The sequence below is a fragment of the Actinia tenebrosa genome, unplaced genomic scaffold (assembly GCF_029948245.1).
Source record: "Actinia tenebrosa isolate PJP-AT-01 unplaced genomic scaffold, QUT_ActTen_1.0 PGA_scaffold8__29_contigs__length_14323225, whole genome shotgun sequence".
Classification (NCBI taxonomy): domain Eukaryota; kingdom Metazoa; phylum Cnidaria; class Anthozoa; order Actiniaria; family Actiniidae; genus Actinia; species Actinia tenebrosa.
In genome coordinates, this window is record NW_028292585.1 from 9,093,386 (window position 1) to 9,201,014 (window position 107,629).

General features: G+C 39.5%; 7 protein-coding genes and 1 pseudogene across 8 annotated transcripts; 5 read left to right on the top strand and 3 right to left on the bottom strand.

Moving 5' to 3' along the window:
• The first annotated feature begins 14,945 nt into the window (after positions 1–14,945).
• Positions 14,946–20,111, top strand: LOC148905122 (uncharacterized). Its single transcript, XM_089040974.1, has 5 exons — positions 14,946–15,196; positions 15,417–15,528; positions 16,665–16,778; positions 19,345–19,464; positions 19,604–20,111. Exons 1-5 carry the CDS (start codon positions 14,960–14,962, stop codon positions 20,053–20,055), a joined length of 1,035 nt encoding a protein of 344 aa, XP_088897100.1. The 5' UTR covers positions 14,946–14,959; the 3' UTR covers positions 20,056–20,111.
• Positions 20,112–22,576: 2,465 nt separating this feature from the next.
• Positions 22,577–23,513, bottom strand: LOC148905123 (uncharacterized). The gene is made up of 2 exons (XM_089024048.1): positions 23,498–23,513; positions 22,577–23,214 (listed from the first exon to the last, which is right to left on the bottom strand). The coding sequence occupies exons 1-2, from the start codon at positions 23,511–23,513 to the stop codon at positions 22,577–22,579; spliced, it is 654 nt and encodes a 217-aa protein (XP_088880174.1).
• An 871-nt stretch (positions 23,514–24,384) lies between these two features.
• On the top strand, positions 24,385–31,932 carry LOC116292940 (uncharacterized). Of its 2 annotated transcripts, none has more exons than XM_089040963.1 (12): positions 24,385–24,600; positions 25,573–25,838; positions 26,372–26,477; positions 26,583–26,696; positions 27,109–27,222; positions 28,005–28,118; positions 28,608–28,721; positions 28,992–29,105; positions 29,178–29,291; positions 29,364–29,477; positions 30,002–30,124; positions 30,543–31,932. In XM_089040963.1, the coding sequence occupies exons 1-12, from the start codon at positions 24,516–24,518 to the stop codon at positions 30,986–30,988; spliced, it is 1,824 nt and encodes a 607-aa protein (XP_088897089.1). In that variant the 5' UTR covers positions 24,385–24,515; the 3' UTR covers positions 30,989–31,932. The 2 variants fall into 2 exon arrangements, with proteins under 2 accessions (XP_088897089.1, XP_088897090.1); XM_089040964.1 differs by having other exon boundaries at positions 26,372–26,435.
• An 832-nt stretch (positions 31,933–32,764) lies between these two features.
• Positions 32,765–44,635, top strand: LOC116292706 (uncharacterized; annotated as a pseudogene).
• An 18,849-nt stretch (positions 44,636–63,484) lies between these two features.
• On the top strand, positions 63,485–71,949 carry LOC116292705 (polycystin family receptor for egg jelly-like). Its single transcript, XM_089024049.1, has 7 exons — positions 63,485–63,535; positions 63,858–64,109; positions 64,254–65,150; positions 65,270–65,506; positions 65,912–67,201; positions 67,884–68,052; positions 68,201–71,949. Exons 1-7 carry the CDS (start codon positions 63,485–63,487, stop codon positions 69,988–69,990), a joined length of 4,686 nt encoding a protein of 1,561 aa, XP_088880175.1. The 3' UTR covers positions 69,991–71,949.
• Positions 71,950–72,103: 154 nt separating this feature from the next.
• On the bottom strand, positions 72,104–90,494 carry LOC116292707 (scavenger receptor cysteine-rich type 1 protein M130). The gene is made up of 24 exons (XM_089040854.1): positions 90,309–90,494; positions 89,639–89,724; positions 88,113–88,451; positions 87,427–87,579; positions 86,432–86,679; positions 85,833–86,064; positions 85,331–85,578; positions 84,784–84,916; positions 83,839–84,168; positions 82,631–82,948; positions 81,497–81,817; positions 81,216–81,263; positions 80,594–80,962; positions 80,097–80,243; positions 79,744–79,991; positions 78,888–79,026; positions 77,092–77,427; positions 76,478–76,804; positions 75,903–76,223; positions 75,364–75,477; positions 74,281–74,327; positions 73,698–73,777; positions 72,630–72,938; positions 72,104–72,314 (listed from the first exon to the last, which is right to left on the bottom strand). The coding sequence occupies exons 2-24, from the start codon at positions 89,706–89,708 to the stop codon at positions 72,158–72,160; spliced, it is 5,034 nt and encodes a 1,677-aa protein (XP_088896980.1). The 5' UTR covers positions 89,709–89,724; positions 90,309–90,494; the 3' UTR covers positions 72,104–72,157.
• A 1,820-nt stretch (positions 90,495–92,314) lies between these two features.
• On the top strand, positions 92,315–97,358 carry LOC116292717 (uncharacterized). The gene is made up of 4 exons (XM_031700069.2): positions 92,315–92,360; positions 92,792–93,051; positions 93,381–93,492; positions 96,012–97,358. The coding sequence occupies exons 1-4, from the start codon at positions 92,315–92,317 to the stop codon at positions 96,467–96,469; spliced, it is 876 nt and encodes a 291-aa protein (XP_031555929.2). The 3' UTR covers positions 96,470–97,358.
• Positions 97,359–98,370: 1,012 nt separating this feature from the next.
• LOC116292716 (uncharacterized) lies at positions 98,371–105,177 on the bottom strand. Its single transcript, XM_031700067.2, has 4 exons — positions 104,983–105,177; positions 102,917–103,128; positions 101,399–101,450; positions 98,371–99,707 (listed from the first exon to the last, which is right to left on the bottom strand). The coding sequence occupies exons 1-4, from the start codon at positions 105,119–105,121 to the stop codon at positions 99,250–99,252; spliced, it is 861 nt and encodes a 286-aa protein (XP_031555927.2). The 5' UTR covers positions 105,122–105,177; the 3' UTR covers positions 98,371–99,249.
• Positions 105,178–107,629: the final 2,452 nt, after the last annotated feature.

Sequence of the window (107,629 nt, forward strand, 5' to 3'; positions counted from 1 at the left end):
TATCACCGCAATAAGAGGGTGTGCTTAAAGAACGTATGCGTGCGCTGCGACGAGGAAGTTACCGACGCATGGCATCGTTTTCGGTGCCTCGGTAATTACGACTTAATTAGCGTGGCCTGTGAGGAGCATGGCGATGTCGCGGCCCGATGTTGCCCGGTCGACACCACGAAGGAGTTAACGCGCCGTAAGAAAGAAATAGACGAGCGCTTTGCTGAGTTCGATCACGTCGAAAGCGTAAGGTGGGAGAATAGGGATCACTGGGAGGCGCTTTGCGATCGCTGCGGCTGTCAAAGAAGTGAACAACATATTTGGCAGTGTTTGTATGAGGGCCAAGGCGGCTTTAAAGAGTACTTAGATCGCTTTGATGCTTGGCATGCCGCTAATAAAGCGGTAAAGAAGTCACGATAAGAAAGGGGAAGTTAGATCTTGGTTTGCGCAAAGAGTCTCAAACCTTGATCTTATTTTTATTGTTGTTTGTTAACGATCACCAATACCTTAACAAAACAACAAGAATAATGAGAACCCCTTTTAAAGGGCCTTGCGATATGTGCTAGCCTACGCAGCCGCCTTCTTAGGAGGGTTCCTAATCGCCCTTTCAATATATGGACTGTACTACGTGCGAACTACCTGCCGACTGTATTCTAGCCCCTAAAGTCTTGGAGGCTGTCAAAGAGGTCGTCAAAGAACGGGCCGACCAACCCCCTAAAATCACGAAAAAAAAGTCGTCCTCTTTGCAGAAGAAAGGTACGACTGTCTCTACTGCCGGCGCACGTACTTAGGCGCCGTCTTTACCGACCACTGGTGCCGCGCCGATCCTAAAGCGCGCAGAACGATCGCCGACGCATTGAATCATGTTACCCATGCAGGGGAGACGGAGTAACCCGCCTTTCTACGTCGAACTCCCAGCGCCCTTTCTGCTTACCATGCGAGCGCAGATGGGTGAATTCCTCGCCCTGTATGACGTACCGAACCCTATCGGGCGCCCACAGGGAATACTCTATGCCCTGCTCGTCTTTCAAAAGCAGCCGTAAGCGGTTTGGCTCTTCGAAGACAACGTAATTTTTTATTTCATATGCGATGCCTTCCGTCAAATCTCGCCACTGCGTTTGCTGAACTATGCCCATTATATCTATGAAATATCTTTAAATGCGTTCCCAGAGTCTGCGCGCTTCGGAAGCGCTTACAGCACCGCCTACAGGGCAGGCGAATTCCCTGCGCATAGTCCGCAATGGCGCGGCAAATGTCATCGTAGTCATTACTCACCAGCGTCTTATAGCCATTTTCTTCGTACCGCTGCAGCAGCAGGCGTTGATCCGCGGATAACACCCCATTACCCTTTGGCGTCTTTAATTCCACGCAGAAACCGCGGTATCGCAAATGTGCATTCAAGATAAGAAGGTCAGGTTGACCCCTTTGATATCCTTTCTGCCAGCACTTTATGCGCTTGCTGTCCGAGTCCTGCAGCTCACCCAAGCCGGGCGCTACGAGCATTTGGGGGTAATATTTGCGAATGTAGTGTACTACCTTTTTATGCAGGTCAAATTCGTTTTCGATCTTGAATACCAACTTGTTTGGACCGTCAAGCGCATACTTACCCGTTTTTCTTAACGTAGGAAGGACGTCACCCAACACCCATTTACGAAACTTTTTAGCTATGGGCTTTTCAGATCCAAATACTAATTCGTAAAGGCCCTTCTCCGTTAAATACACGGAATGCGGTTGCGCGTTAAGGGTGTCATTTTGAGTTACACCCTTTATATCCCCTAAAGTTACCTTATTTTCCCCCGATACGTGGTCTGACACAGCCTTCCTGGAGTTCGTGTAGCTTAACGCAGCCGCAACTTCCTTTGCTTTGAAGTACAGGTTGTCGCCTTGCACTATGCATTGCAGTTTGGTGTCGTTGTTTTGGAATACGCGTAACATGGTATACGTATGACATTTTCTTATCAAAAATGTCCTAGTAGGCAACGCTCTTTAGCTGATTCATTTCTACGCTCAGTTGCGCGTCTGAGACTACGAAAACGTAGCAGTTTATTTTGTCGCCGTCGCCCGCACTGGCGTTTTTGGTGCGCTTGATCTCCAATGTTATGCCATCCTGCGTATTTACTAGGCGTAAACCTTGGCCATGTAGGTCTTCGTCGTTAATGGTGCGCATATCAATCCACAGCGCGTCCTTATCATTAAAGAATTCCTCGGGACTTACCTGGTCGCCAAACTTGCGCATGGCCTCCCTGTAGATATCCGCAGGCTTTATTCCCTGCGAGTAGACCTTGTTTGGAACCCCGTTAATATTCACGCCGACGTTAGTAATGTTAGGGTTGTGAAAGGCTTCGGAGTCGCGCTTACCGGCTTCGTAGGGTTTGGCAAACACCAGCATTAGCCCCGTGAGACTTCTTCGGGGGAGGTTAATGCTTTGGTTGATAACCTCATCCTTCTTATCCAAGAAGCTAAATGTCTTATACATCACTACGTGGTCGTAAAGGAATGCCTTTCCGTAGCTGTATTCCACGCCAGCGCTACGGGCCAGCTCTTCGCTGTACACGGTCTCATACTGCAGCTCTAAGTTGGTAATAGAGTATGGGGTTGTTGTGGTAAGTGCAGTGCTTAGCCCACCAATAATGTTATTAGCATCTGCTAAAGTTACTTCAAACTGTAGCTCGGATAACTGTCTTGGGTAATACGCGCCGTGATTCGTAATCACTTCAAAGTCCAGTGGTATGACATACTTGCTACCATAGGCGGTCTTTACCCTTGTTGCGTCTGCCACTGCGGTTTCTCCGCTGCCGTCAGTAGGTTGTGTTTTCGTAGGTGTGCGGACCTTACGTAGAATGACACTACCAATTCCTTGTTCTATCCTTTGCGCGCGGTCAAAGGCTGTCAACCATAAGTCTTTGTACGTGGTATACAGATCGTACCTATTTAAGTCCAGCAAGGATTCCCCGGCGAACTTTACGCGCATCTTAGAAACAATGTTGCGGCCCACGTTGTTAACGATAATCCTTTCGTCTGTGGGGCTTGACTGCACCGCTAGGTCGAACCTTAAAGCCAAGGTACCGGGTACTAGGACTAGGTTATCCGTTAGGCGGGGCACGCCTACGTACAAGGTTTCTCCTGGTTTTGCGCTAGAAGGTGTGAATGTGACCCGGTGAAAGGTGCGTTCTGCTTTCAGTCCGCCAACCTGCTTAGGTAATACGTTGGGATTTAACTTTGAGCTTATCATATATAATGGAAGTAGAAGGAACGGATTTTGACCCCCTTACCGAAGAAGGTCAAGTAGACATTAACGACGACGAATTTGACGCATGGACTCAAGGTGCGGAAACCGATCCCCTAGTTTACGACGCAGCCTTAGAAAACAAGTATGGTAGTAGATGGAAAAGCGCTAAGGCCGCCTTAAGACGCATGTGGGAATCAAGGAACCGCGGCAGCCCCGTCCCAGAGTACTTGGAACTTCAAAACTTGGAGCAGCCGGAGGCAGGCACGCGGGAAACCATAGGGTGGGCAATGGAAGAACTAAGGATGCGTTATTCCCACCTTGATGCTGATGACATAAAGCTCACAGAGCGCGGAAACAAAGTCCTAATAAGCGTTAGAGACCTGAGGTATCCCGACAAGGACCGCTGGACGAAGCCACAGCTTCTTTTCGACGAAAGTGGCTCGGTTAAGGTTAACGTGGCAAGATTAAGGGGCTTCCAAGTGGCTACCCGGAGCGCTTTAGAGCGGCTGGAGACCTTAAATGAAAGGGTCGCGCTAGAAAAACGCGCTATTGAACTGCAAAAAACGTTAAAAGAAAGGGAGGTAGAATACGCAAAGCAAACTCAACTACTCGTCGACGCTGAAAAGAAGTTCGGTAACGAAAGAATGGTAGAAATGAGGAACCAGTTGGATAAAGCCCTGCGGGAAAGGGATAAAGCGCAAAGGGACCTGGAGGAGGCTAAAGGCTCAGGCGCCTCCGTTGAGGCGCTGCGAGAAACGTTGGAAGAAAGGGAGGAAGAATACATGAAGCAAAACCAACGGCTTGCCGACGCACATAGGAGGGAAGTCGAATTTAAAAATCAAGAAATAAGTGAGCTGGTAGACCAAAGAACCCGAATTCGGCGTGAAAGGAATCAAGCACAAAAGGCTCTTAACCTCGCCCTGCAAGAGTTGGATTTAAGAAGCGAAGATGCTAATGACCTACAAACCACCATAGCCTGCTCTTTAGTGGAGCGGCGGCGGTTAATGGCTGAAATTAATACTAAGGAGGAACAAATCCGGCAAAGAGATCAGGCTATTGAAGACCTGGAGGGGCAAATAGAGCGGCAGCAAGAAGTAATTGCGGACCAAGCTCGCCCCGAAGAGGAAAGGGAGGCAGCCCAAAAGGAAGTAGATACGCTCGAAATACGCCTTACGGAATTACGGGCTCAAAAGGAAAACCTGGAAAAAACGCTGGGGCTTACCACCAAGGAAAAGGTAAAAAGAGCTCTGGTGAAGTATGGCGTTCCGCTGGCATTTGCGGTTGCTATTTCAAGCGTAGTAGGAGTTATCCTATCCGCGCTTAAGGCTACGGGCGCGGGCGTAAAGAAATTAGGCAGTGGACTGACGGACTTGGGAAAAAAGATGGCAGCCGGCCTTCCTGGGCTGCTAGGTTCGGTTGTTTCCTTGGCACTTAGGGCCGGCGGAGAACTGCTAAAGTTTGTGGGGAATAACATTTGGATCTTGGTTGTCGCTATTGGAGTGGTACTCCTGAAGAAGATGAAGGGTTAATCTTATCCTTGTGTATTACTGGGGGCTTATCGTCGTCGGGTACCCGAGGCATCCTCGACTGGGGATAAGTAAAGATAGTATTCGCGCCGCCTTGATAATGCGGAACTAGCGGTATGGCAGTCATAGTAGAAATGGTCTTATGATTCCAAACAGCATTTGTTGGAGGATCTTTTAACGGGGCGGCATTTATCCGAAGGTAGGCAACGTCGTTGGGAAGAACCTGAAGCTTCGCATATTGACAATTGGCTATCATATGAAAAGTTACCGGCGTTAAGTCTTCTGTGCTTAACGGTGGGGGCTCCGACGAGAAATGAGCTGGGTTCCTATTATTATCTTTTTTTCTGTAGGGTAGTAATGGGTGGTCATCCTCATCAACGATCCTAAACCCGACATTACACGAATACCCCGTCGAAGCGCAAATGGTACACAAGATCAATCCCAGGCCCCCAACCTTCACCCACAGCCCGGTGTCATGCCAATGCTGTTCTAAGTAGTCCTTCTCCTCCAAAAAATGTAGAAACCAATCTTCCTTCGCGTGTGGGTTCATATATTTAAAGGCTAAGCACCGTAAGAGTGCTAATGGTCTTGTGATTATAAACCGTATCTCTCTGATTTTCTATACTATTTATGCAAACGCTCCCGGTGTCATCTACGCGTATTTGTAGCTTTACCCTCCCATGGCAGTTAGCAACCATATGAAGAGTCCAAGTCGTAAGATTCTCAGCGCTATTCGTTGGCGGCTCTACGGAGAAATGCGCAGGCTCCCTGTTGTTTGTCTTCACACGCATAGGCTGCAGTATGCCATTGTCATCCAGGAACCTAAAGCCCACGTTGGCATGGCTGCTCGTGCCAATGCAAATACTACAAAGGATTAACTTCTTTCCCGAGTAGTTCAAATTCACGGACATTCCGGTGACATCAACCCAAGATGCCTGGGTGTATTTTTTCTCGCCTGTGTAAGTCGTATAAACACAATCTACTCCAGCTACGTAGGGGTTGTTCATCGCCATATATAATAACTCAGACCAATGCTTGCAGCTACTAAGCCGGCTTTTAGTAAGTTATGGTCATATTCCTCACGTATCGCAGGCAGGACCTTCTTCTTTACGTTCTTTGGTGTGGGCTTTTCTACGTGCTCCTTCTTAGGCTTCTCCACGAAATGGGGGATGCTCCTAAGAGTGTCAGAGTTCACGTCATTCACCCCAAACTTCATATCCTTAGTAGCTTGTCGAAGTTTGTTGTTGTACCCACGGTGGAATCGGCGTTGATGACCAAATTACTTGGCATTAGCCAACAACCGGGCGACAAGGCGTAATCTAGCCGCACTTTAGATTGCTGCACCGCAAGTTGATATCTTTGAACTGACTTAGAAATCTCATTCTCGATAACAGCGCTTTCGAAGAGGACAAGGAATACTTGTTGCGTTTCCTGTGACGCACCACTGGCATCTACGATGGGGCTGCGAGTGCTAACCTGTGCTCCTAGAATGCAGTAAACAAAGGCTTCAATGCTGCGGTTAATCCTTGCTAGGTTTTTCAGTCCAATGCCCTTTGCGGCAAAGAAAGGCGCCCAAGGATATTTCTCTTTGCTTTCTATGAAGTAAATCAAGTCACCTTTTGACGCTTTACCCCCTAAGTCGGAGAATTCCCATCTGCTAGGATATCCCATACCCGGAGTTTCTATGCTGGCTCCAACATACGAAGCATAGGTGTAAGTCTCTCCTAAACCATGGGCGGCACCCTCTTTGTTGCGAAAATCGGGGTTGGTAAGCTTAAACTCATTCCTTAATCGCTCCCATGCGACTTTGTCATATTTGTTATCCTTCGGCTTAAAGATAGTGTCACTAGGAAGCGGCGCTCCTAACTCAAACAATATCCTACGAATAGTAAAAGCAACATGAAATCGCAGGAAAGGAATATGGAACATGTCCGCGGCTATACCGCATCCTTTAGTAGCAGCCCAGACAGCAAAGTTTAACTGCTGCGGCCAATACCGCATGTTGGGACCTGATAACCATTCTCTGGATTCTTTCCCTGAGGTATGTTTCATGGCAGTTTCTCTAAAGATGTCTCTGACTTTTATTTTGAAAGTCGTTGAACCCACGGGGATTTCTAAGGAGGTAACCATCTTAGCAAAGTCATCCGCTCCACCTTTGTTGTTGTAAAATGGGTAATCCTCTGTTGTCGGTAATAAATTCTCCGGGAAATTAGGTTGCCTTTCTTTATGCTCGGGTTTTGGTTTCTTTGGCTCCAAGTCCGCATTGCTGTACATCCTGGAGCCGTTGAAGTAAATCCCATCGGGTCTACGCTCGAACTTACTAGGGTCTGCATGTGGAAACATCTTCCTAAATGCTCTCCAATTCCAGTAGTCCCTGTTGTCATGATGTGGCTGCTCCTCAATATCATTCCCAAAAGCGTCGTACATTAGTATATATAATGGATGTTATACCATCAGCACCTCAGTTGTACCCAGATGTTCCCAATTATCACACTACGGCACCAATAACGGATGCCGAAAACTTCAGGCTCAATAAAGCAAATTTAATCCTGGCTTACTTGGAAGGGCAAACAAAACACTACGAAAAAGTCCGAAAAAAGTACGTCAGAGCCCGGAGTACGCTACATAAGATTGCGATAACTTCAGGATCCATATCCGTTGTGTTAACGGGCTCTGGCGTTGCTACTTCGCTTACTGGACCGGGAATAATTGTTGGAGTTCCTTTGGCCGGCGTTGGGGCAGCCTGTGGTATTATTTCGGCTGTTGCTACGGGCATTATGAAACAGTTGTCAAGCAAAATATCCAAGCATGACACGACAATAGCTCTGTCAAGGGCTAAAGTAAATACAATTACCGATCTTGTCTCAAAGGCTTTGCGTGACAGAAAGATAGACGACGTAGAATTCTCGCTTATTCTGGCCGAAGAAGAAAAGTACGAGAAATTAAAGACGGACATAAGGAATAAAAAAACAGTCGTAAAAGATCTTTCCGAGGAATCTCGCAAAAAGATCTACCAGGAGGCAAAAGAAGAGCTTCAAAGAAAGCTTGCTCAGTAAATATCGTGACAGGATTCTATTTACATATCGAACGCCGGCTGTCTGGTTCATATGCAAATTAAATATAATAATTTTCACATACATAAGCGTCCAGATGTGTCTGGCGTTCGCTTGTGATCGTGAACTTTGGAGCTGGGGAGGCCTAAAGTCCCGAGTTCAAGCCTCGCTGTAGACGCATTTGGACCGGTTGCTGTGAGTGAAAAAAAAGCCTCCCCCACTCACAGCAACCGTGGGGGGAGGGGTGGAAAAGATAGAAAGTGCGATTCAACCCCGCGATGGGGGGTTTCGCGAGAAAAAGTTGGAAAAGTCAGGGGGTGTCTCGGGACGCTGTCCGGAGTTCACCCTCTGGTGGGTCGTAAGAAAGATATATGTGTATGTACTAGAGGGCCTCTGGCGCGGGATAAAATAAGCCCCGTAAGCCCAAAATGCAAAAAACCCCACTGGGGATAGCTTGGTGTTCTGCGCGATGCATTCCCCAGTGGGGTTTCTGGCAAAATAAACGCCAGTTTTGCATTTTTATTTTCTCGGAATCCATCCTAACAGGGGGTGGTTGGGGTCTATTTTGCAAAATATTTCGTAAATTACGTCAGGATAATAAGGAATATCCTTATCCAGCCGACAAAACATCCACTCGGCTCTGCTCATATCAGAAACCTCGGGAATAGACTTACCGGTAATTTCAGACAAAAGATAGGGAATAGCTTTGTAATATTTCCCTAGCTTTAATTTTTTCAACGCTTTCCGTAGGCTTTGTGGGGTTGGCTCTTCTAAATGGTCTATGATTTTCTTCTTTACTTCGTCGCTTAAATATACCGGTCGATAACCTTGGATATGACTCATCCAGTCCCTAAAGTATTTTATTCTCTTATAAGGTGTTTTCTTACGACATCCATTGGCGTAATACTGCTCTCTGGTAGCATTTGGTACGGCATTACGAATATTCTTACCACATTCGTAACACTGTGCTGACGTGTCGTCTTCTATTTGCAATTTTCTTACCACAACACCAGAAACCCCGAGGCTTGGGTATGTTAACTTTGGATCTTAGGCAAATTATACAGAAGTCATTGGTGAACTTTTTACATTCATGCATATATAAGACAAATATTCCCAACTTTCGCGCAACATATAACGGGACACAGGTAATTCCCGCGGGGGACGCTAGTGCGTAAACACGGGTAATTCCCGGGCAATCCCAAATGGTGACCGCGAGTCCCCCTTACTGCTGCTCGAAAACAATGTTGCTGGTTTTACAACCTATCTATCCAACTTGTCACGCAACAGAATCTTTTGTTGCTAGTTGGGAAAACTTGTTGCGAAAAGTAGAACGTAGATCAACTTTCTGCAACAAATTTGCGATTTGTTGCTCGTTTTTTATCACTCGTCCAACTTGTCACGCAACATTTTATATACAGAAGCGGCCGCCATCTTGAATTATGTAGCTTGTACGTAGCCAATCAGCGTGCAGAATATCACCGTGATAGTCCCAGCTTGCAACATTAGATTTTGTTGCGTGACAAGTTGGATAGAGCCCAAGGTCTTGAATATACGGAACGAAGCCGTTTGAAATACTTAAAACACTAGAAAATAAAAAGTAAACGAACTAGAAATTAATAAAATTAAATTGAAAATCGAGCTTTTGTACAGCAATATTTATTTGGCTTTTGCAATGTAAAAATTGTATGACGCCAAGATGTTTGTAGTTCAAATATGCTTTGCAAGAAGAGTGATCAAGCGAGAGAAACTTTTGGAAACGACTGGAAATACTCAAGTTGATAGCGAAAACTTCTCAGGTAGATAGTAGTTACTTCCACCAGACCAGAAAAGCAGGCGTGATTGAACACGTGGTCTCCAGCATTTTAAGGTCCTAAGAGTTTTACCATGTCATCAAGAAAAAAAAATAGAAAGCGCGGGCGAAAATACAGTTTAGAAACTTCGACTTAACAGATCAAAAACAGTTTTCCGTGTTTGATACTCTGATCAAAACACGCGGGATGTTGAAAGAACACGAGAGGAGCGTAGGTGTCCAGTTTCTCGAGTGTTCTCCCAACATCCCAAGTGTTTTGAGTATCAAACACGGAAAACTGTTTTTGATTTTTTTTTTAGATCTTATTAACCGAGCGGGAGGTCTGTAGGGGATAATCTTGACCGAGGTCTGTACCCGACCGAGGTCAAGATTATCCCGTACAGACCGACCAAGCTCAGTTGATAAGAGTTTTATTATATGACCACTTTTCATTAAAAAGGACAAAATGTTTTCGCCGTAAGATTAATATGCGATCGGATCGGTTAATACCCGAGAATCTAGACCAGTCCGCGATGCATGCGATCTATCCAATCAGATTGCTCGATTTGCTAGTGTCCAGGCTCAAAGATTCACGGTCATATAATAATATAAAATACCAAACGCGCGAAAATATCGAAAAAAAGCAAAGTATAAGTAAATTTTCCCTACGTGCCGTCTTATTCAAACTGACCAATGAGCGCGCGCGATAGATTAAAATCTGACAGTTGCAATACTCACACGCGCTAAAATGACGATAGCGTTTTGATACTAAACACGGTTTTCGACCAATCATAGCGCACGAAATATCCCAATTATTTTATAAATCACTTTAAAAAATTGATACATAACTCTTTTGCCCCTGCTATCTACTCTTTATCTTGACAAATTAAAGTAGTTTCCTTTTCCAGGGCTAATTCAAAAAGAACTTTAGGAAAAACCACATCTTACTTTAGGTTTAAAAATGGAAGACGAGACTGATAAACCGTGATGGATACACAGGAAAGCGGGCTTTTAAGCAAAATTTCTCGTTACATTGTTACCTGGTTGATTTATTTATTTAACAATCTTTTTCCCTTAGTCACGGACCATGAGATATATGAGAGGGGAGGGGTGGGGGATTGCCTTAATACCCCAAAAAATATCGATCTTGAAAGCACTTCGCCAAGGAATAAAATAATGATAATGTGCAACCTCTCCTTTCAGAAAAGAAGTATCGAGAAAAAACAAAAATAAATGCATGAAGGGGTTGTTAAAGAAAAATCGTGCAACATAAATAGCTGGAACAATTCCCCCCCCCCCCCCCCCCCTCCTCCCTCAATTATCTAATTTTCAGTCCTTAGCTACAAGCAAATATTTTACTTATTTCATGGATTCTTACGTTGTTCCCACTCGTCGGCGAGCTTTGACATTGTTAACCGAATCACTAGATATCACAAAGAGGAGACCAAAGCTTTTCTTCATATGGCTAATTGATATTACATGAAATTGAGTGAAAACAGCGTGTGTTGGAGAAAAACAGAATTTTCTTTAAGAATCAATAAGTATCATGGGTGGGTGAGGTAAATAACGTTGTAACATCCATCAAAGAATGTCACCAGGTGGGCCTTGACTCTCAGTATGGCATTGAATACAAGTTAGTATTTGAGAAGGTGCATCAAAACTGCAGATGTCATTCCAGGAGAGAAAAGTGAGTGGAACACACCAGCATATACGCGTTCAACTGAATTAAGTCATTCAGACACAAAGTACAGTGGTAATCCTCGTAATCCTGATATCATCTACACGAGAATTTAAAAGTTTTATTTCCAATGGACTTCAATATGGCTGTCATGTGTATCTTCTATCTTATCTTGTTGCTCCTATTCGGTAAGTTATCTGCATCTGAATCCGATTTACCACTCCATGGTGGACGTAAATCCTAACGGGTTTTTCAACCCACTTGATAAGGCGAATGAAAAAATTACTCAGTGATGTACTATAAATCAATTTAATTTTCTTATCGATCACTAAAGTATCTTGTAGTTATTTTCATAACCAGCTAAATTCAAATTCAGTATTTTCCGCAATGCATTATCACTTCAAAATAATTTCTTGGTATTATTTTTTTACTGTTACAATAGGGGAAGGATGTCAATTGGGACGCTAGTCCTGTTTCCTCCACCTGTCAAACTTTTATCATCTATAAATCCTCGTAATCTTGCTTCTTACTGTCTCATGATCTTCATACATTATTTATCGTACTTTTTATTATGATTACCTAGCAATACTTAACTCCCATCTGAATCGTAAATAGAGTGACAAATAAGTAAATAAATAAATAAATAGAGAGAATAATCTGAAAAAATATCAAGTGCCCTTGGCGGGTATCGAGCCCACGTTTTTTCTCTATTTTCGAAGACGAAGACGAATACCGAAGGCGTGGGTTCGAATCTCGCCAAGGGCACTTGATTTTTTTTTTCTTATTCTCTCTTTATGTTTTCCCTTGGCTAAATAATATGCATATTTAGGCACTGCCTAAAAGCGGAGCTCCCGATACGGAAGTCACAGGGAGCCCAATTTAAATGAAACTGAAAGGTAAAAATAAAATCGGGTGAAAAAATCTTCAATTACTTTTTATTCGAGATCAAGATAATTCTTCCCATAATAAAAACATGCGCAGTGGAATACATTGGGTTTTTTTTTTTTTTTTTTTTTTTTTTTCGCGAGTATAAGAAGACTCTTTCCTTTCTCTCACTCGGGGGAAAGTAAAGGAGACTTTACTCGCAGGGTAACCTCAGAATGGAAATATTACGAAAAACGTATCTCTTTCCCTACGCTTCTTAGTAAATTTGCCCCTCAAACAATATGGCGTCGGAAACCGGGAAAGGAACTATAAATAAACCAATATAAAACTCGTGTGAGTACTCTTTTATGTAAATCATGACGCAGTAAATTCCTCGTCCACCCACTCGTTGAAGGTTTCGACTAGAAATAGATACGTTTAGCTAACCAAACAAAAATAAGTACTTTAGTTAATACAATAACATATAACTCGTTCGGGTACTGTTACTAAAACAAAGAACGGCCTGAAACCACCTGAAACCACCTAAAACCACCTGAAACCACCTGAAACCATCTTGAAATCACCTGAAACCAGCCAAAACATTGCATCTCCGTCGAGTTTGTCGTCCAGTTTGTGTATTTTATTGACTTTTATCGATCGATCAAGTGTTTGTTTTCCTTGGAAGGGATGTGCTTAATGGTAGAATTTCATATAGTCGCTCATACGTATAGTCTCACATAGAAGTATTCCACACTTATACTTCACCTCTCCCTTGCTATGATTACCTGTTCCTACCTATGATCAACCGTCCCTACCTATGATCAACTGTTCCTAGCTATGATCAACTGTCACTAGCTATAATCAACTATCCCTAGCTATTTTCACCATTCTCTACTAATGGTTTCCTGTACCTATATATAGATTAACTTCCCCTTATATAGTTTAATGAACTTAAAAACTTGCAGGCAACATGGCTGAATTACGTTAAGCAGGGGCTTATCCAGGACTTGTCATGAGGGGAGGGGGGAGGGGGGCGTGGGGGTCACAACATACCAAATTGTCACTATGACATCATATCACATACTGCATCAACGGTCAGATGATTTATCTTTGGCTTTGAAAATGGGGTCACAGGCACCCCTGAGCCCCCTAGATAGGCCTATGTTAAGTTTAACATATTTACACGTTAAAGTGTGTAAAAAATGTTCAAATTGTAATCATAGCTAGGGACAGTTGATGACAGCTAGGGATAGTTGAAAATAGCTATGGACAGTTGATAACAGCTAGGGGCAGTTGAAAATAGCAAGAGATATAAGTTGAAAATAGCTAGGGATAGTTGATCATAGCTAAGGGATAGTTGATCATAGCTAGTGACAGTTGATCATAGCTAGGAACAGTTGATCATAGGTAGGGACGGTTGATCATAGGTAGGAACAGGTAATCATAGCAAGGGAGAGGTGAAGTATAAGTGTGGAATACTTCTATGTGAGACTATACGTATGAGCGACTATATGACATTCTACCATGAAGCACATCCCTTCCAAGGAAAACAAACACTCGATCGATCGATAAAAGTCAATAAAATACACAAACTGGACGACAAACTCGACGGAGATGCAATGTTTTGGCTGGTTTCAGGTGGTTTCAAGATGGTTTCAGATCGTTTCAGGTGGTTTCAGGTGGTTTTAGGTGGTTTCAGGTTGTTTCAGGTCGTTCCTTACTTAAGTTTAAAGTAAGTTGGATTAAGGCACTCTTACCACGAAAACCACATATTTTCAACAGGGGGCTTATTTTCAACCTCTTTCACCTCCTCCGTGTCCCGATCTTACAGATCTCAACGTGCATTTTCACCTCGTGTTTCACCAATGTCAATCATGACGAGGTCCACCAATGGCATTCGTAACACTAAATTCCGATCATACCTAACTCGCCAAAAACAAATGTACTGTGCCCATAGGCCCAGCACAAAAATACAGGAGGAGAAAGGGGGGTGGAGGTGGCAAAAAACTTTTTTAGTGATACAGGTGTGATTCAGATGTTGTAAGAATGACCACGCCGTCACGGTTGAACAAGATGCATTGCTACCATAGGGGGTATCAACTATCACCACAAAGACCCCCATCTCCAATACCCGCATGTCATTGCTTCATTCTAATTACGGAAATAAGCATCTAATGATAAGCATCCAAAGGAAAGCATAAAATTCCTATTCGATTCCAAATATTCCCTATTTTCATTACACACACCGAGCGCATTATTGATTTAGTAAATACTTTGGAACACAATTACATCAAAGAACTATGATATTGCTCTTGCGACGCAAAAGACTATAGATTTTAGATTAAGTAAGATTAAAGAAATTAAGATATTGTCTATTTCTACAGTTAATTTTAGTAAGCAGATATTTTAGATTTGAACATCTAAATCACAGCTGTTTTACGTAAAAAGTTTTAAGAGTTATTAATATTTAGCCAAGGGAAAACATAAAAGGATTTGTGCAATAAATACTGATTATCAAACTCATTAATAATTCATGAGGAAACACAATAGAAATCACGATCGTGAAGAGTTCTGTAAATCAGATACAGAATCGTGTTCATTTGCATAAACTTTAACTTGGATTTTCTTGGGCAGATTCACTTTAATTTTGAAAATTTTAGTGAAACACAAAGGAACTAACCTAGACGTTCGATAAGCAATCTACAGTATTCGTGTTCGTGCTACGCCTCGAGTTTGTATATCGGATACAACACGGCCACTCATACTGTATATATTACTTTAAAACTCTTTTTTATCATATTTCAAACAGAAGAAGTGAATGGCTGTAAAGTCATGGAGTTTAATGAACTTCTGAACAAAGCTCTGGTCAATCATGTCTTCAAAACACAGAAAACCAGAGATGACTCAGATTGCGACGTAAAGTGCTATTTGGATGATCGATGTATCTCCTACAGCTTTGGTACAAGTGCCAGTGGAGAGAAAGACATGTGTGAGCTGAGTGACTCGGATCACTTTATGCATCCTGGAGATCTAGTGAACAGACCTGGTGTCATCTACAGAAGTGCTAAGGTAAGAGTATCGATTGTTTGTTGTAAAGCCTCTAACATTATAAGTTAATTAATAGGAGTAATTAGTTGAAAGTGAAAGACGTTTCTTGGAAAACACTGGATTTTGGATTATTTTTTGTTGATTTGAAAACCGAACCGAAAACCGTTTTGCCTACCCCTCCTTTTTAACTTTTTAGAAGGTTTAACACTAAGCATATTTTTTGACATGCTTTAAACTTTAGAATACTTGCAAGTGTCCTGTTGGAGGGAACTTTAAATGCCGATTCAACTTTGCTGATGGGACACACCGATGTGAATGCAAACCTGGTTTTACTGGATCAGATTGCAGGACCAGTGAGTAGTGAATATCATAGTATTGTTTGTATATTTCATTTGTGTATATTTCATTTTTGTTATATTTTGCGCTATTTGCTGAGTGAGTGAGTGACACATTTGCATATTCAGGCCCCTAACAAAAAATCGTTTCTAAGCTACGTATTCTACGAGAAAAAAACGACATTTATTTATTGCTCCGAAACGCGACAGTTTCTGTCTCATTTCGACCCGCGAAAACGACAAAAAGCGGAACAGACTCACCCCCCCCCCCCCCTTCCCCTTTCCAATAAAAAGTGATTTAAAGCGTTACAATTTGATCACGAAAAGAACCATTTTGAAAACAGATCATTTGTTACCAATAAATGTAATTTGTAATTATTATTTGCATTATTCTTTTTTGCTTTAACTACGTGATGCCTCGTCCGTAGTTTACAATCGGTGCTGAAATAATCAACTTCTAAGTCATTTTACTTCCAGGATTGCACGGTGATCCTCATTTTTTGTGTGCTTATTTTTTGTGTTGTATGTTGTTTTATTAACTGGCAAACTTTCAAAAAATTAATATTTATTCTTCGACTTTGTTGATTGCAAGGCATTATGGGGTATCGAGGGAACAAACAAAAACTAAGATGGCTGATATTTTTTATGCTATTCTTTTGTCGGTTAATATTTTTGCTGTAATAATGACAGGAGATATAAAGAAAAATATGTCATCAAACCTCACATTAGTTCTTTATTTGCCCCCTGGATGCCCCGTGATGCCTCATATTTCAAGGTGGCCGCCATTCCATCGACTATGAGTAGTCCATCGTGTATATTAAATTATCCTTTGAAGTGTTATAAATGGTAGTAGATTCAAATACATTTAACGAATAGATATCAGCTTTTATGTGTCTTTCCTCTTATTGACAATAAATTGCGTCATCACATAAGTAGTGTGGATCCGCAACATACTTTGACAATGTGATGACGAAATTTATCAATTTGTTTTTTACAATAAAAAAAACATAAAAACTCATTTGTACTGATCAAAACAACTAACGGAGCGCGCCCTCGTTGACGTCAGCTTTATCTGTCTGTCCTCTTATTGATGATAATCAGCGCGCGAGAAATTTGTAAATTATTGTAAAAATTCATGTTGATATATTTTTCAGATATCGATGAGTGTGCATCTAATCCTTGTCAAAATGGAGGATCATGTCAAGATCAAGTCAACTCATACAGATGTACATGTGCTGCAGGATTTACTGGGGCTGAATGTCAGACGGGTAAGAAACAGTTTTTCTTTTTCTTTTTTTTTTTTTTTTTTTTTTTTTTTTTGATTTAAGAAATTTTGCTAGGAACTTTGTCCCGAAACTTTGCAAGGACGCTAATTATGTCACGGACATTTAAAAACTGCAATAAAAAGATGGGGTCACCATTCTCGTTTTTTCGCTGGATGCTCCACTATGTCAATTTGTGGGTTTTATAGTGAAATGCGGTAGCAACCTGAACCTTTATTCAGAGTTAAAAGTACTTTCATATAATAAATCGTACTTATAACTCGAAGTTTACTAGATAATCTTTACTATTAACATCAGAAAAAATCTGTTAACATTTGGTCAGCTACGATTTCAAGCTCACGCCCCCTCATATGAGCCCATACAAATTATGTCTCAAAAACACGGTTTTTGACTATCTAGGCAAAAAACAGAATTGGATTCAGTTAATTCAACTATTCACGGGCTGTATTATATGGTTTAGATTGAATTCTATTGAAAAGAGAAGATGCATGACATAACCGCGGTCAAGCTAGAAAATTGTCTCTCCTAGAAATAAAACAGAACCTGTCAAAAAAACAGAAGTGGATTTCAAAATCCCGCGCTTTCCTGAACATTTTGGTATAAAATTCATAGGAATTTGTTTCAATTTAGAACCGTATTTTTGCTGATTTTATAAGCTCATACTGTCTGTTGGCCTAATTTATTCGCCTCTTATGGTTTCTTAGGTTTCGTAGCCTCGAAAACACGCTAACTACGGTAGTTAGCTAAAGAGCAGAAGTTTTACCGGTCATTCAGGATGTTTTGTCACGCAGTTTACTTGTGCTATATAACTTTACTTTTAAGAACAACCTTTTGCTTTGGAAAGAGAGGAAAAAGATATACCGAAAAGAGCAAATATTCCAAATGTATGGGCAATTTTTTCCAATGCCATCAAAATCATTAGATGACTAAGATTCTTGAACTGTTAATGAAAAATGCAGGTATGTGCGCCTCTACGAACGTCCAAAAATTGCACATGTCAACTATTCCCATCAAAATATTTCAAAATCTATCCAATAAACTTTCCTTCATATTTTGACATATAATGACGAGCATCGCATTTATCAAAAATTCGAAATAAAAAATGGGGGTCACCATTCTCGTTTTGGTTTTATCTCGAAAAAACATCTCAAAGTAGTTGAAAACTGACACTTTTCAGAGTGGAGACTTGGGCGAGTCAGATGAAAATCGTATTTTCTCTACTCAAAAAAGAGAAAAAAAATGAATATTGGTTTTGAACGTATTCCTTATTTGGTTTCCAAAAGAAAAATGCCTAAACTTTGTAAGTTCCCGCATGCTTTTAGTTGCATGCGCAGAAAAATGCGCAGTGCAAAACAAGGGAATTACCTTAAGAAAAAATGGTAAACTATCGAGTTGATTTTCCATGGCTTGGCTGACGTCACTTCCGTACGTCCGTACGTCCGTGTACACAGCACAGGGATCCCGCTTGATGTTAAAGCAAAACTACTCGCAAATTGATGGTTTTCACCGTGGAAATCGTTTTCGGATTTCCATACAAAAGAATTGTCAATGAATTCTTTTGTTATATCCTCCAACATGGCCGCCGTGTCTTTTGTTATTTAATTCTCTTGGGAATGGTTGAAAACCATCAATGCGGCTCTCAAATGCACAGAAAAAATCTCTTTACGACAAATTATAGACAAACCACAAATAAAGAAAACTTTCATGCAGTCAAAGATGGATCAAGGAGTGTTCTACAAGAATTCAGGTGTGTTTTTTAGCAAACAATCGTATGTTATTATTTTTTATGACAAGCATTTTTTTCGACGAATCGACAAATCAAAGACTTTCTCTCTAAACTTTTAATATTTCTATAGATAAGCTTAATTTATTTTAATGCTGGAGGAAATATAACACGGAGCGCATATTGCAACAAATATTCGGCCTTTATTTAGCTTTGTAAATTTTTAAAAATTTGGTTGATTTTAACGAACTATCATATGTTTTTCGTTCAAGAAAGATGCAGGATTGTTCGCCTCTTATCGCGGGGTCCCATCGGCAAACCAAAGAAGAATTTCAGTCAAAAACATTTTTTTTCCGGTTCGGTATCCTGAAACATCGTGCGTTCTGATTGGCTGTTTGAGTGGGCGGTATTTTGGCAGTATCTGCCCGCGCTCGCGGTCCGGTATCCTTTGCCGCTAAACAACAAAACAAAACAATTAGGAAAACAAGTAAAAGTATAAGGGGAAAAATAAATAAGTTACTTTAATTCCGTCCTATAGTCGGTCCGGATAGGGAAAACTGTGCCCTCGATCTTTGGGGCACAGCCTTTCCCTATCCGGACCTACTGGCCGGTGGCATCCGTTGCAGACGTCCTGCGGGGTTCGGTTCGGATCCCTCCCCTCGGAACCTTCGGATCAATTGAAGATTTTTTGCCCGATGGATTTTATTTTCAGTTTTCAGTTTTATCTAGATTGGGATTCCTGTTCTATTGGGAGCTCCGCTTTTAGACAGCGCCTAAATTTATATTATCTATTATTATATGTAATTCCCTAATCATATTTTCCTCTAGACATAGATAACTGTGCTGCCAAGCCTTGCCAGAACCAAGCAACGTGTGTTGACCTTATCAACGATTACAAGTGTTCATGTCCTGATGGTTTTATGGGGAAAAATTGTTCTGTCAAGTTAGGTAAGTGTAAAAGCGAAAGTTTATAAATTTGCTTTTGAGTTGTTTCCTTTTTTAAGAACCTAGATTCTTAATGGCCCCCCTTTTTCAACATTGTTAACATATGTCTTTTCCCTACTTTCTATAACTGTACGGTGAGCAGACAGAGTCTCCAGTAGTGTCGTCTGTATTGGTCCAAAAGATAATCAATATGGAGCCTTCACTTTACCAGCTGCTTGTAGCATTGTGCGCTTCTTACTTGTTCGCCAGTCGGGAGACGGACTTTCCTACAGTAGAGAACAAAAGGGATACTGGGGAGGCCCTACCAGTTCCCCATATGACATCCAAATACACATCACTAATAAGAACAATGACAGAATTAGTCCACCATCGAGTTTCCCACTGACTGATAACTCACATGGTCAGATGTCGTACCGGTTGCCAGGTGTGACCAACATGGATCCAGAACTCTTGTTGCCTGAGCTGTCCCCTCCTCTAGCAGCCACAGCAGGTCAGGAGTTCAGGATTTGGTTTGGTCAGGATCTATCGAATGAATACGAGCCTGACAATGTCGGAGAAATCTGTGTTCATGTTTGGATTCAGAAATCTCAGTAATCATTCGTGGGTAATAAAAATAGTCCCCTTCACAGTTCCCTGCGCCATCTTGAAAGGTAGCCATGCCTTTACATTGAAACGAGACGAACGGTGAGCTTGCAATGATAGAGACCTTTTTTTAACACCTTGGACAATTATTCATATGTCTCTATGATTGCAAGTTCACCGTTCGTCTCGCTTCGATGCAAAGGCATGGCTACCTTTCAAGATGGCGCAGGGAACTGTGAAGGGGACTATTGAAAATCCTTAGAAGTCATTAGCTAGGAAATCTTTGATTTCTGAATATAACAAAATGACTTTAAACAATATTAATTCAAAATAACTTAAGCCTAGAGGTTGTTTAATGGTTCGATCTGTGAGTTAGCTGTGCCCTGACTTTGATCAGCCGAGAGGCTGTTTCGGGTATCGATAACAAATTTAATTTTCCTGTAAGTGTTGTTAATTTAAGATGTATATACATATTTTATACGTTTATTACACTTTTAGGGTCGATATCAATAAAGCAGTGAATAAAAACCTAGCTTATCAGTGAAGTGATACGATATCACTTCACAGTGAACTGAAAACTGCAAGGTTTGTCATTTTATCGACCCTAAATGTGTAGTAAACAAATTATTACATGTTAAGAGCTTGATATCGTTTTTATTTACTTGTTTTCCATATGATATCGCAAACAAGCGAATCCAAATCTCTATGTACTTCATGTTGTTAAATTCACAGACAAAACAATGTCAATTCGAGAAAATGTTACACGAGGAAAGATAAATAATAACGAGCAAATTATTTGAAGCTTACTTACCTCCATAGGCAGCGTAGCGGTTTGGACCCTTCTGAAAACTTTCTCCTTCCCTAATAAACAGTGCAATTAGAGTTTTCAGTCAAAAGACCGAAAATAGACCTTTCATGGATCGTTCTCATCAGTCCACTGAAACTTTGCCGGTTTTGTTTTTCTTGTCTACGTTTCCCATATGCATGCCCAATAATTAAATCACTTATCATTATAACTGAATGAAAAAAGTTGAATTTATGATATTCCAAAAGAGCTGGGTGTTAGGGCACCCTCAACTCCACCACCTATAGAAATATTGCATACTGATCGTTTGGGGGGGGGGGGGGGGATCTAAAAGTTTTTATTATACACTACCTTAAAGAAAATAATAACTAAACACAACAAGTAAACTTGTCAAATTCAGTTGTACAAGGTTGACTGAAATTCCAATTCACCTTTTCAGCGCTAGCTTAGATGTGTTACGGTCATCAAAAAGTTCGGACATCATTCTCGGATTTCCATACAAATTCACTGACTTTAATGAGAAAATTTAGGTAGATTTCTTTAGCTATCTCAACAGCAGTAAGAAAAGCTTCAATCAAGCTACAAAAATGATTATTTACTTGTATTTAGAGAACTAACTAAACATTAACCAAGTAAATAGTTTATTAAGAGTCAGTACATTTGTACGGAAACACAATCTAAAACAATTTATACCCCGTGACGGCTAGCGCCGAAAAGGTGAATTCATACAATGCATGTCTGCCAAATGAACATGTTTCTTGGTTCGCGCGCTATTAATTAATTCCTTTGCATATGTGGAATTTGCATGTCAAAAATGTTGCTGTAACATGCTTTTATCAATTATAGTATCTCATCTGGATTATTGAATGAATAAACTGTCATTAAAACTTGTTCAGTATGTTATCTGTTTGCCTCTAGTCTTTTTCCCCCTTGTAAGGTTGCAAAAGTCTTAACCAATAGAGTTGTTCTCGTGCATAAATGAACCTTTGAACCTCGAGGGGATGAAAGTTTTAATTCAATAAACTGATCCCGCATTCATTGTTCTACCTCCCTAGTTACTGTTGCTACGTCGGACAAGCTAAAATGTGTTTTTGATATACAGCATGGAACAGACACCGATTGATGAACATAGTAAATGTCTGTCTTAGAATCAATGCATTCTAAAGGCATATTTTAATAAATCGATAGCTACTAAAAAATCGTATGAATAGGACATTCTGTATGACATTGGGACAACTTCAATTTTTCATGTTTGGGTGTACACTCACGAAAAGACGGGATCGGACTATCTTGCTCTAAATTTGTCATTCAGTTTCCAACATTTACAGTGTGAGACAGTATTTATTTTTAATAACACATGCTAATGCGAAACCCCTATCAGTTAGACCCGTTTTGCATCTACATCTACATCTACATTTTATTGTCAGCAGGAACTACACATTAAGTTATCACGCTAACTATGGGAAAATTAAATAAATAGATAAATAATAAAAAATAAAATATAAAATATAGAGTATATAGAATAGCCTAGATCATAGACGAGACATGCCCCCCGCCACCCCGAGTCCCACGCCCGCGCAGACAGACTTTATGGTCTGTCTTAGTGCGCATGCCCGAAACCCGGAGCAACAGAGAAACATGTCCCATCCCCCAATTCAGGCCTCTCCATATAGATATAAAATATAAATATGAAATTTATATATATATATATATATATATTTAAATCATCTAATTTCTAATGAATTCTGATAGTTTCACTTTAAAAGTCTGGAGTGAATTAGCCTCCACAATATCAGCAGGTAAACTGTTCCATTCAACAATAGTTCTTGGAAAGTAAGACAATTTATGTACGTCCTTATTTGTCTTAATACTTTGGTACTTGAATTTATGCGAACCTCTAGTTCTAGTTTCTTTTGCAAGTGTTAGCCTAGATTTATCAGCTTCAATAATGTCATGTGTTATCTTGAACATAGTTGTTAATCTTGCCTCCTTACGCCGGACACACAAAGGTTCCCATCGTAGATGGTGCATCATTGAGGTGACACTTGAAGTGTATCTATAGTCTCCAACACAGAATCTTGCTGCACGTCTTTTTACGCGTTCCAATTTGTCGATGTCACATTTATAATGAGGATCCCATACGGTACATCCATACTCCAACTTTGGTCGAACCAGAGACCTATACAGGGTACACTTGACATCTCGATTACAAAACCAGAAATTTCTCTTAATTAAGTTCAGCACTAGTGTAGCTTTGTATGTAATTTCTTGAATGTGGTAGTTCCATCGTAACTTGTTGTCTAATGTGACTCGCAAGTAAGGATACACATCAACATACTTCAGAACTGATTCACAATCGATGATTACTGATGAAAATATTAACAGTTGTTCAGTAGTTATTGCAGATGAAAAGGCATGAGATTTTTAAAACGATGCATGTATGGTGTAGGGCAACAGGTTGCCCATCAGGGCTAATATACATTCTTCTTTAAAGAATACACTACTTTGATCGTCGATATCTTCGTCCGTATTTACTATCGTCCTAAAAAGTTTACAAATTCACTACTTTCGTAAACTTCTTGTAATGTTCTTTTTAAATATGATATTTTTTAAGAACAGGCAGTCAATATTTTAAATGTCATGCAATACCCTGCCGTGAGCCCATTGTGCTTTTAAAATATGAGCCTAAATCTGTGATGCTATTGAATCAATATAGGCCATTTTTCTAAATGTATGTATTAATACATGTATGTATACATCTTTCGTTTTCCTGCACTGACACAAGGAAGGCTGCGGATATTCGTACAAATAATGAAATTAGATGACATTAGTATGCAAATGGTCTGTTAAGAACCACAAAACAGGAGAGTTTGACGTTGAAGACTGATATATTATCTAATCAATAATTCAGGCAATTCTGTTCAATATCATTTTTAGTTTGTGAAAGGAACAGCTGCACCAAGTTACCGGCATGAACTCTATATTCATTGAAACGAAACCTTCCAAAAAATGCTCTGGTTGACGTGAGGCTTCATAATGTTTATACTTCAAAAGTCTTTAAATGTAGGAGACAACATTTTTCAAGTAATAAACCTTCTAAATTTACAATTATAAAATTCTATACCATCAAGGTTAGATCTTGAAATTTCAAGTATGATTGACAAGGAAATCTACTCCAAGTGGTTGTAGACGAAAAGATCGTTGAGCCTATTCATCACCCTATCATCAATCACTAAACATATAATTGATGGCCAATCAAAAAGACAAAAATTAAAGACAAAAATTACTTGTTATTCAATATTTTCAAAGGCTGAAAGAAATTTCCATGGAAAAGACTTAATGAATGTTATGATGATCTACAAAGTTTTATCACGAAAGGTTGTTTTCCATTTTTCCTTCATTCGTTTGACAGAATCCACTCTGAAGCGTATTTAATGCTCATGTTTCAATCAAATAGAAGCTTTTACTAAAACTTTTCAACGTTGAAAAAAAGACTTAAACATAAACATTTTCCTGTTTTCTTTGAATATCTTAAGACTCGATATTCTAAAAACTATAGTAAAAGACACGAAAGAAACTTGAGGAATTATCACCAAGCAACGGACAAGGAAATTTTATAATTTTTTACAATTGTCTAATCTGGTTTAATTGATTTTTGTCCCCGCAAATGGAACGGACAAAGAATCCTTTGGAGCTTCAGTGTCGATGTTGTTTCTTCATTTACTTGCTTGGTGCATTGATCATGTTTACGGGTACGTAAAAACCTTCATTTCTTACTTAGTCTAATTAGCTATATATATTTATGTGTGGGGGGGGGGGGGGGTGTGTGTGTGTGTGTGTGTGTGTTTGCAAAAATCCTGCAAATAAATATCAATATATCGTTATATCATTTGTATTATGGGTAATTTTCAACTTAATGAAATCGCTTTATTAAAGGCTTAAGGACCTTCCATGGGCATGTTCGCTCGCATCCTCTCTATGCATGAATTTAGTGAGCGCGCGCTCATCATGATGACGTCATTCCAAACATAAAAACGTCTTTAATCTCCTATATATAGCTCTGAAACGAAGTCGGGGACCCTTTTTATTTCGTTCTTTGAAAGTACTTGGTAATACCTAACTTTAAAGGAAAATTTTTTTAATTTGACTTTGGGATCAAATCGAAATTACATATTTTGTGCTTAATTGGAATAAAATTTTACGTAACGCGAAGGCTCCAATTCCATGCATACTTGTGATTTCCTCATGCAAAATTTTTTTTTTAATCTGACGATGGGATCTTTTGCCCATGAACGTCCTTAATGCAATGTAGTTGGTCAAATTTAATCATAGTGTACAGTGTCAGAATTAATATTAGGTATTTAGCTGATTTGGTTAAAAATCGCTATCCTTAAAGAATTTGGAAATATGTTAATCAGTTGATACATCGATATATCGATATATTATTATTATTATTATTATTATTATTATTATTATGCAGTTTATTAAACATCTGGATGCAAGACAAAGACACTTATAGGGCGCGTAAACTTAACCTATGAGTGTTCAAACTATTTACAATGTTATTATTATTATCATTGTTACTATTATTATTGTTATTATTATTATTATCATTATTATTATTCACTTTCCCATTCAAGGAGTTTGTTATCTTGCTTTTTTTCCCGTCAATGTATGAATATTTATTATGATTGTTTCCTATTATGCTCGAATGGATTCCCAAGTTTCAGACACCAAGGGGTGCAAAGTTATGGTATTCAAGGTTGATATGCAAGACAAAGCATTGGAAAACCATGTCTTTAAAACTGAAATGGCCTGCGACGATTTTCAGTGTAGAGTATTTTGCTTCTTGGACGATCACTGTATTTCATACAATTTTGGTATGAGTAGAAATAACGAGACACGTATGTGTGAACTGAATGACTCGGACCACATAATGTACCCTGAAGATCTAGTGGACAGACTTAACACAACTTACAAAAGTGCACAGGTAATTAAAAATATTCTAATAATAAGAATAGGATTATATGTTTCATTTGCATCCAAACAAAGAAATGATACTCAAGAAAATGACACGTGGTCTGAAATGAGCAAAACATACACCGAAGGTAGAAAGGTATACTGTCACCATGGCTCGTTAGATATAGTGAGACGAAAAAACCACAAGCACAAAATCCCGAGAACCACGAGTAAGTTGTCATGTTAAGGTATTGCACCAGGACACAAAATCCCGAGAACCACGATTAGTTGTCATGTTAAGGTATTGCACCAGGACACAAAATCCCGAGAACCACAAGCAAGTTGTTTGTAAGTTGTTCAATATACGTTCTTTATTCTCTTACAAAATCGATAATACTTTAGGATCTTATTCTGTTTGAAAAATTGGTTTGCATGATTTCTTTAAAAGATTTTTTTCCCCGAAAAACAAAGGGTCGCACTGTAATATTCTTCTCTTCGTATTAAATTTTTGTCCTTCGAAAACATCTTTTGTGTTGATATGATTTCATATCATTTCCTCTGCAGAATAATTGCAACTGCTCAAAGCATTCCATCTGCAGGTACCATTTTGCACAAGAAACCCATCGATGTGAGTGCAAACCTGGATTCACGGGAAATTCGTGTGAAATTCGTGAGTTTTTTTTCATCAACTTAAATATTAGACTTTTTTTCACACTAGGAATACGTCGGGTTTTTATTGCCTCCAATCAGTACTCATTTATCAGTTTTAAAACAGATATCGATGAGTGTGCATCTAATCCTTGTCAAAATGGAGGATCATGTCAAGACCAAGTCAACTCATACAACTGTGCCTGTGCTGCAGGATTTACTGGGAGCAACTGCGAAACAAGTATGTCAAAATAAAATGTGTTTACATTTATTTTCGTATGTTTATATTTCCTTATAATCATATTCAACATTAAGAGATGCTAATTGTATTTGTATAATTCATTATTTTGTATGAATTAAACAAACCAAAACCAATCTCGACTCCATAAATCAATCGCCTTTTTAATTTCAAATCGTCTTTTCATAGAAAAGAAATGCTATTTTAGGATCTTGCTCTTCTCAGACGATGCAGGCGTTAGAGAATGACTGAAATGATTTACAGGGAAATGGCACGTGAACCGATATAAATGACAGGAATATCTACTAGTACGAAAATGAGAAAATTTACCGAAGGAATATCTCAACCGAACACAACATTTTTAAAAGCTAAAGAAGTTTGCCTTTATCACAACCTTGTTACAATTTGCTACTAGACATCGATGATTGTGCTTCTAATCCTTGTCAAAATGGAGGATCATGTCAAGATCAAGTCAACTCATACAACTGTATATGTGTTGCAGGATTTACTGGGGCCGACTGTCAGACAGGTGAGAACCAATTAGTCACATAGATTGGTACAAATACATCAATGAATAAATGTATCCTTAACCAGATATCGATGAGAGTGCTTGTAATCTCATCAAAACGTGGTGCTTATAATACGTGTAAAGATCAAGTCAGGTTATCTACTTGCGAACAAGCTTGCAAAAGCAAATATCGACATCTTCCTGCTAACTTTGTACCAAGTAAAAGCAAAAGAAATGTTGCGACTTGTTAGCTCAAAAGTTCGACAAGTTTCAAACTTCACCCAACAACATCCAACAACGTCCAACAAGTCCCAATGACACGCATAATGGTGTTCAAACGCTCCCAACAATGTTGGATGTTGTTGACAAACAATGTTGCGTGGTTTGCTAATGTTTTAACCAAATGTATGCTCGCGTGATCACAAGATTTTTACTGGCCGGCAACAAGATAGCAATGGCAGGGCACTCCAGACGTCGTCTTGCACTCTATAGTTTTGAAAAATGGACCGTTCGCCCAATGTGGTTAAACTAAAAGAAAATTCACAACTCAAATTAAAATAAGTCGGAAAATTAGTGAAAACTGGACATCCCAGTTGAGAGTAAAATCCTTGATAGAAAACATAGTCTTAAAATATTCTACTGATTGGTGATCGACTGAGCTCATAAATTGAACCCCAGGCCGAGGTTTGAGTCGAGTGCACTATCGCTACTGCATAGGAAAGAGGAGACTAATATTACAAATCAGACGGAAATGTCGTTTTATTTAAGGTCTATTAATAATTACCGTTTCCGTTTATCATCAGATATTGATGACTGCGTTGGATTTCCGTGTTTGCACGGAGGCGTTTGTCATGACTACATCAATTCATACGACTGTATTTGTGTTGTTGGATATGAAGGACCAAATTGCCAGACGAGTAAGATGATCATTCAAACTAATATTTGTACTTTAATGACCTGATATTATCACCCTAGATTCTACTCCCTACCCTAGCACAAGTACTGAAAATCTACACGTTGCAAGAGTCCCTGCGTGGTTCGTGTCTTTTCAATTGTCGATTTCTACGACTTTGATATCAAGCTACACAGTGTTTAAGAGTTTACAGCGCCTCTCATTCACATGCGCGAAATCGTGTAAATATTTTTCTAGACATAATAGAGTTTTGATGGATACTAATCAAAGTGTTTCCCAGCATTGTCGGAAAACACAAAGCTTTTACGGGTACGTGCCTATGGAATGTCATGGAAACGTATTGATTGACGTCCAACAAAACCTACTTCGTCACGATGGCTAATTGTACGATTTCACGCGTGTGATTAAGAAGCGCTGTAAGGGACATCTACATAGCAATATCAATAGATATTTTTATCGATCTCAAACGTGTCTTCATTGTGCTTTTGTAAAGATGTCGATGAGTGTGCTTCTAATCCTTGTCAAAATGGAGGAGTATGTCAAGACCGAGTCAACTCATACAACTGTACATGTGCTGCAGGATTTACTGGAGTCAACTGTCAGACAGGTAAGAATTGGTTTGTTACTGAAATTAACAGTTTAGTACAATTATATAAATGACAAACATATGTTTCATTGTCTGCATTGGATTCGGCGCGTGCGGGATTCGGCGTCTAAACTGGACCTTAGTTATTAAAACTTTTATATACTCTTTTTGTAGTTTTTTAGAGATTTTATGCCTAGTATTTTAGTGTACCTATATGTAATGCGCAGTTGATCATATTAACATGTTAAATTGCGCAATACAAATAATAAACTATTATTATTATTCCATCAGATATCGATGAATGTGCTTCTAATCCTTGTCAAAATGGAGGATCATGTCAAGATCAAGTCAACTCATACAACTGTACATGTGCTGCAGGATTTACTGGGGTCAACTGTCAGACAGGTAAGAATTGGTTTGTTACTGAAATTAACAGGTTAGTACAATTATATAAATGACAAAATATGTTTCAATCAGATATCGATGATTGTACTTCTAATCCTTGTCAAAATGGAGGATCATGTCAAGACCACGTCAACTCATACAACTGTACATGTGCTGCAGGATTTACTGGGGTCAACTGTCAGACAGGTAAGAATTGGTTTGTTACTGAAATTAACAGGTTGGTACAATTATATAAATGACAAAATATGTTTCAATCAGATATCGATGATTGTGCTTCTAATCCTTGTCAAAATGGAGGATCATGTCAAGACCACGGCAACTCATACAACTGTACATGTGCTCCAGGATTTACTGGGGCTGACTGTCAGACAGGTGAGAGCCAGTTAATAACGGCGATTAATATATAAGTACCAAACATTCCAATTATAATAACCCAACCTCAGACGAAATACAAGTTATTTTCTGTGTTGATCAAAATCAGGGCACGGGTAACTATAAAAACATATAAGAATTTAGTATGTAACATACACGAAATACCTCAATGACGAATATCTTTCAATCCGATATCGATGATTGTGCTTCTAATCCTTGTCAAAATGGAGGATCATGTCACGACCGAGTCATTTTTTGAGACGAACGGTGAGCTTGCAATAATAGAGACATGTGAATAATTGTCCAAGGTGTTAAAAAAAATGTCTCTATCATTGCAAGCTCACTGTTCGTCTCGCATCGATGCAAAGGCACGGCTACCTTTCAAGATGGCGTAGGGAACCGTGAAGGGGTCTATTGTATATTGGAAATGTTCAATTGTAATTTGAAATTTGAAATTTTACCAGAATAACATATTTTCTCCTTTGGATCTGACAAACTTTTTCTTAAATACTATTTGGTTATAGATATTGATGATTGTGCTGGCAACCCTTGCGTAAATAATGGGACATGTGTGGATCTTGTCAACGATTACAACTGTTCCTGCGCTGTTGGATTTTCTGGAAGAAACTGTTCTGCAGCAAAAGAAGGTAAGGAATAGTTTTCACCGATATGGAAATGTTCAGCTTGTTCTTACTAAAATTCTCACTATTTAAACATTTGCTTTTTTTTTTTTTTTCTCGTAATATTTTGCATTCTTACCCTACTTCCGTAGCATGACTATAGGACCCTTTCGCTAACTAAAATACGAACCTGATATTTTGTTTGAGTTGTATCCTTATTCATGTGTCTTCTCGACCGTGGCAACCGTTTACACTGAAGAAATGATACTCTAGGGAATAACACGTGGACTGTAATGGGGGAAAATTACATTCAAGGCCAAGAGGTCTAAATCTATAGAGATGTGAATACGAATTTTTTGATAATGGATTTCAAATTTTCGGTTGCTGAATGTTGTTGTTGGATTTCAAATTCTGTTACGTATCCACTAACATTATATTTCTTTAGAATGGCTCGACACGTCCCCCATAAAAGTCTGCATAGGAGCAAAAGATGATAACTTTGCAAAAGTGATCGTACCGTTAGAAGGTTACGTCAAAGCAATGAAATTAGTTTATGATTCTGGAGATGGTCTGTCCTACGCGGGAGATACAAAAAAAGGCTACTGGGGTGGAACTCATTTAGGACCATCAACCCTTCAAATCTTCATCACTTATGTCAACAATAGTATACTGGTTCCTCAAAATGTGGACATTAATGAAGTAATGATGAGTTATACTTTTCCTGGTGTCACCAACATGGATCCCGTTCTTGAATTTCCTTACTTTGTGCCACCGTTCTTTGTCCAAAAGAATCAGAGTTTAAGGGCCTGGTTTGGACCAGATCTTAAAAATTCCATGGAATGGGACAACTATGGAACGACATGTTTTGAAATAAAGATAATGTATCTGTAGAGACGTAACTAAGGAACTGGTCCCGCGTAAGACTGAACTTCTGCATGACACATGCACAGTTGCCGAATTTGTGCCAAAGTAAAAATGTTTCTGTAAACGCTCAAGTAATAATGATAATAATCTTTATTTAACACAGAATTCAGAAAGTTGAAGAAACTTATTTACACTGAAGCTCTGTGGATAAAATGAAACGTAGTAAATGCATTGATAAAAATAAAATATAATGTAAAATATATGATAACAATAGAAATATATAGCTAAAATTGAGATCTATAAAAATATACGAGATAATAAAAGGGAATATGTACACTAAGTTAAGGTTAAGGCCAAAATATTTAACTGAATTCTTGACTTGTAAAGCTGTTCCTGATAGTGTCGATATGTTCATTTTGATTGATCTTGACAGCCTCTGCCTTGCTCCAAATAACATCAACGTTAGTATTCGAACAGTTAACTACCAAACGATTCTCATTAAACCAGTTATTAGGCTATGTTAATCTTGTTGTTCTCAAATTGCTTCCGCCTCGAATAGTTTTTTATGCTGACTGCGATAAAGCAATTATAATTGTAACATTATTATTGAAATGAGAATAAAGTTGTTGTTGTTATTCAGAGTATTGACAGTCAAGTTGTGGTGGCACGTTGGATCGTCTTGGCATCTTTATGAGCAAAGAACAAGGCGGTGTATAAGACGACCTTACTCTGCAATATGCAGCTTGGAAGGTCATTAATAAAAAGAATGAAGAGAAGTGGGCAAAGTAAGGACCTCTGACTTTTAACCCACTCTCCTCTTACCTTAAGAATTTTAGTGTCCTACCCCAGAATAGCTGAAGATAAATCTCTATTAGATATATTGATAGTTCGGCCTTTTTAAGTGGCCTCCAAGCGTTGGTTGACAAATTACTGAAATTGTTACTCTCCTCCTGGAAAAAAAAACATGGTTAGTACCCCCCCCCTCCCCCCCTTCCTCTGAGTCGATGGCCGAATGAGCAAAACATATAGAAAAGAACAATAAATTGTTATAAACAATAAATTGTTATAAACAATAAGATAGATAAAGTATTTAGTCTATGTTGCTAGATAAAATACAAAGTTTAAAAGTACAATATTCTCTGAATTAGTGCATGAATTATTATAAACAGAGAGCTGAAGACAATGTTATCTATATAATGTCAAAGAACATATAAGAACAGGTCTGACTTTCTGTATAAACAGAAAATAAAAGGATTATTCAAAGTCAGTTTTTTTCCCTTCTCATAAGTGGTTTAAATCTCCTGGGTTCAGGTTATGTATTCTCGCTACATATTTGCTGTTATTCCCTAAATAGATAAATCACTTTTACTTAAGTGTCTAGTCGTTCTAGCGCTTTCGCACTAATTGGGGAAACATTTTCACTCACACGCACTACACTTGATATTCACCACTACATTTGATATTCTATGCAAACAACGCTCAGCTCACGTGTTGATTTTTACGGAGGAAGGAAACCGGAGAACCCGGAGAAAATCCTCGTAGCATAGGAGAGAACAACACATCAAACAAACTCTATTCACATGTGACGACCGCAGGCCTCGAACCAGCGACCCGACCCGTTGGACTCACAGTGGTGAAAGACGACGCGTTAGCCGCAAGCGTCACCCATGCTACCCATAATTTGCTATTACTACCAGAAGCGAAATAAGACCTCTGGAGCCCAGGGTATGGGTGAAAGCCCATCATTAACGTACCCTCGCGTGTACCACAGGTACAATATTAGGCCCACACTTATTTCTTATAATGATTAATGATTTAACTATTAACTGAGACTTCTTTTGTGGAAGTTCGTTGATGATACAACGGCTTGTGAAATAGTGCCCAAAGGTAAATAAAGTAACGCTCAGACGATAGCTGATAACATAGTACACTGGTCTATAGAGAATAGAGTACAGCTCAATACAGATAAATGTAAAAGAGAGTAGGATCTCTTTTGCCAAAAACCTACCCGAGTTTCCCATCATTGTTATTAATGATAAACCATTAGAGCTTGTTGAAAGTACCAAGTTACTAGGTCTTTATTATCAATCGTGATCTAACTTGGAATACTCATGTAGAAGAAATAGTAAAAAAGATCTCTAAAAGGTTATACTTTCTAGTACAGTTACGAAGAGCTAAGGTCCCAACATCTGACTTAGTCTTATTTTATATCAAAGTGTATTAGGTCAATTATAGATTATGCCATTCCAGTTTTTTACCATGCTCTACCTAGTTATTTAAAGCTAGAACTGGAACGTCTACAAAAGAGAGAGATGTGGCAATTATGCATCCTAATTTAGAATACAAAGACGCTTTAAGTTCATCGAAAATTGAAACACTAAACAAGCATCATGAAACATTATACCAAAAATTTTATAATGTTATCTTAGGTAACAATAGTCATGTCCTCAGTGACTTACTTCCACCCATGCACAAGGCCAATTATAATATAAGAAGTAAGCGTCATTTTAACTTGCCTAGAACATATACAAACCGTTTCAGTTGTTCATTTATTATTAAAATGAGTAGGCTTTGTAACTAAGTATTCCCAAAGGAGGATGTTTCACCAGCATGCTTTGCGCGCCGTGCTCATTATGTTTGTTTGAAAAAATTCCTCTCGACGGCGATTTTCCTCGATTATTTCTCCAAACAAAAACAACAGCCGTTTGCTTATTAAATATTTTCTGTATCCATACTGACAAACATTAGAAAGTCTGGACATTTCTCTGGGACCTAGTTCGGTATTCGGTATGTAATTTTTGCCATAGGAAAAATCAAAATGTGCCGTATCAATGAATGGATAGAAAAAGATAAAAATTGTTTTGACAAGCGAAGTGTTTGTAGGCTTTGAATTATGTGGGAATAAGTCGAAATTAAACGAAGAAAATTTAAAAATGGACACAGCTACACAAAGTATAGCCCTCCTACTATGCTATATCCCTTAAGTCTCCTTAAGTTTCCACGTTTGAGTGAGATACGGCCATTACAATTTCCACTAAAATTCGCCATGTATTTCGCTTCGTCTTGTCTTACGTCCTTGATTTGACGTGACCTGCTAGACAAATCTGATAATCTTGATTTTAAAATTCATATAATAACAACGACAATGTAAAATGTTTTATTTTTTATTTTATTTAAGTCAATCGAAAGTAGTTTTATTAAAGAGGAAAAAGAGTTAAGCTTACTTTAATTCACAGTACTAGTCACAAGCAATTTAAGACACGTAATACCAGCAAATTCGGTATAATTGATCCTTTTTGACAATACAGTAGATAAAGAGAAGATCTGAAGTGGAAAAGGGTTAACGATTCTCTATAATCTCCATAGTCGATGTTTCTGCATTGGCATCAAAGCGAAAATGAGTAGATCACGTGACTTTTCAGTGTGATAATATAGTTGGTCGAGGCGCACAAAGCATGCTAGGTAAACATCCTCCTTTAGTATTCCCTATATTTTAGCAGTGTTTCTTAGTTTTTCAGTCTGATTTTTAAATAGTTTTATGACTGTTTTCATATCTTCTATATGTTAATTAGTTAATTTAATATTTAGTATATAATTTTAATACTTTAGTATTTGTAAATATTTAAGCAATTCAGTCAGCTAGCTATTGCTACTGCCATGATATTTTTTATCAATAAATAAATAAATCTATCTATATCTATCTATCTATCCATTAGAAAAAATGTCCTCTTGCAACACGAAAATATGCGTGTCATTGAAAGCTTACCAGCCTACTTCTTTATAACCGTAACATGAAAAAAAAAATTATCATTAATAATTAAGTAAAAAAAAAGTTATTAACACCTCAGTTTACAAATATTTGAAATACGAAAAAATAGCAAGCATCACTATTTTAACACTTTTCTTTATAAATGTTATTGGTTTTGAGAGAAAAAAAACCCAAAACTTTTTCATGCTTTTGTTGTATTCATAATTTTGTGCAACTATGGGGAAAATTTACAGGCTTCAGCTCTTAAATCAACCGCCCTTCTCAGACCATTTAAGGAGTGTAATTATTAAAGGCAATCATAAAAAGACTATAAATTATGGAGTATTTACGAACGTATAAACGTCAAGTTCACGTCTCCATCCAATCGCTTGTGAATAAAGCCACCATCAATTAAACGAATAATTAGCGGTATTATTTAACGAATTAATTATTATCATCAATATTTGCATTTGTAGCGTGTTTTTATATAGCTGTTTTTTGTTGTTTAGTGACAGAGTAGTTGGCAACATGCTCTTCTCGGGGCGTTATCGTTCTTTGGTCGTCCTGGTCGTTTTCTTAACCTTGTTGTTGCAGGTGGATATTTCACGGTCAGGTACTTATTTTTAATGTGTTTAATGCGAAGTGACGGAATAGAGAATCATAGAAGTGATAATTTTACACGTTCAGAGGCATATCAATTACGTGCACGTATCGCTCAATACTCGAAAACTGAGCTGTTGTTTTTTGTTTGTTTTTTTGTCACCCACCCATTTTTTTTCTTTAAATCATGAGAAACACTTCGTTTTTTAGCTTTGCTAGCTAAATGTCAAGATGAATTATATTCACGCCTAAGCTGCACTTGAGCTCTTTTTGTAAGCATTTTCTTACAGACTGTTTCGCACTTATTACTAGAAATTCAAAACAAAAAAAATCGCTTGGTTTGTAGTTTGCGATCATTTCAATTTATTCCATGTAATAATGATTTTCAAAAATATAATTTATTTATTTAATGATTATCTATACTAGTTCTCCTTCTCCTTCTCCTTCTCCTTCTCCTTCTCCTTCTCCTTCTCCTTCTCCTTCTCCTTCTCCTTCTCCTTCTCCTACACTGTTCCCATATAAGTCATATAAGTGAGTTTGAAAAAAAAATTTTTTATTTGATATACACTCTAACTTCAAGTCAAAGTTCTCGTCTTGTTTTTCTTTGAAATCATGTTCGCTGTAGTTCATGTGGAAATCTTGTAAAAGAAGTCGTAAAAGAAGGATTTAAATTCTGCGTGGAATGTGGTAACTGTTTGAAAAGTTCTTTCTCCGATGAGAGTAGCAATGTTGCGTCTAGAGATGTCGATACCATGCCTAAATGTTAACTTCTGCGGCTAAAAATCATATGATTACACCTTCGGAAGGAAACATTATTGCTTGTCAGTTATACATCAATACTATAAGTCTCAAGAGTTTTTTTTTTTTTTTTTATTCAATTGAGCGATCTTGAAACGAGAACGGCTTCCACACAAATATTTGCGATTTGAAGACCGGCGCCATAATTATGCAAACGCGCCAAAATATGCTGACTTCTGCGGCAAAAAAATCATATGATCTCTACTTCGGAAACAATATTTATTACTTGTCAGTTATACATCAATATACTATAAGTATCAGGTTTTTTCATTATTAAGCAATCGAGTGATCAGGGAACGAGAACACATAGAGGCCATACTCAAAATCTCTTTTCGAAGAGGTGGCTCTAAGCCTTTCGAAACATTCCATTTTCGATAATGTATTCAGGCTCGTCTCCATATCCCTCACACCTCCCTGCCTAAATCAAACGTTGCAAAAATAAGTATTCCCAGTCTTCCTCTGCCAAAATATTTCAAATTGGTTACCATGCCTCTAACTTGTGTTTTGAGCTCTGGGGCGTGCTTTGGTTTAAATATTCGTGTTTCAGAATATGGTTTCATGTTTTGGTAAATCGTGTGTTTCAGAACACTCATCGTAACAAAATATCCTCATTCTAGATACTGTGTGCAACAAACCCTTAGGAATTCAAAATGGCAACGTCAAGGATCATCAAATGTCTTCCTTTAAAGCCTACAACGGCGATATATCAATATATGGAGCAAAAAACGCTAGGCTAATGAAGACGTCATCACCACAGGGATATCGTGGGGACAAACGTGCTCCTAAAGAGTCTTGGATAACGGTTAATTTTGAAAAGAAACTTGTGATTACAGCAATTGCTACACAAGGATATGGCGACCCGACAACGGATGAATGGGTTACAAAGTTCGTCTTGTTGTACTTCTCCAATGGACAGAACTTTAAGCCGCTTAAAGATGAGCATGACGACATCAATGTAAGGGCATTCATCACTTTTAAACTTTCGGATTTCTTAATTTTTGGTGATATTATTAGTTTAGTGTGATGAGAATGATGATAAGACTGAACATATTGGCGTGATTGTGCTGATTACTTATGAGTTGATGATGATGATGATGGTGTAGATGATAATGATGCGGCGATAAATATGTGATAATCATAGTAAAATGATGCATGATGATGATGAATTTCGAAAATTAGTATATAATAAATGGTCTGGAAATTAACAATTTTCATGAAAATTCTATATTTAACGATATATCCTGATTTATTTATAATGTTTTCATGGTTTTCATGTCTAAAAAAACAGATATTTATCGGAAACAACGACAGCAGTACTGTTCATCGTCAAAACATACCTTTGCCTGTGATCGTGTCCCAGATCATCATATTACCGAAGAAATGGAACAACAACGTAGGGCTGCGAATGGAGTTATATGGATGTGAACCAGGTGAGCAAGCATTCCCAGGAGAGTTAAAAGACAAAAACATGGCGGCCATTGTGGTACCGTTAACCTTTTTTTTCGTTAAACGGCACCAACATGGCCGCGATGACGTAACGAAGAATACTCCAGTTTCGAGTCGTCTTTTACTTAGCCTTAGCATCGGGTGTGCGTTCAAATATTCAATCATTCAACCAAAACTTGAGTCGGAATTTTAAACAACATTGCTCAGTACTTGTAAGCCCAACTTGAAAACCTGCGGAGTTGAATGTGATTTTCTTCATGAAATAGCAATAAATACACTCAATTGCAAAATCCTTGTCGGGTTAGAATCATAGAACATAGAAGCTGAGACCGAAAAGGTACATGGGAAGTACGTTGTGGAACATATCGTTTCCACAAAACTCATGGAATGTTCATACATTGTTGCACAAACAAAAAGCATGGAGGCTTTTTAGACGTTTCATATCAACTGTACGTATCTTTTCTGAAAAAAAACAGAGGATAATTATGTCATTTCTCTCATGTTTTGAACCCGACAACGTTTTTGCAATTGATTAAACATACCTCACTAAAAGATAGAAATTCAAGGAAGTGGATTTTAAAAGGTTCTTTGTATTTACTTGTGTTTTTTTAATGATTATTCAATAATGTTAGTGTAATAACAGACCCTTTTTGCTTCACAGATTTTTACTTAACTGTGTTGTTGATGCTCTCTGATCGACCTTTCACAATGGAGTTCTTAAACAACCAAAGCTACGATTATGAAGTGGCAAAGGAGGAGTCCCTAACAGAGGTAACACAACTGGAAAAAATAAAATAAGTTCGTAAAGCTAAAAATACGTTTATAGTCTCAATTACAAATCTTTTGGAAATAGTTCCGTGTTATAAGTAAAGCGGACGTAAAAGGGCTGGGGGCTTTGCATTCATTGTCATATGGAAGCGGAGGCTTGGATTACTTTTTTTGACCATGGAATTGAATAGATTCGTGGGCGAAATCAAGATTTCTCAGAAACCAATTGGAACGTGCAGTTCAGTCAAATATAGATAGGAATAATTTAAGGTAAAAATTAATGTAGTTTTAGAAATGTCTAACGAGGTTATTTCAGCAATTACCAATGGGGGGAAACAGAGAAAACTCATTTCCGCTCTCTATTTATATTTTTTTATATTAAACATCTATTTTTGGGCCAAAATATTACAATGTATAAAAAGCGTTATCTTTCATACTCCAAGATTTTGAAATGTATGACATGGTGGATTGTAACCTAGCACATCTTTAATGCAGGCGCAGACATACTGGGAAACTGTACCAGGTTTTTTGGAAATCATTTTCAAAGGTTTCAGGTAATTATTATATCGACTACCTTGAATTTTGCAGCCATACTAATGTGGCAAGATGAATGATTATGTGGCAGTTACTCTATACTTTTTGCGCATTGACCAATAATTTATCTTTCCTATTAAATATTAATATTCATAAAAGAAAAACCCCATTAATTTATTGCCAGCTGGAGGCCTTGGGATTATGACATTCGAGGGGCTGTAGAACGTTCCAATAAGTTGGAGGACACAAGTTTAATTTTGTTTTTTTAGACGAAAAGCTTCAAAATTCCCAACCTCGCCGAGCCTATTCCATCCTATCCTTTTCTAATGGTTACATGTTTATTTCAGTCCTCAGCAGAGTTCATTCCTTAGAACTCTAACAGCTGTCGAGTTTGATGTTTATTGTCTGGAGTCACGACTTACTGATGTCCTGAAAAAAATGAAAACGTTCATCAAAGACAGCTATTTATTCGACTCCAATTTCTACCGCCTACGATATTCAAGTACTTATTACTATGCCGTTTTTGATGTTCTGTGAACTCGGTAGCTGCAAGCTGCACGCTGATCGAAATTGGATTTTTTGCTTCAGTCAATAAAAAATAATCAGTTGAAACCTCTTATATTTTTGACTTCATTAACGGCGGCGAAAAACTAGTTTTTACGACAAGCCGTTGAAATGTCTGAGTTCACAGAATATTGAGAATCGCAGTGACTCAGCTAGTACCTAATACTGTTGATAGAAAGATTATAAACATGAGAGAATTGTCATCATTGATAAAAAGATATAACTAGCTAAAAACTAGTGTGAGCTGCGTCGGTGTTTCTAATGAAACAGTAATGATGAAAAGGTAAATTATACACCGTGAAAAGATGAAAAAACTTACTGACGTTTCGGACGCTAGTCCTTCGTCGAAGGACTAGCGTCCGAAACGTCAGTAAGTTTTTTCAACTTTTCACGGTGTATAATTTACCTTTTCATCATTACTGTCATCATTAATGTAATGCCTAATCGGCCCATTTTTTTTCGTCAACCTCGGAATAAATAATGGCATGAGAACATAAACAACACTTGAACCACCTTGAACGGTGGTATTTTCTATACGTGTCGCACGTTTTCTGCAGTCCCATAACAATGTTTTCACTTTTTTAGGAACCGCTGTACATTGTCATCCACCGACAATGAACGTAATATCACATCTAACAAGCTCAAGAACTGCTTCAATTTTCAGGGGTTCTTCTCCCTCTTTCAGGATCGCAATTACCCACAATTGCTCGATGAAGCCCACAATCTTTACCAGCTGCAGCTTCGCAGTTATCCATCAAAGGACTGGTCGTCTGTCATCCTTCGTTCCAATTAGTTCGCCAAACGCACGTCAAGTTACCTTTAGCCCAAATGCCTATAGAAATTATCATCTTATTTTTTTACAGTGTCAAGCTAATGCCCTTGGTTTTGAAGGAAACTTTGCGCAAGATTACAAATTTATAAGAATTGTTGAGGCAAAACTGGTTCCTAGAATAAAAGGCTCTGAATACGCCATCAAAGGTGGAAACAGCCTGGTACTTGATGGCTCTGAATCACACGTGAATATAAAAGACGAATATTCAGATTCTATCCGCATGACTTTCTCTTGGTATTGTCAGACTGGGAATATTAGTGATGTAAGAACAGGATCCAAGGCAAGTGATGGCATAGAACTTCAAGCAAGAGGTTGTTTTAACAATTCAATAGAAGAACCCATTTCGAGAAACAAAACTTTGAATATTGACAATATTTATCTTACTGAAAGAGGAATCTATGTGTTTAAACTTATTTTTCAAGCAAATGGGCTCGCTGCCAGTATCAAGCAACAGGTTGCCGTGGAAAAGCACACAATTGTATCAGTCGTGTAAGTACAAGTCATCGAATCAAAAAGAAATACAGAAAGCATATTATTTGATTTGAATTATACAGCAAGCTTATCCCCTGATTCAAATAAAGCCAAAAAATACCTTCAAAATTCATTGATACGCTTAGCCTGATTTAAAAAAGGACGTGGCTTATTCTAAAATGAATTTAGCTCGTTAGGTCTAACGGAATACCCCTCGAATCAAAAGAGACCTAACAATCTCCACTCACATTAACTCGAATCAATACACGAATCAAAAAATGCGGTAGCTTATTTGTTTGTTTGTTTGTTTCTTTATTTTATTGGGTGATTGGTTGATTGGGTGTTTGGGTATTCGGTTGATTGGGTGTTTGGTTGATTGGGTGTTTGGTTGATTGGGTTTTGGTTGATTGGGTGTTTGGTTGGTTGAATTTTTGGTTGATTGAGTGTTTGGTTGGTTGAATTTTTGGTTGATTGGGTGTTTGGTTGGTTAAATTTTTGGTTGATTGAGTGTTTGGTTGATTGGGTGTTTTGGTTGATTGTGTGTTTGGTTGGTTGAATTTTGGTTGATTGGGTGTTTGGTTGATTGTGTGTTTGGTTGGTTGAATCTTTGGTTGATTGAGTGTTTGGTTGATTGGGTGTTTGGTTGATTAGTGTTTGGTTGATTGGGTTTTTGGTTGCTTTGGGTTGTTTGTTGGTTAATTTTTGGTTGCTTGGGTGTTGTGTGTTGGTGTTTGGTTGCATTGAGTGTTTGGTTTGCTTGGGTGTTTGTTGGATGCATTTTTTGGTTGCTTGGTTGTTTTGGGCTTTGCTTGGGTTTTTGGTTGATTGGGTGTTTGGTTGATTGGGTGTTTGGTTGATTGGGTGTTTGGTTGTGGGTGTTTGGTTGTTGTTTGGTTGATTGGGTTTTGGTGATTGGGTGTTTGGTTGATTGGGTGTTTGGTTGATTGGGTTGTTTGGTTGCTTGGGTGTTTGGTTGCTTGGGTTTTTGGTTGATTGGGTTTGGTTGATTGGGTGTTTGGTTGCTTGGGTTTTTGGTTGCTTGGGTGTTTGGTTGCTTGGGTTTTTGGTTGTTGGGTGTTTGGTTGCTTGGGTGTTTGGTTGCTTGGGTGTTTGGTTGCTTGGGTGTTTGGTTGATTGGGTGTTTGGTGTGGTTGGTTTGGTGTTGGTTGTGGGGTTGGTTGTTTTTGGTTGATTGGGTTTTGGTGGTTGTCGGTTTGGGTTGTTGTTTGGTTTTGTTGGGTTTGGTTGATTGGGTTTTGGTTGATGTTGGTGTTTGGTTTGTTTGGTGATGTTTGTTGATGTGGTTGTGGGTTTGGTTGATGGGTGTTGGGTTTTGGGTTTTTGTATGTTGTGGTTGATTGGTGTTAGTTTGGGTGTTTGGTTGATTGGGTGTTTGGTTGATTGGGTGTTTGGTTTGGGTTTGGTTGATTGGGTGTTTGGTTGGTTGAATTTTTGGTTGATTGGGTGTTTGGTTGATTGAGTGTTCGGTTGATTGGGTGTTTGGTTGATTGGGTGTTTGGTTGATTGGGTTCTTGGTTGATGGGGTGTTTGGTTGATTGGGTGTTCAGTTTATTGGGTGTTTGGTTGATTGGGTGTTTGGTTGATTGGGTGTTTGGTTGGTTGTTTTGGCTGGTGGTTAGGTACTTATCTTTTTGGTGTTAGATGTTGAGTATTGATTGACTATTTTTGAAATTAATCTAGAACAATCGTTAATTTTACATAAGAACTAAAAGAAAAGACTTACTTGTTTCGCTTATATTTTTCTGCAGTTGCCTCTCTACCTGTTTAAAGAAAATCAATCCGCAAAATAAGCAAATACTTCGTTCCGAATGCGACGGTGGTGCTTGTCGGAAACTGAATACCTACCAGTGGACATTTTACTTATTCAATAAAGACTCCAACAAATATCAAGCGCAAAGAATATTGGGAAATGTCACGAGTAGCTCTGAGGGTGGAATCGTGTTCATGATAAATGACTTCAAGGAGCTTATCGGTCATCAAAGCGATGAGGATCAGAAATACAAGATTAAATTAGTTGCATATTTGGACGCTTATACCTATATATCTACAGAAAAGCACTTTATTCTAAACGGAGTCCCAAGGACTGCAAATGGAAAACATGGATGTGATGTCAGCCCAACTGTTGGCATCGCAATGGAAACATACTTCAACATATCATGCAAAAACTGGGAAGATGTTGATGTTCCCCTTAACTATAAATTCATGTATCTCGGTGAATTTGGGATGATTCTCCTCAAGTCTGGTAGCACTCCTGAAATTAGTACCAAACTTCTTCCTGGAGACAAGGAATCCAACTTCAAGTTAGAAATTATCGTTAATATAAATGATGCTTACGGGGTGTCTTCGACAGTGGGACTTGAAGCCAAGGTAGCTAAAAAAATCACAAATATTATATCAATAGTACATATCAGAGTTACACTCTACGATGAGTTTGCAATGATAGAGACCTTTTTTAACACCTTGGACAATTATTCACATGTCTCTATCATTGCAAGCTCACCGTTCGTCTCGCTACGATGCAAAGGCACGGCTACCTTTCAAGATGGTGCAGGAACTGTGAAGGGGGCTATTGTTGCATTTAGGTCAGTTTCTATACATTTATTTTATTGTATTGACCCAAATGCCTCGACTTGAAACAATTGTTCGAAGGCAATAGAGTGTATCGCTGATATCTGCTATCATGGTTATGTGAAGATGATGTCCGGGATTGTTGTGTCTTTGATTACCATGGAAAAAGACCCATTCAGGAAATCGATTCAAAACCGCTCTAAGAGCAAACAAAATTGCAGGCCACGTGTCATTCCCTAGAGTATCATTTCTTTGTTTGGAGGTTGCGCATGGGAAGACACATGTATATGGATATAACTCAAATAATGAATCTTTTGGTGCTTTCCATTTTCGGAACTGGCAAGTCAGACCGGTCCATTCATAAAGAGAATCCATTATTAATCAGAACTGTCCAGCCAGATCAAGCATCCTAAACACTATTCTGATGAAATGCATATAAAGAAATAGGGAAAACTCTCGAGAAAAAGGCCTTCTCTCTTAAATTTATAATGACTGGTCTGGTCTATCAGTTTCAACAAATTGAAAGTGTCCTTATTTTCAACAGAATGACACATAGTCTGAAATGGGAAAACATTACGCCCAAGGTAAAGAAGTCTATTCAAAATGGTTTAGATTTATGGACATCTTATTGTTTTTCATATTAGGTTCTGCTTCCTTCGGAGCAAGAAGCCAATTCAGTTATCCACAACACTGACAGCAAACTAAGGTCTTTGTTAAAGACAGGAAATCCTGATGAAGCTGCTGACCAGTCATTGTTTGTGTTATCGTTGCTTAACTCATTCAAGAAAAATCTACAAACAGATACCAAGGTATGCAACATTGATTAGAATAACAGAAGAATTATTATACTAACTTACTACTCAAATACTCCGTCAGCTTCGTTCGGTAATCATAGCAGAGAGGTGAGAAAACACAACGAGCGCGTGGCTGCGTTAAATAGATGTCCGTAAGGAGTGTGAAGAGAAGCATGAGGTATAATCAAGTACGTTTTAATGATTTTAATTTACCTCTTAAAAGCTAAAAAAAATAAACTTAAACTGATACGCAAAGATATTTAAAGAACTAACAGGCAACATCGAAATTAACACCAACACAAATTAACAGATTCTAACACTAGGAAATAAAGTTACTAAACATAGTGAATTTCATTAGGCAAAAGATGATATTCTGAATCAAATGAGCCAAGCCGAAGTAAACTCCATATCGCAAGTTTCTAAGTGTGCAAGCGTCGTTAAAACTGCTTCAAAACAGAAAGCAAAGTTAACTCAAACAGCTCAGGTATGTATTCTTTATTATCATAAGTAATAGCATGACCTGAGGAAGATTAACGAACAAATTTACCTAAAACTGTCCCGAGGGAGGACTTGTTAAAGTCCCGCAAGGTAGGCGAAGGAACTTTAAGGTGACTGCCTATTTTTGAACGTTCGATTTGAGCCCACGATGAGCGCCCGTTCAAAAACCGCTGAATAATCTACGAGATGTTTTTGAAGAACCATACACGTTTTTTAAAAGCTTCAAGATGGCAAAACCCTCAAATTTTGAACGGGCACTCTACACTTTTCATAAGCTTATTCGAAAAAACTTCTACAAATCTACTTTATATCAAATTCTTTAGTAAAGTTAATTTTTTCTAACGCACCAAAATATAGGCTTTTGTAGGAATTTTTGTTCGGATTAATGAGATTTTCTGAAAGGACGAAATATGACAAATTAATGCATTTCTTTGTCTTTTTGTCAATAATATCTATGTAATATAATGAATAGAATCGTTTACTTGCCGGCATTTGTGCAATTATAGAGTCTGTAAAGAGCTATTATCTTGTGAGTTTTAAATTGTTTTTATCATTTCCGGTGGCGAAACGTTTGCTTCGAAAATAAAACTCGCACGTAGGCATCTACTAAATGCTGGTTATCCCGAAAACAAGCTCCGGACACCCCCATTTTTCTTCTCATATTTGGAATCAGCATAAAATTTCACTTTAAGAGGATGTAGTTTAAAAAAAAGTTTAAATTGTTTTCCAAAGGTAGCCAGTCACCTTAACTAAACCTCTGGAGGCTGGAGGGACATTAAATCACTATACATCCGAAATGTCATACTATTACTTTTATAATATCAAGATTACCGAGTATGGTAAATTAAAATATAATCTACTTTGGTTAACCTAATGTGGCCTTAATTACGGATTTTTTTCAAAAAGTCTTGATTATCGCTTACTCTAGGGAATCGTGAGCATGAGCCATTTGTAACTTCAAAAAAATATTGCTATTGATGGGTTGCAAGCATTCCCAAGAGAGTCAAAAGACAAAGACATGGCGGCCATTGTGGTGCCGTTAACAATGGATGCTAATGAGAAATCTTTTGTGAAATGGCACCAACATGGCCGCGATGACGTAACGTGCAATCGAAGAATTGCTAGGGGTGAACTACTCATCAAGTAGTATAGGGAATGGGGGTTCTAGCGCAGTGACCACACGAGGATTTCCCGTTTAAAGTCACTAACCCGTGTTTGCGTAGCCCTCATTCCCTATGAGACCCCCAGGATTACCCGTGGGGGTAACAGCGCACTCGAAATATGTTACTTTACGCCAGGATTACCCGTGAGGGCAACAGCGCACTCGAAATATGTTACTTTACGCCAGGATTACCCGTTAGGGAATGGGGGTTCCAGCGCAATCTCAACACGGGCAAGACCCGTGTCAAAAATCCACCTACGGACGACCCCCACTCCAAGTGTGGTTGAGGGCAACAGCGCACTTAAATATGTTAGTCTATATATGGAGTGCGAAGAATGTAAGAGAACTTTTAAGAAAGAAGCGGATTTGAAAAAGCATTTGAAAATGAAGACGAAGTGTATGAGCAGTTATGATTGTGGATGTGGTAAGAAGTTTGAGACTAAGGTTAAATTGTTTTGGCATTGTCAGGACTGTGAGTACGACTACGACGACCTAAAAAGTGCTTGGTATTAGGTATAAAATATTTCCTATTATATAGATGGAATCCCAAAGCAACTTCAGCACGGTGTCAATACCCGGTAACGGTGAGATTGACGTTAGACAGTTTTGGCGTCAGTCAGAAAGGAAGGTTAAAAGGACTCTCCGAAAAGGTATAGAAGAATTAGGAGCCCTGAAAGCGAGCATAATGGTAGAAGTAAATTTGTCAAAAGACGAGGTAATGACGACAGCAATGTTGCGATCAAAGTCGTTAGTGATATTAGAATCCACGAATCTGGATAGGTCACTCAGTGAAGCCTTAGAAGCAATAATGGAGTCGCTGTCTAACTACACGAAAGAAGGATCGGGTTGGACAGTAGAGGAGGTTGAAGGAATAGAGATAAGTATAGCCAGGTACGTACCCATACGAGGGGGGAGTTACGTACCGCTACCAACGTGGGTAGAAAGGAAGAAGGCTATTGTAAACGTGAAGAATGAAGACGATCGATGCTTTATGTGGGCAATCAGGTCTGCACTGTATCCAGCAGAGAAGGATCCCTGTAGGACAAGTAAGTATCCCACAGATGATTTAGAGTGGGATGGTGTGGAATTTCCCATGCAGTTGATAGACATCCCCATATTTGAGGAAATAAACGATCTAGCAATTAACGTTTACGGAGTCAGAGAGCAGACGATAGTACCGTTAGTTCTGTCAAAAAGTAAAGGAGAGCGCGTACATTTATTCTACCACGGCGGACACTACTCATGGGTTAAACACATTAGCAGACTATTCTACAGACATACTAAGCACAAAGGCAAAAAGTACTTCTGCGACTGCTGCTTGCTGTCATTTACATCCTTAAATACCCTAAAGAAACACGATGAGATCTGCCGCGGAGTCGAAGAAGTGGCGCAACGGATCCAGATACCCACCAACAAAGAGCTTTCATACGCAGACCATCAAAAGCAGATGCAGGTGCCTTACGTGATATATGCAGACTTTGAAGCGTTGATAACTAAGGAAGAGCAGAAAAGTGGTGCCACGAATAAGGTGGGATTACACGAGATCTGCTCCTTTGGTTACATAGTAGTCAGATCAGACGGTAAAGCAAACCCTCCTGTGATTTACCGAGGTAAGAACGCAGCTAATGAGTTTCTAGAAGCATTGCGAGAAGAGGAGGGGGAGATTAGAGAACAATTAAGACGTCCAAAGAAGATGGAATTTACCAAAGAGAACCAGGAGGCTTTTAACAAGGCAAAAAAATGCCACATTTGTCAACATACGCTTCTTCAGTTTGGAAGACGAGCCAAGAAAGCGTGGGATGAAGATGGAAAGTATCTAGGAGAAGCTCATTTTAAATGCGGGAAGTATGCTAAGAAAGGTGAGAAGCCGGGAAAGCCCTCCACGCACTGCATTCACTGCCACAAAGCATTTGTTGAGGATTTCTATGTGGATAAGGTTAGGGATCACTGCCACATCACGGGTAAATACAGAGGAGCGGCTCATTGGAAATGCAATATAAACTTCAAAGTAAATCCAGACATGGAGATTCCGGTGTTCTTTCACAACCTCCGCGGTTACGACTCCCATTTGCTACTACAAGGAACAGACGGCTCCGACGTCAAATGCATACCCAACAACAAAGAGCGCTACATGTCCGTAACTGTGGGTAAGCTAAAGTTCTTAGATTCGCAGCAGTTTATGGCGGACTCCTTAGCAAACCTCGTAAAGTATAACACCAACTTTCCCATTTCCAGTCAATATGGCGCGGAAAGGAAAGGAGTCTACCCATACGAATACATGGATTCCTGGGATCGATTCAAAGAGTCCCTACCACCCAAAGATCGCTTCTACAGCACCCTAAACGAGTCCGGCATAAAGGATGAGGAGTACCAGCATGCGTTAGACGTGTGGGAAAAGTACTCCTGTGAGAACATGGGGGACTACCACGACATCTACCTAAGGTCTGACGTAGTGCTGCTTGCAGATGTTTTCCAAAGCTTCAGAAAGATGGCTATGGAATATTACGGATTGGATCCCGCTAATTTCTACACGGCTCCTGGGCTCAGCTGGAGTGCTTTGTTAAAGAAGACAAATGCGCAGTTGGATCTCCTAACGGAATACGACATGTATCGGTTTATGGAAGACGGTATTCGTGGCGGCGTATGCGGGCCCAGCCGACGTTACGCCCGCGCAAACAACCCCTTAGTAGAGCACGACCCAGAGAAACCAACCACATACATTTACTACCTGGATGCGAATAACCTTTATGGTTGGGCAATGTCACAGTACCTACCTGTGAGAGACTTCGAATGGGATCCAGTGAAGCCGATAGACTTCTACATGCAGGTAGGAAAGGAGGAAGACAAGGGTTACGTTTTAGAAGTGGATCTGGAGTACCCAGAGCGCCTGCACGACGAACACAATGAGTTCCCCTTAGCACCAGAAGCGATAGAGATACCATTTAAGCAGCTAAGTCCGCTGCAAAAGCAAATGTGCCCTGGCTACAAACCGTACAGGAAACTAACTATGAACCTGATGGATAAGAAGAAGTATGTGGTACATTACCGCAACCTGCAGTTCTACGTGCGACACGGAATGCGCGTAGAGAAGATCCACAGAGTCCTAAAATTCACGCAGGAACCCTGGATGCGCCCCTACATTGACTTTAACACGCAAAAGCGTACCGCAGCGAAAAATGACTTCGAGAAAAACCTCTTCAAACTGATGAACAACAGCGTGTTCGGAAAGACAATGGAGAACATCCGCAAGCGCGTAAGCGTAAAAATAGTCAGCACCAAAGAGGAAGCACAAGCATACGTGTCACAGCCAGGCTTCGTTAGATACGTAGAAATGCTGAACTTCTACGTGATTCACATGAAAAGGGCAAACCTCTTACTAAACAAGCCCGTTTACACAGGCTTTACGGTGCTGGATCTATCGAAGCTGCTTATGTACGAGTTCTACTACGATAAGCTTAAGCCAAAGTACGGAGACCGCTGTCGCCTCCTGTACACAGACACCGACTCCCTAATTCTAGAAGTGCAAACGGAAGACGTTTACAAAGACTGCCTCCCCGACATAGACGAGTACGACACCAGCGGTTACCCGAAGGAGCACTTCCTTTACTCTGCGAAGAATAAGAAGGTAATTGGGAAGATGAAAGACGAAATGTTAGGAAAACCCATAGTAGAGTACGTGGGTCTGAAACCAAAGATGTACAGCGTGCTAAAGTTAGACGGCGTAGAAAAGAAAGCTAAAGGCGTAAAAAAGTACGTGGTTAAGAAGGACATTACGCACGAGTCCTACCTCAACGTATTACGAACACGTAAGGAACAGCGGCATAAGATGAACAGCCTGCGCAGCTATGGTCATCAGATACATAACGTCACGCAGGAGAAGGTGTCGCTGTCTGCATTTGACGGTAAGCGATGGATGTGTGATGACGGAGTGCATACGATAGCATTCGGACATCACACGATAAGCAGTTCTTCCATGACGAACCCACGTGTGGGGCCATCGTGAAGATAATACAAGATGGGCTGACCCTTCTTAGCTATTACGCTTCGGATCTGGTAAGTTTCCAAAGACCAATTAGGATCCGTAGCTCTTTTGGATCCTCCTTCTAATTCACCCGGTCCGTAGAGATATCGGACTGTGACATTACCTAATTTTTTTTCATGGGGGAAGACCGCCCTCGAACTTCTGACGTAGGACTTGTGTTCCACGTGTTTCTTTTTTATGGCATCCTTGGGTTTCATTCCCGTAGCCCTGGCCGCCTCGTTGTTCAAAGCCGCGATGACCTGGGGGAGCCGCTGTGTCCATTCTCTGTTGCGTTTGGAGGGATCTTCCAGCTCTTTCCAATACTGGTACCCAAAGAGACGCTCGGCCAAGGTCTTGTTGAATCTTTCGACAATGCTCTGACCCCTGTGGTACTCAGCTTCGGCTCTTCTAATCTTAGTGTCGTGGTCTTTCAGGGTCTTAGTAACCACGCCCATGAACTCTGTCCCCGCATCCACTTGCAGCAGCTTGGGCCATTTCAAGACGCGCTTATAAATCCTACCTAGGGCTTCTGCGACTTCCCCAGAATCCTTGCTGGTTATGGGTTCGGCGTCCTTGTATCTGCTTGCGATATCAACTACGGTCAAAGCGTATCTATAGGTCTTTTTTCTCACCTTATCGTGCGGTAAGAAGAGCAAGTCCGCCTGATGAACTTCATTAGGGGTATTTACGGTAAAGCTGGGCCTGGGAATGTACTTAGGCACGGGAAGATAAACCTGCCAGAGGGTTTGTTTTCTTAGCCAGTTCTTAGCCGTTTCATCTGATACCCTGGCCGCGGTCGCGAGTTTCTTGATGGCCGACGCTCCTTTCCAATAGCCTTCAGGCCCATAGTAAATCCTCTTGAGTTTATCCTCTACGCGGCCCATTATATAAATTTGATTCAAGCGAAGGATAGGACAAGATTGATCTTGCGTCCGTTAAAATCCACCGTCTTTCCGTCCACCTTAATGGTGATGTTTATGCTTTCTACCAAATTAGACAAATCATAGCTCAAAGAAATGGGAGTGTATTCTACCAGGTCAAATGGATTACCTTTAGGTAGAAACTTGGACATAAGAGAAGACTTTTCTCCATTGTTGTAACTATGGACTAAATCGCAATAGACTTCGTAAGAGGATGCGACTTTCCATTTCACAGGTATGGCTGTGTTGGTAATCGTCTTGCCTGAGGCACATAATAAAGATCCCAATGGGTCAGACTTTCCAAAAGTCATTGAATAATTTGACATATTATGTTTGAGGGTCATTTCGTGCGGCAATCCTGTGGTGAGAGTATAACCGTGTTTTGCTAATTCCTTGGCCAGTGTGATTGGTGTATAATGTCCATCGGGCAGCAATACGGCTTGATAGTTAGATCCTCCTGTATGCTCAGTGACTATGCCCCTAATCAGGTTATACCAAGAATTGTACAAAGAGCAACTTATGAGCCGAACCTTATGGGCTTTAATGGGGGGATTCAAATAAGTGGTAAAGTTATTTTTATCGCTTTCCAAAAAGACGATCATTATATTAGATACGCCAAAGCCACGCCTCCCGCCAGCCCTGCGACTCCTACAAAGACCAATTCATTGTCTTTTTGTTTCTTAGAAGGCTGGTAGTAATTCTTGAACTGAGGCTTTCTCATTCTAAAGTCGGGGTGCGCCTGCGCATAGAGCTTAAAGGCGTAGTCTGTGTTTTCGAAGTTCTTATCCGCCTGCATTTTGTCTTGGTAGTTCTTATCCAACCAATCCCTGTAAGCTTGTCTTTTTTCATTCCAAGCTGCCACGTCCCGCTGATATTTCTCCAGCGCTAAGTCGTGTCTTTTCCTTTCGGCGTTAGATTCTGCGTTTTTATCACCGCTAACTAATCTATCCAGATATCTACCACCATAATTAGCCCCTGTAAATGCTAAAGCTGCAATAACTCCACCTGCGACTAAGCTAACCATTATATGTTAGGTAGGTACTTTTCCTTCCGTAGGTAATCCTTTACCATGATAGCCCCGCCTACGGCAGCGGTCATTTTAGCAAAATTAGCGAAGCTCTTGCTTGGGTCTTCAGTAAAGTCTTCTTTGAGCACTTTCTTACCAACCCAACCAATACCCGCAACAATGGAAGTAATGATAGCTGCTTCTTCAACAGTTTTCAATAACGCGGTTGACATTATATTACAAAGCGAGAAGGAAAATCTAGGTCGCCGCGGGTGATAAATTTACTCCATTTCAGGGATCTTACTTTTTCTAACCTCCACAGGTGCGTGCACGGGCGCGTGATATGTTGGTGGTTCTACTTTTGGCTTTGCTGCCCGCCATTGTAAGTAAAGGCTGCCTGCTGCTATAGCAACTCCTAACGCGCCAATGACGTATCCCGGATTAATAAAGGATTCCTCTTCTTTTTCCTCCACCTTTTCTTCTTTTTTGGCTTTGTTCTTTTTATTCATCTCCGCGAGCTTCTTTCCGGCAGCGACTCTGCCTGGAGATTTAGCCTTGGTAATCTTGGTATCTTCTACGGGTGGTTGTTCTTCGGTGCCACTCATCTTATATTAAGGGACTTGAAGGACTTGACAAGTAACTTGATGACGACTTGACAATGACTTACGGACGACTTGACAACGACTTGACTAAGTACTTGAGGCGACTTGACAACGACTTGACTAAGTACTTGAGGTGACTTGACAACGACTTGACTAAGTACTTGAGGCGACTTGACAACGACTTGACTAAGTACTTGAGGCGACTTGACAACGACTTGACTAAGTACTTGAGGCGACTTGATCAGGTACCTCAGCAAGTGCTGCCTGGAAGACCTTTTCGACTTCTCTGTCCTTCTTGAAGTCCTTCCAAGATGTTCCAAAGGAACCTAGTACCTCCTTCAAGTCGACATGCTGAGCTACGTGAAGTGCCGCAGAGGCGACTGCCATTAACTTACCGCACTTCAAAGACAACCACCCGCAGGTTATCTTAAGTTCTTGGGATATGACATAGTCATCTCTTATGTCCTTCTGTAGTTGCTCCACGTCGTCTATGGGCAGTGCAAGTCCAAGCAATTTAGTCGCAAGTCGGATAGCGGAGTCTGCTACGGCGTCCGTGGTCTTACTTGCAAGGGCGGCCTCGTACCTCTTATGGAACTTCTTAACTTCCTCTTCTGACAACTTATTAACTTGCTCATGGGTAAGTTCCTTGCCTATCATTTCTTTACACTTCCCCGAAGACACGAGGATGTTAAGTTGTTCCTTAAGGTTACTTTCGTCTAACTGCGCGGGGACTTCATCTAAGAGCTGCTCAATGTCCATATATGTTAATGGAATACGGAAACCTCAAAGAGAAGATCATCTTGGAATGTTGGTGCGTTTTTAAATGCCGCATGTATTCGTGTAACTGTTCCTTGGATATCTCACCGCCGTAGTCGCTTAAGATGGTTTCCAGGTCAGACTTACTTGGAGTATAAAATACTACGAGAGAGCCTATGTTTTCCCTGAAGGGCTTAGAGACACTGGTAAGCTGCTGGGAAAGCAACCAAACGCTGATATTGTCGTGTCTACCGCTGAAGGCGAGCTTAACGAGCTCGGAGGTGCGCTTTTTTACGTCGTCCCCGCAGGCAATGTCATCCAATATGAGGAGCGTCTGCGTATCTTTAGGGAATTGCTTATGCCAGAACTTCAAATGGCTGGATAACTCGTTAGGGTCTAAGATATCTACAAAGAAGTCGTCGTCTTTCACTCCTATGCCCGTCCAGGTGCGGTTATTCACGTAGGTGGGGCATAATAGCACGATGTAGTCGAAGCGGTATCTAAAGGGTCCTAATAGCTGCTCCACGACGAACTGGGTCTTTCCGCAGCCGGTGGGTCCTACTATCAGAGCATTGCAGGGAATATGGTTCGGATCCATTATATATACGATGGACCCAGTGGACGCAGTAAGAAGGATTGCCACCGACGCAAAAGATAAAAGAGACACCATAGAAATGCAAAGGGAGGAGATCGATCGGCTGAAAGAGCGCGTGCAGGAATTGTACGATGAAATGTGCGGTCTGAAGCGCGCAGAACGGTTTGGTGCGCTGATAACTATGGCAATGTGGGCTAAGGAGTCCGTTAAGGACTTTATGCGATATCCCCTGTAGAATGTTGACGTTTAGGTTAAATCTTTGTTAAGGATGCCTGGAAACTATTTCAAAGAGTGTCTCAGAATGTTGACAATAAGGTTAAATCTTTGTTAAGGATGCCTGGAAACTATTTCAAAGAGTGTCTCAGAATGTTGACGTTTAGGTTAAATCTTTGTTAAGGATGCCTGGAAACTATTTCAAAGAGTGTCTCAGAATGTTGACGTTTAGGTTAAATCTTTGTTAAGGATGTTAAATGGAGGCTAAGATATTGTTAAGTATATATGGACTGCTTGTTGTGTAAGAAGGTGTTCAGCACCAAACAAAGACTTCAATACCACGTTCGTCGCGGCGTTTGTACGAAGAAACCCCTTAGCCGCGCTTGTAAGGATTGCGGTAAGGAATTCAGCACCGTTCAAAAGATGCAACAACATCAGGATAAACGCATTTGTGGGCTTTGTAAGGACTGTAATAAGGAATTCCACAACCCCTTCGAAATGCAGCAGCATCTGAAAAGGGGCGTCTGTAATCGAACCAGACAGTGTAGTTTCTGTAATAAGATACTTAGTAGTCGTCAACGTTTACAGACGCACCGGAGAACGCATGATTATAGGTTTCTCTCCCGCGCTTACGACTTGGAAGGCGTGGATTGCTACCAATGTGCGGATTTGATGTGTCGCTGCCCGCATAAAGAGGATTACTTAAGGAATCGCATAGATTACCATAAGAAGATAGTCCGTACTTTCCCCTCTTTCGAACGCGCAGAAGGCGTTCCGTGGACTAAAAGGGAGTATTGGAGGCAGGAGTGCGATCGTTGTGGTTGTGTCAGAGAAGAGGAACATATCTTCAACTGTCTTAACAAAGATTTAACCTAAACGTCAACATTCTAAGACACTTTTGAAATAGTTTCCGGGGTGTCTTAACAAAGATTTAACCTTATTGTTAACATTCTGAGACACTCTTTGAAATAGTTTCCGGGGTGTCTTAACAAAGATTTAACCTAAACGTCAACATTCTAAGACACTTTTGAAATAGTTTCCGGGGTGTCTTAACAAAGATTTAACCTTATTGTTAACATTCTGAGACACTTTTGAAATAGCATTTCTTGGGGCCTTTAATAGTAAGGTAGGGTTTGCGCAAAGAGTCTCAAATCCCATCCTTATTTTTATTCATTAATAACAATAAATAAAAATAAGGACCCCTTTTAAAGGTATATGCTAGCGCAGCTGCCTTTCTGGGAGGCATTCTAATTACCCTTTCAATATATGGACTGTATTACTTGCGAACTACCTGCCGACTGCATTACCCCTCGTAAGCCGCCGCGTAAAAAATACACCTGCCTTCATTGCGACAGGGTATTCTCCGAAGGATCCTTTGTGGGGCATTGGTGCTCCGCGGATCCTAAAGCGCAGCGGACTTTAGCAGACGCGCTTAACTACAAAGAGGAGATGGAGTGACTGTTCTTTCAATGTCAAACTTCCATCGGCCATTTACCTTACCATAGCTGCGTAAGTGGGTGAATTCCTCGCCCTGAATTACGTACCGCACGCAATCCGGCGCCCAAAGGGAATATTCCTTGCCTTCTAAGTCTTTGAGGACTAACCGTAAACGGTCGATGTCTTCGAAGACGACGTAATTTTTTATTTCGTATGCTTTACCGTGGACAAGATCACGCCAGTGAGTCAAGCTGAGCTTCATTATACCTATGGAATATTTTTAGGTGCGTTTTCAAAGTGTCGTAGGATTTGAACCGCTTTACGCAGCCCTTACAGGGAATACGAATGCCGTCCGCATAATCCATGAGGGCACGACAGATGACGTCGTAATCGTTGCTAACCATAGTTAGGTAACCATTTACATCAAGCTGCGCAATTTTTTTGGATTGCTTCGCGGATAAGACGCCGTTTCCTTTTGGGGTTTTCAACTCAATACACAACCCGCGGTATTTCTTGTGGGCGTTAAGGATTAAAAGGTCTGGCTGGCCGGCTTGGTAGCCTTTTCGCCAGCAGGTTATTCGCTTGCTGTCTGAATCTTGAAGTTCGCCAAGACCCGGCGCTATGATGAATTCAGGGTAAAACCTACGTATGTAGTCGACTACCTTCGCGTGTAGGTCGGCTTCATTTTCGATCTTAAATACTAACTTGTTTGGGCCGTCGAAGCGCTTGTTCATCGCATATTTACCCGTCTTTCTCAACGCGGGTAGGACTTCTTCGAGGACCCAATCTTGGAATTCTTCTGCCTTTGCCATCTTCGAGGAGAATATCAACTGATACAATCCGGATTCGTTCACATACAGGGAATGTGGGTGTGAATTGGAAGGGAGGCGATTCACCTCCATTCTAAGTTCGCTAAGCCTTACCTTGTATTTATCGCGAACGTGCACCTTAATTGCATCTTTTGGGCGTTCGTAGCCCAATGCGGCCGCTACTTCCTTTGCTTTGAAGTACAATTTATCGCCTTGCACGACTTGCAGTTTCGTACCGTTGCTTTCAAATACGCGAAGCATTGTATATTCAAGAAATATTTTAACATTGACGACTTCATTCCTCAGCCGTCCTAGTAGGCAACGCTTTTCAATTGGTTCATTTCTACGCTTAACTGCGCGTCAGACACGACGAAGACGTAGCAGTTTATTTTATCACCGTCGCCCGCGGAGGCATTCTTGGTGCGTTTGATCTCCAATGTTATGCCATCCTGCGTATTTACTAGACGGAGGCCTTGACCATGTAGGTCTTCGTCGTTAATGGTGCGCATGTCAATCCATAACGCATACTTATCCTTAAAGAATTCCTCAGGGCTAATTTGGTCGCCAAACTTGCGCATGGCCTCTCTGTACACGTCTGCGGGCTTTATCCCCTGGGAGTAGACCTTGTTTGGAACGCCGTTTATGTTGACCCCCACGTTAGTAATGTTGGGGTTGTGAAAGGCCTCGGAGTCGCGCTTACCGGCTTCGTAGGGTTTGGCAAACACCAACATCAGCCCCGTGAGACTTCTTCGGGGGAGGTTAATGCTTTGGTTGATAACCTCATCCGTCTTATCCAGGAAGCTGAACGTCTTATACATCACTACGTGGTCGTAAAGGAATGCCTTGCCGGAGCTGTATTCCATGCCAGCGCTACGGGCCAGCTCTTCGCTGTATACCGTTTCGTACTGTAGCTCTAAGTTGGTAATAGAGTATGGGGTTGTTGTGGTAAGTGCAGTGCTTAGCCCACCAATGATGTTATTAGCATCTGCTAAAGTTACTTCAAACTGCAGTTCGGCAAGCTGTCTTGGGTAATACACACCGTGATTCGTGATTACTTCAAAGTCTAATGGTATGACATACTTACTACCATAGGCTGTCTTTATTCGCTTTGCGTCTGCTACTGCGGTTTCTCCGCTGCCGTCAGTAGGTTGCGTTTTCGTAGGTGTGCGGACCTTACGTAGAATGACACTACCAATTCCTTGTTCTATCCTTTGCGCGCGGTCAAAGGCTGTCAACCATAGATCCTTATAGGTGGTATACAGATCGTACCTATTCAAATCTAATAGCGATTCCCCGGCGAACTTTACGCGCATCTTAGAAACAATGTTGCGACCCACGTTGTTAACGATAATCCTTTCATCTGTGGGGCTTGACTGTACCGCTAGGTCAAACCTCAAAGCCAAGGTGCCAGGAACTAAGACTAGGTTATCCGTTAGGCGGGGCACGCCTACGTACAGGGTTTCCCCTGGCTTTGCGCTACTGGGGGTAAAGGTGACCCGGTGAAAGGTGCGTTCCGCTTTCAGCCCGCCAACCTGCTTAGGTAATACGTTGGGATTTAACTTTGAGCTTATCATATATAATGGAAGTAGAAGGAACGGATTTTGACCCCCTTACCGAAGAAGGCCAAGTAGACATTAACGACGAAGAATACGAGTCTTTACTTCCTGATGACAACGTTGACGGGCGGGGCCTTTTTGACAAGCTAAGACGCAAATATGGCAGCAGGGCCCGCGAGGCCTGGCGTTCCTTAGAGGATAAGTGGCAATCAAGGAACCCAGGGCGACCTATTCCAGAATATTTGGAATTGCAAAACTTGGATTCCACGGACCTAAGAACTGAAATGCTAAGGGGGCTTTTAGACGACGTAAGGGAGAAATTTCCAAATGTGGACTTGACCCGCCTTAATTTCCAAACCGGAGATAAGGGGCAAATTCAAATCCAGTATCAAGGAAGGGATAAGTGGTATAATCTCTACCAAAGGAGAGACTCCGACAGGCTCACCAGTAATCTCCCAAAAGAAATCAAAGACGCATTAGGAAGGCCTAATTTGGTGGAAAGACTAAGAGAAAACGATGAAAACACCAGCGAAGCCTTTGAAAAGTTCAAGACCCTAATGCAGCGGCAACAAAAAGGCATCGAAGCGATAAGGGAAGTCGAAGGACTAAAGGAAACAATGGAGGAAAGGGAGGCAGAATACATGCGACAAAACCGACTACTCCTCGATGCTCAAAAGAGAGAACTTAACGATAAAAACCAAAGAATAATAGAAATGAGAGAACAAACAGACAAAGCCCTACGCGATAGGGACCAAGCCCAAAAGGCCTTCGAACTTGCCCTGCAAGACCTAGACATAAGCAAGGAAGAAGCTAAGAACTTACGTACCACCATAGCTGGCTCTTTAGAGGAACGGCGGCGGTTGGTTGCCGAAATTAACACTAAGGAAGAACAAATCCGGCAAAGAGATCAGGCTATTGAAGACCTGGAGGGACAAATAGAGCGGCAGCAGGAAATAATCAATGACCAAACTCGTCCCGAAGAGGAAAGGGAGGCAGCACAAAGGGAATTAGAAGCCCTCCAGGAAAGAGTCGCGGAATTACAAGCGCAAAAGGACAACCTGGAAAGAGAATTGGGGCTTACCACCAAGGAAAAGGTAAAAAGAGCCCTTTTGAAGTATGGCGTTCCACTGGCATTTGCGGTCGCTATTTCGAGCGTAGTAGGAGTTATCCTATCCACGCTTAAGGCTACGGGCGCGGGCGTAAAGAAATTAGGCAATGGGCTGACGGACTTGGGAAAAAAGATGGCAGCCGGTCTTCCTGGGCTGCTGGGTAGCGTTCTTGGCCTGGCGCTTAGGGCCGGCGACGAACTGTTAAAGTTCGTGGGCAACAACATTTGGATATTAGTCGTAGCTATTGGAGTGGTACTCCTGAAGAAGATGAAGGGTTAATCTTATCCTCGTGTATTACTGGTGGCTTATCGTCGTCGGGCGCCCGAGGCGTTCTCGACTGGGGATAAGTAAAGATAGTATTCGCACCGCCTTGATAATGCGGAACTAGCGGCAGCACGCTCATGGTGCTAATGGGCTTATGATTCCAAGTGGCATCCGTCGAAGGGTTAACAGTCGGGGCGGCATTTATTCGTATGCGGCCGTTACCATCGCTGGGGCGAACTTGAAGCTTTGCATATTGACAATTAGCTATCATATGGAAAGTTACCGGCGTTATGTCTTCCGCTTGCGGAGGAACGGGCTCCGACGAAAAATGAACTGGATGTCTGGTATTACTTTTTACCCTGTATGGCGGTAATGGGTGGTTATTCTCATCAACGATCCTAAAACCGGCATTGCATGAGTACCCCGCCGAAATACAATAGTGCACATGATCAATCCCAGGCCTCCAACCTCCACCCACAATCCGGCGTCTTGCCACTTGTCGCCCACGTACTCCTTTTCCTCCAGGTAATGGAGAAACCAATCTTCCTTCGCGTGTGGATTCATATATTTCAGCAAATAAATTTGCTTCTAAAGGCTAAGCACCGTAAGAGTGCTAATGGTAGCGTGATTATAAGGTCGATCTCTTTGGTCATGTATGCTATTTATCGTTACTACGCCCGTGTCGTCTACTCTCATTTGCAGCTTTACCTTCCCGTGGCAATCAGCAACCATGTGGAAAGTCCAAACCGAGATGTTTTCGGCGCTGCCGGGGTTGGGCTCTACGGAGAAATGTGTAGGCTCCCTGTTGTTTGTCTTATTTCTCATAGGTTGCAGTATGCCATTGTCATCCAGGAACCTGAAGCCCACGTTGGCGTGACTGCTCGTGCCAATGCAAATACTACAAAGGATTAACTTCTTCCCTGAGTAGTTCAAGTCTACAGCCATGCCCGTGACATCAACCCAAGATGCCTGGTTGTATTTTTTCTCGCCTGTGTAAGTCGTATAGACGCAATCTACTCCAGCTACGTAGGGGTTGTTCATCGCCATATATAATAGCTCAGACCAATGCTTGCAGCGGTTAAGCCGACCTTTAGTAAGTTATGGTCATATTCCTCGGTAACCTTCTTTACTGGTTTCTTTGGTTCGGGTTTTCCTTCATGCGCCTTCTTCGATGGTTTTTCTACCTCTTTTTTTGGTTTCTCTACGAAGTGAGTAATGCCCTTGGTCATGTCAGAGTTCACGTCATTCACCCCAAACTTCATATCCTTAGTAGCTCGCTGCAGCTTGTTGTTATAACCCACGACGGAATTGGTGTTAATAACCAAATTACTCGGCATTAACCAACAACCAGGCGACAAAGCGTAATCCAGTCGCACTTTAGACTGCTGCACCGCTAATTGATATCTCTGCACCGACTTGGATATGTCGTTCTCTATTATTGCTGACTCAAATAAAGTTAGGAATTCTTCTTGCGTTTCCCGCGAAGCACCTTGGGATCCAACGATGGGGCTGCGGGTATTTACCTGCGCTCCTAAGATGCAGTACACAAATGCTTCAATGCTGCGGTTAATCCTGGCTAGGTTCCTTAAACCTTTTCCTTTCATCAACACGAATGGATCCCAAGTGCCGAGGTAGTTCGATTGGATTCTGGTAATTAATGAATTATTGCTCTTATCACCACCCATATCACCGAACTCTAACTCATTACTTGGGTATTCCTGATGCCCATAATCGGCCGGCTTCTCACCGTTGGCACCCCAAACGTAAACGATGCCAAGGCCATGCGTCTTACCCTCTTTGTAACGAAAGTCTCTTTGCTGTGGTTTGAACTCATTAATTAACCTTTCTAGGGCTGCGGCGTTATATCGATTATTCATTGGATTAAATGCCTTATCTCCCGGTAAAGGTACGTTAAGCTCCTTCAACAACCTCCTTACCGTAAAGGCAACGTGAAACCGCATGATCGGAACGTGAAACATATCCGCGGCAACGCCACAACCTTTAGTGGCGGCCCAGACAGCAAAGTTTAACTGCTGCGGCCAATATCGCATATTGGGTCCTGCTAACCATTCCCTGGCCTCTTTACCCGACGTATGCTTTAACATCGTATCCCCATAGATATTCCTTACTACTACATCAAATGATTGCCTACCCACTGAAATCTTCAGGAACGTTACCATCGTTTCAAAGTCGTTTACACCACCTTCAGCATCGTAAAATGGGTAATCTTCCGTGGTTAACAATAAGTTTCTAGGAAAATTGGGCGCTTTATGCACGGGTGCCTCCTTCGTTATTGGCAAATGCTGTGCCTTTTTCCTCTCCTCATGCGGCTCCAAGTCCGTATTGCTGTACATTCTTTCGCCGTTATAGTAAATCCCATCGGGTCTTCTTTCGAACTTACTAGGGTCTGCATGCGGAAACATCTTCCTAAAGGCTCTCCAGTTGGCATAATCCCGGTTGTCGTGATGTGGCTGCTCCTCAATATCATCCCCAAAAGCGTCGTACATTAGTATATATAATGGATGTTATACCTTCAGCACCTCAGTTGTACCCAGATGTTCCCAATTATCACGCTACCACTAAGGATACAGGTCCTAACGAATTAAACGCTGAAAACTTTAGGCTCAACAAAGCAAACTTAATCCTGGCTTACTTGGAAGGGCAAGCGAAACACTACGAAGAGGTCAGGAAAAAGTACGCCAGAGCCCGAAGCATACTACATAAAATCGCGATAACTTCCGGCTCCATGTCCGTGGCGTTAACAGGCACTGGCGTTGCTACTTCGCTTACCGGACCTGGAATAGTCGTTGGCGTTCCTTTGGCCAGCGTTGGAGCCGTCTGCGGCATCGTTTCCGCTGTTACGACAGGCATTATGAAGCAATTGTCCGGTAAGATATCCAAGCACGACACACACATAGCCCTAGCAAGAGCAAAGGCTAACACCATCGCCGACTTAGTCTCCCAAGCTCTGCGGGACCGCCGCATAGACGACACGGAGTTTTCTTTGATCCTCGCGGAGGAAAAGAAATACGGCGAATTAAAGTCGGGCAATAAAAAAACCATCGTGAAAGATCTTTCCGAGGAATCTCGCAAACAGATCTATCAGAAGGCAAAAGAGGAGCTCCAAAGAAAACTCGCTCAGTAGACATCTGCTTTGAAAAGAACGTAGGTGGATTTCGACTGCACATTTCATCTTCTCGGAATCCATTCTAATAGGGGGTGGTTGGGGTCTATTTTGTAAAATATTTCGTAAATTACGTCGGGGTAATAAGGAATATCCTTATCCAGCCGACAGAATAACCACTCGGCCCTTTGCATATCAGAAACCTCGGGAATAGACTTACCGGTAATTTCAGACAAAAGATAGGGAATAGCTTTGTAATATTTCCCTAGCTTTAATTTTTTCAGCGTTTTCCGTAGACTTTGCGGGGTTGGCTCTTCTAAATGGTCTATGATTTTCTTCTTTACTTCGTCGCTTAAATATATCGGATGTAAACCTTGGATATGACTCATCCAGTCCCTGAAGTATTTTAATCTCTTATATGGCGTTTTCTTACGACCTCCATTGGCGTAATACTGCTCTCTGGTAGCATTTGGTACGGCATTACGAATATTCTTACCACACTCGTAACACTGTGCTGACGTGTCGTCTTCTATTTGCATTTTTTTACCACAACAAATATACTTATTTGGCTTAGTAGGTACAAACTTGGGTTTCAAGCACTTTACACAGAAATCATAAGCAAACTCTTTACATTCTTCGCACTCCATATATAGACTAACATATTTAAGTGCGCTGTTGCCCTCAACCACACTTGGAGTGGGGGTCGTCCGTAGGTGGATTTTTGACACGGGTCTTGCCCGTGTTGAGATTGCGCTGGAACCCCCATTCCCTAACGGGTAATCCTGGCGTAAAGTAACATATTTCGAGTGCGCTGTTGCCCTCACGGGTAATCCTGGCGTAAAGTAACATATTTCGAGTGCGCTGTTACCCCCACGGGTAATCCTGGGGGTCTCATAGGGAATGAGGGCTACGCAAACACGGGTTAGTGACTTTAAACGGGAAATCCTCGTGTGGTCACTGCGCTAGAACCCCCATTCCCTATACTACTCATCAAGATTTCTTTCGTTTATGACAGTTTATAGTTAATTTTATATTTAATCTGAAATTTGAATGATAGTAAAGATAAGTGATTTTAACCATCAAGTTAAGAGTGTTACTTGTTTATGAAAAAGAAATTAAAGATTTTTCGATTTCTTTTATTATTCTAGACTAATACTCTTGCACTCATTGAAAGCGCATCAAAAGCGATGACGTTAAACTTAAGCAATAAAAGCACCAATCTTAACCTCGCAATGGTGGAACTTTTTTCGGGTAATTTAGTGGAAGGAGTGAGCAATGTATTACACTCTTCCCTGGAAAACTCGACCATGACTGCAGGTACTACTCCTAAGAACCCAAATGAAGCTAGCGAGGAGAAGGTGAGTATAGTTCAAAGGAAGATAGCAACGATATCGAGATGCATAGGATTATAATCATGTTGTATCTGACACTTACTTACTTCAGTCAACACAAGTTAAATATTCCTGAAGAGGGGTTCCAATCCCCTTTGCAAGTCCAAACTTTGGCAACTTCATTTCGTTGTTTAATACTAGATACCAGACTTACATAGTATTATATGTACACGTAAGTTAGCATCAAGACTCTTTCGTTCAAAATGCATCGTATTCCAAAATCTCGTCTAATAATGAGAGTACCTTGTAAAAGCACTTTGTCAATAACACTTGTCAATAAAAACTTTAGGGAGTAAATATAACAAGAAGGTCAACAAAGCTGCTCAAGGACATTGCAAATAGCATAACATCCCTCACAACCATCGGTGATGGCCCAAGAGTTTTACGAACGAGGAGTGTCGTCATTCAAGTAGAAAAAAGCACGCCATCTTCATTCAATAACAAAGTTATAAGAGATGAAGAAAATGTTGAGATCATGTTACCGGCTTCTCAAGATTTGTTTTCAAACACTAATTCTACGCCAAAGCTTATAAGCTGTCAGGTATGTATGCCAAGCTGGTTACCCCTTTACTCTGTCGTTTAGCAGCCATAAAAATGTGTATTTCAAACAAAAATGATTAGATTAATGTCATTCGAATTAATTAAAATAAAAACAAGGTTGCAAAGTTATTTGTTTCATTTGCAGATGCTGGAATATCCATTAAATCCGTTTTACTGGCATCCAAGTTCTATAGCAGTCAAATCATCAGTTGCTGACATAAGTCTACAGACTGAAAACAACCATATTTTGAAGATCTCCTCTCTGAAAAATCCGATCAGTCTCATACTGAAGAAGGAGCGTTTTGATATTAAAGGCGATATTTCTCGTTCCTCCAACCCGTCGTTTTTCCTAAAGCCTCATTCAAATAACAGTGATAACATGCGCTACCACACAATACTTGTGCCTTCGATGTATATGACAGTAACAGTAACTCTTATTCCACAAAAGGGAAAAGAAATTGAAGTCTTTGTAAGCCCAATGAACAGGCCAACATCTTCCAATTACAGTTATGCTACAAAAATTCCTGATGTTTCTTCATGTACGGACAAAGACATCAACAGTTTTAAGCCAGCAAATTGTTCTCGTGATCCTTATGCAATTGAAATCACGAGCAACATTACTGGTAAGACAGGCTTACATTTCGTAGGTCTACGAGTTCTCCACCATAAACAAAATAAAAGTCTACCTGTAAACATAACAAAGACTGTCTGGAGAAGATCAGTTCTACAAGACTTCAGCCTTCTCCAGCACCATAATCTTGGCAACAAACAGAAGAATATGAAAAATAGTCTTTTTCCTCTGTTGAATAATAATTTACAAGACAATAGAAAGAAAAGGGGAGCTTTGAAGGAACATAGACGTGAAAGACGTTCTTGTATAAAAGTCAAAGATCCTCCTCCTACTGCTACTCCTTCAAAGTTTGTTCTAGATGTCCAGATTTATGACCCAGAGACTGATGTTAGTTACCAGTTGAGTAGTTCAGTGTCTGCATGCATGTTCTGGTGTGAAGCAGAGCAGCAATGGAAAAGTGATGGCTGTAAGGTAAGCAATATCAGTACTTTGCAGTATCATGGTCCTCACTAAATAACTTCCTGATCTTCATCGTTATTTTGAAGAAATTTAAAATGAGGAAAATGACTATAGCTTTTGTATCTTTTCAGCTTGGAACAAAATCTAATTCAACTCATATCCATTGCCTGTGTTATCACATGACCGCGTTTGGAGGCGACTTTTTCGTAGCTCCAAACCCCATTGACTTCGACAAAATTTTCTTTGAGTTCACCCAACTTGGAGAGTCAAAGAACTACGTAGTCTTATCAATAGTCTTTATCATTTGGTTAGTGTACTTTGTTGGACTTATTTTTGCAAGGAAAGCAGATCTCTACGATAAACAAAAGGTAATTGAAATCTATTATTAGGACGAAGAATTTGATCCTCAATGATGAGGCAATTGTCAATGAGTTTGAATACTTTCGTTTCTCGGGAAAAATCCGTGACTATTCGTATCAGTTGATATGTCATTACTGGTAATGTTTTCCTCCCACTTTTGAATATCCACGAGATGAAATAAAGTAACGCACTTTTTCGTACTGAAATCAGAATAGGATAACGTCAATGAATCTAAAAGGATGATTAGCTTGGACTGATTACCCTTGTATTCGATGCTACGCCTTTTGAAAGGAAAAACTGTCTCTTACATTAACGTCTCCCTTCAGAGGGCCTTATACTATAGTTACGTCGTGAATCTGACTGGAGGGTGCATTTTCATTTCAAAACAACGTGTCTTTTTGTTATATTCACAGATTGTAAGCTGTTATGTAAATCCATCGGAAGAGTCAATTGGTAATGACTTAAAAACTTACAGAATATCAATACAAACAGCTTCATGGATAGGTTCTGGGACAACGGCCAGTGTCGGAATGACTATATATGGTGATGATGCAAATAGTTTGGTATCTTTGTATTTCAATAACACTGATTCTGACAAAAAGCTGTTTGCTAGAGGAAGTGTTAATACATTCTTTGTCAGCCTACCGGAAACTCTTAACAATATTTTTAAACTCACAATATGGCATGATAACTCCGGAAGCGAGCCTTCTTGGTTTCTTCAAGATGTCCTCATTTCAGAAGAGAATGGTTCAAAGCAATGGAACTTTTTGGCCAATCGTTGGCTTGCAGTCGAAAAAGAAGATCATTGTACCTCTGCTGACATTTTCTTGACAGAAGATAACGAGTTAATGAAGTTTAAGAATCGACTTTACACAAGAGCAGCAAAGCAATTTGCAAACGCTCATTTATGGCTTTCCCTCTTTACCAAAAGTGTCCACAGTCCGTTTACCAGGTGCCAAAGACTTTCCTGTTGCTTACTGGTCGTAATGGCAACGATGGTATCAAATGCAATGTTCTATCAGTTCGGTACCAAGTTCAATGACATATTTCTCATTGGTCCTTTGCAAGTCAGTTTGAATGGAATTAAAACTGGGATTCAAAGCAGCCTCATTGTCCTTCCTATTAGCATTATTACTGTTCTGATCTTTGATAACGTCAAGCAGAAACAAGTTGTCACTGATGAAAATGAATCTATTTTAGTAGAACAAAAAGTAAATGGATTCGTGCCACAGCCTTTTGTTCTGATTGCATGGTTTTTATGTATCTCTGGTGCTACAGTTTCTTCCTTGTTTACTGTCTTTTACAGCCTGATGTGGGGCGCAGACATAGCCAATCAGTGGCTTGTATCCATAATGGTATCTTTCTTACAAGATATATTTCTAACACAGCCTATCAAAATAATCGTCTTGGTATCTTTGCTGGCACTGATCATCAAAAAGCCAATGAACAACCATGATGACGTCATTATCTCTGGCAACCACGAACTTATATCACATGAAGCAGTAGAAGTACCAACTGAAGGAGAATTGAATGAAGCACGTATTTTTGCAGAAAGTAGATCAACTTCCAAGCATTTTCTAACAGAGTTGGTCTTATATCTACCTTTGGTTATACTGTTATTCATTGTATGTTATGGAAACAGAGACTCCCAAAGATTTATGTTGTCAGACTCCCTTCGGAATATTGCACCTAACTTTAATAAAGTGAGTATGACATGTCGGTCTGTAACTGTATCTTGAGAAAATAACTTTTAGGTACATAAAGAACTAAAAGTAAATTGAAAGAATTTCAACTGAAGGAACTACCGACGTTAAATAAAGGTACTTTAGCTTTCTTCTTTCGTTCGTTCGTTCGTTTGTTCGTTCGTTCGCTCGTTGGTTTTTGTTTTTTGTTTTGTTTTGTTTTGTTTTGTTTTGTTTTGTTTTGTTTTGTTTTGTTTTGTTTTGTTTTGTTTTGTTTTGTTTTGTTTTGTTTTGTTTTGTTTTGTTTTGTTTTGTTTTGTTTTGTTTTGTTTTGTTTTGTTTTGTTTTGTTTTGTTTTGTTTTGTTTTGTTTTGTTTTGTTTTGTTTTGTTTTGTTTTGTTTTGTTTTGTTTTGTTTTGTTTTGTTTTGTTTTGTTTTGTTTTGTTTTGTTTTGTTTTGTTTTGTTTTGTTTTGTTTCGTTTTGTTTTTTCGGGAAAACAACCATAGGAACCCGGAGAAAAACCTTCGTGGAAAGGGATCGAGAGAACAGATCCGGCAAACAAACCCAACTCACATGTAGCTCATATAAATTGGTATCTTTCTTGCATCGCTTAAGACAAGGAAAATATGAGACAAGAAGAAAAATAACTGCTCCCTATAAGCCTTTTTGTGTTTCATGATGTATCAACTTTCGTTTTTCAAGGTCACAGAGCCACAATCGTTTTGGAAGTGGGTAAAGGAAGAACCAATAAGTGCTCTTTATGATATCACGTGGTACAACAATCAAGCGTTCGAGGAAACGAATGGTTTTATTAGCAACCGAAAAGTTTTCCTTGTGGGGATGCCTCGACTTCGACAACTGAGGGTAAAAGGTATGAACTACAAAACGAAGGGCGAGCGGGCAATAGGAATTTAAAGATCGTAATCATGTTATTGGTTCTAATAAAGTTATCTAACCGTCGTTTGAGAAAGAATGGTAATAAATATTAAACGGAATGGTATTCTCTTGTTATTTCTTAGGGAAATCATGCCCAAAAGTGGAATTGCATCATTTATTCAAACGCTGTCTTCCAAGCTACAACTTAAATTGTGAGGACGACACACCCTACAGTCTACCAGGTTGGAAGGAGCGCCCTGTTGGGAACTTAACAGATAAATTTGCTACATCCAATTTGGATAGCCTATGTCCAAGGCCTTGGAGGTACATGGACTTCAAAAGAATCCAAACCCTTCCTTTTTATGGAACTGGTATTTTATATGGAGGCGGGGGATTTGTTGCAGACCTTGGATACAATAAATCGACAGCAAATGAAGTGGTTGACCTCTTAAGAGAGAGCAATTGGATTGACGAATACACAGCGGCTGTTTTCCTTGAGTTTACAGTATTCAATCCAACTTCAGCATTGTTTAGTTCGGTTAGATACCTATATGAGCGATTTCCATCCGGTGCCACTAATGCAATGATGAGAACTGATACTCTTACTGTTTACGCTCCTACGAACAAATCTATATATTTTTTCTTTCAACTTTGTCAGTTTCTTCTGATGGTCATCATTTTGATCACTATTGCCATCGAGATTATCAGAATTATCAAGCAAGGACTTGAATATTTTAAAGTAATCTGGAACCTGGTTCAATGGATTGAAGTTATTTTTATTGTCGTTGCTATTGCAATGCTCTATCTGAAAGAAAAGTATGTAGGAAAGTTCATTGCGCGATTACAAGCCAACCCTTACGAAACATCAAGCACTGACTACATTGTGATGTGGTCTGACCTGGAAACGTTCGTTTTGTCGCTCGTCATCTTTGTGGTTACAATAAAACTGCTGCGTCTTACAATAAAACTGCTGCGTCTTATTCGTTTCAGTAAATCTGTATACCAACTCCATCGGACCATCTTGCAGTCCATAAAGATGCTTGGATCCGTATTTCAGTTGTTTCTGGTGATCATGCTAGCTCTTTCTTTTATGGCAACAAACGCCTTTGGAAACTTTTCCTACAACTTTTCATCATTTACCAAGTCATTTACCAAGCTACTTCACCTTTTAGCTGGCGGCAAAATATTCCAAAAAGATTCGAGTTTCTCCGATAGTCCCCTTGGTTTGATATTTGTCATTTTATACACATTTCTCAAGGATTTTCTTCTTGTAAATTTGTTGCTGTCGGTAGTTATAGAAAGTTTTACAGCATCCAAGTCCATCACTGATCCCAAGGTGTTAGAAAATTCTAAGATGTCTGATTTTACCAGGAAATTCATCCGCAACGCTTTCAACAGCTGGAAGAAAAAGTTAAGCAAATTTATACAACAAAAACTTAACAAAGGAAAGCCATATAAAACTAAAAAATGTAATGACGAAAAACACATTTATGAAGATAACGATTCCATTGGACATGGTTTTCATGATGTGGAGGAAAATATCAGAGAGAATAGATTGAGTAAACTTTACTACAACATCAAAAACCTAGAAAAAATGAACTTTGAATCAATTCCTCTGAAGACCACTGGAGACAAAGTATCTGATGAGAAGGAATGTTGTTTGCAAAGTGTAAATGTTGGAGAGAAGAACCAAAGGATTACTAAAGATTACTGGGACAACAAAAGCCTGGATAATTTGCGTTTTGATCCGATTCCTCAAGAAGAAACACAGGAGACAGTATTAGATTATGTTGTTGATGATGATGATGATGGTGGTGATGATTATGGCTATGACGATGATTGTTTGGATGAAGTAAAAGGAAGCCTGGCTGAAATTATTAACATTTTGAGAAGTATTACCTCCAAGGAGAAAGCATCACACTCTAATCATTAATAGAAGAACAGACTGATATTGAACACTAATATTGGTGGTGTCAATCATGACCGTTAATCATGTCCACGGCTATGATAGAGAACCATTTTAAAGCCAACTCTCGCCTTGCGGACACCCCGATATAACGGACACCTCGCTGTTGCAGACAGGAGAAAAATCTGAGAAATGACTGTGATCAACTCTCGCTGTTGAGGACGCTCGTTATTGTGGACACCAAGTGACGGTCCCAAGGGTGTCCACCATAACGAGAGTTGACCGTATTGTAAATATTAGGCTCAACAACAAAATCTAAAATATTAATAATGATCACTAAAGTAATAAAATTGAGGGTAAGTTAAATCGGTCACAGATATATTGTTAAAGTCAGTCAGGTCCTTCAGCTATGTTATGAGCATGCGTAAATACGTTATGATACAATCTCGTACCCAGAGCCTGCTTTTCTTCTCGCCTGCGGCGAAGAACGAGGGCTCTGGCATAAAACTATTTTTTGGCGCATGCGCAATTTTCCTAAATAATCAGCGAAAGTCATGCTTTAGAACAGAGTTCTGGGTTTACTTCCGATCAAAATAAAAATTATAGGAATCGGGAACATATTGTTTTATTTTTGGCAAGGCTTTGAAACCATGTGCTCTTTGTGGGAAGTCCAAGAAATGTGGTCTCAAAAAATGGATTATGCGAAGGCCCTCGTTCTTCGCCGCAGGCCAGAAGAATCGCGCGCAGGCTCTAGGTACGAGATTGGTTATGAAATCAATAGACAACAAAGATAATCGTATCGACTACGCTTTTTTACACTGATCATCAGGGCTGATGATAGACGACATACCCGGAAGTTCGGTAAAATATATACTGCTTTAAAAAATGTAGCCGATACAAATGAATTAAATATGTAGAACAATGATACCTTCCCATAAAGACCTGTTTAATTAAAAAATAGACTGCTGTGGCACCATATTTAAGGACATTGATTATTCGCTCGTTTCTAGGCTCAAAGCCAGATTCCCAAGATTTTGACTTAGTCCGAATATCGGTGAATCGGATGTCTCATTCCCAGGCGCCTTTATCGTTATTAGTAACCAGGGCACTAAACTAAAGACAGTATGACAATCTAAACTATATGTTAATATTTATCTGGTACAAAAAACATTAATTTATCAAAACAATTTCTTTCGTATAGAGCATTGATAGTCATAGCATTGATGAACAAATGACTAACATGTTTCTTGTGTATTTGATGTCTCCTGTGTATTCATATATAGATTGATTCACTTGAGTGATATTGACTAAATACGCACTAAATTGTGACTATTAGTTAATAACTATTTTGTTTTTATTTCACGGATTAAGTACCATCGCTCTAGTGTGAAAGTTAAGCTACGAAAAATTTAACTAAGCCTCTAGATGCTTAGCGGCACGCTTTTTTTCTTTGTATGATCAAACTATAGCAAACTGGATAACAAATTAACTTTGTTTTAAATCATCACTGAAATAAGGTGAAACTTGCAGAATCTTCAAATACATTGACGTTGAAGCTCTTCTGATGCTAAAAGGCTATGCACTATGGAGTAGCTTTAGAAAGCCTTATTGTTACTCAAAGTAAAACATGTTATAATTTTTATCAGCTACATCGATAAATTTATTGCTCGGTCCAAAAACGTTTTCCATGTAAAAGTAGTGTCACGGTGCGAGTAAAGTTCAAATTCATATTACAATTCTTTTGAAGAACAGAAGAAGATGCAATATTTTGGAACAAGTTGTTTTGCGTAATAAACTTTGAAAATGCCAAGAATAATTGCTTGACGCAAATTTATATGAACCGTCTTGATTGATATCAGTGAGAGATTCGGGCGTTTCTTCTTATTATTTTCAAATCTCATTTGCAGAGTTTCTAAAACGTTTGGAACCCCTTCCCATTTGCAAAAACTACACTCCTAAACCCAAAGCTTCTCTCGGACAGCTTCTTCTGACCTCTCTACCCCCCCCCCCCCCCCCCCTGACCTCTCTACCCCCCCCCCCCCATCCCCCCTCCCTCTCTCCCTGCCAACAAAAGTATATAGCGAAATCTAGTTATTCTCCTATCCCTATGATAAAGAAAAAAACGGTCCCTCTTAGAATCTCTTCTTAAAAAGCTTGCATATTTTTTAAATTTGTGGCAGTGATAATGTTTGTTCTAAGACGATGGCAAAATGGGTGCTTCATCGTTATCCAAATCCAGCAGCTGATCATCGTCCACATTACCGTCACCGTAAACTGCATAATCATGGCTGCCACCATTTGAGTTTGGGGCACGGTAGCGCACGACTGATCTCAGCTCTTTGTTCTTCTTCCTGGTTTTTATCAAAAAATAAAAAGACGAATGAAATGGATCAATTAGGAAGGAACAAACGACCTAACTAAGAAAGTAAGGGTGGGTGGATGGGTGGAAGCAAGCAAGGAAGCAAGGAAGCAAGCAAGGAAGCAAGGAAGCAAGGAAGCAAGGAAGAAAGGAAGAAAGGAAGAAAGGAAGAAAGGAAGAAAGGAAGCAAGGAAGGAAGAAGTGAAAGGAGGGCGGAAGGATGGAATTAGAATGGTAAGGAGTTAGGAAGGCTCTAGGAAGAATATAGAAGAAAAACAACCTAACAAATGAGTTTTTATCTATTTACCTGAAGACGAGAAATATGGTCAAAGCGATGCCAGCGATGACAACAACCATAGCTATCGAAATAGCTAATTTCAAATTCTTGCTTGACGTTCCTTTTCTAGCATGGGCAAGTGGCTTGTCATGATTATAAGCAAGGTTAATGTTATAACCAGCTAAAGTATGGTCATGTTTGAACATACTGTAGATGATTCCTTTGGAGATTGGACTCTGAGAATCCTCGTCTAGTACTATGAATTGCAGTATAAAGCTTTGTCCCTTGGATGCTTTTGGGTAGTTATCCACTATTATGATGTCCTCGACATCAAATTTACTAGAAGAAAGAAATTGTGTCTTAGTATTTGACAAAAAGATAACAAAATGGCATTTGGGTTTACAATATTTAGACCAGTATCCGTCGTGGATATCAGATCATTTAAAGTAAAGTTTTTAAAGGACATTTTGCAAGCCAAATGATACTGCACATTTCGACGTACGTCAGTCTCTTGGCGTTTTCAACTTTATTATTAGCTTATTTAAAGCGTATTCGAAAACAACATCGATGACACTGAGACAAAGAAAACTAAAATCTTTAAATGGCTCATCAAGGGTCAGAAAGTCTCTTTTCGTTCTTTTTTTTATTATTTCATTGATTGGACTAATTCGACGATACGGCGACCATCTTACCAGGCGACAACCAAAACAAAGATGATGAAAAATATATAGAATTTTGTGTGTTTGTCTTTCTTTTATTGGTAAAGGTATCGTTGTGCCGTGTTCATTCATATTTGCTGTAATTTTTTTGTGGCGAGTTGTTAATATCAATCGACGTCATTACTGTAACAAATCTTTATTTGGATGCCCCATAATGCCTTGTGATCCAAGATGGCCGCCGATTCGTTGAAGTAGTCCATTCATCTTACATTACATGTAATTCAATGTCTGACCCCCACCCATTGAAATTCCATATAATTAATGTCCTAGTTTCTAAAAGTAAGCAAAGACAACAATATGAAAACATTAACAATTAAGAACTCATATCAATAATTATCAAATTATAAACAATAAAATCATTAAAAAAACAATTAAGCACCTGTGAGATGCACACGTTTGATTTTGACAGTAGATATTCAGCTGATTAGCCAAAGACTTTTTGAATTCGCCAGCATTCCACTAAGAAAGCAAAAAATATTGAGACACAAACAAAAATGAAGCATAAATCATCGGTATCGTATAAGCGCTGACCACACAAGGTAATGACGATGACGACACCAATAGACCTCTTCGGCCCTGACGTACTGTTTTCCCATTTCAGACCACATGTCATTCCCTAGAGTATCATTTCTTTGTTTAAGGTTTGCGCTCGGTTGCACATGAGAAGACACATGAATATGGATACAGCTCAAACAAAGAATCTTATTCTCAAGGGAATGACACGGTCTGATTGAGATGGGAAAACATTATCCCAAGCCGAAAAGGTCTATTCAATACTATCTACCTCAAGCGCGAGGTCTGGAAATGTCATATTGACGTCTTGACAGCAGCAGCGCAATTGGGGTGTCAAGCTCTTTGAATGATCTTGGATTCGCTTTTCCATATGACGATAAAAAAGCAATCCTCTTTGATTAGAATAATTTTTTCTTGGTTAAAATGATATTTGCCGCTAAACTTCATACCTGGCTCAAAGACCGGTTTAACACCTGAACGTCAATTACATTACGTCCTGTGAAAAATCAAAAGATATAATTATTAATACTGAGCTAGATAATTATATTTTTGTGACATCATGGCGGAAATGGTGTAAATTTAAAAAAAATGATTTATATAGTGCCCTTTTACAGGTTAGTAATGTTGAAGTACGGAGATACGGGAGCACCATTTAAAGTGGTTATCCGAGCAATTTGAAAGACTAGCCATTTATAGATGCAATTACAAAGGCAGCACTTTTTTTCCTCAGTTATCTTAAGACCCTGACTTTTGGTCCTGCCCGGATTCGAACCACGACCTCCCGATGCTAAACCAACTGAGCCAACCGGCTGGAGATAAACACAATCAACTTAATTCACTTATTTTAAAAAATGAGAAAAAGACAATGTTTGTAATATGCGAGTGAATAAACCTGATTAATAGAATCTAATTTTTCCATTAAACACAGAAGGAAAACAAAAACTGCATTGACACGAGCAAGGTTTATTTGGTCGTGTAGATGAGAAAAAGTTTTTTCTTTATCAAGTCAAGGAAAACTTGTCGAGGCAACTAACTTACAATTGACTCCTAACTTGCTCTCGTAGACGAAGAACAAGGTAAACTTGCAAATGAATATGTATGAGTTTCGTTCCGAGTACTTTTGCGGATATTCCAAAATGGCGGCGAAGAGGAACGACTAAACGACCTATTTTTGTGGAACACAAAATTTGATACATACAAAAATAGAAATATGAAAAAAAAATAGTGAGAAATACTAGTCCACATTCAATCATTCTCACCCTTTATTTTAGTCTGATTAGCAGGCAATTATTTTTTGACTTAAGGGGAATTTGGATCGAGTTTCTCGGTATTCTGCTGTACAAAATATATTATGGCACACTTACACGCGCAAGGAAAACTTGTTCATAGTCTACACGAGCAAAGAATACTTGTTATTTAAAATTGTCAAGGAAAAAAATTTCAAGGAAAATTTGTTGATCCACCTAGACGATCAAAGACTCTTGTGAAGGAAAACGTGCTCGTATAAATGCGGCTTAAGGTGTTTTTCTTACCAAGGAAAGCATCACACCATATGACGTCAGTGTGTTCTAAAGAACATACACATATACCTCCATACTTAACAGTCTTTTGGCAGCTATGACATCTGGCATTGCACTTCTTGGAAACTGTAAAGTAACAATGGTTGACTTTTAGAAGCCACGAAAAAAGAAAATGAATTATTGTACTTTTTTAGAGTTGCTTGTTGGTATTTTACTGCGCTTTAAGGGTTGTCTCTGGTTTCTCCGGTTTTCCTCTTTGATCATGGTACGAGGGCCACAGGTTTGTTAGCCACTGGCTATTAGTTAAGCGCTTTCCTTGCAAAAACATGGACTTTTTTTTTCTTTGTGCGCTTATGTTTCGGAATTTTGTTGAATCATGAATAATCCATTCATCCACTGATTAAATCGTTTTTTCCTTTTCGTGTCGTTTTTCCCTTCGTGCGTATGCGCAAGCGCTCTTCTGCATTGCACAATTATCATTTCGTGGATATTAAAGCAAATATATTTATATAACATTTACATAACTTTTAAAGCAACCACAGCTATCTTACTTGGATGTGTGCACGCCACTCGAGCGTAAGAAGAACGAGAACAGCTTTTTGAGTAAGGCATTATTATATTAAAGCTACAAATTCCCAAAGATGGTTCGTCGCCTTTGCACTGAAATCCTTTTAATAAAGGATTTGAAATATTATTAGGAACCACAATGCTTGTCAACTTTATAGAACCAGCTTTTGAATATCCCATTTGTCTGCAGACCACTTTGGCATCGTTCATGTTCCAGCCATCGTTACATATTGTACCCCAGGTACCAAGGTACTTGATTTCTATTATGCCTTCACTTTTGGATTTTGACCCAACTAATCGTAGATCTGTGGATAGATGTTTTAGAAATACACCAATTCAGACCAAAAAAAACAAATAAATACCAAAGGATGTGCGTAATTTACGACGCTGGGAAAAATATTACTTAAAAGCTTTGCTCCCTCCATAAACACCCTACATGCATGTAACGTTATTACTTTCATTGCAAAAACTTGGTAGGAGTTAGAATGCATAAGTAACGCAAACAGGATAACTTAGTATCAGTACATAATAGGATTTACTAAGGAAAAGTCACGCCTACCGAAGCATTCTGCACCAGCATCTCTTTCATGAGGATTCTGATACCACTGCCTGGATTGTGATTTTTGAATCTGATGTTGCGTTAGGTTACATTTCCATAAGGCACTCTCGTTGCCACGACAAGAGACTCTAGATATCCATATGGGACCTTTTCCAAGCCCATAATGACCTCTATTATAAACTCCAGAAGCTCCAGCCCAGCCAAGTTGCCTACAGAAGACATTAGCATCAAATATGTCCCATCCGAGATCACTAATAGTACCCCATACGCCAGCGATTTTAACCTCTACGCGACCTTCGTAGTCATTGGAAGAGCCAACGAGACGCACTGTGAATAGTTGAAAAACATCATTTCAGTGAATCATTTTGAAGTACAAGAAAAATCCAAAAATATAAATAAATAGGCCACATTTAAGAATAAGGCAACAATTATTTGTCCAGAAGGAAAGATGTTTTCAAAAAATTCACCAGGGCTGTAATTTTGAATTCTATGACAACTAAAAATTGTACCTTTGTTGCAAGATAAATAAGAGTTATAATTAATTTCCTGGCCTTGTAAAGTTAAGAAGAATACATGAAATAGTTGAGGGCCAAAGGAATTTGGAGAACATATACCTTCTCTGAGGGTATCTTTAGTTCGGCAAATAAGGCCAACATCTGAACTGTGAACACAGTGTGTAATTCCCCATCCTTTGTGGGCACACTTGGTAATATCCGGTTCCCTACCCTCGCAGTTAAGATTGTCCAACCAGATTCTACCCCTGCCAGGGTCAAACATCGTGCAGCATGGCAGTACCATTTCAACATCTAAGAACCCAAGCTGTCTACACGCCACTCTTCCAGAAGAAATGGGGAATTTATTTCCGCAGATCGTACCCCATTTGCTCTTGTAAAATACTTCGATCCGTCCAGCAGAAAGTACACTTCCATTACGCCCCACAAGACGAATAGCTTGAGAAAAGCGACAATCAAGAAATTAAATTAAGGTATGTAAAGTTGAAATTACTATATATACCGCGACGCACAAAAATGATCATATTTATGCGAATACATTATCGCCACTAGATGAGCTTTGCGTCAGGTACTTGTTCGGTGGGATGATAGGTGCCTGAAACAAAGTCACGGTAACTATGGCAAACATCTCGCAATCCTACCGTGCACCTGTTATACTGACGGTCTTGTCAGGGGGATACTTACCAATATATACCTACCATAGGGAAGAGAGGGCGGGAAAATACAACTATAGCGTTTAGCGTGCGGTTGGTAGAAGCTAGCGATAGCAATTATCGATATGGATAATTATGGTTAGCGTGTGATCGAGTTGACCCATTAGCAATCAATAGCGTTGATCGTTAGCGCGATCAATTAGCTCGGACCTGCTGATGACCAAAGATAATGCTAGCGTCATCAACAGAACAGTGTGATGGGGTGCGTTCTGCGTACATAGGTGACCAGCAGGCAGACAACGAAAAGGAAAAGGCGGCAATAGGCCGTTTGCATGATGGCGTCATTTTACTACCACTACCAAAGTGCTTCGCGAATTTTCTTCGTATTTCCTCATGAGAATAGTAAGACAATTGGTGCTAATTAACTGAACAAAAGAAAGCGTGCAAGGGAGTCTCAGTAGTAGAGGTTAATGACGCTATAATGCAGTGACCTATTCTAGATAACTCGCTGCCACTCATATCGGGTTTATCTTTGCCTAAACTCCATTTAATTAACCACATTAAATGACGCTACGTATTCGTGTGTTTCAAGACAACAGAAGCCGGCCGACGGTAGCCATTTTACCGCCTTTTTCACAGAGACTCCATTTTAATAGTTATAAGGTTATCGGAAGCCAAGGTTACAATGATGAAAAGTGAAAGTGAACCGTGGTTGTCTATAAACTCCGCATTAAAACAAGGCCTTGGAAATAACTGATATTCAAACAACACTGAGGTAAAAAGGATACTCCTAACGTTTTTTTAGATACAATGACCCTAAATCAGTCCAGGTCTGGACCATGATCTTGAGAAATAGAGGTCACGCCGTCACGTTATATGCGCAGAACAAATGTGCACAAAACAATGCACGCGAACGTCCTTAGAAATAGACCATTTTCGAGTTCCAAATTACCGCTGTGTTTCTTGATTACAGATTCATTTGCTCAGGCACTTAGCCTCGAATCAGTGTCTAAATATTCACAAATACCAACGGTAAAGTAAAGAATGCACAACTTCAACAATACGAACACTTTGGAACTTGACGGACCTTGACTAGAACACGTGAATATTCTTCACAAAATCGAGGCTAAGCCTAATCAAATGAGTCTGTAATCAAGAAATACAGCGATAATTTGGAACTCGAAAATGGTCTATTGCTTGCCGGCCACCGCATTATTATGTTATCGTCTTTAATTATATCCTTACAGTGAGAATTATTCTTTGGATTTACTGGTTTAGGTTTTGCATTGGCAGGAACTAGTTGGCATGCTGTTTTAAGAGTCTGGATATCATCGATAGCGATGTCTCCGTAGTAACTTGTACCCGCTACTCCTTCAAATATAACCTAAGCAAAAACACAGTAATGTTATACATTTATTCCAATATATAAAAGTCAGAAATTTAGTGGACTTAATTTGGTTGCAGCAGGGCAAAAACTCAACACACAATAAGTTGCAATAATCGTACCAAGGGTTTTCTCCAACGATCGATTCCGGACCTCACATCCCCTCACATCTAGTTGCTATATATAGACTGTTTTTCAGCTAACATTTATGAGCCATTTTAAACATAAAACAAAATCGTAAACAAGTCCTTATTAAGGCTACGACTAAAGAGCATGTGATAATGTTATTCTTCAAGGGTTTTTATGGGCCTCCTTAAGCTAAAATCTATATTTCATTATCAGTTATTTATGCAATAATTCAAGGATTATTACATAGCCTTGGTCGCCCTATGTGAAATTCTGTTTATTTTGCAAAAAAACATCTGTCATCGCTATAACGTTTGTAGTGCAAACACAACTTTTTGCCCACCAAATTTTGCGTCAATTCAGCCTACAAACTTCAAAAGTATCACCGAGTTGCTTTGGAGGCCTAAAATGTTTTGTCAAGCGCAATGTTTTTTTTTAATTAATTGATTTGATTGACGTGTGTGGTCATAGAAATATTTAAAATGTATCAAGTGCACACGCAATGAGCAAAACAAAAAATTCGAGGATAAAAAGGTTTTACAAAAGACAATCCATGTTTTTGGTTCTAGTGCGAAGAGGCCCTTCACTAACCTTAAATGATTTCAAGCCATTGATTGGTATGGCAGCGAGGTTCCAGATTTTAGAGATCTCTCCTATTTGTTGCCAAACCATTTTCTTCTCTGAGCCATTATCCAAGTACACATTCAGTTCACCAGTAGTTTCACCCTTCATATGATAGTAAAACTTTATACAACTGGCACCTGTGATCGTTGGACTTTCGATGCGCGCTGCTTCACCTTGAACTCTTGGAGAAGAGGTTTCGATGTAGATATATTGACCTAAAATAGCAGTATAATTATTATCTGACTCAACAAAATAAAACCTGATTAGAACTTTAAATGCATATTAATATAGGAAATAACAGTCCTCAAAATTTAGCTCACCCACTCCTGTAGTATGATCATGGGCAGGACCAGTACTGAAAGATGGTGTGCTGTCCTGGTGTCTCGTCCAGTCAAAGTCATCATCATCAGCGTTAGTATATCCACAAAGATTCGCATCAAAAGGGCAACTTCCAGGAGAGGCAACATCTAGACATGGAAGCAAAATTTCTCATTTCATATTAATTATTACGATCAGAATAGTCGGACTGTTTGCATAGAACTTTTCTATGAGAGAGGATGCATGGGAAATTATGATCATGCCCGTATGTATGGTGCCGTTTGCACAAAAAAGACAGAATGCATCCACTTCTATCGAACTCAGAAAGGGCATGTTTGTTTTAAAAAGACCAGCAACATAAAAATTGATGAATGTACAAATTTCAAAATTATCGTGGATGCAAGGCTAATTTGGATGGAATTTGTGGCATTTTTTTTTGTATTCCTATGTTATCCTCGCATCCAAGATAATTTTGAGAAGGGTCCAATTGATAACTCACGTGTACTAGAATGAACACAGGCAACCCCTAGATCTGCGTCGTACCGGTCACAGTAATAATCACGTTCACCCCACGGACTATGCTGACAACTCGTTAGCCTGGACTCGTTCCCCAGGCACCGAACATCATGAAGCCAAATGGTACTATTGCTTTTCCCAAAAGCAGAATTCGTATACATGACGATAGCATCAGAATATCCTAACTGATGACAAACAACTGTCCCAATATGTTTTTCGTTTTGATCATCACAGATTGTGCCCCAGACTCCATTGTGAAATATCTCTATTCGTCCTTGCCATTTGTCAGTAGACCCAACAAGTCGAACGTCATTGGGGCCAGGTTTTGGTGTCGTAGGTCTTTTACTTGGTACTGTAAGAAATACGTGTCATGAAGAATCATACAAAATGGAATTTTGATGGGCGGGAGACATTCGAAGATTCATAAACTAGGGTTTATATCTAATAATACCTTTTTCCGGGCTTTTTCCGCCTCATTAAATACTGCCTAAACTTTATTGTTCACTACTCAGTGTTTAGCTTCATTCTATCAAAAGGTTTTTTTGACTTGTCTTAATATCAAACAATTTGATATATCTGTTAAGCTCAGTTTTTCTCTTCCTTACCTGCTGTTGGTCTGTGGGATTTGACAGTCCTTGGTACAATCGTTGGAACTGAAAATTATACAAGACTATTGATATTTGAAAACATGATAACTCAACACAAGTAGATAACGACACAAATTTAAGAAAGATAAGAGTTTAAATGAGGAAAGTAAGAATATAAAACATTAATACTGAAACTAGGATTGTGCCCAAAAGCTTTGTCCACATCACCAAATGCTGCCTCCACTTTATCGTTTTGATATATAAGGAATGAAGATTATTTATTCGTACTTTTCACTCACCTTGGCCAGCGCAAATCACTTGAGCATCTGTTAAATGTGTACACGTATGAGCTACAGACGAAAGGTGTTGAAAACCACACAAACCAATAGATGGCTCATCCCCTTTACACTTTAATCTTGTTACAAGAGGATTTATACCAGCCGATGGAGTAACAGAATATCCTAATCTCAACGATACAGCTCTCGAGTATCTCATCTGTCTGCAAACCACTTTGGCATCGTTAATATCCCAGCCATCGTTGCATATTGTACCCCAAGTACCAAGGTACTTGATTTGTACAATACCTTCACCCGGCTGTCTTCCATTGGTTAAGCGGAGATCTGTTAGGAAGTTGCAGCATTATTAGTGGGAATTAGCGGCTTATCTCTAGCCAGGACTTACCTTAGACATGGAATGATATTCCGTAATATTCTTCATATTAAAGGGGCACTTTAATAAGTCAACAAATCATTGGCTGACGAAAATTAATCGTAAAAGTTTGGTCCTTTCATTTCGAATTTCAGAAAGATATTTCAGCTATGGGTGATTATTAATGCATCAAAGATTATTAGAGCAAAGTTCCAGCTCGAATGAAAGAGTTTTAATTTTGGAGCAATTTTCTTCCAAGCCCCTTTAACAAAAATAACCGTTGGTGTTGGTGTCGATGTCGATGTCGATGTCGGTGTCGGTGTCGGTGTCGGTGGCGGTGGCGGTGGCGGTGGCGGTGGCGGTGGCGGTGGCGGTGGCGGTGGCGGTGGCGGTGGCGGTGGCGGTGGCGGTGGCGGTGGCGGTGGCGGTGGCGGTGGCGGTGGCGGTGCGGATGCGGATGCGGATGCGGATGCGGATGCGGATGCGGATGCGGATGCGGATGCGGATGCGGATGCGGATGCGGATGCGGATGCGGATGCGGATGCGGATGCGGATGCGGATGCGGATGTTAATGATGCAGTTGTAATGTAGATATTTGTGGCGACGAGAATGAATGTAAATGGTGCGAAGCTGCTTTTGATGACAAAGTAATGTTAATATGATGACGAAAATATGTTTAATATGGTCGGATAGGAATAGTAATTTTGGTGGGAAATTAAGATGGTGACAGTCCAAGTTTTTATGAGTGGATATTTTGGAAAAGTAAACTCAATACAGATACCAACCGTAGCATACAGCACCAGCATCTCTTCTGTGAGGATTCCACGGCGCATAAGCATGAGGGTTTGTATTAAGCGTTAGGTTACATTTCCATAACGCAGTTTCATCTCCATTACAGGCAGTATTTGATAACCACACGGGTCCCGATCCACGGCCGTAATGAGCACCGTTATAAACTCCCGTAGCACCTGCTAAGCCTATTTGTCTACAGACAACATTAGCATCGTAGATGTCCCAACCAAGATCACTAACTGTTCCCCATATGCCACCTATCTGTACTTCCACTCGACCCTCGAAGTCATTGGACGAACCATTCAAACGAACTGTAAAAAAAATAAAAAGAGTAAAATGTAGTATATGTAACTATCATTATTCTATACATACTACTAAGACATACTCACTGGAAAGCCATATCTTACATTTTCGTACGCAAATGAGTCTTAGCCAATCGGAAACCGCGAACGACACTTTTCACGTGTAAGAAAAATCGTTCGTCCAACGAAAAGAGCGAACCATGATTTTTCACTACATGAAATAATTTTCCGGACTCTTTTTTTAGCGTTTCGCTTCGGCCATTGAATGAGACTGATGTTGTTTTGAAAATAAAGTCCAGAACTGACTTGATCAACAGTCCAGAAAAATGGAAGTAAATAGATTCGTAAGCCTCGATATCAAAGCAAAGAATTAACTAGAGCCTACAAAGTACGAAGGAGAAAAATAAAATAGACGTAAAATTACTAAAAAGCATTTAAAGCTCAATGAAAAATAATTCCAAACAAACGAAAAACAAGTCCAAGAACCCACAGGAACTGGATAGATATCTAGAAGATCTTATGTGGTCAGTAAGACGAAAAGATAGAGAGGACTATGAAACTATAGCCTAAGAAGCGTAATAGCGAACTATGAGAGACACCTGTAAAGAAAATTACTAACTATCCAGCGTGTATCATAAAAATCAAAAAGTTTTACTAATATACAGATAAAATTACAAACAGCTTTAAACTACCATTATTGATATTTATTCTTTTATTAAAAAACCTATCAGACATAGAAAGAAAAGAGGTTTATCTCGCGTCGATTTGCGCGCGCTCTCATCTTTAAGAAGCATTTCATGAAACACGCTAAGATAAAATGAGCATTTCTGCAAGGCTATGCAATTTGATTCCTTTATATCTTTAATGGAATACCTATTTGAAATTTTGACAGCACATACCGTTTCTGAGAGTATTATTAGTCTTGCAAATTACACCAATATCTCGACGGTGACGGCAGCTAGTAACCCCCCATCCCTTGTGCGAACACATTGAAATTGAAGGCTCATCTCCACGACAACGGACATCCTCTAACAAAATTCTTCCATTTCCAGCGGGAAAGATCGAGCAGCATTGAACCAGGATTTCTACGTCTAGGAAACCAAGCTGCCTACAAACGACTCTTGCTGATAGAAGAGGAAAATTCGAGCCACACACTGTTCCCCATCGCCCATCGTGAAAGACCTCGATTCGTCCTGCTGAAGTAATATTACCTCCCTTCAAACGGACAGCTGAAACAAAAGACAACATGGGAATATTTAATATTGTTATGTGGAGCGCTTATTTTAAATAAAGGTGGCACCCTGTGACGTCATCTATTGTTTTATAAAATGTAAATCAGATGTTGGCATGACAGTGAAAAGAGTGCAAAAGCTATTGCGTAATTTCGAAGCACAAAGCCGATTGTAACCAAAAATTCACCCACCTCTAGGGATTTTAGAGAATCCGATGCATGCTACTGCTTTGACCACAGGCTCAATAGACTGTTTTCTCAAGGTTGCGTGCGCATCCAGATTAAAGAAACTTAACGGGCCAGGATACAAGAACACGAGTATTATGATGCATTGCTATGAAAAAATTTTTAGATAACAATTCACACAATTGATTATTCTCCTCTTTAAATATAAAACTGGCTTCTCGATTTTACTGAATTTGGGTTTTTCAGTTTTGTGGCCCGTCAAGTTGGATGCGCACGCAACCTTGCGAAAACGGTCTATACACAGGTTAACCACGTTCATAATAATGAATTTCATTTTTTCTATCGCGTGATTTAAGTCAACAAATTATGATGAACTAATTGAAAGGTTGAAGATAGATTATTAGGGAGGTAACGTGATACATCTTACTGTTGCTCGTTATGTTTATTGGTGTCGCTTTTGCGTTTGATGGAGTTAAGTCACAAGTTTGATTAAGAACTGCGATGTCATCAAGGGCGATATTTCCTCTGTAATCTGAACCACTGACTCCTTCAAAAATCACCTAAAAACAAGTTATCTGACATTTTATTTAACCCTCAAATTCTCAATGTCATCGAGCATTGAAACAACCACATGGCTGATCTAAATCGGCACGGTTCACCGATCTCAAAGATCAAATAGACCTCTTTAGTTTGGGTGTCTTGATTTATTTCCATTTCAGACCTCGTGCCATTTTCTTAAGAATAAGATTCTTTATTTGAGTTGTATTCATGTGTCTCCTCATGCGCAACCGTTGAACAAAGAAATGATACTTTTGGGAATGATACGTGATCTGAAATGGACATGCCATTACGCCTAAGATAACATGGAGAGCTAAAGAGGTCTGTTTCTATAAATTTCACACGAAACGATTGATTCAATATTTGGGGCAATAATAGAAAAAATAGCATAATAATATATTTTTCTAGCTACCAACCTTAAAAGCCATCAAGCCTTTGATTGGCACCATACCCTTGTTCCAGGTCGATGATTGCTCTCCAATCAGTTGCCACAATATTAGCTTGGATATGCCATTGTCAACATACACGTTGAGTTCTCCGATTCCTGAACCTTTCATATGGTAATAAAACTGTACGCACTTGGCACCAAATATTTCAGGACTGACAAGTCGAGCAATCTCTCCTGGTACTCTTGGCCAGGATGTCCTGATGTAAATATAATTACCTGAAAAAATACAAAAATATATCACATTTCACTTGTTTCATTTGTTTTCACTTATTTCTTTCTGGTGGGCTGGTGGGCTGGTGGGCTGGTGGGCTGGTGGGCTGGTGGGCTGGTGGGCTGGTGGGCTGGTGGGCTGGTGGGCTGGTGGGCTGGTGGGCTGGTGGGCTGGTGGGCTGGTGGGCTGGGAGTTGGCGGATAGAGATATGTCGAGAAAAACAAAAGTCGGTTATTAGGTACAATAATACTGTACATACCATTCCCAGAAGTATGATCATGCTGGGGTCCAGTGTTATACGTTGGGGTACTGCCGCTATTAACTGTCCAGTCGAAATCATCATCGTTGTCATTTGTATATCCACAAATGTGTCCATCATCAAATGTGCAGTTACCAGAGTTTGCAGGAAGACAAGTTTTATTAAGAATCTCGATGTCATCTAAAGCAATATCTCCTTGATAACTTGAACCAACTACTCCTTCAAACATAACCTACAAAGAAAAAAAAAGCTTAGGATGCTAAACTTAAGATTGGTCATTTAGTACAGGCTAGACTTTTTGATCGGCCAAAACCTTTTCATTCCACGCAAACTAATTCAGTACGTTAACCCCCAGCCAAAGTCATCAATCAAATTTTGACATTCATGATTGGCTTAAAAAATAGGATTAAAAGCACAAAGGATTTTTCTTCCAAACCGGATCAAGCTAAACCTAACCTAACAAAAGAGGTGCTTTACTATGGAAAAATAAAAAGCAGGCTAGCTCCAAATGGTGGCAAACCCTGGGCCCATCTAGCTCACAGATCGAACTGAAATTTAAGCCTTAGGTTTCGGCGAGAATCAAGAGGTTTTTAACGTACCTTGAAAGTTGATAAGCCGTATATGGGTATCCTAGCCAATATCCAGATAAGACCCTGCTCACGGCTCTTTTGCCAGATCATGGTTTGATTGTTACCGTATTTTAAGTACACGTTCAATTCTCCGATGTTCGAGCCTTTCATGTGGTAAAAGAACTGGAGACACTTCCCGCCTGTGATTTGAGGGCTTATGATTCTTGCCTTATCGCCAAATCTCCGCGGATAGGAGCTTTCGATGTAAATATAATGACCTACACACCAGGAATATTTATAGCATATGAAATGCATGCATATGTGGGAAGGCGGGACCATGAATTCAGGCTTTTATTTAACTATAGATTTTGACAAGATAATGTTGTTTTCTATTAATTCTATATTCAGTAGCGTAGCGAGGGGGGGCACGGGGGGGCACGTGCCCCCCCAAAATTTTTGGGAAAAAAAAGTTTGAAAAAAGAATAACAACAAAAAAAACATATTAAACCGAAACGAAAGAGGAAAATAAATTATTACAACCTACAAAAGTGCGAATTTATACGAAGTTATCCGGACGGGCTACCTGTGCACTGCGAACCCGGTCAGAGCCTGGAATCTGCACTTGGGAATTTGAATTTTTTTCTTATTTTGGATCAGTGCCCCCCCAGCTCCTAGGTCCTCGCTACGCCCCTGTCTATTTTGTTGCATTGTGACACTGTGGACCTCTCTGTGACTACTGATGGGTTTCCTGTGAACTTGGCGGACATTTTGGCGCCAATCTCTCGACGCCATCCCCGGCCAAACTTTACTCTAGCAATTACATATTTATATATGTATTAGTAAATACTGTTACCTGTTACCCTAAGCGTATGCTTTTATAACGTAAAATACCGCTTAGAATGTGGCCTTTTTTTTGCTACAGCACACGCAGATTTAGTTAGAACTTTGCAACCAGTCTGTCGACATGGAAACCATTTTTTTTTTTTTTTTTTTTGCTTTGGAGGTCCAAACGAATCAAGACTTACCATATCCTGTAGTATGATCATGTTGCGGCCCGGTGTTGGTTGAAAGAGTACTACCACTAATCAATGTCCAGTCGAAGTCATCACCATTAACATTTTGATATCCACAGAGACTTGGTCCTGACTCAAACGAACAGCTACCGCTTCCTGTATGATCTGACAACAAGATAATGTATAATCAAACTAAAGATAGGTCACTAAAGCAAGCAGACAAAGACAGCAGCGGGGATTTCCCGCCCTTTTCAATGACTGTATAGCCAAGATTCCAAGAATATGCATGAGCAATGATGGTGCAACCTATCGGCGATAGGAATAAACTTTCAAAAGTTCATTCGTTTTTATGAGGTAATTAACCAATCAAGTTTCTACTTTCAGGTCACATGTTACGCTTTGAAACACAGTAAAGAACTCGCTACAGTACCTTGAAATGATTTCTAAGTCCAAGGACCTGGAAATATGTCTTTGGACTTAGAAATCATTTAAGGTACTGTACTTCATTCAATGCCCCAGTCTATCGTTTTCTCTCGGCATTATATTATTGATTGCTGAAAGCAAAATCATACGACACGCTACAGCTATTATAGCAGTACAATTATGATATTGCTTTGAGAATTAGTCGGCTTTTAGGCTTTAACTGTAGGATGACTTTAGTTTCTAGACTCTTTCGATGGTCTAGTTAAGTTACCTACCATGTCTGGTGTAATTTTGACAAGCAACTCCAGCATCTTCACTGTGGCTGCAGTCATGCACTCCCCATCCTGGATGTGAACATGAAGACAACGATCTCTCTAAACCAGTACACCTTACATTATCCATCCAAATATTACCAGAACCTGCTCCAAAGAAACCACTTGAGTAAACAGCGATTGCACCCTGATATCCCAGCTGCCTGCAAACGACATTCCCTTCCTTCATGTCCCAATAATCGTCGCAGACTGTGCCCCACGAATTATTGTGGAATATTTCCACACGACCCATGTTGCTAAAGGACGATCCCATAAGTCGAACATCGCCAGGAGAAACGATATCTAAATATGGAAAAATATCGTTAACGCTGTTAATGAGAAAGGACCTGCAAAGTAATTAGCACGGAACAAACTGACATATAGTGTTTTCATGTTTTACAATTTTGCCAAATTAACGCCGCGATTTTTTTAAACGCAAATATCTTTAGCCTCAGCCGCCCCCCCCCCCCCCCCCCCCTCCCACACACACACACTCTGGACCTTCCTCCCCCCGGACATAAGCCCTCCCCGAGAACAAACCAACCGAAGAATACAACGGAATAAGCCAAGGGCTTACGGTTGTATGCAAAATAAAAAGATAAATAAAACTAAAGGAATTTTGAAAGGTAGCTTGGGTCATATTCATTCGATCTTAAATTACAGCAGCTAGCTGCAGATAAGTTAGGACTTCAGCTCAGCTCATAAAAAATTGGTGCAAAAAAAATTAGCTGAAGATTACAAATCTAGAAGTCCTGGAACCAATTGCTTAGACTTGAAATCCCGTCCAGTCCGATATTGGAGGCTTTACGTAACATTTTTTGAGGTTATGCATGGATGTTTTTCTAATTTATGACCACTAATTTAATTTTTTAACAAACTTTTAATCATCACCTAAGATATCTGGAAATTAGCTTGCCTCATAGTGACAGAAAATTGAACAGAAATATTCCCTTATTTTAAAAAATTAACCTAGCATATACTGGTGACGGGTCATTAGATAATTCACGGGAGCATTTCGTAAATTACAAAAAAATTTCGAGCAAGTGCTTCACTAGGCACAGTTGTCCAGCCGTTGGGTCTCATACGCGCCCGCGATAGAGTATGCGAGAGAGTGATAGAGAGTGTCGCGAAACCCGGCTTCTCTGACTCTAGCACTCCACCCCCCAATCCCTCCAAAATATATCGCGCGACCTCTTCTTTCAGAAAGAAAGAGCAAACATACAAAAGTACGAGCAGGCCGATGTTGCTACAAAAATAAAATCGTGCAACAACATCAATTCCTGCGACCGCCACATCAATTATCTAATCTCCGTTATAGATTATATACCTATGTATTAGAAATGTGACAAATATGGATGACAGTCACTTGTGCCGTTTGATTGATATTCGTATGACTTTCGAGCACCAAGAGCAATGGTAAATTGGTAAATAATTTTTTAATGCAATATATTTATTAAGAGTTATAATAAAATAAGATTATTAATACTTACTCGATTTAGATATGCTCACGATGCAAACTACTATATAGACGAGTGTGGACAAAAGACTTAACTGAATCATAATGATGTAGCAATATCTGTAAAAAGAAAACATTTATTGTAACATTTCCTTATGGCTAAATTAACTTAGAGCTAAAATAATAAAGATTAAAAGGTTTTTGCTTTTAACATTGGGTCCTAAATATTTTTTAGCTTTGACAATGAACCAACTTGGACAACATATACATACTTTGTTATTGAAATGTATTTGCATTTATAAACCTTCGGCCGGATTGAAATTATTCAAAAAGTTGAGAACGACTGACATCGAAAAATATACAGTTGCTATCAAAATTAAAGTAAAGTTTATCATATTGCATGTTTGTACCGTTTGCATATGTTAAGACTTCAAGAAAATAATATTTAATTACAGTGACCCGCAAGCCCTAGCTTTTCGGTTTGAACAGTATGACTCTTTGAAACACTATTTTTTATAGATCAGATTTGAAGCTTTAGCTAGCTTTGTGGTAATGAGATAATACTAATATTAAGTTAAAAACACTGCATCATCAACCCTGCAAAATAACCTCGATTTTTTACTACACTCGCAGATAAACAATGCAAATAAACTTTCGATTCGTGTTTACATCTAACTCGTACAGACACATCGAAATCAAAATACCTTCAATTCCACATAACTTTAACAGTACGATTGGTGTCGATCTGTGAATTTGTGATCTGTGAATCTGTTGTACAAATTTCAAGGAACAGTTTGAAACCCCTCTCTTTTTATACCGATGTTTTGTGGTCACAATCAGTGTTCGACATACATTTCCGCATTGAAGCAGCTTCGTTTCATGTTGGGTGATCATCTATAGCAAACACCACAGAAAGCCCAAAACAGAAAAATATGTTTACAAGTTGCATGACGGCACGACCTTCAATTACGCAGCGCACTGATTCTAAAAATAGCTTAAAGATTCGGACAAACATTGCATTCTGTTTAACCGCTACGAGGATTACACGAACCGATTTTATTATTTTTACTTAAAGTTCCAATAATAACCTATGTAAACTAAGATCAACTGCGATCGGCTGTGAAAATTATCTGCTGAAAGTAAACTTGTAAGTTTGTTTGTCCGAATTTCGCCTTTGTCTTTGTTTTTATGACGTCACGGCTGCGCTGCGCTATTCAATTCGATTTCAAGTCATTTTTACTCGTAGATTCTCATTCCTGTTCAATGCTGATTTTGAGATAAAATAATGCTTTAAACGAATTTAGAAAACGTAAAAAGCGATGCGGATAAATTCTTATACAGTAGATAAATTTATTAAATAACAGCATCGATTTATCCACTGAATAAGGATTCATTCGTCGGATAGCGCTATCATCCACCCTTCGTACAACCGGTCCCTGAACTATTACCCCATGCCTGCATGTGTTTATTGCTTGTTGAGAAAACCATCTTACAGTACGGGCCAAAAAATGAAATCAGGGCAATTGTAGCTGTAGTTCTAATCTCATCTAATCTAATTCTAATCTAATCAATTCTTTGTTTAAGAAATGTATTTATTGAAATAGCATCAAAACCTAGCAACAAATCTTAACATCATCCACAATTATCAAAGATGACAGTTCAGTCTGTACAATGAAAATCATAAGTGATTTATAAGTCACTATACAAAGATGGAATATTTGCATTGTTTCGCTATATTGGAATTATCTAATATTATTCATCTACAAGCAAATTTCGGAATCAAGGGCGGATCCACGGATTTTTTGAAGGGGGGTCTCAGGGGAAAATGTTGTGGGCAAAGGAATCCCGGTCGCATTTTTACCACAGGAAGCCCATTTGACCTCAGGAATGATAGGGGGTCGCGACCCCCCCGACCCTCCCCCTGGATCCGCCCTTGGGAATAATTTAAAACAAAAAAGAATGGAATTCCAGAAATTACCAAAGGAAGGTACAAAATACGAGGAGTTTAGAAATAATAATGGTATTGTACAGAAGAAAGTAATTTGTATACCAGTTTCAAGCTTTTTCCAAAACAATTTGAAGGCAAGACTGATAAATCATGCTTGATATTACAAACCAGATACAGTATAACAAGGTTGTCAAATTTGAGATACTGAATTTTCATGTCAAAGTTTCCGTAACATTGTTACTTGGTTGAATTGTTTATATAACAACCTCTTTTTCCTTAGCTACAAGCAAATATTTTGCTTCATGATTTCATGGATTCTCACGTTGTCCCACTCGTCGGCGAGCTTTGACAATGTTAACAGAATCACTGGGTATCACAAAGAGGTGAGCAAAGTTTTTCTTTATATGGCTAATTGATATCACATAAAATTGAGCGAAACAGCGTGTGTTGAAGAAAAACAGAATTTACATTAAGAATCAATAAGTATCATGGGTGGGTGAGGTAGATAACGTAATAACATCCATCAAAGAATGTTATCAGGTGGGCCTTGACTCTCAGTATGGCATTTGAATACAAGTTAGTATTTGAGAAGGTGCATCTAAACTACAGATGTCATTCCAGAAGAGAAAAGTGAGTGGAACACATCAGCATATACGCGTTCAACTGAATTAAGTCATTCAGACTCGCATCGAAGGACAGTGAATACCTGAGTATCATCATCTACACGAGAATTTAAAAGTTTTACTTCCAATGGACTTCAATATGGCTGTCATGTGTATCTTCTATCTTATCTTGATGTTCCTATTCGGTAAGTCAACTGCATGTCAGCGTGCGTTGAGAAAACCCTTTTTTTGAGATAAAATGTTTATTTCAAGGCCAAAGAAAAATATAAAACTATTCGCAACGTGATGAACCTTGAGCGTTAAGTTAGTTGATTCGGAGAGTATTTTGCGACTTTCAATTGCCATTCGCGCTCATTAAATTTTAAAAACGTACGTAATTGTTATGAGACAGACTGAGATTATGTTTTTCGAAGAAAACAATTTAGGCACAATTTCTGTCTTAGAGTCCTAAACCTAAACCTGTTATAGCCTTGCCTTGCCTTGCCTTGCCTTGCCTTGCCTTGCCTTGTCTTGCCTTGCCTTGCCTTGCCTTGCCTTGAGCTGCACTTGAAAAGGATGTGAACGTTGAAATTTTCATAAGATTCACTTAATTAAAAATGTGACGGGTTTTAAACAGGAGAAGTAAGTGGCTGCAAAGTCATGAAGTTTCATAAACTTCTGAACAAAGCTCTGGTCAATCATATCATCAAAACACAGAAAACCAGAGATGACTCAGATTGCGACGTAAAGTGTTATTTGGATGATCGATGTATCTCCTACAGCTTTGGTACAAGTGCGAGTGGAGAGAAAGACATGTGTGAGCTGAGTGACTCGGATCACTTTATGCATCCTGGAGATCTAGTGGACAGACCTGGTGTTATCTACAGATTTGCTCAGGTAAGAGTATCGATTGTTTTGTTGTTTTTTTTCCCCGTAAAAAAGCTCTAGATCTGATTATAAGTGTCTTGGAAAATACTGGATTTTTCATGGTTTCATTGGTTTGAAAAGCGAACCATCTAAAAGGGATGCCATGAAAACATGATAATACTGGGAGATTTAGCTTGCTAAAAGGAAGCTGATGAGCGTTATAACTGTGCATGTACGTTTTGTTTCTTGGGAACCAGTGATAGACCGGATTAATAGACGTTCATTCGTTATGCTTACGCCTCCTTTTTAAGTTTTTAGTAATTTGAACTTTAAACATTCTTACCTACTTTAAACTTTAGAATAATTGCAAGTGCCCTGTTGGAGGGAACTTTAAATGCCGATTCAACTTTGCTGATGGGACACACCGATGTGAATGCAAACCTGGTTTTACTGGATCAGATTGCACAAACGGTGAGTAGGAAAAAAATCTATGAAAACGTTTTTGAATTAAGAATTTTTAAATCCAAATTTAACGCTGATTACAAATATGGAAATAAAAGAACTCGAAGGGGTGTCACGAGGTCGTTTTCGAGATATTCTTGTTTAAACATAAGCGTATCTACAACGTTTGAAGAAAAAGAAGTGATAAAAAACTTCCCATGAAAAATTGCAAAACGTTAGTGGTAATCAAGCTTTTGATTTTTTTTTCAGGAATCATAAATTATACATCTTCTTACGAATATAAGTGAAACGATTCGGAAAATGTTGAGAATTATAGTGAAATTTTATAGTGCTTGACAATTTTTGTCTAAAATGTACACTTACCGCTTTTTCTTAGTGTAAACTGAATTCATGTTATGTTTTTTAAAACTTTGTCAGAAGTTTCTTTTTATGTTCCCTTTCGAAAATTCAATTAATATGACAGTACTAAATCGATTTAAAGCATCAATAATTTCACGCATGCACATACGTTTTTCTCCTCGGTTACGACGAATGTGATTCGTTTAGTTGTGAACAATCTCGTACCCAAGAGAATTGTAATTTTATAATATCTCATTCGAAATCTTGGGATAATTGGAAAAAATAATCAAAAATATCCAGCTCATGATTTTTCAACTTTTTCCATCTTCATCCCAATCGCTCTATAGAATTACTGTAGAGTTATTGTAAGGTACTGTGCAATAATTATCGGGAGGGGGGGGGGTTCTAAAATTCTCCAAATTGGGCTTAAATTGAAGCTAAACCCCCCCTCTGCTAAACGTAAAATAACTTCTCACCCCTCCCCCTTTTGAAATGAAATAACTGTCAACCCATCCACCCCCCCCCCCCCCCCCCACCCCATACATCATAATACATCGCGACAATGCAAATATTGTGAGATGCAAAAATGAGGCCATTGAAATACTACAAAAGTGTGAACAAATATCATGATGATAGCTTGTTTTCTAAATGAAGTCGGAAACTCCAAACTGTACTGAGCTGTCATCATAAATTCAACTCAGTAACACTGCACTTTATTACTACTGGTATTGAAAGAAACATTAGAGATTTGTTGGATAGCATGGATAAAGCTATGGAAAAGTACTATGCTACCTATATGATTGAATCGAAATAAAATTCATTAGTTTCACGGAAGAATAAAGAAAATAAGAAAAAAGCTGATAAACGCAAATGCTCGGCAACAGAACATACTTTAGGAAGAAAAGGGCATGTGTTATATTTAATGACATCCGACAACTTGTTAATATTGATGAGGACACTCTACTAATATTTACGATCTCAAACTGACAAATCCTGCCTGACGGTTCTTCTTTCTTCGAAATGTTTTGTTGGGGAAGCCAAGGAGCTTGTTCAGAACTTCTGTTTTAATCCTTGACATAGCACTAAATATCATCAACATAAAGCTAGAAGAATTATTACAAAGCAAAACAAAAAAGACATGATATAGTCAGTTGTCTTATACTGTATACAGTCAATCAATATGGCATAACTTTACCACAGTATAGTATAGAAAGTTGTGACTTGTACTGTTTTTAGTTACTGTTTTTAGTACTGTTCTTATTACAAAGGATACTCAGTTTATACATTATATTTCAACACATATGGTTTTGAGGTTGCACCTGTGACAAGATGTGTTCTTTATACAGTAAAAAATATAACAATGAATGTTATATGCATCTTTTCTATTTTATAGCGAACAAAATCCCAAATCGACTTATGACCCCCCTTTTCATACTTAAGCAATTAGCTTCTAACCCCCCCCCCCCTACCCTACACTTCAATTTAACTTTTGACCCCCCCCCCCCCTATTAATTTTAGAACCCCCCTCCCGATTATTGCACAGTTCCTAAGTAATAGCATAACCTGAGGTTGATTGGTGATTAAACGTCTCCGAAAGCCTAGGGAGGTTTTTGTTGAAATTCCTACACCGTAGACAGCTTTAATATTTTGATTACCTCGGGATCCAATCTTTCCAGAGAGACATCGCTAACATCTCTCGGCATATGAATAGTGAGGAGGGACATTAAGTCTAAATATCCCTAATTATTTTAAGTATTATAGGATTTCTATAGGTATTATAGGAACTATAGTCTATTGTTAAGCGGGGAAAATTCCTGTGAGTCGCGCAAATTGGTCCCCTTTTCCCCAAGGCCAGGCAAAGCCTTGATTAACACTGTAATCCATACTATTAAATAACTTTGTAATTAGTACAATGTCTTAGCAATCAGGTTGCTGGATAAAATAGCCATTTCAAAATATATATAATAATAAAAGATATCAAATAAAGTTAATTAGTTCTAATGCAAAAAATTGGAATTTTAAAAATAACCGCTACGCTTTTTCATATATGAACGACTTCGTAGCGGATTGTAGTTCATCCCTGTACACAATGTTCCTATTCCCTGGTCAGACCTTCAAAAACACTGCTACCTCACTAATACTGCATGCCATTGACACTAACTATTCAGTTCAATCTTATTGCATCGTAGAATGGCTTAAAGTCGGTACTGCAGTGCGCATTGGTTCAAAGAATGATCACTTTGGAAGGTTTACTATTCCAGTTGCCTGCCATGTCTTGAACTTCAAACTTATTTATGTGTCTGGAGGTGGAATATCGTGGTCAAATGGAGACACCAAAGCCTACTGGGGAACTACCTATAGACGCGACAACAAGGATCTTAATCTACACATCACTGATGCCGACAACAATAGAATCAGTCCACCACCTGATTTCCCACTAACTTACGCTAAGTCCGGTTACATGATATACCAGTTGCCAGGTGTGACCAACATGGACCCAGAACTTACATTCCCTGAGTTGTCACCTCCCCTAGCAGTGACAGCAGGCAAGGAGTTCAGGATATGGGTGGATCAAGATCTGAACAACGTATATGAAGGAAACAACGAGGGACAAACTTGTGCTGATGTTTGGATAACGAAATACTAATTATTCGTCAGTTAGTTTTGTCTGATTCCTTTTTTTTTCAACTCAAGAGATGATAAACAAAACTCTTTATTGGATTCCCAAAATGGCTGTTGTTTTAGAAAAATTTCAATAACAATATACCACGATATATATCTTGATATCCCACGATTTTGCTGACACTCTAACCTGGATCATAATATTGACGTTACGTTGATTTTGTTAGATTTCTTGGCAAACGAAACTTCAATCTTTGCGGACTAACCTCAGTTGGGTCTGACAACCTTTTGAAATAGTAACCTATTCCACATACTCCCATTCATGCTCAGTTGATATATAAGAGATGGGATGAAATATTAACCAGCGGTCTAAGCCAAGCTGGAACACCTTGGCTTAGGGGTGCTGTCAAATACGACCCACGTGGACCCATGGGTAGGTGGGTGGGTGGACCGTCAGTCCAGCTCGTTCCGCTGGCAAAACTAAGCAAGAATGAGTGCATTTACTCGAGGCGCTTTTATAGCCAATCCGTGGCGTTATTCACGTGCACATAAATATGCAGTAGTGCTAATGATCGATTATTTTGAGTTATTTCATTTTCGCATATCATTAGGAGTATTTAGAATAGGTGTATAACTACATGACATACATGACATTATTCGATCGCTGTAACTTCAATGAATGACTTGATTAATTTTATACAGAATATCAATGAAATGTTCATATAAACACTGTTTATATTCTATCAACACACGTTCTTCCTTTCTTTGTTGGGATGTTGGATTTTGAATTTATTTTTCGGGGTTGCACCCTCCACCCTCCCAAAAATTCAAACTCTGCTATATGACCCCTGATAATTTACCACAAGATCTGAAAGTTAATTACATTGATTTGCTGTTGTTGTTGTTGTTGTTGTTGTTTGGTTTTGTTTTGTTTTTGCATTGGGATAAATAAAAGTTTGAAAACAACAATGGTAGTATTAATTTTTTGACCACACACACTTTTTATTTCTCAACTAAAAGAAAATGTAGAAGTTTTTGCTCTACAACATGGCTCCCATGCATGAAACCACAAAGAATGGTTGAGCACCCTAAAGGTTAGGGCGGCAAGGCTTGCTATGACACACAGCAGCTGGATAGAAAAGCGTTTTAATAACATTGAATAACAAAGTTACAGAAATTCAACTCCGTTCATAATAGAATGTCTATTCACATGAGTAAATATTCGGCACTACAGCGACTCGCCACTCTCCCCACACCCGCTCCCCTCCCACCCTTGTCATCCTGGGTCCAAACATCACTTCTCAGAAGTTTCGGGATTTCGGCTCAACGCTATCCCGGGAGGAATTACAAACTGACCAGGAAGCTCGGCCGAAGCATAAGAGAGAGGTTAGTCGACCACTAGAACGTAGATAATTAACCCCTTGCTATGACCAGTAGACCCGATTTGTTATTTCGGTTTTCGGTTTTTCTTGAGTCAAAGAGGTCATGGATGGATTTGGAAAGGGAATGAGGGAGAATGGTCGGTCCAAACGCCCTTGAACTGCAATCGAATCTGCAATCGAACCTGTACAAAAGTAAGGGTACCTTCAGGGTCTTTTGGTTTGGAATTGACCGCATCTGGTATTTCACTTAAATTGAACCCAATCCCCGGCCAAATCCATGGCGCAGAATGCCCGGACATATTGCCTTTGCCGCCTCATTTGCATACGCTCGTAATCACTGAAGCGCGCGGGAAGTTTGAGTTAATCCGAACCTAGAAGTTTACTCTTCTCAAGTCACTGATGGTTAGTAGGGAAAAATAGCTGTGAGGATCTATATGAAAACACAACACCCAACCCCATCACGTGTTGAACACGTGCGACACAATATCTTATATAAAATCAGCAACATTTATCAGGTTTTATTGTTGGTTTAACAAGGGATTAATAGATCACATGATGATTAACATAGTACATTATAACGAGGCTTGATTGACAGCTGCAATAGATAATTGATAATACAATAATCCTAATCATATAAAAAATGAAACTCTAAATGAGCCCTAAAGACCACAAGCAACATGACGGTAAAGACATTTCGAAGCCAAAATCTTTCCATACCAAACGATTCGACTCAATTCGTTGAGCAAGTACAAAGTCTTGAAACTTTTATGTACAATTTTCTTCATACGATTAATACTAAATAGAAATTATCTTTTTTTTTCTATTATGAAATAAAATTCCCTGGTAATCCTTACAGGGCTCTAACAATAAAAGAGAATACTTTTTGCTACGATCGGAACAGGTGCAGGAGCCCCCGACTTCGAGTTTAAGTCTCACTCTACAAAAATCACAATGTTGCATTTTCACGGCTGTGCACAATAGTCCCTTTCACAGTTCCCTGTGCCATCTTGAAAAGTAGCCGTGCCTTTTAATTGAAGCGAGACGAACGGTGAGCCTGCTATGACAGAGACCTTTTTTAACACCTTGGATAATAATTCACATGTCTCTATCATTGCAAGCTCACCGTTCGTCTCGCTTCGATGTAAAGGCACGGCTACTTTTCAAGATGGCGCAGGGAACGGTGACGGTGACTATTAAGAGAAAAGCCATCAATCATCATCATCGACTGTGATTGATAATGCAGTTTAAGTGTCTGTCAATAAACAAGCAACGGTTTGAGTATATCCTTTACTGTTAATTAAAAATAGAAATCGAAATGTTTTGAATAAACGAAACATTTTCCTGATAGAAGTATTGTATCTCTTATGCGAAAAACCGCTGTACCAAATGACTAGTTCTGATTAGTTCTAGCAAAAGAGTAGCTTTAGTATTTCTTAATCCAAACATCAGCACAAGTTTGTCCCTCGTTGTTTCCTTCATTTACGTTGTTCAGATCTTGATCCACCCATATCCTGAACTCCTTGCCTGCTGTCACTGTTAGGGGAGGTGACAACTCAGGGAATGTAAAATCTGGGTCCATGTTCGTCACACCTGGTAACTGGTATATCATCAGAGTATTAAACGAGGGATACAATGGGAAGTCAGGTGGTGGACTGATTCTATTGTTGTCGGCATCAGTGACGTGTAAATTAAGATCCTTGTTGTCGCTTCTATAGGTAGTTCCCCAGTAGGCTTTGGTGTTTCCAGGTACCCACGATATTCCACCTCCAGACACATAAACAAGTTTGAAGTTCAAGACATGGCAGGCAACTGGGATAGTAAACTTTCCAAACTTATCATCTTTTGCTCCAATACACACTGCACTACCGACTCTGAGCCATTCTACGGTGCAATAAAATTAAGCTATCATTCTTTGATGCCAGACTAACCGGTTAGTTCTAGAAGAACTTTAGTAGTAGGAAGAATAGTGATCCACTCAGGCGGCTCGGACGTAAAACAAAATCGACTTGAACCGCTATCCGCCCTACTACTACAACATTCTTTAATGTGTAAAAGTATATTACAGTCAGTTTTGGACTACCATTTTCCACAACTATTTCTTCTTCTCCTTGGTTTGGGATCGCTTTAATACGATGGGAACACAGGTATAAATCTAGTCAAAACAAAACGAAAACTACGAGAAAAGGGGGTAAAGTCTATTTCGTCCCGGGCACCTTTTGCAAAGTTGAAAATGCATGGGACAGCAATTTCTTGCCTGATATTTGCAAATGCAACTATCATCTGGACGGACACCTTGGTAGAACCACCCTATACGATCCCCAAAAGGTCTCCTCACGTTTGTACCGAAGATGGGTCCCATGTAAGCAATGCTAACCTTTTACAAAATAGTCTTAACCAGGAAACGTTAAAGTGCATACCATATATCCGTGAAGAAGTTAAATAACAAAATTGCACAAATTAGTGCAACGTTTTGTAGATCTACGCTCCTCTGAGGCCTACTGAACTTACTTAAAGTGCTAGTCTTACGAAAATATTAATGACGCAAAAAAATCCCCGATTTCCTATATGCTCAAATAGGTTATAATGTTCACCAATAAGCAATAACTGGTTCGAAAAAGAAACTTTTTCCGTCTAAATTCTACTTCCGAAAATTGTTAAAAGCTCGTCCGCCATTACTATGAGCAGCGATTTTGTCGTTGCATTTTAATATATGTGTGACGTCATACGCGCAACTGGCATCCTTTTTATCCACACTATTCTAAATACTCCTAATGATATGCGAAAATGAAATAACTCAAAATAATCGATCATTAGCACTACTGCATATTTATGTGCACGTGAATAACGCCACGGATTGGCTATAAAAGCGCCTCGAGTAAATACACTCATTCTTGCTTAGTTTTGCCAGCGGAACGAGCTGGACTGACGGCCCACCCACCCACCCATGGGTCCACGTGGGTCGTATTTGACAGCACCCCTAAGCCAAGGTGTTCCAGCTTGGCTTAGACCGCTGGTTAATATTTCATCCCATCTCTTATATATCAACTGAGCATGAATGGGAGTATGTGGAATAGGTTACTAATTACTCTACAGCATTCTCTGTAAGAAGGCATGACTTGGTTTAAGGCTTGTTTTTAAATCAAAAATATTCGAAATTTGGTTGCAATTACACATTGTGAAAAGCCGCGAATTTTGAAGGGTTGCGCGTATGACGTCACTTCCTTCGAACCACTAAAAGTTGGCAGGAACGCAATCTCTTAATGGCGGACCCAAACGGCCAAACTTTACTAGCTAAATACAGCATCTTCCCAGTCTTGTATCGAAAAAGAATTTGGACAGTAAGCTATATTACGTTTTATATGGTACAATTTTCAGGGACGGTGTCATTTTCGTAAGACTAGCACTTAAAGTTATTCACGGATATAAGGTGTGCACTCTATCATATATTTTTCTTATACTTTAACTCCATCAAAAGGACAAGCATTAAATAGTTTAATCGGAAAAAAAAAAAAAATTTGTGCAAACGCCTGTAAAAATATACATTTTTAAACAAAACCCGTTCCTCTTCTTACCTGTTCCCAACTGACAGTGTAGCCCTGTCCTTGTGCTGCAAGTTTCTCCGCGCTGTAAAAAGAATCCAACATTGAAAATGGTAACGGTTTTGGCATAATGATTGAGGTATGCAGCAGAGGCCAAATATGAAGGAGTTATGGGTGCATGATGTACGCTTTCATGGGAACCATATGTTAAAAAGTTGACGAAATCTTTTAATTCACAATTGAAGTAATAACTTATTGTATATCTGTCTGGGGAAGGTGTTTCACTACCTCTGTTTTTTGGATCTATTGAAGCGTTACACACGAAAGCTGCAGGAATTATACATAGTACCTCCTTCTGTAAGTAATCAAGAAAGTACATTGGCAGAGTCTTGGGAATATGTATGAGAAGAAGCTAGCTATAGCTATAATTATAAACTCTGTAGATGATCATAAACGTTCTTCAATGTTTAGACAAGTAAAGTCTGCAAGAAGAGGAAATTTAGTTGAAATGAATACAGCAATATCAGACTTTAGCAGACAATCATGGTTCTTTAGTTGTTTGGAATAACTTAGATAAGGACATTAAAAATGCAGAAAATATTTAAAAAAATTAAATCTGCGTTATATGTAAAAAGAAGATCTGGAATGGTAGAATCAATAAGTTTCGTTAAAGGAACGTGCAACAATTTAAATAAGAGAACAGACGTTTTTATATTATTGAATTTTATTATAGTTGTTGCTGTGCTGTGCTGTGCTGTGCTCTCTGTGCGAAGAATCCTTTCACTGTTTTTAGTCTTGAGCTGCGAGGTGTTCTTGTTGCAGCGAATTGCACGGTTATTTCATAATTTTCATAATTATGTACACAGTCAATGTCATTAACGTTGTCCACCGAAAAAAGACATTTACACATTTACACATTTACAAATTTAGACACTTAGACACTTAGACATTTAGACATTTAGACTAAAAGAAATATCTCATGTTTCCTCAAACATTCTGGCATAAAACAAACGCCGAAACACCATTCTCCACCTTAAATCCTCACTAAATGGTCGGGGCATTCTGGATTTTCGATTCACGAGTTGAATTTTACATCTAAAGTTCAGGCTGACGCACACGAGGCAAAGAATACATAATGACACACGTGATATTTCTTTTAATCTAAATATATACATATACGTACGTACGTACGTACGTACGTACGTACGTATGTATGTATGTATGTATGTATGTATGTATGTATGTATGTATGTATGTATGTATGTATGTATGTATGTATGTATGTATGTATGTATGTGTGTGTGTGTGTGTGTGTGTGTGTGTGTGCGTGCGTGTTTGTGTGTGTGTGTGTGTGTGTGTGTGTGTGTGTGTGTATGTATTAATGCGCCACCTCTCACCGCTGTTGTCGTAATAGTAAGTTCGATCCTCAGGCCTGTAATCGTAGGTGAGCGCTGTAATTAACACTACATGTTATTTCATGGAAAGGAACTGGAGTACAGGTTTTTCTAGTCTGAGATAAAACAATTTCTAGACCGTTGTCTCTTTTATTACCTTCACTGCAAAGTAATGAATGAACCCAGGCCTTGGCTCCTTACCAAGAACTCCGGATTGGAATGTTCCTTGACTGAGCTCGCAAAGGTGTTCGGGATTTCCTGAAGTACCAAAGTTTACTGATTGACAGCTCGGCTCCTTAATGCACGCAAATACACATCCAAAGGCATCAGATACTTCAAGAATCTTGAATACCAACTTTACAGCATAACCTTAAATTGAAAAAAAAGTAATTTTTTTTTTTTCAAACGAGATATTTTTTCAAGTTTCAAAATGTCTTGGAGATTTTTGGATGGCCCCTAGTTCCTCTAACTCAAGTGAATGTCCTTGGATTTTTGGGTTTTTTGTCAGAACTGTATTTTAATTTACCGTTAGTATTTGTGAGTATAAATGAGTCTGTTATCAAGAAATAGTGGCAGCTTTTAGGAATTTAAAAAAGTTATATTCCATGCAAAAAGAGGGAGTTGAGTTTATTCAACTATAGCTTGTGCCACGTTGGCGAACCCATGGATTGAAAATAATATGATAATTATGGACTTTTTTAACGACAGTAGAGAAAGGCTTTCTAACCAACTAAAACCAATACACCAGCGTGAGAAAATACAAACAATATTTCAGTCAAGGTCGCTAAAGTGAATGTCACGTTGCACAGCCCAGATTATAGTTTTTTCTAATCATATTTCCGTTTCAGTCAAAGGTTTTACTGTGAACACTGTTGTTTAACAGAAATGAATACGATTAAACATATCTTAACAGCCCCCCCCCCCCTCCCCCCAGTAATAAGCTCCACCGATTATAAGCCGCACGCGGGAAAAACCCTTACGAGCTTGTATGAGCCCAGGTCTTATGACAGTAGGGTAGGTGCACAAAGAATGCAAATGAAACTATGTCTAAACTAACAGCCATCTTGAGAAGTGGTGTCACTTTCCAAGGATTTGCAGAACCGAGAAGAAAAGAAGTAGAGGAAAATCATGATCAATAATCCAATAACCAGCCTAGAATTTGCTAGTCTCCCCCACAGCCGCTTTCAGTGTCGTCACGCAGCGCTTTCTCCCCTGAGTAGCTACTCAGGGGAGAAAGCGTTGCGTGACGATACTGAAAGCGGCTGTGGGGGAGACTAAGAATTTGCAGAAGCAAACACATCAAAAATCCAATAATGGGTAAGCGATAATTGAAATGCTAAAGTTTGCAGATGGGAAAGGGTAATTAAAAGAATGAGTCATTTGTCGTTACGATACCGGAGCGAATTTGTATACAGTTCTTCACATGGGGCGTGTATTTGACATATTGAAGTTAATTTATTTGTTTATTAAAACTCGTAAGAGCTCAATTACACACGGCGACGATCAACAGCGATGATATTTCATGTCTTAACATGTTGTTATATGATTTTAAGCATGCGCATCGTAGCGCAGAACAGATGCAAGACAATAATTATGGAAAACGTTGGTCGAACTGTTTTATGGTGGCATGATGATGGTAGGACACCATGCCGCGAACAGTTTGTATGCATGGATGACTTAACGACGCCCTGTTGAACTGGCTGAGGCGCAGATGCCCAAAGGAAGCTTTTCAAGATCCAAATAATAATCAAAAGAATAAAGAGACCACCGCTCCAAAGGCACTTGCCCTTCTTCTTCCAGCGATTTGAACATCACGATTCAATACCATCTTTGGTCTTTTTCATCTGAAGTTCAGATCAATGGCGAAAGTTCTTCCGAAATATATTAACTTTGATCAACACATTGTAGAGTAATAGTTCGAGGGTTTTTCCAAAATCGCTCAAAAACGAAAAAAAAAATTCTTCAATTTTATCGGTCATCGAAACAATCACTGGGTTGATATAACTCAGGGAACGGCTAATTTATGTAACACACAGAAACCAGAGAAAGCCCTTGAATCAAGTGAAAAGAGGAATCAAACCCAAAACCCCAAAGAGGGGAGGTCTAGAGGCGAGGGTACAACCGCTATACCGCCCTTGACCATCCAAATCCTTACAGATAATGGGCACATACGATATCATGATCAGCCGGAAAAACGAGTGAAATAAAAAAGTCAAAACCAACCTTGGATGCTGGAAAACAATCCTGTTCCCTGATTAGGCTCTCGCTGTATATTTAAGGTGAGATTTTCTTCGCTTTTACAGCCAGAAAAAACAAACAACAGAGCAACAAAGCGAATGGAGCTGTAAAATCTAAAAGCCATTTTTGATCGAGCTAGAGTTCGGTTGGACTTCCTCGGTTCCTTGTTAATCGTATTGTTTCTTCCCACTTCACAAAGGCCATGCAGAATTAATCAAATAACTGTTATCAAATCTCGCGTTCTGATTGGTTGGAGGTGCGTGCTTTATGATAGCACGCGCATGCACTTTCACTTGCGTCATTCCTATCCAAATAACAGTTATTGTAATTTTTATTTTATAAAAGAAATAAGAAAAATTGTTTGCTGCGCTGGGTGGAGTATAAAGCACTTGAGGTTGGCGGAACGCTCGAGAAATGTCGAGAAGCACAAGTGCACCGCTACGCGTCGACGCTTCTCCTAATATTATATTTTATATTTTACAACCACCACTCCCTGTACGAGGCTCTTCCGTGGGTTCCCTCCACGCGCACTACCACTACACTTTATATTTACAATATACAACACTCAACTCAGATGTTGATTTTTACGGAGGGAGAGGAAACCGTAGAACCCGGAGAAAACCCTCGTGGCATAGGAGAGAACAACACATCAAACAAAATCAATTCACATATGATCCGGTCTGAGCCGGGGCTCGAACCGGGACCACAGTGGTGAGAGGTAAACCACTACACCCCCATGCCACGCCATATTTTCTCGTGTTCTGCCAACCCCCGCGTGCTTTATAACCGCACACAGCACGCGCTAGCGTTTTCTATTTCTTCCATAAAACTGTCGTCCTCAAAAATTGTTGATAACTCGAGCTTTAGGCAAATGAAAATTAAAAGTTTGATTTTCTGTAGGTAGCTTTATGGTCAAGACAGGCTCACAGGTGAAAGATGATACTTGATCGGTATAATATCCAATCACATGATAAATTGTGAATTATGACAGTTAATTCTTTTTATTAATCGTTTTCTTCTTCTTTAGTCTCTTTTTCTTTCCTTTTTTCTTCTTCTTGTTGTTATCTTTCTCATCCTCCTCCTCCTCCTCCTTCTTCTAGTTTCGTTCTCTTTCTTCCCATTTACGTTTTTCTTTATTTATTTTTCTCTTGTTTTTATTTTACATACTGGCTAGACATAAAACTCACACCTGTCATTTCTGTTATTTCTGTCAGTATTTCTTTCTATACGTTAGTTATTTTTATTTCATTTTTGCACTTCTTGTTGTTTAAAGTGGTTTTTCTTTCATTTTATGATGATGATGTTGATGATGATGATAATCGTACACTACTTATAAAAGTAATAGTTTTACTGATGTTCACCAACGTTAACTGTTTTTTTTCCAATGCTAGTTTATTCCATCTTTAAGTTCATAATCTGCGCCAACAAATGTCTAACTGTCAATAGTCTAGCCGCTTTACTTATACATCAAACGATATGACCACTTAAGGACGTTCATGGGCATTGTACACGCGCATCCTTTCTACACATGAATTTAGTGAGCGTGAGCTAATCATGATGACGTCATTACAATGTTTTGATAAGCAAAATATTATAAAAACGTCTTTAATCTATAGCTCTAAAACGAAGTAGGGCATCCCCTTTTTTATTCCGTTTTTTGAAAGTACTCGGTAATACCTAACTTATCTGACGAGCGATGGGATAAAATATCGAAATTATATATTTTGTGTATAATTGCCAATATAATTTCACACGACGGGAAGGCTTCAAGTCCACACTTATAGCACAATGACATTTTATATTTCTAATTTTCCGCATACATTTTAAATGCTACCTAGTTATTTGGTTATTTCCTAGTCTTCTGTGAAAAATGGGGACGACCAATTTATTTTTTCAATAAAATATGACATGTTTCACATGCAGCTTTTCATTTTTACCTTGTTCGCGTGTTTTTACGTAAAAAGGGTGAACTTCCACGTATTCTTACGGCTAAACAAAGTTGGGGACCCCATTTCTTATTTGCTTATTTTACTTCTAGTATGATGTTCTTTCATTGTGCAAAATTTTTTAAAAATCTGACGATGGGATCTTTTGCCCATGAACGTCCTTAAAACTCTGCTTGCTGCTTGGTGCAAAGCACTAAACTTATTTTAGAAAACGTACATACTTTATTAAAAAGGGGCTGGGATGCGTAGTTAACTTTTCTAAAATGGTTGATGCCCTCCTCCTTTCACTCAGTAAGAAATTTCTCTACACAGCTCTAGTCATAATGAAAAGGTTTGACCTACTCTCCATGAAATTTCAAATTTTCATTGATGACCCTCCCCTATGAATCCTCACTCCTCCACCCCTTAATACCCCAACAAAAAAACGTTCCTTCCCTCACAAAAGGTAAATAAACTTGCTCTTTCCCTGTGTCCTCCAAACAGATATGGAGCGTTTTCACTCACGTGACAAGGCAGCCATATTGGTATACCAAACAATAGAAACTTTCTGCACAATTTTTGAATAAAAATAGAGTTTAATTCCCGGAGGATAGGAAATGCATTGTTTTAGTAAACCAACATGGCCGCTGTGACGTCACGTGAAAACACTTTATCGAGTTGGAGGACTGGGGAGAGCGGATAACTAC

Coding starts and splice junctions, on each gene's coding strand:
- LOC148905122 (XM_089040974.1), top strand. CDS start 14,960: ATGGAGTTTAATGAACTTCTGAACAAAGCTCTGGTCAATCATGTCTTC. Junction 15,197..15,416: donor TCATCTACAGAAGTGCTAAG/GTAAGAGTATCG, acceptor TTTAAACTTTAG/AATACTTGCAAGTGTCCTGT. Junction 19,465..19,603: donor AAATTGTTCTGTCAAGTTAG/GTAAGTGTAAAA, acceptor TACGGTGAGCAG/ACAGAGTCTCCAGTAGTGTC.
- LOC116292940 (XM_089040963.1), top strand. CDS start 24,516: ATGGAACGGACAAAGAATCCTTTGGAGCTTCAGTGTCGATGTTGTTTC. Junction 25,839..26,371: donor CAACTTACAAAAGTGCACAG/GTAATTAAAAAT, acceptor TTTCCTCTGCAG/AATAATTGCAACTGCTCAAA. Junction 26,478..26,582: donor GGGAAATTCGTGTGAAATTC/GTGAGTTTTTTT, acceptor GTTTTAAAACAG/ATATCGATGAGTGTGCATCT.
- LOC116292705 (XM_089024049.1), top strand. CDS start 63,485: ATGACTGCAGGTACTACTCCTAAGAACCCAAATGAAGCTAGCGAGGAG. Junction 65,507..65,911: donor ATCTCTACGATAAACAAAAG/GTAATTGAAATC, acceptor TTATATTCACAG/ATTGTAAGCTGTTATGTAAA. Junction 68,053..68,200: donor TCGACAACTGAGGGTAAAAG/GTATGAACTACA, acceptor GTTATTTCTTAG/GGAAATCATGCCCAAAAGTG.
- LOC116292707 (XM_089040854.1), bottom strand. CDS start 89,708: ATGATTCAGTTAAGTCTTTTGTCCACACTCGTCTATATAGTAGTTTGC. Junction 86,065..86,431: donor ACGGCTTATCAACTTTCAAG/GTACGTTAAAAA, acceptor TTTTCTTTGTAG/GTTATGTTTGAAGGAGTAGT. Junction 72,315..72,629: donor ACCATATTTCTCGTCTTCAG/GTAAATAGATAA, acceptor GATAAAAACCAG/GAAGAAGAACAAAGAGCTGA.
- LOC116292717 (XM_031700069.2), top strand. CDS start 92,315: ATGGCTGTCATGTGTATCTTCTATCTTATCTTGATGTTCCTATTCG. Junction 92,361..92,791: donor TATCTTGATGTTCCTATTCG/GTAAGTCAACTG, acceptor GGTTTTAAACAG/GAGAAGTAAGTGGCTGCAAA. Junction 93,052..93,380: donor TTATCTACAGATTTGCTCAG/GTAAGAGTATCG, acceptor TTTAAACTTTAG/AATAATTGCAAGTGCCCTGT.
- LOC116292716 (XM_031700067.2), bottom strand. CDS start 105,121: ATGGCTTTTAGATTTTACAGCTCCATTCGCTTTGTTGCTCTGTTGTTT. Junction 103,129..104,982: donor ATTGTTTTCCAGCATCCAAG/GTTGGTTTTGAC, acceptor TTTCAATTTAAG/GTTATGCTGTAAAGTTGGTA. Junction 99,708..101,398: donor ACACTGTCAGTTGGGAACAG/GTAAGAAGAGGA, acceptor ATTGCACCGTAG/AATGGCTCAGAGTCGGTAGT.